Source organism: Amblyomma mixtum, chromosome 2 (assembly GCF_055824585.1).
Source record: "Amblyomma mixtum isolate Tamu chromosome 2, ASM5582458v1, whole genome shotgun sequence".
NCBI lineage: Eukaryota > Metazoa > Arthropoda > Arachnida > Ixodida > Ixodidae > Amblyomma > Amblyomma mixtum.
Window position 1 is genome coordinate 93,927,882 of NC_143013.1, and position 144,179 is coordinate 94,072,060.

A 144,179-nucleotide genomic window follows, 5' to 3' on the forward strand; every position below is an offset into this window, starting at 1 on the left:
GCCGAGGGTTTCCTCGGTGTTGACCCAGTCTGCATACTGAATGTTGCGGGTGAAGGTCAAGTCCGGACAGGTATCCCTAGTCACGGAGTTGCCGATACAAGTTGGGTGGACTGGGTCAGTGTGAAAAGTGAGGCCCAGCGTTGACGCAAGCTCCGCCAACTTGCGTCCCCGCTTCTCTTCACGACAGTAACCCCACACCCGAGCGGGAGCGTTGAAATCGCCCACAATCAGGAGGGGGTCCCGACCCGCAACTCTCAGCGCGCGGCTAAAGAGGTCCGCGAATGATACATTCGGCAATTTCGGATTGCAGTATACATTGAGTATGTGTAGCGGTGCATCCTGCTTGCGCAGTGGGAGGAGGGTCACCATTACATAGGAGTATTCAAGTTGTATGTCTAAGTCGACCTGGTTGGCTGTATAATTTCTATGGACTAATAGACAAGACGAGGCGTCCTGCTGGAACGTTGTATAATTTGTTAGTGCGGCGCCTTTCCCTGGCTCTTGGAGGGCAACCACGGCTGGCAAATGCTCAAAGGTTGAAAGGAAAAGTCTGACGTCGGCCCGCTTGGAACGGGACCGGAGCCCCCGACAGTTCCATTGAGTAATCGTAATGGGGGAAGCCGATTTGGAAAGGGGGGAGCTCCTACACCGGGGGTGTCCCGCCATGCTCAGATTTAGAGGTGAGAGGTGGAAGTGAGGCTGCCCCCGAGCCAGATACCAGGGGCTGAAGCTCAGCACCTAGAGGGGGGCAGCTGTCTTCGTCATCGTCAAGGTCATTTACTCTGCGGGACAATCTGGAGGGCCGACCAGATACGTCCTTAAGAGGACCGGCTCTGCGAGAAAGGCCGTTGGGGCCGTGCCTGGTGACTGGGACCGTGTGAAGGAGCAGTGGCGTCACCATTGCGCCGCATCTGGTCGAGCCCTTAGAGCTCGCGTGTCAGATGAGGTGCGCGTGGTGACGGCGAAGTTGCGTATTGCTCAACGCACCCCGTCGCCTTCGTCGCTTATGTGCGCATGGAAAGAGGAGCTTTCGGAGCGCCTACAGCGCCTTTTACGTACCTCTTCTTTGACAGCTTCTGCATGGCGTTGTCGACGCAGTCCAACTGCTCATCCCGAGGTACTTCGCTTTGCGCGTCAAGAGCTGTTGACCCCTCAAGGTGCCCCTGCCTTTACACCTACCGCAGGGGCTATGTCCCAACCAGGTGGCAGGAATTTCAGTGCGTTTTATAACCATTTCAGGAGTATTGCTCAGTCGCTCCTTCTACTTGATCGCAATGTAGTTTCCGCAAACCTATTTTTAGCAGGCTTGCCTCAGGTTTCCACTGAACTCCATGACGGCTTTATGGCTCTGCCAACAACAAGGGAAATCAAGGAGGCGTTGGACTCCATGAAACGAGGCTCAGCACCTGGACCAGGCGGCCTTCCTGTGGAGTTCTATTTACAATTCTGGGATATTGTAGGCCCCATTTTCTCGGAAGTGCTAAAATTATGCTTCACTCAGCAAGTTTTCCCTGAATCATTCAAAAGAGGCCGCATTGTCCTAATTCCTAAATAGTCTCCTTTCTCGACATGTCCGGCAGATTGGCGCCCTATCACCCTACTAATTTCAGATTACAAAGTACTAGCAAAATTACTCGTTCGTCGTCTGCGGTCTCTCCTCCCGTTGCTTATTTCCTGCCACCAGGTTTGCTCCATCCCAGGCCGTGAAATACACAGTTTATCTTCTGTAACGCGATACATCCTAACGTATACTTTACGGTGGCGCGCAGAGGGTCTTCTTGTTTCCCTTGATCAAGAGAAGGCGTTCGACTTTTTAGAGCACGAGTATATTTACGGGACGCTGGATGCTTTCGGTTTCCCAGCTTCTTTCGTGCTTCTCATTAAAGAGATGTACAGAGATATTTCAAGCACTCTGTTCCTCGATGGCCGGGAAAGTACCGCGTTTGATGTTCGCCGTGGCGTCCGTCAAGGTTGTCCGCTCTCCCCCCTTTTGTTTGTCTTAGCATTAGAGCCTTTCCTCTTGGCAGTGAATCGCCACTCCCTTATTAGAGGTCTGGCTTTGCCAGGGAGCGAAGCGGTACGCGTCACTGCTTATGCAGATGACATCACTCTGTACTTAGCTGATGAACGCAGCTTGCTTGAAACTCTAAATGTTTTTCGTGAGTACGCCTCCTTGTCTGGAGCTGCTCTTAATTACTCGAAGAGTTGTTACTTTTTTGTGGGGTCTACCCAGACTCGTATTTCATCTGCAATACCTTTGCAGTGGTGCGCGCAGATGCGCATTTTAGGTGTGACCTACGACTGTGCTGGAATATGGGATGGTGTGTGGTCTTCGGTCGTCAACGACATTACAGCTCGTGTGCGAAGGGCGCAGACATTCGACCTGCCTCTGCTTGAGAGGCGCTACCTGGTTCAGTCAGTCATTCTCGGTGCCTTCTGGTACCTTTGCTATACTGTTAAACCACCCCTCCGTGTCATAAGGCGGGTGCAGACTACAGTTTTTTCTTTTTTTTTGGTCAGGCGGTACCGAGCTTGTGGCTCGTGCTGTTCTTGGACAACCACGGGAGAGAGGAGGTTTTGCCTTTCCAAATTTGTCTGTTACGTCCTCGCTGTTAGCTTTAAAGGGTATTTTGCGTATCCTGCTAGGAAACGCGTCTCCGGCGCGAACCCTGACTCGGTACTTTTTGGGCCCTTCTTTGCGCTTTTTGGATCCCGCGGCCCCTGTTAATCATGGACCTCAGTCAGAGCAACCTTCCGCTTTCTATGCCTCGTCAGTGGCCTTTTAAAGGTATGTAACAGCAGTAGCACCTGATGTCAACATCGTCGCAGACCGTGTGGTGGACATTATGGGCTCGCTATTGTTGCCTGTTGTGCCGGCGGCTCGCCGCTCACTTATGCGCCGCGTTCAGTGGGCGCGCTTAGCGTTGACACCTCTCCCAGACCATCTACGCGACTTTGTCTGGAAACTTGGCTGGGCAGTGCTCCCTACTTGTGATCGGTTAGAGCGAAGGGGTGTTTTACGCTCCAGTATCTGTCCGAATTGCCCACTCCCGGAATCTAATCGCCACGCTACAGTCACCTGCGTGGTAGCGCGTGTCTTTTGGCGCGCGGTTCATGCGGGATTCCGTGGGCAGGGCATTTCGTACTTCGTCTCCCGCGGCCGATTCCCCAGCGGCCGTTTTGCTCGCCTGTTAATTGTTACGGGTCTTTTTAGTTTATGGCGCAGTCGATGCGCCGCGGTCGCTGGTGGCTTTCGACGCCGCGCTGTGTGGCCGATTCTCGGCCGTCTCCGACGGGAGCTCATGAGTTTTTTGTCCGAGGAACTCTTTTTCTTGGGTGAGGAAGAGTTCCTCCGGCAATGGTCATGCCCATTCATTTCTGTGAATAATAGTCGTCTTGTCCTGGTTTTTAGGCCAAACTGGCGCTAAGGTGTCTTTTTAAATATTTCAATGTCAAATTATTGCCTTTTCACCCTTGTGTCAATAGGTATTCTATTCTGTTTTACATCGCCCACGAGCAATTCATATTAGTTAGAGATGTTTATGGTAGCTGTTTAATTGGCTCGCCTTACATGCTTATTGTCATGTGTTCTTGAAAATGTCACTGTACCTGGTAACCTTGGCATGTGTACATATGTAAATAAAATTTTTTCTAAACAGTAATTATTACTCAACGTACAGGGGTTCCGCAGTGTTTTGAAGCAGGCAGCGGTGGTCGCATTCGCTCGTTCCTCGGGTTGCGATATTGTCTGCCTGCAGGAAACCAATTTTTTTTCGCCTCAGTGATGTGTTGAAATTCAAGCGTAGGTTTGGTGTCGATGCCTTCTTTTCGTACGCCAGCACGCGTTCTAGCGGCGTTGGCGTTCTTGTTTTGAACCGCTCACTCTTGCGAGATCATCATGCTATCTACGATGCGCTTGGACGCGTGCTGGCGTTCGACTGCACGTTTAACGCACTTCAGCTGAGAATTCTTTGCATTTATGCGCCTGCTCATTCTAATTTGGTTTACGCATTCTTTAAAGATTTAGATGTGTATTTTCTTGGAGGGCGTAATGTTGTGATGTTGGGCGATTTCAACTGCGTGCTCGATACGGTCGCAGATGTGCAAGGCCCTGGTAGGGGTAGGCCAGGCTGGAATGCGCGTGAGTCAATTGCGCCGCTTAGTGAACCATTTCATGCTCACGGACGCGTATGAGCTCCTCTATGGCAACGTCTTTGTGTGGACTTGGCGTCGCGGGTTATCGTCGAGTAGGCTAGAAGGGCGTACGTTCCGGCGAGCCTTTCGCGGTCAGTGTGTGTAGCTAATGTACTGACGCTGCCATCCTCGCCGGTGCACATATCAGACCACCGCCCTTTTCTTCTATCACTCACGGTTCCGGCGCCTGCAGTATCACCTCATAGACCATGGCGGTTGGATGTACGCATACTTCACGACGCCAGCACTAAAGACGGGCTCACATGGGTCTTGCGTTTTTCGGTTGTTGGAGCGGTGCCTGGTGACTGGGACCGTCTGAAGGAGCAGTGGCGTCACCATTGCGCTGCATCTGGTCGAGCCCTTAGGGCTCGCGTGTCAGATGAGGTGCGTGTGGTGACGGCGAAGCTACGTATTGCTCAACGCACCCCGTCGCCTTCGTCGCTTATGTGCGCATGGAGAGAGCAGCTTTCGGAGCGCCTGCAGCGTCTTTTACGTGCCTCCTCTTTGACAGCGGCTGCATGGCGTTGTCGACGCAGTCCAACTGCTCATCCCGAGGTGCTTCGGTTGGCCCGCCAAGAGCTGTTGTAGACTCAAGGCGCCTCTGCGTTTACATCTTCCGCCGGGGCTACGTCCCAACCAGGTGGCAGGAATTTCAGTGCGTTTTTTAGCCATTTCAGGGGTATTGCTCAGTCGGTTATTCTAGTTGATCGCAATGTCGTTTCCGCAGCCCCATTTTTAGCAGGCTTGCCGCATGTTTCCACTGAACTCCATGACGGCCTTATGGCTGTGCCAACAACAGATGAAATCAAGGAGGCGTTGGACTCCATGAAACGAGGCTCAGCGCCTGGTACAGACAGCCTTCCTGTGGAGTTCTATTTAGAATTTTGGGATATTGTGGGCCCTATTTTCTCGGAAATATTAAAAATATGCTTTACTCAGCACATATTTCCTGAATCATTCAAAAGAGGCCGCATTGTCCTTATTCCTAAAAAGTCTCCTATGTCGACATGTCCGACAGATTGGCGCCCTATCACCCTGCTAAATTCAGATTACAAGGTATTAGCAAAATTACTCGTTCGTCGTCTACGAGCTCTCCTCCCGTCACTTATTTCCTGCCACCAGGTCTGCTCCATCCCAGGCCGTGAAATAAATAGTTTATCTTCTGTAACGCGAGACTTTACGACGGCGCGCACAGGGTCTTCTTGTTTCCCTTGATCAGGAAAAGGCGTTCGACTTCTTAGAGCACGAGTACATTTACGGGATGCTGGATGCTTTCGGCTTCCCACCTTCTTTCGTGCTTCTCATTAAAGAGATGTACAGAGATATTTCAAGCACTCTGTTCCTCGATGGCCGGGAAAGTACCGCATTTGATGTTCGCCGCGGCGTCCGTCAAGGTTGTCCGCTCTCCCCCCTTTTGTTTGTCTTAGCATTAGAGCCTTTCCTCTTGGCAGTCAATCGCCACTCCTTTATTAGAGGTCTGGCTTTGCCAGGCAGCGAAGCGGTACGCGTCACTGCTTATGCAGACGACATCACTCTGTACTTAGCTGATGAACGCAGCCTGCTTGAAACTTTAAATGTTTTCCGTGAGTACGCCTCCTTGTCTGGGGCTGCTCTTAATTACTCGAAGAGTTGTTACTTTTTTGTGGGGTCTTCCCAGACTCGTATTACATCTTCAATACCTTTGCAGTGGTGCGCGAAGATGCGCATTTTAGGTGTGACCTACGACTGTGCTGGAATATGGAATGGTGTGTGGTCTTCGGTCGTCGAAGACATTACAGCTCGTGTGCGAAGGGCGCAGACATTCGAGTTGCCTCTGCTTGAGAGGCACTACCTGGTTCAGTCCGTCATACTTGGTGCCTTCTGGTACCTCTGCTATACTGTTAAACCACCCCTCCGTGTCATAAGGCGAGTGCAGACTACAGTTTTTTCGTTCTTTTGGTCAGGCGGTACCGAGCTTGTGGCTCGTGCTGTTCTTGGACAACCACGGGAGAGAGGAGGTTTTGCCTTTCCAAATTTGTCTGTTACGTCCTCGCTGTTATCTTTAAAGGGTATTTTGCGTATCCTGCTAGGAAACGCGTCTCCGGCGCGAATCCTGGCTCGGTACTTTTTGGGCCCTTCTTTACGCTTTTTGGATCCGGCGGCCCCTGTTAATCATGGACCCCAGTCAGAGCAACCCACCGCTTTCTACGCTTCATCAGTGGCCTTTTACAGGCATGTAAGAGCAGTAGCACCTGCTGTCAACATCGTTGCAAACCGTGTGGTGGACATTATGGGCACGCTATTGTTACCTGTTGTGCCGGCGTCTCGCCGCTCACCTATGCGCCGCGTTCAGTGGGCGCGTTTAGCGTCGACACCTCTCCCAGATCATCTGCGTGACTTTGGAAACTTGGCTGGGCAGTGCTTCCTACTTGTGATCGGTTAGAGCGGTGGGGTGTGTTACGCTCCAGTACCTGTCCGAATTGCCCGCTCCCGGAATCTAATCGCCACGCTACAGTCACCTGTGTTGTAGCGCGTGTCTTTTGGCGCGCGGTTCATGCGGGATTTCGTGGGCAGGGCATTTCGTGCTTCGTCTCCCGCGGCCGCTTCCCCAGCGGCCGTTTTGCTCGCCTGTTAATAGTTGCAGGTCTTTTTAGTTTATGGCGCAGTCGATGCGCCGCGGTCGCTAGTGGCTTTCGACGCCGCGCTGTGTGGCCAATTCTCGGCCGTCTCCGACGGGAGCTGATCAGTTTTTAAGGCGGAAGCCTTTAATGCCTCATCGTTGTAAGCAGGAGCTGTCGACAGAAAATGTCACGCTTTTCAGTTGGTCGAAACGGTCGTAACGTCACAGTGCGCGAATTTCAAACGGGGCCAATTGTACTTTCGGTACTAACCATGCAACCAATTAAAGGGATCGTATAGTGATGCTCCAAGTAAGTTTGAGTTTAGTTAATTGCTTACTTAGCCAATTAATCCAATTAACCTTTCTTGTCAGCCCAGATAAATAAATAAAACCGAGTAAGAAATTGGCCGAGCTTGGGAATCGAACCCCGGTCTCCGGAGTGCGAGTCGAGCACGCTACCACTTCGCCATGCCAGCTCGATGGTTTGGAATGAACAAAGGTGCGTCTAATGAACACGGTGTCTTCGTTCACTCCCATCTTCCTCCCTTCTCTTCCGGCGAGGTTTAGGTGTCCACCGAGATATGAGAGACACATACATTTCCTTTCCTCAAAAACCAATTTACTGACGAGCAAGGCGTATTTGTCCGCGTTTCAGATTGGTCCAAATTGTCGTGATGTCACCACGCGCGAATTTTGACGGGTGTCCACCGAAATATGTGAGACAGTTACTGCGCAACGTTCTTTCGTCAAATACAATTTTCGACTAGTGTCTATTGAGATATGCGAGACAGTTAATGCGTAATTTCCTTTTCTCAAATACAATTTTCATTTTCATCATTACGGCCCCTCTTTCTTCTTTCACTCCACTTCCTCCCTTCCTGTACAGTGCGGCTCAAGTGTCCACCGAGACGACAGAGAATTACTGCGCCATTTCCTTTCCTTAAAAAGCGTTGCGTTCAAAGGGCAAGGCATCGCGCCGAACGGGTGGTGGCGTTCAATGGACTCCGTGGCAGCGCTACAACACGCTGTCGCGTTCCACTCCTAAAGGCGAAGCTTAAGCGTCATTAATTGGCAGTTAATTAATGCACCAACAAAATGTGAAGTGAACAATCGCGTAGCAGAATGCAGCACTCAGGCTTTCGCCTTTCAGCACTTTAGCCGCTAAAGTTCCTCGTAATTTTTTTGTCCGAGGAACTCTTTTTCTTGGGTGAGGAAGAGTTTCTCCGACAATGGTCATGCCCATTTATTTCTGTTAATAACGGTCGTCTTGTCTTGGTTTTTAGGCCAAACTGGCGCTAAGGTCTCCTTTTCAATGTTTCAATTTCTAATTATCGACTTTTCGCTCTTCTGTCAATCGGTATATATGCATTCCTATTTTACATTGCCCATTCCTGTTAGTTACTTAGAAATGTTTATGGTACCTCTTTAATTGGCTCGCCTTACATGCTTAATGTCATCTGTTTTTGTAAATGTGAATGTATCTTGTAACCTTGGCATGTGTACATATGTAAATAAATTTTTTCTAAACAGTAATTGACTCGCCTTACATGCTTATTGTCATGTGTTCTTGTAAATGTCACTGTACCTGGTAACCTTGGCATGTGTACATATGTAAATAAAATTTTTTCTAATCTGTCCCTCGGTGAACGCCGCACCCACGCCGCTCTAAAAGAGGAAAGTGAGAGTGATAGAGCCGAAAGAGAGAGAGAGAAAACTTTATTGTACAAGGAATTCGGGGCACGCCCCAGGGTCCCCGCACGACCCCACTGCACTCAAGTGTTTATGTTCCTAAGGTCCATAACACTGGCAGCCCGGCCGGTTGCGATGGTCTGCACGGCCGGGTCCTCCGAGCGCAGCAGGGTCTCCCAGTCCTCCCAGGTCTTGAGGTTCTCTAGGTCCCGCGGGGGAGGGTCCGCCGGGCAGAGGGAAAGGATGTGGAGGGAAGAGGCTAAGGGTTCTGGGCATAGGGCGCATGCTGGAGTGGGGAAGGAGGGATGATAGTGGGCTGGGGTAAGGGGTGAGGGAAGAGAGTGTGTCTGTAGTCTGCGCCAAAGCGTTGCGTCTTTGTTATCTAGGGAGGGGTGGGGTGGGGGGTAGAGCGGGCGTGAGGCTCTGTAGGCCTGCGTCAGCTCGCTGAATGAGTGCATGCGCTCCTTCGTGAATCCCCGATCCGAGGGCACCTGAGCCCGGTTTAAAGAACCTCGGGCTAAAAGGTTGGCGGCCTCGTTTCCGGGATTCCCGGAGTGCGCGGGCACCCATATCAGCTCCACTTGGCGGGGCGGGGGTGCATCGGGCGAGTCTAGTATGCCAAAAGCAGGGACATGGTCTCGGCCTCGAGAAAAATTTAGAATCGCAGTTTTAGAATCACTTAAAATGTACCGGGCTTCCGTGCAGGTGATAGCAAGTGCAATGGCGGCTTCCTCTGCAGCTTCTGGGGAGGTGTCTGGAGGGAGAGGTAGTGTGAGAAGGGCGGATAAAGAGGAGTCCACCACAGCTGCTGTCGATTCATCACCCGTGCAGGCAGCGTCCACCCATACAGCGTCCGGCTCGGGGCCGTACGCTCGATGGAGTCAATACCACAAACGTTCCCTTCAGTGGTTTGTCTTTAGGAAGAGACACTTCTCTTTGCCCACATTTTCACAATTATCATACCACCATAACTCGGCACTATAACAGATGGCTCACAAACACACATCTACTACCACTTACATGCACTCACTCACGCTCACTCACGCTCATCTCCACTCACACCCTAAACCGTTCACTCACACTTATGTCCACTCACACTCCCGTCCACTCTCACTCACAACCACACTCAGACCCATGCCCACTCACACTCAAAACCACTCATGCCATGTTCACTTGCACTCTCAACCACTCACTCACTCTCATGCCCAATCACACTCACACACTCTTATCCGCTCTCTCGCCCATCCACTCACGCACGCTAACGTTCACTCACTGTGAAGTTTGCAGTGGCATTACGGGGGCGGGGCAGGCCTTAAAGGGCCCGTGCCCACCCTCTGGTCGAAAACACCCTCTGCCCCTCTCGGAGCGAGCCTCCTCTCCTCAACCAACTCACTCAGTTTTACTATTTTTTACTTTTTATGGCTAGGGTTCAAGGCTGTCGCCGTACGCTCCCTCCGCAGTTTTTTTTTGCTGTTGTTCCTTCATGCGGGTTTGTAGGCATGTGGCCAAAAAAGAAGGCGCTGCGGAAAGTGTTGTGCAGACGACGCGACGCCAAGGCTACGCCCAACCTTCTCCCGTCAGACAGAACGATGCACCAATGGAGTGCCTTTAGCGAAAGTAACCCCCATGACGTCAAGGGGGTTCAAAGTAGTGGGGCGGGGACGTTTTTGTTGAAGGAAAGAACGAGCGGACTTTGATTTGAATTTTTGCAGCTTTTCGGAGCGCGCATGGCTCTAGTATTTTGCAGAGGTTATCTTCGATGGCTCATCTATGCAGTGGGCTTGTTTTTCAAAAATGTCCGGACCCTGGTCAGTGGCCCTTTAAGGGCCAGCTCTTACAAAGGCTAGGAGCTGTCCCTAGTGCGGGACCCCTGTGGCTTCCGTGGTGACGGTGACGGTGGTAAACATTCATTGACTATGTACAAAAGGAGGCGTTTGGGCACAGGCCTTATTGGCCCAGGTCCTCACAAATCTAGGTGGAGCTCCTATTCCGGAGCCCCATTGGCGTCAACGCCGCTTGCGCCCTGGCGACCAAGGTCCGTTGGGACAAGAGCACGTTGGCTAAGGTAGAGCAGCCGAGCAGGGCAGCCTCCCAGCTCTCTCCGGTGGGTGAAGGAGCTAGGCGTGGTTAGAGGTGCAAGCCCACACCATACCGTATGCATCCGACGAGGTGCACCCACAGTGCGGGCATTCCCCGTTAAAATCCGGATTGAAATACTGTAGTACTGCCGGGCACAGTACTGTATTGGTGTATAATTAAACGAAGGAACCAACGCTCCTCAGTTCTGGTTAGCCCTTTTGCGGGCCGCACCGAGTACAGCTCTGATGGGGTGCACTTTCAGGGCGGGGGATGGAAGGGAGGACCAGGGTTGCGACGCTGCGCTTGTCACTCGAGTGTTTGTGCTTTAAGGGATACTGTATCAAATTGCGACTTTCTGTCAAATCGCCGAAATGGGATTAAGAAGGTTTGGTTTATGGGGTTTAACGTTCCAACGCGACTCTGGCTATGAGGGGCGCCGTAGTGAAGGACTTCGGAAATTTTGACTACCCGGGGTTCCTTAACGTGCACTGACATCGCACAGTACACGGGCCTCTAGAATTTCGCCTCCACCGGAATTCGACCTGCGCGGCCGGGATCGAACCCGCGTCTTTCGGGTCAGCAGCCGAGCACCATAACCACTGAGCCACCGCGGCGACGGATTAAGATGGTGCGATTATCTAAAGTTGCAGTCTTTTAATGCGAAAGCATCAGAACGCTATGTGACGCCGAAAGTGTCCGCAGAATGTGTCGCCGGAAGTTGGTTCCCTCTGACGTCATCGGTCTTATGGCGTCATGAGGCATTAGAATAAAAATAAAATTGAGTAAAAATAAGAAAACAAAATTGGGGTTTAGTTGGGAATTGAACCTGGATCACTGACAGGACGGATGACGGGACAAGGAGACGTAGAAATTTAGTCACACACACGCACACACATGCACACACACACACGCACGCACACGCGCGCGCGCACACACGCACGCACGCACACGCGCGCGCGCACACACGCACGCACAGGCACGCACGCGCGCACACACACACACACCCACACACACACGCACGCACGCACGCGCGCGCGCACACACACACACACACACACACACACACACACACACACACACACACACACACACACACGCACGCACGCGCGCGCGCACGCACGCACACACAGACGCTTGCACGAGACGCTGCTGAGGAAATACCAATTTCAGAAGTTCTTAGAGGGAATTGTAGTATCCGGTTCAAAGGATTTCTCATCATGTCCCGATACCAGTGCGGAAATAACTGCTCAAATTAGAGCATGCAAACAGAAGTTATTCCACTTACAATATTCAAAATACGAAGATCAAATAAAATCGCATTTGGCTAGTTGGTTGTTTATTGGCGTTTAACGTCCTAAAGCGCCTCCGGCTATGAGGGATGCCGTAGTGAAGGGCTCCGGCAATTTCGACCACCATGCCACCATACGCCCAATTCACTCACCCAGTGCCCAAGGTTGGGCGCCAGTAACCTGAACCATGCTTTGCACACACATGCAGCGGAGGCTTGCATGACTAGCCGCAGCTGCGCGAATTGCCGGCGTCGTCGTTCTGCGTACCTGATGCAGACAGTGGAGGCGAGACTGAAAGGTGGGACCACGATAGGGAGAGCTCCTTTATGATCCCCCCTCCCCTCCTGCCACTCCCTTCTCGTCTCATTTTTGGCCACGGTGTCCGCTGGACGGTTTTTGTAGCGAGAGCTATATTGGCCGTATTGTCGCCGTTTCGCTGTGGCCGGTGGCCACACCGCGAGCTGAGCCGTTGCCTAGCAACCGCCGCTACTGGCAGCGCCGCTCGCCGCGCCATCTGGCATGACGTCAGAGGAGGAGCCGGTGAACCGCGTTGGTGGGATTCGTCGGCAGATATGGAGAGTGAGTCGGAGAGACTGAAAGCCAGGCTTCGTCGTCGGAACGAAACCAAAAGGAGGCAGTGAGCCGAGGAGACGGAGGTGGTGGTGGTGAAAAACATTTATAATGCAATAAATATTTACAGAGAGGTGATTGGGGTAGGCCCTATTGGCCCTTTCCCCTAACAATACTAGGTGGAGCCCCTATTCCGGGGCCCCATTGGCAAGCAACGCCGCCCGCGTCCGGTGAACCAAGGCCTTTTGGGTCTTTAGGTCCTGACAGCCGAGCAGGGCCGCCTCCCAGTCCTCTCTGGTGGGGTTGGGGTTGGGGGGGATAGATGGGTTTGACTGACACGCCCAAACCATGTGGAAGGTGTCAGCCACCTCCCCACAGAACTGGCACGCGCCATCAAAGGATGGATTGAAATGTTTAAGCACCGCCGGGCACAGTACAGTGTTGGTAAGAATTTTGATGAGGAGGCGCTCGTCAGCGCGATCCAGACCCTTACAAGGGGCCGGGTAGCGCCGGTGCTCCTCCTTGTAGTAATCGGTGATTTGTTTGAATGTAATGGCCAGATTGTCTGATTGGGAGTACCCTTCCAAGGACAGGGAGATAGCCCGGGGAGAGAGTGCGCGGGCGGCCTGATCGGCCTGTTCGTTTCCCTGGAGTCCCTGGTGACCGGGGGCCCAAATCAGGTTGCGTGGAGTTGGATCTTCAGATCGACAGCTATATTCCAGTATGCGCCAGGCAAGCGGGGGAGCCCAGCCCAACTCGTAGTTCCGACAGGCCCCTCGCGAGTCGGTGATGATGTGTTTCGACTTGGGAGTAGTGAGAGCAAGAGCAATGGCAATCTCCTCCGCGTGTGTTGCGCTGTAGGCTTTGAAAGTGAGCCCGTTGACTGTGTTTATGTTGTGTACGACTGCGGCCGTGTACCACACCCCGTGGTGTGGGCCGGCAACGTCCACGTAATACACATGTTGTTGGTTACCATAGTATCGCGCCAACGCTTCCGCGCGCGCCTGGCGACGACCGCTATGGTCTTCTCTGGACATGTTGCGGGGAAGGGGTCGGACCCGGAGGGCGCGTCTCCAGGGTGCTGGCACTCTCTCCCTTTCCTCAATATGGTAGTCATGTTTGATGTGTAGCCGGTCCAAGAGGCGGCGACCGGACGTGGTCTGTGCAAGACGCGTGTATTGGTTGACTAAGTGGGCCTCTCGAAGCTCCCGAAATGTGTTCACCACGCCTAAGGCCAGAAGTCGCTGGTTGGACGTGGTGACCGGGAGGTCGAGAGCCCGCTTGATGACTTTCCGGTGGATGACCTCCAGTTGGTCATCATCATGTTTGCGCAGGTGCAAGTAGGGGGTTGAGTAGAGGATTCTACTCGTTACGAAAGCATGGGCAAGCCGCAGTGCATCCTTGCTTCGTAATCCGCCCCGCTTGTTGGAGACCCGGCGGACCATGCGGCCCACCTGGTCTCCCACCGTGCGAAGTTTGGCTAGGGTGGTGTCGACTCTGCGTTGGTGGTGTATGAAGAGACCAAGGACGCGGATCTCCTTGGACTCCCGGATCGGTCCCGAGGGGAGACTGATGCAAAGCGGAGTTGTGTCCCGAGGGGAGGGACGTATGTGCACAAATTCTGATTTAGACGGGGCGCACTGGAGTCCGCAGTAGGCCGCGTAGTCGTCGACTAGGGTCGCCGCTGCTTGCAGGCAGGATTCCATGTGGCCCAGGTTACCTTGCGTGGCCCAGATTGTAATGTCATCCGCATAAAGAGCGTGATGTATCCCGGGCAAAGAGGACAATTTGGAGGGAAGATGAAGCATTGCCAAATTGAAGAGGAGGGGAGACAGGACCGCGCCTTGAGGTGTTCCCCTCGAGCCGATGGTGTATGGCCCGTGTTCCGCATCTTGTATGCGTATGTAGGCTTGACGGTCTGTAAGAAATTGTTTTATGTAGTTGAATGTTTTGTGGCCACAGTTGGTGTTACTGAGGTGGTCCAGGATTACTTCGTGTTTGAGGTTGTCGAATGCGCCTTTAAGATCCAAGGCCAGGACCACCTTGTCGTTGTGGGGACATTCGACAGGATCTAAGATGTCGTGGTGAAGCTGCAGAAGTATATCCTGTGCAGACTTGTGAGGGCGAAAGCCGAACATGGTGTCCGCGAAAGTGTGCTGTGTTTCGAGAAAATCGGAGAGTCTGTCGCGCACCATCGTCTCCATCAGCTTGCCGACACAAGACGTGAGGGAGATGGGGCGAAGGTTCTCCACATCAATAGGTTTGCCGGCTTTCGGAATAAAGGTCACGAGAGCCGATTTCCAATCGAGAGGGAGAGGAGTCTCTCCGTCCCAAATGCTATTGATGTATTTGAGGAGCGCGGCGTAGGCTGCGTCGGGAAGGTTGGCCAAGAGCTTGACCGTAACCTTGTCGCGCCCGGGTGCAGTGCCCCGCTTCATTTTGCTCAAGGCCGCCCGGAGGTCGTGGAGCTGGAACGGCTTGTCTAGCTCCGTGTTCTCTTCGCCTGCATACGAGTACGCCGCCTGCCGGGGGTCCTTAGTGGTGCACAGGTAGCGATCCCTGAGCGTGTGCGCTAGTTGTTTTGTCGTTCCTGTAAAGTTGTGCAAGGCCCTATGTAATTGGCGTTGGGTTTCCGTGCGTGTTTGTATTGGATCGATGAGAGCGCGGAACAGGCGCCACGTGTTGCGGCCAGACATCTGGCGAGCAGCCGCGTTGCACCGGTCCACCCAGTTAGTGTCGGCTAGCTGAGTAGCATATTCCGCTGCCTGTTGTGTGAGTTCGAGGATGCGGTTCTTTAGGCGTCTGTTATGTTTCTGTTTCTTCCATCGCTTCGTGAGGCTGCGACGGGCCTCCCAAAGGTGGAGAAGGTGGTTGTCCACGTCTGTTTGTGTTTCTGTAAGCTGTATCTGCTGTTCGTGTTGTGTGAGTGTAGAAGTGAGCGATCTGGACCAGGCGTCGTATCCCGACTGGAGGGGGTCTACAATAGGTAGAGAGGTGCGGAAAGTCGTCCAGTCAGGGATACGAGCTTGTTTTAGTGGGCGTTTCAGGGGACGCATGTAAATGGTTGTGTTGATTATACAGTGATCACTACCTTGAGTGTCCTCTGTATTCAGCCAGTCGGCATGTCGTATGTTGCGTGTAAATGTGAGGTCCGGGCAAGTATCTCGTTGAATGGAATTGCCGACACGTGTTGGGTTGGCGGGGTCAGTGTGCAGGGTGAGTCCAAGTGTGGAAAGAAGTTCCGCAAGCTTCCTCCCACGCCTGTCCTCCCGGGGGTATCCCCATAGCCTGCTCGGGGCGTTGAAATCGCCGACGATTAGGAGGGGATCCCTACCCGCCACCTGCATAGCTTGAGTGAAAATTTAGAATAGAAAATTTAGAATTTAGAATTTAGAATTTAGAATAGAATTTAGAAAATTTAGAGTAAATATTTAGAATGTGTACAGGTGGGTCAGACCGCTTTAGGGGCAGCACTGAAACCATCGTGTATGGGAAAGACGGTGTTGTGGGAAGTGTGACCTCCTGCGCAGTGTATTGCTTGTGAACAAGTATACATGTCTGCGGGTTGTGTTGAAATGTAGTGTAGTTTGTTAGTTTGGCACCGGCGCCGGGTTCCTGAAGGGCAACCACGGCGACGAGGAACTCAAGGTTCTCAAGATAGAGGCGGAGATGAGTCCGCTTCTTGTGGTCCTTGAGACCTCGGCAGTTCCACTGCGTTAGTGTAAGCGGCTGAGTTGTTCTTGCTCGCGACTTAGGGTTGGGGGCCATGGTCGGAGGCGGAGGGTGGGGTCACGTTGTTAAGACTCCCCAGTCCGCTAGTGCCCGGCGCAGACGTGCAGGAGTCTTCCGAAAAGTCAAACTCATCGGGAATAGCTCTATTGAATTTTGAGGGGCGGTTAGCGTCCCTGATGGGTCCTACGCGTTTAAGGACGCGCGGATTATCTTTTATCCATTTTTGGATAATGTGCGTTACGGCTTGTGTCACCTGTGCGATGACACTCTCCACCTGACGCGCGATGGTGTCATGGATAATTTTGGGGAGGTCAGCCAATTGTGTTTCAATTGCGGTCACCCGGGTCTCCAGGGCCGCGGCGCGACTCTCCACAGGAGGAGGGATCTCCCTGTCTGTTATGTTTTCTGCCTCGTCGCTCGACGCGGGCGGAGTATGGAATTGGGATTTGAGCGAGTTAAGCTCGCTGGCTAGTTTTTCGTTTTGAGCTCGCAAGAGGGCGAGCTCGCGCTTGAGTTCCTGTGTCTCGGCGGTGCTGGTGGGGGAGGAGGGAGGAGGGGAAGGAGAGGAGGCGACCCTCGCCCAGCTGCCTACCTTGGGTTGGTTGCAGGCGGCGCCGCCAGATGAAGCGCTGAGAGCTGGGAACTCCGCTGCTCCGGGTGGTGGCGTTACTGTTGCTGCCTTGCCAGGGGGAGGCATCACGCCACGCCGTGGCGTCTTCTGGTTGTTTCGCTGCCGCCCTCCCCGTGTAGCGCCGGCATTGGCTCCCTTGGGTGGCGTCCTGGGCCCTTGCTGCGGCAACTTGATGAATTTCGCGGTGCATTCGCGGGAGCTGGTGAGGTGCGGGCCCCCGCAGATTAAACAGATAGGATTGCAGACGTGGGGGGCCATCCCCTCAGTACCAAGCCCCACGTTTTGGCCACAAAGGCCGCATCTTTCCTTGACCGGGGTGGGACAGTTGTCCACCCGGTGCCCCAGTGTGCCGCAACGGTAGCACGCTGGCACTGTTTTTTTGTACTCCTTGACGGGAGTCAGTTCTGCGTTATAGTGGACGTAACGCGGAACAGTGCGTCCCTCGAAAGTCAGCACAGCTACGTTTGATTGTCCCAGCTTGCGCACATGAACTAGTTCACCACCGCGCCACTGCACATTATCTTTTAGTGACTCACTGGTTTCTAAGTTGTGAACAGATATCACACCGCGACACACATCACCGGTGAGCTTGAGGTGGCCGTGAAATGCGAGCGATCCTCTGCTGGTGTTAAGTTGAATGTCCGTGAGGAGCTTTTTAACCACTTCTGGGTTCTGCGTGCCACAGACGATGATGTTCTGTTCCCAATTTGGTGAAATGGTGATTGTGTTCATGTGCTGCCTACCGATGAGTTGCGAAATGGCAGCGCCGAGCTCACCTTGCTGGAAGGCCGTCTTGAGGGAGACCGTACTGCGTGGCTGCAGCACGACCACGTAGTCGTCAGGGTCCATCCTGACCGTTGGCTTGGGAGTCCACTTCGAGACTGGTGAAGTCTTCTGTGGAGGTGCAGAAGACGGAGCGCGAGCGTCTCCCGTTGTTGAATTGTTGAGAGGAGTCTTGGGTGTTGCCGCTCCTCGTGCGTTCTGCCGGCGGCGGCGCCGGCTCTCGACAACTTGGAAAAGGGCAGCTTGCTGCGCCGAAATGGTGGATGGGCCGTCCTCTGGCTGGCTTACAGGGACAGATGACCACGACAGAGTCGTGGGGTCGTATCCGCGTTGTTCAGGTAGAGCCATGTTGAGAGGTTGGCCGGCAGGCGTCTCCGCAGCCAGCGGCGGAGGAGCCGGAGCCGTTAGGCTTAGCTCGACCGCTACGTGGTGATGCGGAGGGTTGCTCGAAATGGCCGAAAATTCAGCGTACCTGGGTGTGATCGGGTTCTCCAGGATCCTGCTGACTTCACGGTAGCAGTCGCACAGGTTTGATAGGCGTCACATCAGGTTACCGCGGTTCCAGCCGAGAAATCGACGGAGCCGATGCACCACGCGTCCGATCACTCCGCGCTCAAACGCGGCGTCTCGAGACGGAGGAAGAACGAGCCGCACGCCTCGAGAAGCGTCGTAAGTACGAAGCGTCCAGGCGAGTGGATTCAGATGAGGATGGTTCGTCGACGACGAACCATCCTCCGAACTCCGAACCATCTCCGAACTAGACGACGAATCGTCGTCTAGTTCGTCATCTCGTGCCAGGACCGGCAACTGAGAAACAACAAGATAAAGGCTTTGAAAATAAATGCGTTACACTTCAAAAATCTCTAGTCTTTAATGCAACCATATCTTAACGATGGGTAACAACAAAACCTAAACACTGAGACGTGCCAAGATAAACGATAAAGATGCAACCGTAGAGATAACCAAGCTAAACAATACAATTAACGGTACCTCTCGCTGCGCACATCCAGGCATAACTGAGTTAAGCCACAGCCAATTTTTTTTTTCGCTGCCATCTCAGTATCAGCAGTACACGAAAACTGTCGCTCGTAGCCTGATTCTTATTAGCTTTTATTCGCTTGTACTGTTTTTCTCTTGTTTTTTCTCAACCGAGAAAGCTTACAATACTCCCAGACATTATATTTTGGATCCATTTCTCGAGTATAGAAGAATTATAGTTCAAACTGTAGGACCAACCACTATAAAAGGGGGTGCCCCCTTTGGTTGCCACCTTTTATCTATTGTCGAAAATCGGTGCTACGTTACATCAACACCGGCACGAAACGAGCATTTCTGGAGCAGATTAAAATATTAAATTGTACTCTTCTGGTTATCTCTGTCGGCGTTACGGCATCACCGTGTCCAATGCTATGCAAACAAAGAAGAAAAACAACAAACTTCATTTGCGTCGCAGGACGTCTTCAGCATTATTGAAATAAGAATGTCAGGCGTTACCGAAAAGCGTGGTTAGTTTTTGCTTCGTTTCCGGACTTGAGCCGGGGCTGTGTAGTTCGGGGGCTTGGCCTAGTAGGTCATATGACTCGGCGGATCGGCGGGACAATAGAAGGCCCTGCCTTCCATTCAAACAATCAATTACGGCCAGTGCAGAGCCCTGCTATGCCCACACCCGGGCACGGATTAACATAAGCGTCCACTGCAGTGCTCGAGATCTCAGCTTAATATTGTATTTGAACTCTTAAACACTGCTGTTTACGCACGTAATGTTGCTTCTATATACACACTGATTAGCACTCCCTGGGCCACACACACAATCGTTTGGCCACAAAGGAGCATTCCACTCGATGGAAGGTTCCGCACAGAGAATGCTTTTACTGCTCGCGCGCCATCTGTTGTGGCAGTGGCGTACACCAGATCTCCGAGCTTTTCTGGTGGAAGCCGCTTGCTGGCGCCACTATGCCAGCAACGAGATTATCACGTGGGTTTCACGCCGCCTTTTCTGTTCAACGGGATCCTTAAAGCTATCACTTCAGAAGAAGCCGTAGTGTAGCGATCCGGCTAAATTTAGACTGCCTGGGGATCTTAAACGTGAACTGACATCGCACAGCAGACGAGCACCTGTGAAGGGATGAAGGAGGGGCTTAAGAAGAAAGATAGAAAGAGGCGCCGTAGTGGAGGGCTTTGAATAAATTAATCCAACGCATGGCACATATGGGCGGCTCTTGCGTTTAAATAGCCGCTGCGGCTGGAATTGAATCCGGGTCCCCGGGCTCAGCAGTCGAGCGACCTAACCTCTGAGCCACCGCGGAGTGCGTAGTTGACCCAGAGGTGCGGGTGGAGTAGAACAAAAATTAGAAGGACGCTTAGGCTTCGCCTTAAGAGTAGACGCGATAGCGCCTTTTCCTTCTTGTTTATTTTTTTAGCTACTATAAAACATGAGTACACATTCTCAACACACTTTACTGTCATACACACCACAACGCGTTCACGTGCTGCCCCTATTACGCTTGAACCAACGACCCTCCCTGGCATACTTGTTTTTTGCTGCGAAAGCAACACTACGCTAGTCGCCGAGCCATTTCGCGGAGCTCTGGAAAGGCCAAGCTGCGTGTGCGCGAGGAGCGGGTGACGTCACACGGCGCACAGGATGAAGTCTCCTATGTAGACGCGGCTAGGGGAAAGTCGGGGCGGCAGTCTCCACGGTGGTCAACGGCCGTGGCGCACCAATCACCGCCGCATGCATTAGAAGCCGAAACATAGACACAGCTGAGGAAGTTGCAATAGCGCTCGCATGCGTTGGAACGAAAGCAAACATCATAATTAGCGGCAGCAAAACGGCTGTCTGTAATTTTTGCAAAGGAAGGGTCTCGAAAGAGGCAAACAAAATTTTAGCAAGTTCGGAATTTAACCGCAAAATTACGATAATCTGGACCCCCGCACACGAATCGGTCCCAGGCAATGAGGCAGCACACGAGTTAGCCCGAGTTCTCTACTTCCGGGTGACCGTAGAGCCGCCCGACTGTCGCGGACTGGATGAGCGCACGGAAACCTACACTGAAATCGTCGAGCACTGGAGAGTTGGAAGATCTCTGCCACCACCGGACCGAACTTTAAGCAACAGAGAGGCTGTCGCTTGGCGACGCCTGCAAGCTGGGAATTTCCCAAATCCAGTCTGGTTGTTCCTCACGCGAATAGACGATATACCTGATGATAAGTGTAAAATCTGCGGAGATAGGGGCACTCTTGACCATATAATCTGGCAATGTCCTGACTCCCCGGGCGTCAGGAAGAACATTAAAAGTAGAGATGCCTGGGAGGCCTTGCTGCGAAGCGAGTCCCCCGCCGAACAGCAAGTCATCCGCCTGGCGACGGAAGCTGCGAAGAATACGATGTCAGTGCACGTTAAAGAACCCCAGGTGGTCGAAATTTCCGGAGCCCTCCACTACGGCGTCTCTCATAGCCTTAGTCGCTTTGGGACGTTAAACCCGATAAACCAACCAAACCGAGTACCTTCGCCTGTCTTTAGTCGCGGAAGCCCTGGCCTCCGCCCCTTGAGCCTGCGCGCCAGGGGCGGGGAGTAGGAGGCCTCCTAAATCGGTGGAAAATGAAGTTCTACTACTACTACTACTACTGGCGCGCCGAGGCTCCGCGCACTCTCCATCGCCTCGCCGACAGTCTTCCTCTCTCTCCCTCCCTCCCTCTCTGATGCGCAGTAGGGATTGCGCATCGCCATCTTCGTGGTGTGTGGTGTATATAAAATTGGCAGTGGCTTAGCTCTGCTATGCTAGGACATACGTAGCGTGTGAGGTGAGGGCGAGGTGTCCACATCTCGGCCGAGGAGGAGGAAAGAGACTTTAATGGTATTGCAAGAAATGGTTGGCAGGGTGCAATCAAAAAGAATAGTCTGCGGCATAAAACACCAAAATCCTTTCATCCCATGTGCAGTAGGCGTGATCTATAAAATCAAGTTCACCTGTGGTCAGTTTTATGTTGGACAAACCGGCAGGTGCATAAATGACAGACTAAGAGAACATTCAAACTCTCTTAAGAACCGCACTGGGGAGCACCTGCCGGCGCACTGCAAAGAATGTGGCTGTTTCCCGCTCTTCAGCGGTACAGTTATTTTAGGCCGCAGAAAAGACAAGCTTCAAAGAGAAATTTTTGAAGCAGCAGTCATCCTTCGTTCGGGGACAAACACATGCGTGAGCAATCCATCTGTGACGCTTCTCAAGAGAGAATTAGAATTCCTATCAGAATGATTAGATTTGGGGCATGACGACGTACGCGTGTGCCACACGTGCCATGGGTGCTGATCATTTTTTGCCTAATGCTGTCTTCACTGCATGTTATCTTTTTTCTGTTGTAATTGATGAGCGCAAAGCATATATTCGTTGACGCGGGTTCCAATAAAATCAGTTGTTAGTTGGCGCTCTGTGGTGTTATTCTACGATTTGTCCTTGTCTGCCGCGCCGAAGCATTTCTTGAAATATGTATGACCAACTGGCCTACAAAACAACCCTTCTCAGACTTTAATGGATAATGGAGAGGTCTGCCTGGTTATAGGCCTGGCATGCTACTCCAGATGAGGATGAAAGAAAAGGGTGAAAAAAAAGAAAAAGAAGGAAAAAAAGGTGACATCAAACATACTCAACACTCACGCCCTCTCTCACACACAATGAGCATCAAAGTATGTCCACTAAAACCGTGTCCCTTAGATGACTATCAAAGTATGTCCACTAAACCCGTGTCCCTTAGAAAAACTAAGAAAGCTTTTGTCCCTCGCTCAGCCGAAGTCACATCAGTCCAGGGCCCAAGGACATGCTCCAGGTGCACGGGGTGGTCCTGACGAAGTCCTAAAGCACCTAACAGTGCCTTGCGATGAGTATTAAAGATTTGGCAGTGGCAGATCAAATGTTGAATATCTTCGCGCACACCACATGTCGGGCACAGAGGGCTACTTGATACACCAATTTTATAAAGATAGAATTTAGTAAAGGCAACGTCCAGACGAATTCGGTGCAGGCAATTACAGTCACGTCTATTTAAATTCCGGGGCATGCGGAATTCACAAACGGGGTCAATGCGAAAAAGGGGTCTGTATTGACGCCGCGGATCACACCACAAAGAACGTTGTGTCTGCCAGGCTTTAGTAGCGAGAAGTCTCGCGCCATCACTACGAGAAAAGGGTATCGGTAGAAACAAGGAGGTGCCGCCATGCGCCGATCTTGCTGCACAGTCAGCACGATCATTGCCTGCGAGGCCACAGTGAGCGGGTAACCACTGAAGCACAACACGGTGACGTAACTCACAGGCATCGGTGTGTAACCTATTCAAGTCATCGACGATCTGCTCTTGAAGGCTTCCTGGTGAATTTATCGCCTATAGTGCAGCGCGAGAGTCACTGAAGATAACCCACGGTGTGGGCGGTTGTTGTAGGATGTAAGTAAATGCAACACGCAGAGCAGCCAGTTCGGTATACAGTAGTCGAGGTGCGGTGACTGAGTATCGCTGAAATTGTGGTGCATGTTGACGGAATCCAGACGCCAATCGCAGATGATAAGGACGTGACAGAGCCATGAGTGTAGATGTGACGGTACGCATTGTAGCAACTATGAATGTGCTCAAGCGCAAAATATTCAAGTGCAGGATTGGGGGTGTATGTTTTTCTTTTAATGCCAGGGATTGTGATCTTAATTTGCCATGCTGTATACCTCCAAGGTGCGGTGGAGGTTGTGACAGGACGCTGGTACTGTGAGGGGAGAATGTTAGAAATTTCCTCCATGCAGTACTCAGCGAGTGGGTGGTTTGGTACACGAGCCACAAACCGCACCTGGGCACGAAGGAGCTCCTGGGTTAAGAGCACTGATGCCGATAGACGTCTGCTCTCAGCTAGAGTACCCATTGTGGAGGTGTTTTTGGGAAGGCCGAGGCAGATTCGCAAGGCTTTAGCTTGCATGGCTTCAAGGATTTTAATATTAGTTTGCGAAATACCCTCCAGAGCTGGGAGACTGTAGCGCAGAAGGCCTTCACAGAGCGCTCCATACAGTCGAAGTAATGATGGTGTAGAACAGCCTCTTCTGCTGGTGGAGAGCATACGAAAAATAGAGGCGTAAGAGCAAAGCTTGACTTTCATCTGTTGCACATGTGGGACCATGACAGTGACCTGTCAAACGTTACCCCCCAAAATTTATGAGTTGTGACGTACGGTATTGGAGTACCAGCAACTTTCAGCCCGCAGCGCGAAAGATCACGCCTTGAAAATGCAATTGCTGAGCTTTTATCGGACGACATGGCGAGACCGCGCTTGCTTAAGAATAATTCAATGCAGCCTATTGCCCTCTGTAGACGGGCATGCACAATGCGCCTATTGCGTCCGGAACACCATATACAGATGTCATCTGCATAAAGGGAGATTTCAACTGTCGGTGGCAAGCATTTTTCCAAGCCAATAAGTGAGAGATTGAAAAGGGTGGGACTTAGTATACCCCCCTGAGGTACTCCGCGAGATATTTGATGCGGAGCTGTGTCACCTTCACATGTTGCCATAGAAATCGATCTCTCGTGAAGATAGTCACGCCGCCAGTTATACATTCGTCCGGTAATGCCAATTGATTGTAAAGCTGAGTGAATTGCCTCATGTGTGACGTTGTCAGATGCTCCCTTCACGTCAAGAAACACTGCAATGGTCATAGACCGCACTGCTTTGCTTCGTTTGACACAATTGGCAAGGGCAATAACATTGTCCATGCTGCTGCGTCCTTGTCGAAAACCAGACATGGCCTGTTCGTCAGGTCCCAGGTTAAACGGGAGTGAACCATTTTCTCCATAAACTTCCCGACGCAACTTAGAAGGGCTATAGGACGATAGGCGTTTAGGTCAGTTGATGGTTTTCCAGGCTTGAGGATGGGTATGACACGCGCACGCTTCCAACACGTTTCAAGGCGGCCGAACTCCCAGGAGGTGTTATAAACTGCGAGGAGTTGAATCTTGGCGCTAGTTATCAGGTGAGAGAGGGTAGTGTAGCTTATTCCATCTGGTCCAGGGCAGGATCTTTTATTGGTAGTTGCCAGAGCCGCATGAAGTTCATCCATAGTGAACGGTTCGTCAAGGAGGGCGGTGTTAGGTGAAGAGATAAAGCTTTGAGGAGATAGTGGCACCGATACGGCTGATGAACGAGCAATTATCTTAGAACAGAAAGCCTCCGCTGCGTCGAGACGAGAAATATTCGCATTCAGAGCTACGCACTCAAAAGGATGTAATGGCGCCGGCTGACTACTGAGGCTGCGCACAATACTCCAAATCTTCGAAAGGGGCTTTCTGGGATCAAGCTTTGCGCAGAAAGATCGCCATTGCCGTCTTGCGGGTTTGTCCAAATGACGCTGAACGTGTTTCTGTGCACGCCTAGCAACGCTGATGTCTTCTCTGTTATTGGTCCTGCGTGCTCGTCTCTCTGCTCTGCGGCGAATTGCTCGAAGTCGCTCATATTCAGCATCTACACTTGAGTACACTGTTGGTAAAGCTATAACTTTAGTGCTGGTCGTTTTAGCACGTGATACAGCATCAATAAAGTTTTCATAATCAAGGTGGGAGAGCTCCAATTTCTCTACTGTGCCAGAGAAAACATCCCAATTCATGTAGCGTACCTTGCGCCGCTCGGAACTTAAAAAAGCACCACCAATCTTAATGTATGTAGGTAGATGATCGCTGCCATGAGTTTCTATGTCTACATTCCAAGTTGCTGAAGACGACAGATGCGCAGAAATCATAGAAATGTCAAGGGCACTGGACCTTGCACCGTGATAAAACGTTGCCAGGCCGTTGTTGAGGAAAGTTAAATTGTTGCACTGTGCAAAATCAAATAACTGTTGTCCTCTGCCTGTTGATCTAGTGCCTCCCCAAGCAGGATGGTGTGCATTGAAGTCGCCCGTTATGATGTGTGGTGCAGGAGTACTGCGTACTATATCCTGAAGGCGGTCAACGTCAAATGCGACACAGGGGGTATGTAACCAACGATCACTGTGAACGACATATTCATGATCTTGACGGTGGCTGCAACATATTCATTCCGTGAGTCGGCAGGTATCGGATGTGGGATGGAGGTGACGTCTTTCCGAACAGCTAAAAGAACTCTGCTGATGTCAGTGCCGGTCATCGAGTTCTGAACGGTATAGCCTGAAAGACGAATGGTAGTACGCAGACGAGATTCTGCTATGGCAACAATCGGGAAACGGTGTTTTGAGACAAACTGTCGGAAATCAGACAATCGTGGACGAAGGCTGCAGGCATTCCATTGAAAGATGGTGGCCGTGTTACGGATGCTTTGCACGCTAAGGAGAGTAGCTGGTCTATTGACTGCTACTGCCATTGTGCAAGTAGAGGTGAGATGAAGTCAAGGATTGTAAGGATGGCCTGTGCCACCGGCGAGGAGAGTGGTGTAAGAAAAGCGCGGATGGCCTCAACAAGCGAGCACAGTAGGGAACTGGTACTGTCGGTGTTTTGGCGAATAGATCCTTCGCGCGAATGGTTCCAGGCTGCATACTGCGGGTTCCGTGGAGTATTCAGACTTGTACTCGCTATCGGAGGTGGCTCAACGTTTTGGCGCTCTGGAAAAGGAGGGAACTCAACTACGTCCTCAATGCGTAGGTGACTTGCTTTATCGTTATCCGATTGTTGAGGAGCTTTCTTCCCCGGCGATGATTTCTTTCTGCTGCGACTTCCCCGAATTTTATTTTGCTCAATTAAAGCAGATTTTGCTGTCTTATAATCTGTATTCTTGGAGTTCTTGTATTTGTAGATGGTCTTCTCCTTTTGATAGGCAGTGCAATGAATAAACGTCGCTTCATGCTGCTTCCCGCAGTTTGGACAAAGGGGGTCATCACTTGCACATTCATTTCGGCCATGGCTCCCACCACAACGGGAGCAGCGCAAGGCAAGTCGACAAGCGCTAGCCACATGGCCGAAGCGCTGACATTTGGTGCACTGGCGCGGTTTTTGAATATACTCGTACACACGGTATCTTGTATAGCCGAGAATGACGTATTGCGGCGCAGATTCTGTCGCAAATACAATCCGGATGTTTTCTGAATTGCCAAGCCGGCGGACAGATTTGATTGGAGCTCTCTGTAGCAGCGCAGAGTAAATCTCTGATTGAGGAAGATCCAGGGGACACCCTTGATGGCACCAACACCGCAGTTGCTGGGACGGGGCTCATAGGCTTGAACGGCAACTCCAGCTATGCTTGTTAATTGCAGAATGCGTTCTGTAGCGTGCGCTGTACGGGTGTCAACTGCCAGAAGGTTTGGACGCTCGTTGGGACGAACTTGAAGAACACCGTCTGGAGCAACAGATTAAAATGCTTGTCTCAATGTCAGTGGATTAAAGCGCGTAATGCGATGTCCAGAATCCACTCGCTTGATGACAACTGTAAGGTTGTGCCTAGGCGTTTGAGTTACATTGGGAGTGTCTACACTCAAAAGTGACCGCTTTGAGCTGCGACGACGCTTTGAAGGCATGTGAAAAAATTTCTCAGACCCTTCTCCGGACTTCGCAGTGGTGTCCATGCAGATGATGGTAGACGAATCTGACGAATCACAAAAATCATCCTGACCTGAAGGTAGCGGCAGATCACGGCTTAGGTTGGAAACTTCAGGGGTGCGATGTCCATGGGAGTCTGGATATGCTGGTCCTGATGCAGCTGGAGCAGAAGGGTAGCTGCAGGGCACCAGGTGTGAGGTAGCAGGTAGGGCTTGCACAGCAGGTATGACCAGCTGAGCTGGGCCTGACGGAATGCCAGGAGAACATTCAGGTGTTGAGACCGGGTGCGGCACCGGCGGAGCCGCACCCACCGCCGGAATCATACCACGATGTTGCAGTGCAGGTTATTTGAACAGAAATGTTCAACACCGATCGCAAAACATCCACAAAGATTAGCAGAGACGAGCGGGCACAGCCCGGTTGGTTGGTTGGTTGGCCTCAAGTAGAATGGCACATACCCACTACGGGGGAGTGGCCAAGACACAGGCGGTGAACTGTTTGAATGATTAAGAATTGTTAGCAGGGAGATCGAAGATGGGAGGACGGCATTATGTGCAAATTTGAATGCAACATATGGAATGGTTCAATTTTGTAGTGACTGAAAGAGAGACAGAAAGAATAATAATAATAATAATAATAAATTAAAAGTTTGAGAATCATAAAAATGAAAACAAATAGAAAAAGAAAAAAAAATAATAATATTAGCATGGGAGTCGCTGTGTTTCTAAAAGAAATTTTTGAACTGCACAGCGCGCACTCCTGTTGCTTCGTCCAAGCGAAGTAGCGCCAAAGGAAAGAACAACCTCAGAGGACACAGGCAGACCCAGCTGGTGAAACGGATTTTCTAATAGGCGCCTCCTCAAAGAAGAGAATCGGCGGCAGAACAGCAGGAAGTGATCCACTGTCTCTGGCTCGGCACAAAATGGACACAGTGGAGAAACCGCCAGACCCGATCTGTGAAGGTAGAAATTAAGCAGAGGAACTCGGCATCGCAAACGCGTGAAAGAGACCTCCAGTCTGCGCGAACTCCAGTCTTTGCTGCTCCAAGGGTGCAGAAGATGCTTGTATTCGGGGGATGAAGGAAGCGCCGAGGCTGAAAATTCCTGAAATATTGTGTAACTGCGAAACCTCACCGCAGCTGTATATGCGCAGGTTGGCAGGACAGCAATTATTGGGCCACAGAGAGAGGCCCTTGCTAATGAATCAGCAACCTCATTTAACTGAATGCCCACGTGACCCGGTACCCAAAGCAACCTCACCGAATTTAGATGAAGCGGGATCAGCTGCTTAAAGAGGCGTAATGCCCGAGACTCAGAGGGTGATGATAATGAAAAGAAAATAGATAGAGAGTCCGTCATAACCATGACTTTGGAAACGGCAGGATCTAATTTACGTAAGGCTAGAATGACAGCTAATAATTCGGCCAGATAAATTGGAGTGAAGTCAGGGAGACGGAGAGAAAAGGACCATCCCAATGCAGGTGAAAAAATGCCCACACCTGCCTTTTCACGATCCTGCGAGGCATCGGTAGCAATGAGAATATGAAAAGGAAAGGATCTTAGGTGGTCCTGTAACAAACCGAGAAGGAGAGGAAAGGGCTGGAGCTTGGCATTCGATGGGAAAATGTTATCAAATGCAATCTCGACTGAAGGCGAGATGTTATGCAGTGGATGGATATCTGTGAGCTTAATGTTTAAGGGATCGAGGAGAGACTGCACGAAACATATCTGCGGAGTATGCAAACGAGACCAGGTGGCATTTAAAAAGACTGCGGGCCGACTAAGAAATATTACATTGGATGTGTGGAGAGGAGAGTCGTACAAATTTAAAAAGGTTTGGACTGTTGAAAGGCGAAATCTGGCTAATAAAGATGGAATTCGCTCCTCAAGGTGCAGGACAACATTAGCTACATACTTTGGAAGTCCCAAGCAGAGGCGCAACGCCTCACGCTCCAAGAGCACAAGCGGTCGAAGTTTATAGGCAGGAGCTCCTGAGAATAAAACACATCCGAACTCCAAAATTGGGCGGACATACATTTTATAGATCAGCAGAAGTGTGTGCCTTCTCATCCCTGACCTAGTGCTGCAAAGCCGACGCAGGATGCCAATGGGCCGAGCTCCTTTTAAAGAAACTTGCTCAATGTGAGGCCGCCAGGAAAGAGTAGAGTCATAGATCACTCCAAGATACTTCACTGTTTGAACCTGAGGAATTATATGATTTCTATAAGAAACGCAGATATGTACAGGATGAGAAACCGGGAAGACCAACAAGGCGCATTTGTTCACATTGAGGGACAGATGAATACTTCCTAACCAGTTGTCAAGAATATTGAGGTAATCCTGCAAGATCTGATACAGAGAGTGAATATCTTTTGCAGAAGCAAAAAATGCGATGTCGTCAGCGTACACGTAAGTTGACACATTATGGATGCATGGAATGGAGCTTAGAAAGATGTTAAAAAGAACAGGGGAAAGAACTGAGCCTTGCGGAACACCTCTTGTCTGTCGAAATTTCTTTGAAGAAACACCATTTCGGCAGCAATAAAATTCTCTGTTTTCCAGGAAAGCAAAGATACAGGCTACGAAATAGATTGGGAAATTAAGGACCTGTAATCTGTGTAACAGCATCGAGTACTCGACGCTGTCGTAGGCTTTACTGATATCCAGAGTGACAAGCGCGGCAAACTGTTTAGTGCTGCGAGCTAATTTAATACGGCTCTCAAGGTCAGTATGAGCACACCAAATCGAACAGCCCGGCCTGAAACCAATTTGACAAGGATTCAAGATATCATTTGCAGAAATGAAATACATGATACGACGAAGCAGGACCCGTTCCACCAATTTCACTAAATTCGATGTTAATGAAATCGGGCGTATGTTGTCAGAAGTGAAACCCTCCCCTTGTTTTTTAAGTATTGGAACTATTTCCGCAAGACGCCACTCATGGGGAATCCATGGACCTTTAAGGGAATGGTTAACCAGAGCCAACAGATCTTCAGGAGATTCGGTAAACAAAATTTTAATCATAGATGTAGTGACCTTATCGGGGCCAGGAGCCGCTGGAGATAGGCGCAAAACAATTTGCGAAAGCTCAGGCATAGTGACCTCAATGAAATCACTTGAGATGCATGAGAATGTAGGTGGATAATGAAGTGCAGATGTGAATCGACGTTCTAGGCCACCCGCAATTCCCTCTAAGGCCTTAGCGATGTCAGCAGGGGATTGAACGAGGGATTCAATATTGACAGCCGGAGGAATCACTTTCCTTCTCCTCATAAAATTAAACAAGGCCCGTTTATTTCCTGACTGAGAAAGAAAATCATAATGACTTGTAATATACTCCTCCTTCGCGCGGGAGATAGTGCGCTTAAATGTTGCTGCGACATACTTATAATCCAACCAATTTTTGGGGCATTGATTTAGGAGGAGTTTCTTCCAGGCTGCTTTCCGCCGTCTATAGGCACGCGTGCACTCTGCATTCCACCAATTATTGGTGATAGCATCCTTAGATCCTGTGACAATGAATTCAGACTTTTGCCTTGCGCGTTCCAACACTGTGCATATATGTGTAGCTTTACATTCGGAACTCGTAGTGGTGTTTCGGTCCGAATCGATTGTGAGAGCTGATTTGAGAGTGTCTTTAAAGCGAACGTAATTTATGAAGGTGCGCTGTTGTCGTTCGGGAAGAGTTAAGTTACACGCAACCCTGAAACTAATCGGTAGATGGTCACTGTTTGTCGCGCAGTCAACAGGCGCCCAAGACGAGACAGAGACTCCTGGGGAGGAAAAAGTTAAGTCTAAAACAGAGCGGCATAGACCACGTACAAATGTAGGCATTCCTGAATTGTTGCAGACTATGTTGTTGTCGAAAATCCAATCAAATAGTCTAGAGCCGAAACAATCTGTTTTAAACCCCCACGTCACGTGGTGCGAATTAAAATCCCCAACTAATAAAACCTGAGATCTGCTGCTAGACATCAATGAGTCAAGGGGCCGAGTGTCGTGCACACCTGAAGGGAAATATGCGTTAGCTACAGTAAAGGGCTGTTGACCTGGGATACTAAGATCAACCGCAAGTATTTCGCACTGACTGTCCGCATACTGAAAAGAAATGAAGGCCCTGTGACAAAACTTTAAGGAAATCAGCAGCAACAACCCTCCCCCTCGTGAAGACCTGTCTAGCCGGAACGAACGGTAATGTTTGAGATGATAATTAATATTTGAAGAAAGCCATGTTTCCTGTAATGCAATTACATCCGGTTGAAGTTGATTACATAGGCAAATTAAATCTGTTGAAGCTGAGGATATAGATCGGCAATTCCATTGAAGAACACTTAACGACCCTATCTTGGCGGGAGTGCTGCAGCGGCAACTGCCGCTTCGAGAATCCTGGTCTTAGGATTTTGATTTGCATGACTTTTCTGGGACTTGGACTGGTGACAAGATGGATCCGGGATACTCAAAGGAGACCCACTTCGTTTTTGGGCGCGGGTATCGAATTCCATCTCAACACATTCATCAGAGGATGCGTCCTTAACGCTGTTCGGGAGAGATTTTTCAGGAGACGTTTGTCGCTCATGCTGACTTTGGCCCTGTGGAGCGCTATTGATGTCCACAGATGGTGGAGGAGCAGCCGAAACCATAGAGGACAAGAGCGGAGCGGCGTGCACTTGCAGCAGATTAGTCATCTGGGTAGCTACTACCTGTGAGATGCACGTGGATACCGTTTCCATAATACGTTCCATTGCATTCGCCACTGCTTTTTCAACCGCAGCGGTAATTGCTTGTGTCCAAGAGGCGTCCATTGCAGGTGGACATTTTGCAGCCACACTAGAATAGCATGAGGCTCTTTCTTTGACTGCGGCAAAGGCCTCTCGTCGCGTGCATCGACGTTTATCTATTATCTCTAGAACTTGCACTTCTTGAGCTCGTGCAGGACAATCAGGATAGTTGGCAGAGTGGGCACCACCACACAGGCAACATTTTTCTTGCTGTTCAGGGCATTCTTCTCTAGCATGGCTTTCGCTGCATGCACAGCACCGTGAGCCCGATTTGCACGCTTTGGCGCTGTGGCCAAATCTCCAACAGTTCTGACACTGAAGGGGACGAGAGTTAAATGCGTCAACTCGAAACACTAGTGGCCACACTTTGATCTCTGAAGGGCACACTACTCCTGCGAATGTGGCTATGACGGACTCTGTAGGTATTTTCACCCCATCTACCACTCTGCTGCAACGATGGACCGCAATGACGCCCGCAGACGAGAGGTTCTCCAGCGTTTCTGAAGGGCTCAATCGAGAGTCAACACCTCGGACTAAGCCCTTGGAACATGCTAGATGAGGCGGAATAAATGCGCTCACCGGGTGGTTGGCAAAGGAGGTACACCTCAAAAGGTCGGCGACACAATCCTTGTCCGGTGACCTGCACAATATTCCACCCTTGCCGAACTGCCGCACATCTGTGATTCGCATGAAATGAGGCGATGTAGACTGAAGGGCCACCTGCACCGCTTCCGGGTTGTTCAAACGAATGGCGCCTCCATCAGCTGGAACTAAAGCCACAGGAATGCTGGTGACTCCACTGCGAAAAAAGACATCGATTGGGAGCTGGTCCTGTGGAAGAGAGGCCGACCAAGGGGAAAACCCTTGGCCGGGAGAAGAGGTAGACATTAAGCCGTCGTCCCGCGCCCTATCACCCTATAACAGGAACAGGCACAGAAAAAAAGAAGGACAAATTGGGCAAGCTAGCAAAACACCGCCAGGTACTCAGCCGCTACCCGGGGTCCCAAGCTTCTGCCTCTTTCAGCTTCTGCCTCTTTCAGCTTCTGCCTCTTTCAGCTTCTGCTTCGTCCAGCTTCATGACTTCTTCGTCTTTTCATCTCGGCCGACACCTCAACCAGAGGGAAGGGGCATAACTGCCCTCTTGGAACAGTGGACGCCTCAACCATGCTTTAAGCTAAGTGGCGGTAGTGACAGGTGTGCGCTGCGTGCGCTGGCATTGACAATGTTGTGCAGAAACGCGGCGCGCAAGCCATAGGCCGTCGGCGTTCGTTGTGTTCGTTGGTGGGGGGGGGGGGGGGGGCGGTTGCGACTGAGAGAAGGATGAAGAGGAAATGTGCACGTCCCTGCCGACTGGCCCAAGCCGAGCCGCCACCGCTGCCACGTGCAGATAGAAGAAAGACAAAAGGAGAGAGAGAAAAAGAGAGAGTAAAGACGCGCGTCGCAACAAACGCGTCCGCCGAAGCGGACGCTGGCTCAAAAAACAGATAAACGGCCGTAGCCCGAATGCTACGGCCGAAGGCTACCTCCTCACTTCAGTTCGTTGACGTTGGCGTCAACATTTTACACTCCGATCATTTCAAGGGAAGGAAGGCGAGATTGCGCGGCGAGGCATGCCAGCTGTGCGTAGTGACGTCACTTGCTCCTCGCGCATGCGAAGTATGCTCGTAAAGAGCACGCGAAACGGCGAGACTGTGGGCAATGTAGCTCAAGCAACAACATATGGATACGCGCAGATGTTGCTTTCGCAATCCTCGAGGTTTAACCGCGGAGCTAAACCACAGCCAATTTTAAGGTTAATGCCTCAGAGACCAAGGAATGTTAGCAAATGAGTCCGCGTTTAGCCGCCGCGGTGGCTCAGTGGCTATGGTGCTCGGCTGCTGGCCCGAAAGACGCGGGTTCGATCCCGGCCGCGGCGGCTGAATTTCTTTGGAGGAGAAATTCGAGGCCCGTGTACTGTGCGATGTCAGTGCACGTTAAAGAACCCCAGGTGGTCGAAATTTCCGGAGCCCTCCACTACGGCGTCTCTCATAGCCTTAGTCGCTTTGGGATGTTAAACCCCATAAACCAAACCAACCAACCAAACCAACCGCGTTTCGGCGTGACTACTTTAAAAAAAAATCTGTGCCTCTCCCGTAACCGAGAGTAGAGTAAGCATGAAATGTTTACGGATATAAAACATTGGTTGTAGATGGTACTAGTCAAAATCTTGAAATGGGTCTAGTGTTCAACACACCACACCCACACCACACCACACCGCACCACACATACTGTACACTGGTCCATGTGGACGCAATCGTTTCCTGTGAGTCTCTGGGGAATTTCTTTCGCCCTGCCTCGTCAGCTGTATCCGGTTTGTATTTGCCTTTCATCTTTGTAATCGTTGCGTTGTCGGCAGGGGCGAGCAGTCCTGCTGTGGCGTATCACTTGGAAAGCGATCGCTTTCCGCAAGACGCTTACTACCTCTTCTTTCATCAGGCTCCATTGCTCGACTTAAGCAGCTGTGACGGTAGCGGCATTGAAATGCAGGGCGATGCAGAAGCGTACGCGGACACGACGAGACGCAGGCCTGACAAGAATGTATATGCAGCGCGTTCGAAACTGTCTAAAGTGCTTAGAGGCGAAAGCTTTTCCGCACCACTTCGCCTATGTGACACTGGTGACGTCACCACTGGATTACGTCCCACATAATTGATGACGAAGTAATGAAATATCACTAATTAGTGACTAATTATTGATTAATAACTGCTAGTTAATGACGCTTAAGCTTCGCATTTAGGAGTGGAACGCGACAGCGTGTTGTAGCGCTTCCAGGCAGTCCACGGAACGCCACCACCCATTCGGCGCGATTCCTTGCCCTTTGAACGCGACGCTTTTTGAGGAAAGGAAATTACGCAGTAATTCTCTGTCATCTCGGTGGACACCCGAACCGCACTGTAAAGGAAGGGAGGAACGTCACTACCCGTTCGGCGCGATGTCTTGCCCTTTGAACGCAACGCTTTTTCAGGAAAGAAAATGGCTGAGGCTTAACTTGGTGAAGCCTGGAGAATGCGAAGCATCATCGTGTCGCGTAATTTGGAGGCGCACAACCACAGCGACGGCGCGAGGTGGGCCCCCGTTTCTCCACTGTCGTGACGTCATCGTGTCACGTGGTGTGACGTTATGTATCACGTGATTTGGAGGCGCACAACCACAGCGACGGCGCGAGGTGGGCCCCCGTTTCTCTACTGTCGTGACGTCATCGTGTCACGTGGTGTGACGTCATGTATCACGTGATTTGGAGGCGCACAACCACGGTGAAGGGCTGAAGTGGTAGCTAAAGTAGTATGCTTCGCATAAAAATGGCGCAGTAATTCTGTGTCATCTCGGTGGACACCCGAACCGCACCGTAAAGGAAGGGAGGAACGCCACCGCCTGTTCGGCGCGATGTCTTGCCCTTTGAACGCAACGCTTTTTGAGGAAAGGAAATGGCGCAGTAACTCTCTGGCTTCTCGGTGGACACCCGAACCGCACCATACAGGAAGGGAGGAACGCCACCACCTGCTCGGCGCGATGCCTTGCCCTTTGAACGCAACGATTTTTGAGGAAAGGAAATGGCGCAGTAATTCTGTGTCATTTCGGTGGACACCCGAACCGCACCGTAAAGGGAGGGAGGAACGCCACCGCCTGTTCGGCGCGATGTCTTGCCCTTTGAACGCAACGCTTTTTCAGGAAAGAAAATGGCGCAGTAATTCTGTGTCATCTCGGTGGACACCCGAACCGCACCGTAAAGGAAGGGAGGAACGCCACCACCTGTTCGGCGCGATGTCTTGCCCTTTGAACGCAACGATTTTTGAGGAAAGGAAATGGCGCAGTAATTCTGTGTTATTTCGGTGGACACCCGAACCGCACCTTACAGGAAGGGAGGAACGCCACTACCCGTTCGGCGCGATCTCTTGCCCTTTGAACGGATTTTTTGGATTGGATTGTAAAACGTTTATTGCCAACAGTCTGAAGGGCATATAGGCCCCCCGCCTAAACGACGGCCAGAAGGTCTTGGCTCCTGGCGGCGTCTTCGGCCAGTTGGACGACTTTTGTTTGAGTCTCCGGATCGGAGCTGAGTAGGAGAGCCTCCCATTGTTCAAGTGACTTTATTTTTTGTCCCTCCAGGGGGGCAAAAGGGCATTTCCAGAGAATATGGTTGAGATCCGCTTTGGCCTTACATTGCTTACACTCGTTTGAATATTGTCCCGGATAATAACGACTACACATAACCGGGTTCGGAAACGTATAACGGAACGCTTTTTGAGGAAAGGAATTGGCGCAGTAATTCTCTGTCATCTCGGTGGACACCCGAACTGCACTGTAAAGGAAGGGAGGAACGCCACTACCCGTTCGGCGCGATCTCTTGCCCTTTGAACGGATTTTTTGGATTGGATTGTAAAACGTTTATTGCCAACAGTCTGAAGGGCATATAGGCCCCCCGCCTAAACGACGGCCAGAAGGTCTTGGCTCCTGGCGGCGTCTTCGGCCAGTTGGACGACTTTTGTTTGAGTCTCGGGATCGGAGCTGAGTAGGAGAGCCTCCCATTGTTCAAGTGACTTTATTTTTTGTCCCTCCAGGGGGGAAAAGGGCATTTCCAGAGAATATGGTTGAGATCCGCTTTGGCCTTACATTGCTTACACTCGTTTGAATATTGTCCCGGATAATAACGACTACACATAACCGGGTTCGGAAACGTATAACGGAACGCTTTTTGAGGAAAGGAACTGGCGCAGTAATTCTCTGTCATCTCGGTGGACACCCGAACCGCACCATACAGGAAGGGAGGAACGCCACCACCCGTTCGGCGCGAAGCTACCGGCGCTGTATGCCGGTCCTGTAGGAGGGCTTAGAGTCTCGTTAAATCTCGTACGGTGCCCGGATGCTCTCGTTTCAGCTCCCGGATGTGTGGTATTCAGTACCCCGATGTTGGCTCTCGGTCTACAACGGGAGCAAAAAGCATTTCATGCATAAAACTGTGCCGAGGCTGGGAATCGATCCAGGACATTTGGTATTTGAAGTGGAGGCGCTACCACTCCACGAAGGCTCAGGGCTTGAACATGATTAAAGGTGTATCTAGTCAATGCATGAATTTCATAAATAAAATAAAAAAAAGCAAAAATAAGAAAAGAAACAAAACTGAATTGAAAAGAAATGAAATGAAAAAAAAAAACAAAATGAAATAAATCAAATATGAAAAAAACGGTGCGCCAGGAAACGCTTTCACCTTGTAGCACGTTACAGAGCCAAAGTGCCCCCTGAATGCCTCCGTTGTAAGCAGGAGTTGTTGACAGAAATGTCACGCTTTTCAATTGGTCGAAATTATCGTGACGTCACAGTGCGCGAATTTCTAGGTTAAGCCTGGATATCTCGAAGCGAAAAGCTGCGGTCCGCGATAAACACGCGCTTGCGGCGAACGTTAAACGATGACGCATAGCGCGCGGCAGCGTGCGTCTGCTTTTTAGTGCTTCTGGGATTTTTCGCTTACGGCCAATGGAGCCGACGACGACAACGGCTTTTCTGCGACACGGGGCCCTTAACGCTATCGCGATAAAATGCTTGGCCACTCTACAATCCCAAATCCAACAGCAATCCGGGGAGCTCTGTATGCGACCGAATCGGCGGCAAATTGCCCACCAAACGAGCGTGGCAGCCTCTGGAGCACCTCGTCTATCCGTCACAGGCAAAAACCACCACCCACGTCACCCGGCTCATACACTCACACGTTAACAATCCAGACGCTGTCTCGAATACACTAAGCGACCCCTACTCTGCGCCCGGCATACCAAGAGAGAGAGATAGAGAACAAAAACTTTATTGTACAAGGAATTCGGGGCACGCCCCAGGGTCCCCGCACGACCCCACTGCACTCAAGTGTTTATGTTCCTAAGGTCCATAACACTGGCAGCCCGTCCGGTTGCGATGGTCTGCACGGCCGGGTCCTCCGAGCGCAGCAGGGTCTCCCAGTCCTCCCAGGTCTTGAAGTTCTCTAGGTCCCGCGGGGGAGGGTCCGCCGGGCAGAGGGAAAGGATGTGGAGGGAAGAGGCGAAGGGTTCTGGGCATAGGGCGCATGCTGGAGTGGGGAAGGAGGGATGATAGTGGGCTAAGGTAAGGGGTGAGGGAAGAGAGTGTGTTTGTAGTCTGCGCCAGAGCGTTGCGTGTTTGTTATCTAGGGAGGGGTGGGGTGGGGGGTAGAGCTGGCGTGAGGCTCTGTACACCTGCGTCAGCTCGCTGAATGAGTGCATGCGCTCCTTCGTGAATCCCCGATCTGAGGACACCTGAGCCCGGTTTAAAGAACCTCGGGCTAAAAGGCTTAAAAGGTTGGCGGCCTCGTTTCCGGGATTCCCGGAGTGCGCGGGCACCCATGTCAGCTCCACTTGGCGGGGTGGGGGTGCATCGGACCTGGAAGAAGCAGGTCAAAAAGGTCGTGTGTGAGTTGCAGCATGGCAACTCCTTTCACTCATACACAGCTGACGCTGATTAGGTCACTAACACAACGCGCCGTAATATAGTTGATCGATCGATCTCCCGTGTTACAGAGTACTTCAACCAGTGCTGGAAGGAGAGCACCCTCCCCATTCCTGCCGCCACGAGAAGGTAATCTTCATCGCGAAGACCAACAAACCACGTACACTCCAAATGTTTCGCCCAATCTCGCTACCCTCATGTCTCGGAAAGCTTTCAGAGCATGGGGCATCAGCGATGCTCACGCAGCACATGTCGGACCATGACTTGTACCCTCACAGTAAGGTGCGATTCCGCTCCCACTTGCCCACACAAGACGACATGCTGCAAATCGGCCATGACACCTTAGACTTGCTCTTTACAGGCCGCATCAAGGCAGTCTTAGCTTTCAATTCATCCAAAGACTTTGATTGCGTCGGACATCATGCGACCATGTCTGCACTCTACCGACTGAATGTGGGTGCACGTTCGTACACCTAAATTCAGGTTTTTCTTACAGCACTTGCGGTTGAGCTTAACTTCGGCCCGCTCAATTACCCCACATGGTCTTCAAAGAGCGTCGGCACCACGCAAGGGTCTCTCTTCTCACCTTTCTTATTTAACATTACTCTCATATCTCTTTTACCCGACAATTAGCAACCATTACTCGCCGGAAACATGCCTTTTGTGCCGGCGACATCAAGCTATGAACTACCCACGGCCGTGATGGCGCCTTAGAGAACACCTTCCAAGCAGCCGCCAATCTGACCCAAAATTACGCAGTTAGCATCGGAATTTCTTGTTATCGTGATAAGTCCGAACTGCTCTGCATCCGCCCCAAGAACTGCACCTCCCCCCGTTCTCCCCTCATCATCGAAATGGATGGCAGGCTGGTACCGGAGGTCGAAACCATCCGGATACTCGGTATGCATGGCCAGAGCGATGGGATCAGCACCACTACCCTCCGGAGACTCCAGAAGGAAGTAGGGGCGATCTCGCACCTCATCCGCCGGGTCTCGGGAGGGCCACCACAGTGGCATGAAGGGAGTGACCTATATCGCCTTCTTCAAGCCTTTGTAGGTACTCAGTCACGTACTCCACTACACCTTCTATCTGCACCTCTCTCGCCGTCACATTATCTATCGCCTTGGATGCTTTCATTCGTCGGGAATACAAGGTCGCCCTCCACCTTCCCATAAATACACCAACTGGCCGACGTTTACAACTAAGCTTACTGGGAGACCCTGCTGCGCACCGAGGACCCAGTCGTGCACGTGGCGGAGCACTTATAGTTCACAATTGCATAGGTGGGCTGGCTCCTGGTCGTGGGTGGTGGCCGGCAGCCCGTGTCTGACGGCGACCTTCTCCGCCCACTGCACCAGCCTCAGTTGCGAGGCTGGTGCAGCCTCGCAGCTCACTACCTCCCACCCCTCCGAGTCCTCAATGGCCCATTGGGCCGGTGGTTGCAGTTGTCGGCACACGAACATAATGTGGTCGAATGTGGCTCTCGGGGCCCCACAGATGGAACATTCGGGGGCCCGGTGGTGCAGACCATTTCTACCGACCGGGCTGCCAGCGTTATGGAACTCCGGAACTAAAACGCATCAATGCAGTGGGGGCGTGCGGGAGCCCGGGAGCCTGCGTGCCCCAAACTACTCTGCTCATTAATTTTTAGAGCGCAGCTCTTTGGCGCCCGTTTCTTCGTTTCGCGGCGTCGCCGTCGCCGTTGTCCGCTGTAACCAGCAGTGGACAGACACCCTTTAAGCTACGAAACCGATGGAGCAGGAGCTTGGAAAGCAGAGGGTACATTGGTAAATTTATTTTTGAGGAAAGGAAATGCGCATTAGCTGTCTCAAAGCCGCGAAACCAATGGAGCGGGAGCTTGGAAAGCATAGGGTAAAATTGGTAAATTGGTTTTTGAGGAAAGGAAATGGGCATTATCTCTCTCTCTCTCTCTCTCTCTCTCACACATCTCGGTGGACACCTGAACCAGAGGGAAGGTGCATAACTGCCCTCTTGGAACAGTGGACACCTCAATCGTGCTTAAACTACGTGGCGGTAGTGACAGATGAGCGCTGCATGCATTGGCATTGACAACGTTGTGCCAGAAACGCGGCGATGAAGCCATAGGCCGTCGGCGTTCATTGTGTTCACTGGCGTTGGCGTTGTCAACGTTTTACATTCAGATCATTTTAGGGAAAGGAAGTGGCATAACTGGCTCCCTGGGTCAGTGGACGCCTGAATTGCGCTTATAGGTATGTGGGGCGATGACAGAGAGATTTGGGCTTCATCCGTGAGCGATGACAACGGTGAGAAAATTATTGCGATCAGCCATTAACTGCCACCTGCCAGGGCGGCAGTGTGGGTGGGCACCTTAAAGTAGATATAAAGACAAACAGTAATTTCTTACCACGTATGCGGGAAAACATCCCGTTCCTCTCGTTCGTAACGCCTCCCACAGCTGTGACAACCTCGCGAAATACTTGCGCAGACCTCGTCTTTGGGAACCAGGCATTGGTGCAGCATGTCTAGCATATATCCGTATATTTCTCCGACCACAAAGCTTCCTTCATGACAATCGTGGAGTGTTTCTTGAAGAAGGAATACGTGTGAAAAAAATCTCTGCCTCTCCCGTAACCGAGAGTAGAGTAAGCATGAAATGTTTACGGGCCTAATGTCATCTCGGTGGACACCCGAATTTACCAAGGGCAATACCCGAGTAGAATTGCGGAAACAACGGCGCGGCAATCGCATCCGCGGCGGCATCTCAGGGTCGAAAGCGATTTCCGCACCACTTTGACTGCCTCTGTGGCACTAGTGACGTCAGCACTGGATGACGTCACACGTAATTAAGTACTAATTGCTAAGTGATGACAACGTACTAATTAATGACTAATTACTGATTAATGACCAAATACTAATTTACTGCTATTCATGACTCAAGCTTCGCCTTTACGAGTGGAACGCGACAGCGTGTTGTAGCGCTGCCAGGGAGTCAACGGAACACCACCATCCGTTCGGCGCCAGGCCTTGCCCTTTCAACGCAACCCTTTTTGAGGAAAGGAAATGCCGCAGTAATTCTGTCATCTCGGTAGACTCCTGAACCGCGCCGTACAGGAAGGGAGGAAGTCGGAGTGAAAGAAGAAAGAGAAAGAGGGGCCGTAATGAAGAAAATGATTATTGTATTTCAGGAAAGGAAATTACGCAGTAACTGTCTCTTATATCTCGGTGGACATCCGTCATCCGTTTGTAGAGGAAGGGAGGAAGTAGGAGTCAAAGAAAGAGCGGCTGTGATGAAGAAAACGAAAATTGTATTTGAGGGAGTTTCTCTTCCCCAGTATTATGTTATTTCTATTTATTACTTAATTTATCTATTTCTCCCCCCCCCCGCCAAAAAAACAAAAACAAAACATCACAAAAAAAACTCTATGCACCCCTCTTCTTGGCCGATCCCCCTGTGTGGGTATGCGCTATAGTGAACTAGAATAGATTATATTCTAGTTCACTATAGTATGCGCCATTCTAGAAGGTGAACAACAACAAAAACAACAAATTACGCAGTAACTGTCTCACACTCGCTTCTCGCGCATGCGCAGTTGGGGCTCTCCGGGACCCCGCGAAATCGCTCACACCTGGCGTAGTGTTGCTTCCGCAACAAAGGTGGTGGTGGTGGTGGTGTAACACTTTTTATTAACAGCCTTTATGTTAGGCGTTCAATAGGTCCTGGGCCAAGGTGACGAGGGCGCGTTGCAGGTTCAGGTCCCGGGAGGCAAGCCAGATGGGCCGCGGTGGGGGTGGCGGGAAAGGATAGGCGGGGGACTGGAAGGCTACGTGGCACTGTGTAAGGCAGTGTTCTATGTCTGCATGTTTGTGTGGACAGTTTGGGCACTGAGGTGTGGAAGTGTGCCGGTACAGATAAAGTTTGGCTGGTGTACGTAGGAGATTAAACTGTATTCGGCGAAGAATGCGAGCCTCACGGATCGATAAGGATGGGTGTGGTGGTGGTAAATCAGCTAAGTCCAATTTGTGCTGCGTGTAGTATTCGTCGACAGTGTTTCTGTAAGCCCTGACCGCCTGCTCCGTTGGTGGGCTCGTCCATGGGATCCCCGGCGCCCGGTGTATAGTTTCGCAGGCAAGCTGTTGAGCGAGCTCATTGCCGGGGATGCCCTTGTGACCAGGGATCCACCGAACGGTCACCGGTCTTGGGCTTAATGCTAAGAGGGCGGCATCTAAGGCCGATCGGGTAGGGAAAGGGAGGGCTCCTTCATGGAAGGCACGCAGAGCTGCCTGCGAGTCTGTATAGACAACTTATTGGGGGGCGGGGGTAGGGTGGCAAAGTGTGTGATGGCATCGGCGATCCCGTGTATTTCTAGGGCGAGCGTGGAGGGTGGGGAGGTGTATGGACAGGTTGTGTGAGTGCTGGTTGTAGAGAGGCAAGGGTGGAGGAAGAAGGCTGCTGTGGAGCCCGCGGTTTCCGTGAGATAGGTTTCTGTGTACATACGCAACAAAGGTAGTGACAGCTGATCCGGATCATGAGAGGGAAATAAATAGAAGAATAGGTATGGGGTGGAGCGCATATGGCAGGTTCTCTCAGATCATGAATGGCAGTTTACCAATATCCCTCAAGAGAAAAAATTCTCTGCCTCTCCCGTAACCGAGAGTAGAGTAAGCATGAAATGTTTACGGGCCTAATGTCATCTCGGTGGACACCCGAACCGCACCGTACAGGAAGGGAGGAACGCCACCACCCGTTCAGCGCGATGCCTTGCCATTTGAACGCAAGGTTTTTTGAGGAAAGGAAATGGTGGAGTAATTTTCTGCCATCTCTGTGGACACCCGAACCGCACCGTAAAGGAAGGGAGGAACGCCACCACCCGTTCGGCGCGATGCCTTGCCCTTTGAACGCAGCGCTTCTCCCCCGGGCCCCTGTCCGCCTGCGCGGCTTTGCTTCGATGCGCGAAGCCCCTAAGAGATCACGTACGACAACCAAGTGTATCGTGGCATTTATGTGCTTTTTGCACGCGTTATTAGAAATCGGAAATTATAATTCCGTGCATTATCAGACGCACAGCGACTGATATCTTGATAAACATTGAGAAGGCACTGGCAGTAGTTATTTTTTGTGACTCCTTTGGAGACCAACCGGCGCTTGCATGCCGGTCGCGTAGGAGGGCTTACAGAGTCTCGTTAATTCTCGTTAAGTCTCGTACGGTGCCCGGATGTTCTCGTTTCAGAGCCCGGATGACTGGAATTCAGTGCCCGGATGAGTGGATTTCAATGCCCGGATGAGTGGATTTCAATTCCCGGATGAGTGGATTTCAATGCCCGGATGAGTGGATCTCGGTCTCGGCGTGACGTCACCACACTGCCGACAACGGGGGCTAAAAGCATTTCATGCTTAAAAATATACAACAGCTGTATCTTTACGGTACTCACTTATGGGGCAGAAACGTGGAGGCTTACAAAGAAGGTTCAGCTTAAGGACAACGCAGCGAGCTATGGAAATAAAAAACCGAGAGTAGAGTAAGCATGAAATGTTTACGGGCCTAATGTCATCTCGGTGGACACCCGAACCGCACCGTACAGGAAGGGAGGAACGCCACCACCCGTTCAGCGCGATGCCTTGCCATTTGAACGCAAGGTTTTTTGAGGAAAGGAAATGGCGGAGTAATTCTCTGCCATCTCGGTGGACACCCGAACCGCACCGTAAAGGAAGGGAGGAACGCCACCACCCGTTCGGCGCGATGCCTTGCTCTTTGAACGCAGCGCTTCTCCCCCGGGCCCTTGTCCGCCTGCGCGGCTTTGCTTCGATGCGCGAAGCCCCTAAGAGATCACGTACGACAACCAAGTGTATCGTGGCATTTATGTGCTTTTTGCACGCGTTATTAGAAATCGGACATTATAATTCCGTGCATTATCAAACGCACAGCGACTGATATCTTGATAAACATTGAGAAGGCACTGGCAGTAGTTATTTTTTGTGACTCCTTTGGAGACCAACCGGCGCTTGCATGCCGGTCGCGTAGGAGGGCTTACAGAGTCTCGTTAATTCTCGTTAAGTCTCGTACGGTGCCCGGATGTTCTCGTTTCAGAGCCCGGATGACTGGAATTCAGTGCCCGGATGACTGGAATTCAGTGCCCGGATGAGTGGATTTCAATGCCCGGATGAGTGGATTTCAATGCCCGGATGAGTGGATCTCGGTCTCGGCGTGACGTCACCACACTGCCGACAACGGGGGCTAAAAGCATTTCATGCTTAAAAATTGGGGTGGGGGGGGCTGCTTAGCTTTGGTTAAGCCTGGTAGGTTGCGAAAGCAAAATCGCAGCGCCTCCAACTGAAAGAACGCAGTGCGCCGAGGGTACAGGTCGCGCGTGGCTGCCGGCCGCCGCTGCGCGACGACTCAAAGTGCCTTCGGTAATTTTTTTTATGCGAAGCATACTACTTTAGCTACCACTTCAGCCCTTCACCGTGGTTACGCGCCTCCAAATCACGTGATACATGACGTCACACCACGTGACACGATGACGTCACGACAGTGGAGAAACGGGGGCCCACCTCGCGCCGTCGCTGTGGTTGTGCGCCTCCAAATCACGTGATACATGACGTCACACCACGTGACACGATGACGTCACTACAGTGGAGAAACGGGGCCCACCTCGCGCCGTCACTGTGGTTGTGCGCCTCCAAATCACGTGACACGATGATGCCACACCACGTGACTTGTTGGCGTCATGGCAGTGGAGAAACGGGGGCCCACCTCGCGCCGTCGCTGTGGTTGTGCGCCTCCAAATTACGCGACACGATGATGCTTCGCATTCTCCAGGCTTAACCAAGTTAAGCCTCAGCCATTTTTTTAATTTTGTTTTTAAGGCGAAAGCCTTTAATGCCTCATACTGTCGTTAGCAGACGCGTCGGCAGGAGTGTCGTCAGACGCGTCGGCAGAAGTGTCGAAAGACGCGTCGGCAGCCGTGTCGAAAGACGCGTCGGCAGATTCGTCCGCCTTTCGGCGTCACTGCTTAAAAGGCTCAAGGTTCCAGCATGAATAAAGGCGCATCTTGTGAATGCATGGGCTTCATAAATAAAATAAAGGGAGTAAAGTCAAGAAAATGAAAATAAAAATAAAAATAAGGAAATAAACAAAGATAAAAACGAAATAAAAATGATTTGAAAAAAGCAACAATAAAATTAAGAAAAAGCAGCAAAAAGTAAATAAAATACAAAATATGAAAAATAAAAAAGTAAAGAAAAACAAACAGTGGCCAGGAAATGCTTTCGCCTTGCAGCACTTTAGAGAGCCAAAGTGCCCCCTGAATTTTTGATGTTGTTGTGACTGAGAAAAAGAAAACAATCTACAGCTGGTATGACATCACCGCGGCAGTAGCGCCACAGGAGCGCAGCGCGGCAAAAACACACCGTAACTGCAGCCGCGGGCTCTCTGAAGGAGCGAGTTGGTCGCCCATAATCTACAGCTGGTATGACGTCACAGCGGCAGTAGCGCCACAGGTGCGCGGCGCGGCATAAGTGCAGCCGGGCTATCTGAAGGAGCGAGTTGGTCGCCCATATTCACTCCGCTAAAGGTCAAACGTAACTGCGGCTGGGCCACGCGAAGGCTTGAAAGTGCGAGTAGTATTGCTTTCGCAACAAAAAATTACAGAAGTCACTTTGGAAATTCTAAAGTGTGCTTTGCGAAAGCCTTGTGGTCAATCCACAGCCGCTTTCCCGAATGAATGAATGAAAAACTTTATTGTATAAGGGTTTTTTCTCGCAGCGTAGGTGGAGCCCTCAGTCCAGGGCCCCAGCGGCCTTTGCAGTCTTGCGAGCCCTGTCGATCCGCTTTCCCGAACCGCTTGGCGGGCTTCCCGCATGTGCGGTTTTTATTGCCTTTGGTGACTGCGGTCTCTATTTTGATTGCAGTGTTTTAGAGCGAGCTCTTTGGCGCCCGTTTCGCGACGTCGCCGTTGTCCGTTCGGTGTTCATTGTGTTCATTGGCATTGGCGTTGACGTGTTGCACTCCGGTCATTTTAAGGAAAGGAAGCGCTCATAACTGGCTCCCCGGGTGAGTGGACGCCTGAATCGCGCTTTTGTGTTGTTGTTGCGGCTGCAAGAGCCGTCGCCTAGCAACCGTCGTGGTGGACACCCGAACCGCACCGTACTGGTAGGGAGGCAGTGGGAGTGAAAGAAGAAAGAGAAAGAGGAGCCGTAGTGAAGAAAATGAAAATTCTATTTGAGGAAAAGAAATTACGCAGTAACTGTCTCGCATCTCTCGGTGGACACCCGTCATTCGTTTGCAGAGGAAGGGAGGCAGTGGGAGTAAAAGAAGGAACAGAAAGAGGGCTCGTAGTGAAGAAAATGAATTAGAGGAAAGGAAATTACGGAGGAGGTCGCGCCGCTGCGCGGAGGAGAGGCCACAGTTGGCACGATTCCAGTGCAAGGACTGACACAGCGAGCACGAACGGACGCCGCGAGCATGACCCATTAAAGGCTTTCGCCTTAAAAATGATAGGTGTAACGTGAAGAGATCGGAAGCGGGCGGAGTGGTTGAAAGAACAAACGCTGGTTAATGACATCTTAGTCGAAATCAAGAGGAAAAAGATGCCCAGGCTTAGCTTGGTTAAGCCAAGAATGCGTTGCATATTGCGCGGTCTTTTTGCGCGAGGAGGAGGAGGAGGTAAACTTTATTAAAGAAGAGGTCTTAGGCGTGGATTGGGGTCATGTTCCTCTCCCCGCGGTGGGCTCCTCTTCTAGGCCGGACGCCAGGTGGCCGACCGACGATGTCGTTCGGCGACCTCTTCGGCTCGCTCTGTGGCTCGAAGTTGAACCTCCGGGTCCGAGCTGAGCAGCGCGGCCTCCCACTGAGATTGGGTAGAGAGCTGCAGACTGTGCGATGGCTTGTCTTGAGTACATGAGTATAGGATGTGCGGTGTGTCTGCCTTTTGGTGCCCACATTGAATAGGTTGGGGCAACCGAAAAGGAAATAAAAATAATAGGCCCCTGCCTGCACCGTTTACACACAACAGGCTTAACCCAATTGCAAAATAAAAGAGGAGGCCCGTAGGCAAGTTGTAATTTGACCACCCGTGGGTGGAAAAATAAAATATTAGGGAAAATGCTACATTAGCGACCCACAGCCGAGAGAGCGGGCCCGGGGAGGCTCCCCTGACCTCCCCTGGGAAGTAGCGGAAAGGGAAATGGGACGTGGGAAGGGAATGGGGACAGCGAGTTTTTTGCTCTGATCCTTCAATTATCTCGACTCCATTACTGGCCCGCCTGGCCAGGACAGGGAGAGCATCGAGATTGCCCAATGGTGCGGCCCCACTCACGGGATGCCCGACCACCCACCATACGCAACGGGCTCCGACCGTCGGAGACAGGAAAACCTAACACGGGGTCAGTAGCTACCTGGGGCTCCTCTCGCACACTAGAAGGCCTTTCCCACCTGCCGGCTACTAGCCGTCGAAGGTTTTTCGCGATTTTTCGGACACCGGAAGTATGTGTGATAGTCCCGATCGCCGTGGAGGTCCAGAACGTCAACGGCCTCGCGGCCTCAGAACTGGTCGCTCCTGGGGGTCCATCTGTGCTTCCTCCAACCATCCATGCACTTATTTCCTCCCCTAGCTTACTCTTCTCCTACAGAGGAGAGAGTGTTCAAGGCTGGGCGACCGGGCCACTAACCAAGAACGTGGCTTAGGATGAGATGACCCGGGCCTACTCCACCGGTACTCCACACATCTTCGGTTTTCGCCAGACTCTTACGAGGCAGTACTAAGCCCTCATCCCCCGGCATCCCGCAGGCGGTTAAGCCTGCGGCCGGCCGTAAGGCCGCTTCCCCGAGGCGGCGGTCCTCAGAGCCTGGCCACTATGAACCCCCGCGCGGACCTGGTTTCTCCGTAACCAGAAACCGACGCGTCGGTAGCCAGACTTGCACGCCCCCGAGCGCAGAGGAAGGAAGGTAGCATGTATTTGAAAACCTTTTGGCGTTTTGACATGCCTTCCGGGCCGGATTTCGTGGGTCCAACCTGAGTATAAACCCAGGCCTGCCTCCGCTCAGGCATCGGACCTCACGTGCACGACTGGCCCTCACAGTCGTCTGGGAGTCACTGCCACTCCCATTGGGGGTTTGCATCCCCAGAGGATGGGTCCCGGCCATCCCATCCCCACTGCTGGCATTGCACCGAAACAAAGCCTAGTAGCCGAAACTACACCGGCCCGTATTCGGTGGCGGGGGGGGGGGGGGGGGGGGGCACGGGCAGGCTGCACAGTCAGATTTCCCCCCCTTTTGGTGCCCACAGAGAGAACAGACGGGGCTGTACTGCTCCGGGAACCATATGGAGTACATGTATGGATTAAGGAAAGTGTCTGTTTGGAGCTGCCGCCAACTGACTTGTTGTGTTTTACTGAGGGATTTATGTGGTTCTGGGAAGATCTGTCTTTCTTTCTTGAAGTGGGTAGTAATTTCTTTGTAGGTTGTGATTCGCTCCTTGGCCGACCTGAGCTCGGGGTAGCGCACCTCCCGGTTAACCACGAATCCTCGGGCAAATTGGTGCGCCGCCTCGTTTCCAGGATGGTCCGAATGGGCGGGGACCCAGATCAATGTTATCTGGCGGGTATTGGAGATTTTTTGTAAGATTTTGATGGCTGCTGAGTGGGCCCTTCCTTTTGCAAAATTTCGAATTGCTGTTTTGGAGTCACTTATGATGTATTTGGCAGTGGTGGAGGTAATGGCTAAAGCTATGGCAGCTTCTTCGGCCTCCTCCGGAAATTTTGTTTTATCTATTGTCGCCGATGCAAGGGGAGAACCTCGATGATCGACAACTGCCAGAGAAAAGGCGTCTCTGTCCGCATGTTCTGCCACGTCCACGTGCACCGTGTCTTTCTGAACTGAAAATCTTTCGTGAAGTTTTTGTGCCCTAGCCTTTCTTCTGTCCGTATCGTAGTGTGGATGCATTTTTTTGGGCAGAAGAGGGACTGTTAAGTGTTCGTGCACGTGTCTTGGTATTGGCAAGGTGTGTGTACGGATTCCTTCATATTGTTTGTTTGTTTATGGGGTTTAACGTCCCAAAGCGACTAAGGCTATGAGAGACGCCGTAGTGGAGGGCTCCGGAAATTTCGACCACCTGGGGTTCTTTAACGTGCACTGACATCGCACAGTACACGGGCCTCTAGAATTTCTCCTCCAAAGAAATTCCAGCCGCCGCGGCCGGGATCGAACCCGCGTCTTTCGGGACAGCAGCCGAGCACCATAGCCACTGAGCCACCGCGGCGGCTCCTTCATATTGTATTCGTGCTTTCTTTAGGATGAAACGTCCCGTTTCAGTGCCTGACAGTCTTTCATATTGTGCAATGAGGTGTGCTTCTATAATTTCCGCTAAGGTGTTATGAATTCCTAACTGTAATAGTTTTTCATTTGGAGTATGACGTGGGAGGCTGAGCGCAATTTTGTAGGACTGTCTAATTAGAGAATCCAGGTCGTCTCTTTCTCTTACTGTGAGGGTGACGTATGGTCTAGTGTAGTTGACTCTGCTAAGAACGAAGGCTTGTATTAGTCTCCTGGTCTCGGCTTCTTTAACTCCTCCTCGCCTATTCGCGATGCGTCTGATGAGGAAGGAGATTTGGTTGACAGTGTTTCTCAGTTTCTTAAGTAACGTGTCGTTTTTTTGGTTTGACTGTATCAGCATTCCTAAGATTCTTAGTGTTTCCACTTCTGGGATGGTGGTGGTGGTGGTGAAAAACATTTATAATGCAATAAATATTTACAGAGAGGTGATTGGGGTAGGCCCTATTGGCCCTTTCCCCTAACAATACTAGGTGGAGCCCCTATTCCGGGGCCCCATTGGCAAGCAACGCCGCCCGCATCCCGTGAACCAAGGCATTTTGGGTCTTTAGTTCCTGACAGCCGAGCAGGGCCGCCCCCAGTCCTCTCTGGTGGGGTTGGGGTTGGGGGGGATAGATGGGTTTGACTGACACGCCCAAACCATGTGGAAGGTGTCAGCCACCTTCCCCACAGAACTGGCACGCGCCATCAAAGGATGTATTGAAATGTTTAAGCACCGCCGGGCACAGTACACTGTTAGTAAGAATTTTGATGAGGAGGCGCTCGTCAGCGCGATCCAGACCCTTACAAGGGGCCGGGTAGCGCCGGTGCTCCTCCTTGTAGTAATCGGTGATTTGTTTGAATGTAATGGCCAGATTGTCTGATTGGGAGTACCCTTCCAAGGACAGGGAGGTCGAGAGCCCGCTTGATGACTTTCCGGTGGATGACCTCCAGTTGGTCATCATCATGTTTGCGCAGGTGCAAGTAGGGGGTTGAGTAGAGGATTCTACTCGTTACCAAAGCATGGGCAAGCCGCAGTGCATCCTTGCTTCGTAATCCGCCCCGCTTGTTGGAGACCCGGCGGACCATGCGGCCCACCTGGTCTCCCACCGTGCGAAGTTTGGCTAGGGTGGTGTCGACTCTGCGTTGGTGGTGTATGAAGAGACCAAGGACGCGGATCTCCTTGGACTCCCGGATCGGTCCCGAGGGGAGACTGATGCAAAGCGGAATTGTGTCCCGAGGGGAGGGACGTATGTGCACAAATTCTGATTTAGACGGGGCGCACTGGAGTCCGCAGTAGGCCGCGTAGTCGTCGACTAGGGTCGCCGCTGCTTGCAGGCAGGATTCCATGTGGCCCAGGTTACCTTGCGTGGCCCAGATTGTAATGTCATCCGCATAAAGAGCGTGATGTATCCCGGGCAAAGAGGACAATTTGGAGGGAAGATGAAGCATTGCCAAATTGAAGAGGAGGGGAGACAGGACCGCGCCTTGAGGTGTTCCCCTCGAGCCGATGGTGTATGGCCCGTGTTCCGCATCTTGTATGCGTATGTAGGCTTGACGGTCTGTAAGAAATTGTTTTATGTAGTTGAATGTTTTGTGGCCACAGTTGGTGTTACTGAGGTGGTCCAGGATTACTTCGTGTTTGACGTTGTCGAATGCGCCTTTAAGATCCAAGGCCAGGACCACCTTGTCGTTGTGGGGACATTCGACAGGATCTAAGATGTCGTGGTGAAGCTGCAGAAGTATATCCTGTGCAGACTTGTGAGGGCGAAAACCGAACATGGTGTCCGCGAAAGTGTGCTGTGTTTCGAGAAAATCGGAGAGTCTGTCGCGCACCATCGTCTCCATCAGCTTGCCGACACAAGACGTGAGGGAGATGGGGCGAAGGTTCTCCACATCAATAGGTTTGCCGGCCTTCGGAATAAAGGTCACGAGAGCCGATTGCTAATCGAGAGGGAGAGGAGTCTTTCCGTCCCAAATGCTATTGAGAGTATCTGTTCTCGCTTCGGCGAGCGCGGCTTCGGCCGCTTATCTGTTTTTTGAGCAGCGTCCGCTCCGGCGGACGCAGTTGTTGCTGCGACGCGCGTCTTTCCTCTCTCTCCTTCATCTGATCTTTTAACTCTCCTCTATCTGCACGTGGCAGCGGTGGTGGCTTGGCTCGAGCCAGTAGCAGGCCCGTGCAATTTCCTTTTCATCCTTCTCTCAGTCACAACAACAACAACAGCTATTGATGTATTTGAGGAGCGCGGCGTAGGCTGCGTCGGGAAGGTTGGCCAAGAGCTTGACCGTAACCTTGTCGCGCCCGGGTGCAGTGCCCCGCTTCATTTTGCTCAAGGCCGCCCGGAGGTCGTGGAGCTGGAACGGCTTGTCCAGCTCCGTGTTCTCTTCGCCTGCATACGAGTACGCCGCCTGCCGGGGGTCCTTAGTGGTGCACAGGTAGCGATCCCTGAGCGTGTGCGCTAGTTGTTTTGTCGTTCCTGTAAAGTTGTGCAAGGCCCTATGTAATTGGCGTTGGGTTTCCGTGCGTGTTTGTATTGGATGGCTGCCCCTTCCGCGTAGATTTTGATCTCAGGCGCTTTATTTTTCCTTTGACGCTTTGGGTGTAGGATGAGGACTTCAGATTTTTTGGGGGAACACGCGAGTCCCGCGGTTTGTGCCTCCTCTACTACTACATCTGCCGCTTTTTGTAGTGTATCTTGAATTGTGGCGATGCTCCCCTTGGAGGTCCAAAGGGTGATATCGTCCGCGTACAAAGAGTGTTCTAGGTCTGGGATTTTTGCGAGTGCGTGTGCCATTTTGATGAGGGTTATATTGAATAAGAAGGGGGAGAGGACCGTTCCTTGCGGCGTTCCTCTGTCTCCTAAGCTGAAGGTGTCGGATTTAATTGCGCCAATTTGAATTTTAGCCGTTCTATCGGAGAGAAAGCCCTTGATGTAGTTAAACGCTCTTTCGCCCACATTCAACGGTGAAAGAGATTCTAGGATTGCTTTGTGTTTGACGTTATCAAAAGCTTTTGTTAAATCTAGAGCTAGGATTGCCCTGGTGCTCCTTTCTTGCTCCTGAGATAGGACTTCGTTTGCTAGTCTGAGCATCGTGTCCTGTGTTGATAAATGTGGTCTAAAGCCAATCATAGTGTGTGGATATAAATTATCTTTGTGCATGTGAGACTGCAGTCTGTCTAGTATGACGTGCTCTATCAGTTTTCCTATGCAAGATGTAAGCGAAATAGGTCTGAGGTTTTCGAGCGCGAGCTTTTTGCCCGGTTTTGGGATGAATTTAACGATGGCATGTTTCCAAGCCGCTGGGAGTTTTCCCTCCCTCCAACACTCGTTCGCAAAATCCGTGAGGGCTGTGATGGAAGCGTCGTCTAGGTTTCTGAGTGTCTTATTGTTAATGCCGTCTTCTCCCGGGGCGGATGTGGTGCGTATCATATGGAGGGCTGCTCTTATTTCCGCTATTGTTATGTCAGCGTCCAGGAGGGGGTTAGGTTGTCCTTTATAATCTGGTAGTGACTGCGTCTCTCGGGTTGTGCAGAAGTATTTCTGCTGTAGCGTGTTGATAATGTCTTGATCCGTGCCTGGGTCCATGTTTAAAATTTTGGTGATTTCCCTTCGAGTCGTAGCTTTATTTGATTCCGGATCAAGGAGATGCCGCAGAAGATTCCACGTCTCTCTCGTGCCTAGATTGCCATTTACATTTTCGCTGATATGGTCCCATTGCTGCCTTGCGATTTCTGCGGAGTGGTGTTGAATTTCTTTTGTGAGTGTGAGTATCTTGTTTCTAAGCTTTTTGTTGTATTTTTGTTTAAGCCATCTTTTTTCTAGGCTTTGCCTTGCCTCCCACATGTGTGTAAGTCTGCTGTCAATCGCATTTACGTCTAGGTCATGTACTAGTTCTTTAGTGGCCTTTCCCACATCTGATAGGAGGGTTTGTGTCCACTGTTCTAGGTCTGTGATCGGTTCCTGATTTTGGTCGCGGATCGTCCTAAGTTTGTCCCAGTCGGTGATCTTGTTTTTTCTGGGTTGGGGTTTGAGATTGGCAATGGCGATTTTAGATGCTATGATATAATGGTCACCTCCCAGATTTTGTCTGGTGTTGCTCCAGCTTAAGTCTGGGAGATTTTTGCCTATCGTGAGGTCCGGGCACGTGTCCCTGCTCACGCTGTTACCTATCCTGGTAGGTTGCATGGGATCCGTGTATTGGGTTAGCCCTCTTTGCTGTATAAAATCAATTAGGGCCGTGTCTTTCTTAGATATAGTTGCGTGTCCCCATTGCACGTGTTGAGCGTTGAAGTCGCCCACAATTAGGGTTGGGTTTTGGCCTGCAATTTGTAGGGCTTTCAGTATAGCGGCTTTTGCTGGTCCAGCCTTCGCCCTGGGGTGGCTGTATGCGTTCAGTATGAACAGAGGAGTTTCTTTTGCTGGGTAAAATTTCGATTAATATACAGTCGAGCTCTACGTTTTCAATTTCGTGGTTAACCACGGTAAGGTTTCTATGTACCATCGTAGTGGTTAAAGGTTGTTCTGTGATGTGACATGGCAGAACTGCCCGGTACCCTGGCAGTTTTAGTCGAGATATTCTGGGTTCTTGGATCGCTATTCGGCCAGGTTTTTCGGATTGCGATTGAATATGTAACTGCAGATCTGCTTTTTTGTTGCGCATAGATCTGCAGTCCCACTGCCAAATTGTTATGCTTTTAGGATTGGCCATTTTGCTGGGATAGATCGATTGGCGCCCCTTGAGCTGACGGGGGAAGCCGACGTAAAATTTCCTGTAAAATGGTGTCGATTACCCCGAACTTGTGATTTACATCCTGTATGTGTTGTTCGAGTCTTTGTGATAAATTGTCAACTGTTTGTGTTACGTTATCGAGTTTCTGACTGTGCTCTTCCACTTTTTGTTCGAGTTTTGGGACTCTATCCTCCAATGAGGGATTTCTAACATCAGCTACTGCTCGTTTTTTGCGAGGTGTTTCTTCCTTGCTTACTACGCTTACTGGGGTTTCGACTGCTGCGGACACAGTAGTTTCCATTTCTGTAACTTCCTGCATGGAAAGTGGTTTTGGAGGAGGGTCCTTAGATTTGGCGGGTGCTTTTAGTTTACAGTTTTCCTGTTCTAAGTGTTTGATGCGGTCCGTAAGTAGTTGAATGTGGTGGAGTGCCTGATCGAGTTTAGACTGTAATAACTGCAGCTCCGTCCCCTTTCCGTGAGAGGCCACTCCCGCCCAGCTCACCTGTTTCGGTCCGGGGCTCTGCGTCCGGCTGCCGGTGCCGCTGTCACCTCCACTGCGGCTGCTGCTGCGTCCGCTGTCCAAGGGTGGGAAGGAGCTCGAGCGGTCCTTTCTTTGGGTGGATGTTGAGTCGTCGCTGGTCCGGGATTTTGATCTTGATTGGTGCTCCGACGTTTTAGTGTGGGGTCGTAGAAATCTTTTTTTGCAGCTGTTATCGCCTGTGCGGTGCCCTTCTCCAGAGACAATGCAGACTGGGTCGCAGATTTCTTCTTTGAGGTGCTGGTTGCCGCAGTACGGACACCGTTGTTGCGGTGGCTCTGGACATACGTCTCTTCTGTGTCCGACTCTTCTGCAGTTCGTGCACGCCTCTACTTTTGGAATGAAGGGGTAGACCGGATACAGGACGCCGAAGTATACGATGCTATCTGGCAATTCGTCAGCGTCGAAGTGGAGCAGGAGGGACTTTGATGTTCTTCCCATGGTTCGTGCTTGGACGATTTCAGGGTTTCTTTTGCGAAGTTCTTTCATCATTTCTTGCTGCCTTTCGCCATCGTAAGCCCTGTAGATGATGCCCTGCAAGGCCTTGTCCGGAGGAGCGATGTACGACGTCATGATGATGTCTTTGCCTTCCAGCTTGATTTGTTTGACTGCGACGTAACGTAGTGCGTTTGCCTGCACCGGCGTCGATATGGTGAACACATTCTTTGTACAGTTCGTTCTGGATTGGTCTGTCAGCCTCGGTCGCGGTAATGCCGCTAGCTGATGCAATAGCTTGACTGATAGATTTCTCGGTGTAGCGCGTGATGTCTACGCCACCCGTTGGTCTGTAGATTATCTTATAGTCTTCCTCCGGTAGTCGTGGAAGCGGTTTCTTAGGATGGAGTGGAGGGAGAGGTAGCGCCTTCGACTTTTCGGTCTGCTTATTTGGCTTCTGAGCTGTTAATGATACAACTTTGGGGTCCTGATTACGGTAAGACACAATCGTTTTCCAATCGGGCGTCTCGAATTCGTCTGGGGAGGCGTTCGTCCCAGCTACGGCGTACTCCATGACTGCCGCCGTGGCGTTCGCGCCGCGCCAGGCCTGGCGTTCGGGTAAGCTAGGGCGCCGGAGCGACGCTGGCTTCAGACAGTCGGAGCTCGGTCGCCCGAGCTCCGATTTGCTTAAAGGAGGTCTTGAAAGGACTCCCGCTTCTTGTCCGTGTGTCGGAGTCGAAGTATCCTGGGTTTTTTCCTTGCAGAAGGTGCTCGAACGCGAAGCACATGCGCCTCCGTTGGCCCTCTAGCGGGAAAAAACTTTTTGCGCGAGGTATTGCTTGGCGGCACTCGATTTTCTCAGCATCTTTTCCTCAGTGACGTATGGATGGAGGGATGAATAGGAGCGCCCCCTTTGAAACGGGGCGGTGGCAACCGCCACCATGCTCAGCCGTCCTTTTTTCCCCTTTTTTGGTTTTTCTTTTTTATCCTTTTTGTCTTTTTTTCTTGTTTTTCTTTATTCTTTTCTTTTTTTAGGTGGTTTGGTGACGTCACGTGACGTCACCAAACCACGTGACAACCACGTCACGTCACGTGGTTTGGTGGCTGCCCGGCCGCGCCCAAGGGCTGAACTGAGTGATTGCAATATGCTAGGCATAAAAGTGGGCTTGGGCAGGGCATGTAATACGAAGGCAAGATAACCGCTGGTCCTTAAGGGTAACAGAGTGGATTCCAAGAGAAGGCAAGCGTAGCAGGGGGCGGCAGAAAGTTAGGTGGGCAGATGAGATTAAGAAATTTGCGGGAATACGGTGGCCGCAACTGGCGAAGGACAGGATTGATTGGAGAGAAATGGGAGAGGCCTTTGCCCTGCAGTGGGTGCAGCCAGGCTGATGATGATGATAAAATATAAGAGGAAAGAGTGAAAGAAGAGACGCGCGTCGCAACAACCGTGTCCGCCGAAGCGAAGACGCTGGCTGAAACAATAGATACCACCCCCCCTTCCCCCCACCCCCCTCAACCATCGCACTGACATCGCACAGCACACGGGTTCCTTTTTGAAGCATGAGCTATGCTGGCCGAGGTTGAGCAGTTTCGCCGTTCTGCGCATGCGCGTGGAGCAAGTGACATCACTACGCAGAGATGGCGTGCCTCGCCGTGCGCTCGCCTTCCTTTCCTTGATCGGAGTGTAAAACGTTGACAACGCCAACGCCAATGAACACAATGGCCTATGGCTTCAGCGCCGCATTTCTGGCACAACCTTGTTAATGCCTGCAGCCCACATCTCTCTCTCTCTCTCTCTCTCTCATCACCCCACGTACCTATAATCACGATTCAGGCGTCCACTGACCCAGGGAGCCATTGTGCGCACTTACTTTCCTTAAAATGATCGGAGTGTAAAACGTCAACACCAACGCCAATGAACACAACGAACGCCGACGGCCTATGGCTTCAGCGCCGCGTTTCTGGCTCAACGTCGTCAATACCAACGCATGCAGCGCACACCTGTCACTACCGCCACCTAGCTTAAAGCACGGTTGAGGTGTGCTGCTGTTCCAAGAGGGCAGTTCTTCGCCTTCCCTCTGGTTCAGGTGGACACCTCGCCCTCACCTCCCACTATGTATATCCTGGCATAGCAGAGCTAAGCCGCTGCCAATTTTTTTTGCGTTTGGTAAATTGGTTTCTTGAGGAAAGGAAATGGCGGAGTATCTGTCTCGCATATCTCCGCGGACACCTGAACCGCGCCGTAAGGGAAGGGAGGAAGGTGGAAGTGACAGAATAAATTCAGGGGGCACTTTGGCTCTCTAAAGTGCTGCAAGGCGAAAGCCTTTCCTGGCGCACTGTTTGTTTATTTTTTATTGTTGTTCTTTTCATTTTTATTGTTTTTATTTTTATTTTCATATCTTATTTTCGTTTTGTTTTTATTTTTGTTTATTTTCTTATTTTTATTTTCCCTTTCCTTCACTTTATTCCTTTTATTTTATTTATGAAACCCATGCATTCACTAGGTGCGCCTTTATTCATGCTGGAACCTTGAGCCTTCGTAGCGGAGTGTTAGCATCTGCGCTTCATATGCCAAAGGCTCTGGTTCATTCCCACCCTCGGCGCGGTTTTTTTTATGCGAAGCATATTACTAGAGCTACACTACAGCCCGTCGAGCGCGGCGGTGGAGCTACCATTGACCTTTAGCGTGACCACGTGACACCACGTGACGACATGACGTCACAGCAGAGGAGAGATGGGCTGCCGGCTCGCGCGGTCGGCCGCGGCGGTGGAGGCTCCACATCAGAGGCGCGGCGGCTGACCACGTGACAACATGACGTCACAGCAGAGGAGAGATGGGCTGCCGGCTCGCGCGGTCGGCCGCGGCGGTGGAGGCTCCACATCAGAGGCGCTGCAGCTGACCACGTGACGCTACAGCAGCGGTATAAAGCTGAGCGTGCCTCGCCCTCTGTTCTCGCGAGGAGTATCTGTTCTCGCTTCGGCGAGTGCGGCTTCGGCCGCTTCTTTTTGAGCAGCGTCCGCTCCGGCGGACGCAGTTGTTGCTGCGACGCGCGTCTTTTCTTTCCTTTTGCTCTTTCCTCTGATCTTTTAACTCTCCTCTGTCTGCACGTGGCAGCGGTGGTGGCTCGGCTCGAGCCAGTAGGCAGGCCCGTGCAATTTCCTTTTCATCCTTCTCTCACTCACAACAACAACAACAACAACAACAGCTCTCCGGGCAGTGTATCTGTCCTCGCTTCGGCGAGCGCGGCTTCGGCCGCTTATCTGATTTTTTCAGCAGCGTCCGCTCCGGCGGACGCAGTTGTTGCTGCGACGCGCGTCTTTTCTTTCCTTTTTCTCTTTCCTCTGATCTCTCACCTCTCCTCTATCTGCACGTGGTAGCGGTGGTGGCTTGGCTCGAGCCAGTAGCAGGCCCGTGCAATTTCCTTTTCATCCTTCTCTCAGTCACAACAACAACAACTCCGGGCACATACGAGGCGGCCGTTGGGATGCCGCCTAGAAGCAGGGCTGATTTGAATGAGAAGCGAAAGCTCTAGCGTGCCACAGAGACCGATGAAGAGCGGGATGAACGTCAACCAAGGAAAGCCATGTATTACCAAGCCTAGCCATCAATATGCTTCGCATCTGACTAGGCTTAACCTTAGCTAAGCCTCAGCCATTTTTTAAAGCAGTGACGCCGAAAGGCGGACAAATCTGCCGACGCGTCTGTCGACACGGCTGCAGACAGCGTCTGCTAACGACAGCATGAGGCATTAAAGGCTTTCGCCTTAAAAGAGAAACAGCTGCCGTAGTGGTCATCTCCGGAATAATTTCGACCACCTGGGGATCTTTAAAGTGCACAGACATCACACCGCACACGGGTGCCTATTGCGTTCAACCTACATCGAAACGCGGCCGCCAAGGTCGGGTTCAGGCACACTCTCTCGGTTTTGAGGAAAGTAAAGGAGCATTCCTGGCTCACTTTGTGCGTGGACACGAACCACCCCGTGAAAAAATGCAATGCGGCTGCCGTTGTATGCCCTGAATGGCTTATAACAAACCTATTACATCTTTCGCTGCAATTTGTTTTAGGTACCCCGCTCTGCCGCTTGCAACAACCCCGAGCGCTGAACATTTCGAGCAAGGGCTCTTTATGGGAGGTACTACGAGCTACGCGGGCATCAGCGTGACCGGTCAGACGTGTCACTTGCAACAGAATCTGCCCAATTTATCGGCGGTACATGTAAGTTTTCGCCAAAGCTGTATTAAAATCTCGCGAAAGTGGAGCATTGCGCAAGGCAGAACTCAAACTCGCAACTAATTTTTAGAAGCAGTCACAGTATTTGCGCGGAGTTTAATTCTTCACCTGTTCCCTTTTGTCGTGTCTTGCTCGAATACATTCGTCGTAGACGAAAGGCGTCCGGGTGTAGTTGCAGCTGTTGGATGTTGTCGCACGGGTGCCGATTATGTCTTTGTGAACGTACTTGGCAAAGTAAAGTTTTGTATTCCTCTTCGGTGTACGCCTCACCCGCGCCGCTCGAAAAACGGTTTTGCGGGAGTGATAGAACAGAAATAATTCGACATACATTCTCCTCAGTGGGTTTTCTTGAATAGAGTTCAATTTCTTTGCAGGAGAGATTCTTGAGGCCCGTGTACTGTGCGATGTCAGTGCACGTTAAAGAACCCCAGGTGGTCCACATTTCCGGAGTCCTTCAGTACGGCGTCTCTCATAGCCTGAGTCGCTTTGGGACGTTAAGCCCCATAAACGAAACCAATTAGAGGCACTTCTTTGTCCACATTTTCACGATTATCATGCCACCATACTTGGCACCATAACAGATGGCTCACTCACATCCACTACCACTTACATGCACTCACTCACACTCATCTCCACTCACACTTTAGACACTCACTAGACAACTCCACTCACTAGACAACGTGAAGTGCGGCACGAGAATACACAGCTACGTAAAGGCATTTTTGTGCAACAGAACAGCAACAACCGGCCTGGGAGAGCTAAGATCAGAAAAATTCACCACCCCGAACAAAGGCACGCCGCAAGAATCGGTTATTTCACCCATACTTTTCAACGTTGCCACGATCGGGCTAGCCCAACAACTACAGCAAATCGAAAACGTGCGACACGCCACGTACGCCGACGACATCACCGTATGGGTAACCAAAGGTTCACTCGGGGAAAAGGAAGAAAGACTACGAGAGGCCGCGACATGGGTAGAAGACTATGCCAAGGCAAGAGGACTAGCCTGCTCGGCAGAGAAGTCCTAGCGCCTAAGAGTGTGGCGAGGCAAGAAGAACAGCGCTGTCCCCGAGGAAGAAAACCTGAGGCTAAACGTCCGACCCGAGGGACAACTAATCCCGGAAAAAAAAACTCATCAGGATATTAGGAATGTGGATACAATCCAACCTAAGGTGCACCCACACCCTGACAATACTTAAAACAGCAACCAACCAAGTAGCCCGTATGATAAGGATCGCGAGAAAAAGACGGCATGAAAGAGGCTGACACGCTACAACCGGTCAGAAGCCTGGTGGTAAGCAGAGTAACATACAGCTTCCCATAATACCACTGCACAAAAATTCAGGGGGCACTTTGACTGTCTAAAGTGCGTAGAGGCGAAAGCGTTTTCCGCACCACTTTGCGTGTGTGAGACTGGTGACGTCACCACTGGATCACGCCACACATAACTGATGACGAAGTAATGACAAGCTACTAATTAGTGGCTAATTAAGAATTAATGACTAGATACTAAGAAATTGCTAATTAAAGACACTTCAGCTTCGCCTTTAGGAGTGGAACGCGACAGCGTGTTGTAGCGCTGCAAGGCAGTCCACGGAACGCCACTACCCGTTCGACGCGTTGCCTTGCCCTTTGAACGCAACGCTTTTTGAGGAAAGGAAATGGAGCAGTAATTCTCTGTCGTCTCGGTGGACACCCGAACCGCACCGTACAGGAAATGAGGAACGCCACCACCCGTTCGGCGCGATGCCTTGCCCTTTGAATGCAACGATTTTTGAGGAAAGGAAATGGAGCAGTAATTCTCTGTCATCTCGGTGGACACCCGAACCGCACCGTACAGGAAATGAGGAACGCCACCACCCGTTCGGCGCGTTGCCTTGCCCTTTGAACGCAACGCTTTTTGAGGAAAGGAAATGGAGCAGTAATTCTCTGTCATCTCGGTGGACACCCGAACCGCACCGTACAGGAAATGAGGAAAGCCACCACCCGTTCGGCACGTTGCCTTGCCCTTTGAACGCAACGCTTTTTGAGGAAAGGAAATGGAGCAGTAATTCTCTGTCGTCTCGGTGGACACCCGAACCGCACCGTACATGAATTGAGGAACGCCACCACCCGTTCGGCGCGATGCCTTGCCCTTTGAATGCAACGCTTTTGAGGAAAGGAAATGGAGCAGTAATTCTCTGTCATCTCGGTGGACACCCCAACCGCACCGTACAGGAAATGAGGAACGCCACCACCCGTTCGGCGCGATGCCTTGCCCTTTGAATGCAACGCTTTTTGAGGAAAGGAAATGGAGCAGTAATTCTCTGTCATCTCGGTGGACACCCGAACCGCACCGTACAGGAAATGAGGAACGCTACCACCCGTTCGGCGCGATGCCTTGCCCTTCGAATGCAACGCTTTTTTCGGAAGGAAACGGAGCAGTAATCCTCTGTCATTTCGGTGGACACTCGAACCGCACCGTACAGGAAAGGAGGAAGTGGGAGTGAAAGAAGAAACAGAAAGAGGTGTCGTAATGAAGAAACTGAAAATTGTATTCCAGGAAAGGAAATTACGCAGTAACTGTCTGGCATATCTCGGTGGACACTCGTCAAAACGCGGACACCTCTGCCGAGAGAGAAAGGGAGAAAAAAAATAAATGGCTGAGGCTTAACTTGGTTAACCCTGGTCAGATGCGAAGCATATTGATGGCTAGGCTTGTTAATACATGGCTTTCCTTGGTTGAATACTTGATCATTTTAATACAACCACTAGAAGCCTTCGTCGTGGGGGAAGACAACGGCATGGCTACAGCGGAACGCCGACTAACCCCGAGACGCGCGTTGGGTGGGCGCCTGGATTGCCACGGAAGCCGCGTCCGCCTGCCAGGTGGAGCGAGCGTTTCACCTACACCGAGTGTGAACGCGCGTTCGAAATGCGCGGGAATGCCGCTCGAGGACATTCCGGTGTCTGGGCGATGGCATCGTTCTCCCTCTCCCAGCGCGTGACGGCGATCTGTCGTGACGTCATGTGTCACGTGGTATGTCACGTGGTGTGTCGTCACTGTACCACGTGGTCTGCACGGCGTGCAACCACAGCGACGGCGCGAGGTGGACCCTCATCTTACTCTGTCGTGACGTCATGTGTCACGTGGTGTGCACGGCGCGTAACCACGGCGAAGGGCTGTAGTGTACCTCTAGTAATATGCTTCGCAGAAAAATCGCTGCCTCTCCCGTAACCGAGAGTAGAGTAAGCATGAAATGTTTACAGGCATAACACGAAGCGTCCGCGGACACGACGAGACGCAGGCCTCACAAGAATGCATATGCAGTGCGTTCGAAACGGTCTACAGTGCGTAGAGGCGAAAGCGTTTTCCGCACCACTTTCCCTATGATGATGATGATAATGATGATAACAACTTTATTTTCCGAGAGATAGGAAGCCCCCTACTCCCCGTCCCCGGCACGCATGCCTTGGTGACGGGGGCAAGGACCTCCGCGATTAGAAGCAGGCGAAGAGGTCTTGATTCCTAGCGGCTTCTTCCGCCAGGCGGATGGCTTGTTGCTTTGAAGCAGGGGCCTCGTACCGCAGCAGGGCTTCCCAGGTTTCTCTACAATTTATGTTTTCGTTAGCCCCTGGGGAGCTAGCGCATATGTGACACTGGTGACGTCACCACTGGATTATGTCACACATAATTGATGACGAAGTAATCACAAATTACTTATTAGTGACTAATTGCTGATTAATGACTGAATACTAATTAACTGCTAATTAATGACGCTTAAGCTTCGCCTTTACGAGTGGAATGCGACAGCGTGTTGTAGCGCTGCCAGGCAGTTCACGGAACCCCACCACCCGTTCGGCGCGATCCTTGCCGTTTGAACGCGACGATATTTAAGGAAAGGAAATTACGCAGTAATTCTCTATCATCTCGGTGGACACCCGAACCTGAGTATTAAAAATGTTTTTCACCACCACCACCACCACCGCACAGGAAGGGAGGAACGCCACCACCCGTTCGGCGCGATGCCTTGCCCTTTGAATGCGACGCTATTTGAGGAAAGGAAATTACGGAGTAATTCTCTGTCATCTCGGTGGACACCCGAACCTGAGTATTAAAAATGTTTTTCATCTCCACCACCACCACCGCACAGGAAGGGAGGAACGCCACCACCCGTTCGGCGCGATGCCTTGCCCTTTGAACGCGACGCTGTTTGAGGAAAGGAAATTACGCAGTAATTCTCTGTCATCTCGGTGGACACCCAGACCTGAGTATTAAAAATGTTTTTCATCACCACCACCACCACCGCACAGGAAGGGAGGAACGCCACCACCCGTTCGGCGCGATGCCTTGCCCTTTGAACGCGACGCTACTTGAGGAAAGGAAATTACGCAGTAATTCTCTGTCATCTCGGTGGACACCCGAACCTGAGTATTAAAAATGTTTTTCATCACCACCACCGCACAGGAAGGGAGGAACGCCACCACCCGTTCGGCGCGATGCCTTGCCCTTTGAACGCAAGGCTTTTTGAAGAAAGGAAATGGCGCAGTAATTCCCTTTCATCTCGGTGGACACCCGAACCGCACCGTAAAGGAAGGGAGGAACGCCACCACCCGTTCGGCGCGATCCCTTGCCCTTTGAACGCAATGCTTTTTGAGGAAAGGAACTGGTGCAGTAATTGTCTGCCATCTCGGTGGACACCCGAACCGCACCGTACACGAAGGGAGGAATGCCACCACCCGTTCGGCGCGAAGCTACCGGCGCTTGTATGCCGGTCCTGTAGGAGGGCTTAGAGAGTGTCGTTAAATCTCGTTAATTCTCGTAGGGTGCCCGGATGTTCTTGTTTCAGTGCCCGGATGAGTGGAATTCAGTGCCCGGATGATGGCTCTCGGTCTCGGCGTGACGTCACCACACTGCCGACAACGGGAGCTAAAAGCATTTCATGCTTAAAAAACTTTATTTACACAGGAATTCGGGGCACGCCCCAGGGTCCTCGCACGAGCCCACTGCACTCAAGTGTTTATGTTCCTAAGGTCCATAACACTGGCAGCACGGCCGGTGGCGATGGTCTGCACGGCCAGGTCCTCCGAGCGCAGCAGGGTCTCCCAGTCCTCCGAGGTCTTGAGGTGGTGGTGAAAACATTTATTACGAATGAACAGGAGGTATGTTTGGATCAGCCCGTAAGGGACCGATCCTTACAAACACTAGGTGGAGGTCCCTAGTATGGGACCCCAGTGGCGGTTGCCGCCGCCCGGGCGCGCCCGACTAAGGCTTGTTGGGCCTGTAAGTCGTGGCAGCCGAGCAGGGTCGCCTCCCAATCCTCCCGGGTTGGGTTGGGGATGGGGGGAATAGCGGATTGTGCTTGTCACACCCGGCGCCGCCCCCACTTATAAGCGGGGGAAGGCCTCAACCGCGGAGTTGCGAGATTCTGAAGCCGCTTCTCTGCACAAACTGTTGCGCCCAGCGGAGCTCCGTCACCAAGGTCTTGAGGTTCTCTGGGTCCCGCGGGGGAGGTCCGCCGGGCAGAGAGAAATGGTGTGGAGGGAAGAGGCGAAGGGTTATGGGCATAGAGCGCATGCCGGAGTGGGGAAGGAGGGATGATAGTGGGCTAGGTTAAGGGGTGAAGGTAGAGTGTGTGTCTGTAGTCAGCGCGAGAGTGTTGCGTGTTTGTTATCTATGGAGGGGTGGGGGGGGGGGGGGTAGAGCTGGCGTGAGGCTCTGTATGCCTGGGTCAGCTCACTGAATGAGTGCATGCGCTCCTTCGTGAATCGCCGATCAGAGGCCACCTGAGCATGGTTTAAAGAACATCGGGCTAAAAGGTTGGCGGCTTCGTTTCCGGGATTCCCGGAGTGCGCAGGCACCCATATCAGCTCCACATGGCGGGGCGGGGGTGCATCGGGCGAGTCCAGTATGTCACAAGCAGGGACATGAACTCTGCCTCGAGCAAAATTTTGTATCGCAGTTTTAGAGTCACATAAAATATACCGGGCTTCCGTGCGAGTGATAGCAAGTGCAATGGCGGCTTCCTCTGCATCCTCTGGGGACGTGTCTGGAGGGAGAGGTAGTGTGAGGAGGGCGGATAAAGAGGAGTCCACCACAGCTGCTGTCGCTTCATCACCCGTGCAGGCAGCGTCCACCCATACGGCGTCCGGCTCGGAGCCGTACGCTCGATGGAGTGCCTTCGCTCGGGCTCTGCGGCGTTGTTCATGGTGGGACGGGTGCATATTCGTCAGGAGCGGACTGATGAGAAGCTCCCGGTGAAGGGTTCGTGGGATGGCGAGGAGGGTTGGGTCGTTGGCCGGTATTCGGATTCCGAGGGAGTCCAGGATATACCGACCTGTGGAAGTTTGTTTGAGCCTGATGTATTGGACCTGTTGGTGGGCCTCCACCAGTTCCCCGATCGTGTTGTGGAGGCCCAGGCCTAGAAATTTGTCTGTGGGTGCGTTGAGGGGAAGATGAAGTGCTACCTTGAATGCCTTGCGAATCAAAGCATCCAAAGCGTTTATGTCATGTTTGGATAGTTGTAGGTATAGGGTAGTGTACAGCACACGGCTGAGCACAAAGGCAAGAGAAGTCCGAACTGCTCCTCATCCGGCCTAAGAACCACCGCTGTCCCCGCTCCCCCATTGCCATTGAACTGAATGGTGACCGGGTACCTGTGGTTGGCACCCTCCGTGTATTGGGCCTGCACATCCAGGACGATGGCAAAAACACCACTACCCTCAAGAAACTCAAACAGGCTGTAGGCGCGATATTGCACCTCATCCGCAGGGTTTTGGGACATCATAGAGGCATGAAGGAGCGCGACCTATGTCGCCTCATTCATGCCTCGGCACCTAACCTTGAGAGTGTTCGTCAGCGCCACCCACGTTCACAAGCGGCGGACGTAGTACGCCGTATGTTACCGCTGGTGTGAGGTGGAACGTCATCGAATGGCGAGGGTGGAAACTGTGTGAGAACCCTCTCATGCTTCATATGGCATCAAGGCTGCCAGAACCGAGGCTCTCGTGAAGCTATTAAGCAGAAAAGGGAAGGGGAATGATGGGATTCGTTGTATACATGACAATCAATAACTGTTAGTGGAGTGTTTCTTTAAGAAAGAATGTATGTGAAAAATAACAAGTTGTCTTTAATTGTACATACATGTCTTGCTCGAATTCTTTGCCTCAATCTATCGAAAAGCTGGGACAGCTGAAGAGCGGCGCTCAAATTTCGCGTTAGGAAGTAACGTAATCGTCGACAATTTTTTTCTGCAGCTTTTCTAATCAATTATGTTTAAGGAAGGAAGGAAGGAAAAACTTTATTTTACTCTAGTCCTTTTTCCTGCGGTTTGGGAGCATCTTCAGAGACGTTTTCTCCTTGATTTTACCCCCAGGAGTCTTCTCTGTCGAAGTCGTCGATAACATATTCAGTAAAATTCAGGGGGCACTTTGTCTAACGTGCGTAGAGGCAAAAGCGTTTTCCGCACCACTTTGCCTATGTGACACTGGGGACGTCACCACTGGAGGACGTCACACATAATTGATGACGAAGTAATGACTAATTACTGATTTATGACTAAGTACTGAGTGCTAATTAATAACGCTTAAGCTTCGACTTTAAGAGTTGAACGTGACAACGTGTTGTGGCGCTGCCAGGGAGTCCACGGAACGCCACCACCCATTCGGCGCGATGCCTTGCCTTTCAACTCAAGGATTTTTGAGGAAAGGAAGTGGCGCAGTAATTCTGTGTCATCTCGGTGGACACCTTAACCGCACCGTACAGGAAGGGAAGAAGAGGGAGTGAAAGAAGAAAGAGAAAGAGGGGCCGTAATGAAGAAATTGAAAATTGTATTCGAGGAAAGGAACTTTCGCAGTGACTGTCTCACATATCTCGGTGGACACCCGTCATCCGTTTGTGGAGGAAGGGAGGAAGTGGGAATGAAAGAAGAAAGGGAAAGAGGGGTCGTAATGAAGAAACTGAAAATTGTATTTGAGGAAAGGAAATTACGCAGTAAATGTCTCACATATCTCGGTGGACACCTGACATCCGTTTGTAGAGGAAAGGAGGAAGTGGGAGTGAAAGAGGAAAGAGAAAGAGGGGGGCCGTAATGAAGAAACTGAAAATTGTATTTGAGGAAAGGAAATTATGCAGTAACTGTCTCACATATCTCGGTGGACACCCGTCAAAACGCGGACACATCTGCCGACACGGCTGCTAACGACAGTATGAGGCATTAAAGGCTTTCGCTTTAATATTCTCCACAACGGTTCCTGGACACGACAACCCTGGTCCGGTAAAGGGCGCACTCAAAGGCTCTCTAGAGCGACAGAACATTGAGAAGCCAGTCAAGCTCCCCACATGCTGGCAGCTGCACTGGCAGCATAATTTTCACCGCGTGAATACCTTCTCGCTGGGACTTGAGTTGACGAAGTTTCTGAAGTCCGAGTCGTAGGGCTGTTTGGGAAAGAATTATGCCACGGAGTGCACCTACCATGTGTCGTTTGGTGAGGTTTGAGAGCTGCGTCAGTATGGGGTCTCCATTGTTTCATCGGCGCTTCAACGTTGTAGCCGAGCCAATTAAGATAGTGCGCCCTGATCTGTCTTGCCGTACTTCTTGAGCAAAGAAGCTGTCATTTCTTCATCCCAGGGCGGACCAATTACCTACAAGTTCTTTCTCGGAAATTGTCTACTAGTAGCCTTAACAGTATAGTCTTCTTGAAGTCTCCACCTCTCAGAAGCGCCCTCCGGTGGGTGCAAGTCCGGGCACCTACCGGTGAAAATGCATCTCCCACCTGTTAGCCCCCCCCCATCCACCAGTAAACTCCTCCATCCACAACCTCCAGCCAACACGAATCACACACCCCTACCCTCCAGAATCCTCCACCTTCCGGGTGCCTATGCAGCTTGGAACGAAAAAGCGACGGCGAAATACAAGTCGCAACAAGATGGCAGTCGATGCAAAGGCGAAATGAACAACCAATACTGCTAACGCAGTTCTGATCGCCTATGGATTTTTATGCTGAATACTGTCTATCTTGGCAGCTTCTGTACGAGGCTGGCACGGCAAAGGCATGGAGGGACACGTATGAAAAGGCGCGCCTTGAAAATGTCTTTTTATTGTAGCGAAAGATTTCCGCAGCTTCCCAATGTTCTCTGCACTCTGACAATGTTTAGGCTATAGATTTAGAGTGACAACTGGCATTAGCGGGGCAGGCAACGCAGCGGTAGCCTTGTGGTTAATCACCCGCCTCGCATGTCGGAGGTGCGGGGTTCGATCCTAAGTGCCACCGGGTACCCACCGGTGATGCAATGGGTACAGGCTTTCCCCTGGCCTGGTGCCTGGCTTCTTTGGGGTGAAATGCTTGAGAAATGGGTCTTTGACCCCGCCTTGAGTAGAAGAAACAACCTTGTGCCATGGCGATCTTTGGCCACAGATGCCATTGCGCCATAATAAATCTATTATCATCACCACTAGCGGGTCCGGAGCCCGATTCTCAAAACTTTGCGCGTTGTTTTGGCGATTCATTAGCCGACACTGTGCGTGCAACGCCAAGTACAAAAAATAGCCGAAATGACGAGCACGAGTCATTCAGACTAGAAATTCAATTTGGTACAGAGCAAGTAAGACTCCATGCTCACCGATACTGAGGATTGATACCGAGGATTAGGGTTACGAGACATAAAACGAATAACAAAGGTTAATGCGGGAAACTTTGTAGTTTAATAACACATCGCGGGCTAGTTGGTTCATCACAAGGCAGAATAGTGCAAGCTACACAAGGACAAAAAAGTAGACGAGACACACATAGCGCTGACTTAGGTTTATTTTTCCAGACACTTTGGTAAATATACAGCAGCATCAAGGTAACACGAGCGTGCTGCGCAGGTGCGATGACAAAACCACGCGAGAAATCACTGAAGCCGTGAAAATCGCGCATATTAAAGAAAGGGGTGTCAGCACCCCCTCCATAGCCCTTATAGATAAGGAATTGCAGTTTTTATCGGTAGCTGGATGATCGGAGTTCTCCTGTGTGATTTCTGGTGGCGATGACTGTTTATCAGACTCGGTTGCTTTTCTTGATGCTGCTGTATATTTACCGAAATGTCTGGAAAAATAAACCTTCAGTTGTAAGTCACCGCTGTGTGTGACGCGTCTACTTTCTTGTCCGTGTGTAACTTGCGCTGTTCTGCCTTGCAACTTTGTAGAACAGAGCATTTATGCACAAGATGTTTGGTAAACGCTTGGTTTACGACAAGTGCTGTCGCGAACTCCTCATAAAATTATATTCCTCGACAATGACGCAGTCTAAACGCGCGTATAATGCCCGCAGATAATCACGAGGCAGGTTTTCATACAGATCTGAAAAGCCAAACAACCCATGCTCTCAAGCCCTTTTTCTTCTTCTTCTTCTTCTCCATATGAAAATGGCGCATACCCACGCAGGGGGATTGGCCAAGGCACGGTGGTGAATGCCAAGGAGGTATATGTGCGGGGAAAAAAAGCTAATAGTAGAGTGTTTGATATTAGAAAATATGTATGAATTGTTAAAATCTTTAATAAATAAACCAATTAGATACAACACGAATAAAATGAAATGCGCTTTTTGGACATTCGGTGGAATTTTATATGGATGTAACAGGGTAAGCGGTCAGTTGCAATGATGTAATCATGAAGGTAGCCGCAAATAGTGCTTAACGAGAATCCCGTGGCGCTCGCACCAAACGAGAGCAGAACTGGCAGAGACAAAGGGAGTCCTAACCTCGAAAGAGGGACTTCCAAATACTGTTTTCTCTGAAATGCTAACCGCCGGCAAGAGAGGAGGTAATGGTCAATTGTTTAAACTTCTCCGCATGTGTTACAAAGGTTTGTCGGAGCGAACCCGCATCTGAATAAGTACAAGTTGAGGTGGGGGATTCTGCATCGCAAAAGCGTCATGGACACTTCACACCGCCTTGTCACATGATCGGACATTCCATGGGAACTTTAAATGTTGAAAGTCCGCGGTATTCAGCAACGGATCACCCAAGCTGGCTTATATATGTTGGAACCGCTGTAAACGGGAGGTCTCCAATATAATGAGGGGCGAGGCCCTTAAGAACGGGACCTTTCTTCGTCTACTTTTGATATGGCTGGAACGGATTTATTTTTTCTTCTCATCGCTGCTACTCGTAATTGTTTATTTTGGAGTAAACAATATTTTATAATAACTACGACGATATATAACATTTTCAAATAAATAAAGGTGTCGCTTTCTGAACAGCCCCGCTTTCATGCGTCAGCCGGAACGAACAGGGGGAGTGGAGACGAAAAAGAAGAAGACCAAACCGACCGCATCCGATAGCAACCCTTGCCTGTAAGTCTGTCCACACCTTTGCTTCAGGGGTCCACCCATGACCGGGGCCAATCCCGCATTGTGGTTACGCGTTATAGGAAGTGAGGCCAGAAACCGCAACTGTAACAACGTTTGCAATCATAAGAACGCGTGATGCGAATCTCAGGTCGCCCACAGCGATAACCGGTCGAAGGCTGACTTTCTTTTCAGGACTCGTAGGTGTGCACGTTTCAGTGCTTACGCAACATGCCCTTATCATAAAGAATGCATCAAAGCAAGCAGGGGCTACGCGAAATCAAATTCGCCAGGTCGTAATGTGCTGCGATGGAGCACCGGATAGAGAATGCATGTTAATTAAAACATATATTTTTAGAGTGCATGTTACCGAGATATCCAGCTACAACAGCGACCGCTGTGAGGAGTTTGTTACGTAGATCCCAGTGCCGCTCTATCACGCAACAGCAGTCTTCACATTTGGGTCGAATAATCTGTCATGCTGTCGTTGCTAGAGGGACTTACCGGTGGTGGCGAAACTTTCGGCTCCTTACAGATTGACTCGGAGGAAAGATGTGCTGGAGCAGTACGAAGACCACGCTCATTTTAACCGCCATTGTGTGCATGGTAAGTAGATCGGAGTTTTTTTGCGCATGGCAAGTTTTGCATTGGAGCGTTTCGATTAATGATGTCGCCTGGGAACAGGTTTTGTCCTGAAACTGTACCGTTGGGGTCCCTGTTTTTTATTGCGAACTTGCAGCGAATATTGGAAGCGGATGCTTTGTTTGGTTCAATGATTACGTGTCTTCCTCTTTGGGGCCATGTCTGGTTGCCTTAGAAGGAGGTAACACAGAAATAAGCATGTGCAGGGAGACAATGTTCACGTAGCCTGCAATTGCAGTGCAGACAACATTATGCATTGCCTTATAGACTGCAAAGGTATGCGTCCAGATATCAAAGATTACACGGTCAACCTTCCTGAACCTCTGGGTTTTTGGAATAGTGAAGGCAAAATTGAGGCATAATCAGTAGAGACGAACAAGAGAAGACAGAGTGCGAGTGGCATAAAAGCACAGTCTAAAACATGCCGCGAACCGCCACAGAAACCAAAGTAATATGGCTTTGCACGTAGGAAGAAAACAGCTGGCTGATCGGCTGATGACATTGCCTGGCTAAGTCACTCAGGACATGAACTGCAAAGCTTGATTAATGAGTTAGCGAGGCAGAGCAGAACGATGGGTTTAAAAATTAACATGCAGAAAACCGAAGTAACATTCAACAGTCTAGCAAGGGAACAGCAGTTGGCAATTGGTAGCGAGGTGCTGGAAGTAGTAAGGGAATATGTCTGCTTAGGGCAGGTAGTGACCGCTGATCCGGATCATGAGAGGGAAATAACTAGAAGAATATGAATGAGGTGGAGCGCATATGGCATGTTTTCTGAGATCATGAATGGCAGCTTACTGATATCCCTCAAGAGAAAAGTATACAACAGCTGTATCTTACGGGTTCTCACGTGTGGGTCAGAAACGTGGAGGCTAACGAAGAGTGTTCAGCTTAGGTTAACCCTTTGAAGGTTTTTGCCGTATATGTACGGCGGCGGTTTTCTGTCCCGCAAGGTCTTTGCCGTACGGGTACGGTTTCAATCTTCCGTTTGAAATTTTGCGCCAAAAGAACAATGCGTGCTCACTGGGGGGTGCTGCCACCTCTTAGGACTTACAAGAAGTGTTTGAATTTTGTGCTGCCTTCTTACGGAGATAAGCAGAACTTATGTCTAGCTTTAGCGCGGCGGCACAGACTGCGGCAACACCCCTTTTGTAGTTTTGGTTTCGCCGCGTGATCGCAACGGAGTCGCGCGAAATTTGAGTTTTCTTTTTGTCAGCACTATCTTGCAGGGGCTGCCGAAGTTGATTTCTATCTTTATTGGCGCTGCTCTTAGCTTGCTTATCACAGTTGCTCGCGAGGTATTCTCGCCCTCTGTGGCAACGCGCCTACGCGGTTTCGATTCCGCCGCGGGATCGCAACGGAGTCGTGCGAAACGTGTTTTCTCTTTGTGGGCACTGTTTTGCTGAGGCGGCGAAAGTTGATTTCTATCTTTATTGGTGCTGCTCTTAGCTTGCTTATCGCCGTTGCTATTCTATTCTATTGAACATTTTCCAGTTGTGAGGGATGCTGTCACCAAAGTACTGTTCCTAATTTTTTTTTTTACTATTTATTCTCGATTATATACATTTTGTAGATTCAAGATCCACAATAAAGTAATTTGACCACCTGGGAAAGTTTTCTTCAAAATAATTCGACCCTCAAAGGGTTAAGGACAACGCAGCAAGCTATAGAAAGAAAAATGACAGGTCTAACGTTGCGAGATCGGAAGCGGCCGGAGTTGGTGAGGGAATAAGCTAGGGTTAATGACATCCTAGTCGAAATCAAAAGGAAGAAACGTGCTTGGGCAGAGCATGTAATGCGAAGGTAAGATAACCGCTGTTCCTTAAGGGTAACGGAGGGGATTCCAAGAGAAGTCAAGCGTAGCAGCGGGCGGCAGAAAGTTATGTGGGCGATGAGATTAAGAAGTTTTCGGGGACACGGTGGCCGCAATTGGCAAAGGAGAGGATTAACTGGAGAGGCCTTTTCCCAGGCAGTGGGCGTAGTCAGGCTGATGATGAGGATGATGACAGAACACCAGTTACGCGTGCGATGTATTTTAGACGCAATACCCGAAGTGGTGTACATTTTAATTCGGAGTAATGACTATATGTTCATTAATACCAGTCATCTATCCTGCGCGGATTACACGCCGCACCCAAGTATGCTTCGTCTTCATTTCACTTTGTCTTTATGGCTGAAGCTATGAAAGGTTAAGCGAATATTGATCGAAATGACTTTTGTGCTTCTTCCATGGCGCCAGTAAAGTGTCAGCAGTAGCGCTATTACGAGAATTTTCGCGTGTTTTGTACCTCCCTGTTCACTAAAACTATACAGACCTGCTTTCGAAGCCCGTACTCTGTAACCAAGCAGTATATGTGTGACGTCATAATAATTGTGTGGTGCTTCGGTCCTGCCTGCCCATTGTTTTTAACGCAACAGCGTTTAGCCCCTCGTTCTCCAGAAACTCCGGTGTCGTTCTTGTCGGCGTCGGGGCTGTGAGCGAAAAATCGCAAGCATGACTCTGCCGGGGGTGCCGAGAGAGAAACCTAGGAGGCAGGTGCGCCACCCAGGTCACGTGACACTGCGGCGTCGTTACAACCTGTCCACCGGATAGTCAGCAAACTGCCCACTGTGGCAGCTAGCAGGTAAATTATTGATTGGGTCGCACAAGGCCCATCGCCGGGAGCACTTGCCGCCGCACCACAGTGGCGCATCGTTTAACTGCTGTACAACTGCGCCAGGAGTGGTTTGAGAACTCTCAGGAATCTATGAATGTAAAATACAAAATGACATTCCGCATATATAGGAATTAACCCACTACGCTATCGCGTCATGACCTCAAGGCGGAGCTTGTGTCCCCTCCATTTTTTTTTTCTTGAGTATGAGTGTAGTATACTCCCTTGCTTAGTTGTGCTACAGAAGAGCTGTACTTTCTCAACATATCTATAGCACTGTTGGAGCAGCTATGCTTAAGCGGCTTAGCGGCAACGATGTCTGACGAAGTCTACTGCGAGATACGTCGCATTAACGAAGATTGCCGCTTAGCTTCTACACTATAAGGCCGAGTCTTCGCTTTGAACACATGGCGTCAGAGAACTGCACACGAGTTACCAGTCGGGCGAGTTGGCGAACAGTATGCACAGAGGCAAGACTGCGCAAAAAGAGCCGGGTGGGTGATTTCGGTCGTTTCAGTGCATGAACGGGTTCAACCTGGCGTCCAGAGCACTGGGCTTCCGGGAGAAGCTGCGGGAGGACAAAACGGCCGCCTACATCCCGGATGTCAACGATATCTCTAAATGGGGTGAGTGGTCCATGTTTTACACGACAGCACAAGGAGCTAGTCGGCTCGCTTGGAGGCGTCCGGTGCCACACCTGGGTCAATGGCAAGTGTCAGGTCACGTTATCACGGACGTGGTCAGCGTGTATGATGAGGTGTATTACGCAGCGTGACACTCGATGCGTGGTCATGACAAGAATGGCATGTCATGTGACACCGCATACTATGTGACGTCGTCAAACCGGAAGCGTCGACGGGGTGTGACGTCAGCAAACTGAAAGTGATAAGAACTTCTCGACGGGCTCCTTGTGCTATTGTCATACAGATTGGACATCGCCTAGGCGTCCGTTAATTTTTTATGAGGGATGTCCGCGATAGGTATCAGAGGAACTGAAGGTAAATAGGCATCCTCAATGAAGTGATAGTGGAAAATGAACATTTTGTATAATAGCATGTCTGTTTAGGATATAATTTATAGGAAAAAAGGGCACATTGTCGCTTACAAAAGCTGTTTTTTTAATTGAAGAGCCCATTGTTTCGGAGCTGGCTCGGCTCCTTCTTCAAGGGTGTCAACGGGCAGACCCGCGTGGAGCTTGAAATAGGTGTAGAAGGTGGGGAGAGGGGGAAGCTTGAGGACGATTAAATGTTTGTTCGAGCTAGGGGTGCCCTCACGGCGAAATATTACTAACGGTTGTGAACGTTGTAGAGTCGACTCCGAGGGCGTTCACATAGGCGGCTACTTGCACTTTCGGTGGCTTTGTTTGTTAGGGCGTTTCGCACAACTAGCGTTAAAAACCACTAACTCTTGCCTCGAGGTATGATCAGAAGCACTTGTATCAAGTAGATTCTGCCGGCGAAGCCCGTTTTCACGCGACATGTTCAGTGCTTTAATTTTAAGTTTTTACGACATCTCGTCTCGTTGGGTGGTAAATTCATCCCAAAGAGGAAAACAGTAACGCCGACCAAAGGTGGTTGTTAAAATAAAAACGTTTTGCCTTCCATGCGAAAGCTGAAATGTCCGAACCGTTTTAAAAACAACCTTCGGTAGGCGTTTGTGTTCTTCATTTTGGCATGTTCACTTTTCCACGCTTCTGGCACAGTTATAGGTAACGCCAGCAGACCAGGGCCCCATATTTTGAGGCCTACTCGTAATAATGCGCGGTTCGTGAATAGCTTCCACTGCCAACACCAGCAATCACGACAGCCCGTCATACGATATCCAAAGAGCAGCGTAATCAGAAACACTTCGAGCGCATGAGCCCTTTCAGAATTCGCTCGGAGATTTTTTCTGAGACCGCCTTTAGCTTCGACAACGCTGCTATGTTCTATCTGTTCGTTTATTGTAACTCCGGACCAGAAGCATTCGAGTGGGAAGTTGTTACAAATTTATCAATAACAAAGGGTGGGCGCAGAGCTTTCACTGGATACTTTTTCATTTAATTCAGAAAATTTTCTCAGCAGGTTAGACCACTCAAAGAAAAGTTTGTATACAAAGTTTTAACGTACATCTGCCCTTCTGCCACCGCCGTTACTGGGCGTGCGCTTGATGCAGGCGCCGTATCCACCTACGCCATTTTTATATTCATTGTACGCGACGTCACGGCTCCCACGATGCTGCACATCACTCATATTCACATTGCACATTGGACAGATGCCTATAAGGGAATCAGGTAATAGTTGTTTTTGTTTTCACTGTTTTCCTGGTCTCCGGCATGGCAGCCACTATGGCGTTGCCATGGCACAATAATGCACACGCGCAATTCCAGCTTGGCGGTGGCTATTATCGTAAGAGGGAAATAACTAGAAGAATAAGAAGGGGGTGGAGCGGAATAATACGGCAGGTTCGCTCAGATCATTAATAGCTCTTTTAAAATATCCCTCAAGCGAAAAGTACACAACAGCTGTATCTTACCGGTACTCACCTATGGGGCAGAAACGTGGAGGCTAACAAAGAGGGTTCAGCTTATGTTAAGGACAACGCAGCGGGCTATGGAAAGAAAAATGGAAATGGTAGGTGTAACATTAAGAGGCCGGAAGCATGCAGAGTGGGTAAGCGCACAACCGCTGGTTAATGATATCCTAGTCGAAGTCAAGAGGAAGAAATGGGCTTGGGCAGGGCATGTAATACAAAGGCAATATGACCGCTAGTCCTTAAGGGTAACGGAGTGGGTTCCAAGAGAAGGCAAGAGTAGCAGGGGGCGGCAGAAAGTTAGGTGTTCGGATGAGGTTAAGAAGTTTGCGGGGATACGGTGGCCGCAGCTTGCAAAAGACAGTGTTAATTGGAGAGACATGGGAGAGGCTTTTGACCTGCTGTGGACGTCGTCAGGCTGCTGGTGATGATAATAATGGCTTGCTAAATGGGGTGATGCAGCTTTGTGCTGGAATCGGGCACCATACGAATCGGCCCTCGCTCGCGGTAGTCTTAACAGGCACGTGTAGCCTTGCTTAAAAGTCTTCCCGCCACGTGATTTACATTTTATCCGTGTAACAGGGAATGAGCGCCTCCCGTAGAGTACTACTTATTCACCTTCCAAAGCATTCTTGTCTAGCTCCTCTATATGGCTGCAAAGAACACACAATGGCCCGAATATTTCTTAATGCAGCGGCAAGTTCCATCGCCATCCTGGCATATTCTGTATACTATTCGCTAATCGCAGAACATGTGAACAATATTTATTGTATTAGCACTAAGGCTTCCAATCTCAAAAAATTCGTTGTCTGTTTGAGTGTCTGAAGCCAGTTAGATCTGGAGAAATAAACTAAATATGGCCATGACTGCGCCGCGCCTAGGTTTCGAACCCGCGGCGGTGCCAACAGATAAGCTTCGCTAACCACTGCACGAGAGCACCACAGGAAATAAGGAGAAAAAAAAGTGGTAGGGCTTTAACGTATTTAAAAGAGTGGACTTGCGAAAGTATGTGTTTAGCCGGGTTGGCTCGTGGTTTTGCTTTGCTGGGTCGTCGGCATGTCTGGCGACATAATTAGACTCAGGTTAAGCTGTGATCGAAGTTAAAGCTGATCTGATTTGTTCGCGCCGTTGATGGAAGTTGACGACGACAACGATGTGCAATGCACAGCGCGAGAGTGTGTTGCAGTTCAACTCGAGGCCTGATCGACTGCGGCAATAGCGTAGTGCACTCGTGCAGTGGCAAGCGAAGCTGATCTGTTCGCGCCGCTGCTGGTTCCAAACCCAGTTGCGGCAATACTTATTGCATTTCCGAAAGGAGGTTTTGCTGTTGCTATGCTAGGTTTGGCCAAGCTTACCCTCGAGGTCACCGTCCCATTAGTGTTAGCTGGCGCCACGCTTTTCCAAACTTACCCGACCTTCCTCCCAGTGGCTGCAGCTTGCTCCTCCGAACTAACCCGAGCCTACTGGAGTTACTCCGAGGATTCACACGATTCTTGGTTGGGGCCACGTTAAGTAGTGCTTTTGCACAAAAAAGATATGCTACCGTCGCAACCGAACACCCCTCGTGTTTTACTGCCACTCTATCGCGCTGTGCATTGCACGTCATTGTCTTCTTCACCTTCCATCCGTGCGCAATGGATGCAGAACACATCGCTATTGCAGTGCCCTCTTAAGATGCGTTAAGTGGTCCTAAAAGTTTATAGTGCGCTACTATACTAAGGTCCCCAATAAGCGACTTCACCAATCTTTGCCTGAAGCCTGATCTTTAAACCATAGAAAGCAAAATGAACAGAAAGCAAAATGAAACGAGACGTGCAAGCGCACATACTTCGCATTTGGCCAAGTAAGCTAAATCGGCCGTAAATTTTCTACTACCTATGTTGTATCTTTTGTTCTCATGGCAACATTTGTCTTCTTTTTTTTTCAGTAAAAGGACGCCAGAACTCCGATAACATCATCATGGGCCTGGCAGGAGTGAGCTTGGTCTTTGACGTCGTCCTTTTGGGCGGGGCGCTGCAGGTAACGGGTTTCCGTTTTCGTAAAGATAGAAACAACTGCGCCACCCAAACCGGGTTCAATCCTTCAGTTCAAACCACCGGTGTGCTTCGCGCTAGACTATCAGGCAGAAAGGCACACCATCATTCCACTTATGAGAGCGGGGGGGGGGGGGGGGGGTCAACAAAAAGGTACAATTTTAAGTTTGTCTTGCCACCTCTTCAAGCACTCAAGATTTTCTAGCAGTGAATATTCTACAGCACATTTAGTAAGCAACTTACCTACCCTGTGCAGCGTTACAGAATGGGCCTACACTTGAAAGCCAAAATCGCAGAAAGAGGCTTGTGTACAACAGGTTTATATATATTCCACGTGACTTTTTTGTTTCCTTCTAAGTTATTGTCCCAAGGGACGCCACGTCATGCGTTACATTTTCGTCATTGCCTCAAGGTCAAGGTTGTAGGGGGCGTGGGGTCTTGCCAGTTATAAAGAACAAAAAATTAAGAGTAGAATGTAATTCAAATAGAAATCTTGCCGATGTAGGCTGTGTCTTAACTCGCTCCTGAGCGAATGAGTGACCGTATTAGCTGTGTCGGAACCAACCCGCGGCGTGGGTGGAATTCGATACAAAGGGCGAAAAGAATACAAGCGGGAGAGGATTCGAATAAAAATATATTATCTCGGCACTACATTTTTTTCATTCGTAAAGTTGTAGTTTCCTTTAAGAAAACAGAGACCACATGCACAGAAGAGAGGCCGCGCAAGTATTTATGTACTGGTTTTCGCATACCCGGCAAGGAATAGGACTTGGGTGGGGTTAATATTGAGAGGGTCACTTTCAAACACGAAGCAGCGTCTGTTTATATAAGTGGTTCTAAGTTACTGGTTATGATTATACGCTTGACAAAGTACTTTCGGGCTCCTGACAGAATAGTTGTACCTTTTTTGTGCTTTTGTTAGACCGCAACTGGAGTTTGCTTCCTTCTCGTGGAACCAGTTATCGGGCTGTGACGATAAAACCATTTAGGCATGATGTAAAAAATAGCGCACAGGGAACACAAGAGACGGAAAGTAAACGACGGAAAGTTCCCTGTGCGCTATTTTTTACATCATGAACGTTATCCAACTCGCCCAACTTTCCGCTTTGCTGAATGCCATTTAGGCAGTGCAGATATGCTTGGTCGGGATGATAGGTATTTTCAAAATGGGTTTATATCGACTATGTATTCCTACTCAAAGCATACCGTTGAAACCACTAAGTGGCCGTAGGCTGTCGGGACGCTATTTTTTGTATAATATTGTTCACAGAGAAATTAATGTGTCTGATCGTGTAAACAGCTTGCACCTGCGTGTTACTTGTGTATTTATTTATTTATTTTACCTACAGGTGTACATGGTACATTAAAGAGGAGAGGGGCTAAAGCAAGACAAAAAAAATGATGGCCTATAGTGGCCTGAGCATCCGCCTCACATGCAGGAGGTACGGGGTTCGATCCCCTGTGCCATCAGGTACCCACCGATGATAAAGTGGGTACAAGCTTTCCCCTGTCTTGGTTCTCCGTTTCTCTGGGTGAATTGCTTGGGAAATGAGTCAAAGAACCCCACCTTCGCGAAACAAGGCCACGACGGGATGAGTTTTGCCGAATAAGGCACATTTTGGTCCCTCGCGCGTAGATTTTCCAACGAGGGTGGGTGGGGTCACCAAAGACCATTTTCCAAGCATTTGACTCCTGAAGAGCCGGACAGTGGACCGGGCGTATCTTGTACTCATTAGAAAACCGGTGGGCACCTGGTGGCACTGGAGATCGAACCCAGCACCTCCTGATTTCGAGGCGAATGCTCTGCCACAACGCCACCGTATTTTTTTTTATGTATTCGTTCGAGACAAGCGCCGAAAAGGTTCAGTTACGCATAGAACAACACTCTCAGGTCACTGTCTAAGAAAGAGGGCAGTTTATACCTTTTACCTTTCGGATATTATGCAGGCGCCTGGAAGTGTTGGAAACTTTACAAACTTAGATTCTTCTCACATTGCAGAATTTTGTGTAATTTTTTGTGATTTATGATGCTCATTGAATACTTTGGTAGCCATTACAACATCGTGCCCCAATGCCAATCATCTGCGGTGTTTTTTGGCTCGAAATAAAGACTGAGTGAATTAATGAATTTCAGCGCTACGCCCGGGTCATACAGCATCTGAACGACATTCCAGTAGAGTGCGTTAGGGTAAGAGGGCATTACGCGAAAGCAGTGGAAACTATTCGCTGCATCAGAGAATAGGCAAAATAATAATGCACATAGTTTCCACGATGAATGACAACAGATGTACATCTGTACATACTGTGCGCCCACCCTGGCTTCGTAGAGGATGTGGATGTCCTCGGAAAGATCCGTTGTAGCGACCACAGAATGGTAAAGTTTGGTATCAGCTTAGACTTGAAAAGGGAACGGAGAAAATTAGTGAAGCGGAAGTCTATTAACGAGTTAGCATTAAGAGGGAAAGTAGAGGAATCCAGAATTTTGCTACAGAACAGATTTTCAGCTTTAACTAAAGAAGAGGACCGTAATGTCGAAAAAATGAACGATCATCTCACAGATATCATTGCGGAGTGCGCCGTAGAAGTAGGCGGTAGCATGGTTCGACAGAATAACGGGAAGCTATCTCAGGAGACTAAAGATCTGATTAAGAAATTCCAAAGCATGAGGACGTCTAACTCCACAGACAGAATAGAACTAGTAGAGCTGTCGAAGTTAATAAATAAGCGTAAGGTAGCCGACGCCAGGAAGCTTAACACGGTAGCCTAAAAGCAGTGAAGAGGAACCTAGGCATAGTAGTAAAAGAGGGCAAGAGACAAAGAGGGCAATGACACTAGCAATATGGATAAGATAGTTAAAGTGCCCCAAGAGTTCTACACAAATCGATGCAGTAGCGACTGTAATCAGAATGCTACTGAGAGCGGCATTAGAGCACAGCAATGGGACATCCTGCCAATAACGAGGGAGAAAGTAAGAAAGCATTAGGAGCAATGCAAAGGGGGAAAACAACTGGTGAGGATCAGGTCACAGCAGATTTGTTGAAGGTTGGAGGAGAGATTGTGCTAGAAAAACTAGCCACCCTGTATACGCAATGCCTTGTGACCTCGGACGTACCTAGAGCTTGGAAGAACGCTAACATTATCTTAAATTGTAAGAAAGGAGGTGTCAAGAACTTGAAGAATTACAGACCGATCAGCTTACTGTCTGGTGCCTACAAGGTATTTACTTAGGTAATCGCTAATAGGATCAGGACAACCTCAGAGTTGAATCAACCAAATGATAAGGCAGGCTTTCGTAAAGGGTACTCGACAATAGACCATATTCATGCTATCAGTCAGGTGATCGAGAAATGCGCAGATTATAGCCTATATAGAGCGTTCATTGATTACGAGAGAGCATTCGACTCAGTAGAAACCTCAGCAGTCATGCAGGCATTGCGGAATCAGGGTGTAGGAAAGTGTTATGTTAATATATTGGAAGATTTTTATAACGATTGCACAGCTGCCATAGTTCTCCATAAAGTCAGCAACAAGATTCCAATAAGGAAATGTGTCAGGTAGGGAGACACGATCTCACATATGCTATTCACCGCCTGTTTGAAGGAGGTATTCGAGGCCCGAAATAGGAACAGCTGGGGATAAGAATTAATGAAGAATACCTAAGAAGTCTGCGATTCGCTGATGATATTGCCTTGCTAAGTCACTCAGGATGTGAACTGCAGAGCATGATCAATGAGTTAGACAGGCAGAGCAGAACGGCGGGGCTAAAAATTAACATGCGGAAAACCAAAGTAATATTCAACAGACTTGCACGGGATCAGCAGTCGACAATTGGTAGCGAGGTCCTGAAGGTGGTAGGGGAATGCATCTACTTAGGGTAGTTAGTGACCGCTGATCCAGATCATGAGAGGGAAATAACTAGAAGAATAAGAATTGGGTGGAGCGCATATGGCAGGATCTCTCAGATCATGAATGGCAGTTTATCAATATCTCTCAAGGGAAAAGTATACAATAGCTGTATATTACCGGTACTGACCTATGGGGCAGAAACGTGGAGGCTAAGAAAGAGGGTTCAGCTTAAGTAAAGGACAACGCAGATAGCTATGGAAAGAAAAATGATAGGTGTAACGTTAAGAGGTCGGATGTGGGCGGAGTTGGTGAGGGAACAAACGCGGGTTAATGGCATCCTATTCGAAATCAAGAGGAAGAAATCGGTTTGGGCAGGGCATGTACTGCTAAGGCAATATAACCGCTGGTCGTTAAGGGTAACGGAGTGGATTTCAAGAGAGGCAAGCGTAGCAGGGGGAGGCAGAAAGTAAGGTGGGCGGATGAGATTAAGAAGTTTGCGGGTATACGGTAGCCGCAACTGGCGAAGGACAGGGTTAATTGGAGAGGCATGGGAGAGGCCTTTGCCCTGCAGTCGGTGTAGTCAGGCTGATGATAACGACGTAGGGAAGCATTCCACAATAAGGCACCATTGTTGTAAAAGTAAAAACAAGCAAATTAACAGGTTGGTTGAAAGAATAGGAACGCGCGTTAAAATAAACATTGCAGTGAATAATAATAACAATCAGTTGTGAAGAATGGAAAGCCACGTAAACTGTCTCACTCCAGGTGAAGACCTCAACTGCGGACAGCGGGATGAAACGAAGGAGGGTTTGAAAGAAAGAGTTAGAGGCACCGCAGTGGAGGGCTTCGGATTGATTTTGTTTACATGGGGTTTTTTAACGTCAGATGCCACAAAAGCAGTAGCCTTGGTGTAATGACGATACCGAAAATGCTTGCTGTTACGACTGCGCAGGAGAACGGGAGGCTGATCCAAATTTCTGGGTTGTGGGCATCCTTTGACTGCGTCGCGGACGCTGTCATCGGCTTCCTCTCGGCCAACTACACCATGCCGGAATTCGTGAGTGGTGCACTTTATTTACTTTCGAGCTCACTGTGTTGGTGCATTCAATGTGAAGCAAAAGGCACTCAATGGTGGCATACGCGATGCAGCAGTGAATTTTCACATTCCACCGGACTGGTGTCGGGCATCCCATTGTTTACAGAACTTTGCCCTCTGTGCCTCGTTTCTTTGAGCCAGGATTGAAGCCGTAAACAATTTGTGTTCTCGCCTCTGTCGCTAGTCTGTTCTTAAGGCGGAAGCCTTTAATGCCTCATCGTTGTAAGCAGGAGTTGTCGACAGAAATGTCACGCTTTTCAATTAGTCGAAACGGTCGTGACGTCACAGTGCGCAAATTTCAAACGGGGCCAATTGTACTTTGGCTAGTAAACATGCAACCAATTAAAGGGATCGTATAGTGATACTCCAAGTAAGCGGGACTGAGTTTAGTTAATCCGTTAATTGACCAATTAGCCTAATTAACCCTTCTAGTCAGACCAGATAAATAAACAAAACCGAGTAGGAAATTGGCCGCGTTGGGGAATAGAACCAGGGTCTCCGGTGTGCGAGACGAGCACGCTAACCACTCCGCCACGTCAGCTCGATGGTTAGGAACGAACAAAGGCGCGTCTAGTGAATACGGTGTCTTCGGTAACTCCCATCTTCCTCCCTTCCCATTACGGCGAGGTTCAGGTGTCCACCGAGATATGCGAGACAGATAAATTTCCTTTCCTCAAAAACCAATTTACCGACGAGCAAGGCGTATAGCCGAACAGGAGATGGCGTTCTGTGGACTCCGTGGCAGCGTTGCAAGCCGCTGTCGCATTCCACTCTTACATGCGAAGCTTAATATCTTAACCACACATCAGTGGCACAGGCAGCAACCCTGCGGTTAAGGCTTTCGCCTCACCACAGTTTAGGTCAACAAAGATCCCCCCTGAATTTTTTGTCCCCCCCCCCCCCTTTTTTTTTATTCCCTCTGCTCTTTCTTGATGCTGACAGGAATTTAGAGCAATGGATCTGAATAAAATGTTGACTGTCGTGATATCCGCACTGTACGCATTCTAATTCAGTCATGGTCCTTTGACCGTTGGCGCAAGTACCAGAAATGTCGTTGTAAGGGATTTTTAAGCGCTTTCTCCTGCCTTATTTTTTAAAAATAGGAACATACGGGACCACTAACACTCCCCACTGAAGCTGGAGCTCTTCGCTTGGCGTTAGTGATCGCAAGGCACGAATGTTTGCGTATTTGTATTAGGATGTTCACCTCGAACGAGGGCAGAAGATGCAGGACTTACATTACCCGAGGGCTACCCGTGAAGACGATGGCTGTCCAGTCCTGCAGACTACGCACGAAACTTTGAGGCTTAAGGAAGGAAGTTTCAGTGATAGGGGAGAAAGTATGCATGCCATGTTACCACGTTCATAGCGTGCTACAGAGATGCACAAACGAACGGACACTAAGTAAGAATAGCAATAGCTCCTCTGTGTCAGTTTGTCTACGCATACCAGCAGCGCGGTATTTACATGGATTCCAAACAACTAAGTCGCTTTGTTGCGTTATCGGCTAAGTTAGCAGCTGTCGGAATATTCACAAGAAAGGGACAGTGAAACGTGACAGGGACAATTAAACGGATGATGATGATGAATTTTTGTGGAACAAGGGCATCTGCTGCCAAAGAGCGCCATGGCACAAGGTTTTTTCTTCTACTCAAGGTTTGGCCAAAGACCCACAATTAACCTGAGAAGGCGCTGCACGGAGGCCTGCGTGGTGTTCTACCTCCGCTCAATGTCTTTGGCAGTTAATCGTTCCTGTCATGAGTAACTAAGTGGCGTACCCCTATAAGCAGTGATGTAACACACTAAGGACAGTTCTGTGCAACTCTGCGTCTAATTGCATAGTAACTGGTCTGAAGGGCAACTCAGAACCCCATCTGCCCTGTTTTGTGTTTTAGAGCGCAGCTCTTTGGCGTCCGTTCCTGGGTTTCGCGTCGGCGTCGGCCTCGTAACCAGCTGCGCCCCCAATGTCATGCTTTTCAATTGGTCGAAATGCTCGTGACGTCACAGTGTGCGAATTTCAAATGGGGCCAATTGTACTTTGGCTAGTAACCATGCAACCAATCAAAGGGATCGTATAGTGATGCTGCAACTAAGTTGGACTGAGTTTAGTTAATTGCTTAATTAATCAATTATCCTAATTAATATAGAGGAGAATGAAGAGGTCAGAAGAAAAGAAAAGAAAGACGCGCGCCGCAGCGACAACAGCGTCCGCGGAAGGAGACGCTGCTGAAAAAAAAAACAGATAAGTACGAAGCCGCGTTCCCACCACCACCACGCACTTCCCCACTCAGTAAGTGTTGTTGTTGTTGTTGTGACTGAGAGAAGGATGAAAAGGAAATTGCACGGGCCTGCTACTGGCTCTAGCCAAGCCACCACCGCTGCCAACGTGCAGATAGAGGAGAGGTAAGAGATCAGAGGAAAGAGAAAAAGGCAAGAAAAGACGCGCGTCGCAGCAACAACTGCGTCCGCCGGAGCGGACGCTGCTGAAAAAATCAGATAAGCGGCCGAAGCCGCGCTCGCCGAAGCGAGATCCACTCTAGGATGTTCGACACAACGTATATGAACGAGCAACGTCGACGTTGCTCGTTTCATATACGTTGTGTCGAACATCCTAGACAGTTCCAACAATTGACAGGTTAATGACAGAACACGATGGATAGAAATGCAATAATGTAAATATGAAATAGCCTAATTAACCTTTCTAGTTAGACCGCATAAATCTATAAAACCGAGAACGAAATTGGTCGAGTTGGGGAATCGAACCAGGGTCTCCGGAGTGCGATACGAGCACGCTAGCCACTCCGTAATGCCAGCTGAATGGTTTGGAATGAACAAAGGCGCGTCTAGCTAATACGGCGTCTTCGTTCACTCCCATCTTCCCCCTTCCCCTTACGGCGAGGTGCAGGTGTCCACCCAGATATGCGAGGGAGATACATTTCCTTTCCTCAAAAAATAAATTTACCGTCCAGCAAGGCGTACAGCCGAATTGGCGATGGCGTTCTGTGGACTCCCTGGCAGCGTTGCAAGACGCTGTCACGTTCCACTCTTACAGGCGAAGCTTAACATGTTAACCACACATCAGTAACACACGCAGACAGCCAATGGACGCGTCATTCGCTGGCAGCACTTGATTCATCATTCACAACCACATTCTTAACGTACGCTCCCTTGCCGCACATGCCAAGGACGTACACCACGATCACATTCTGCGCCATTCCTCTGTACTTTGCTTTGCTGAAACCTGGATGGATCCCGAAGAGCCTCTCGAAATCATAGATTTCCTATACTGCTGTGGTGCTCGCAGAGACCACAACAGAGCGGCGGGAGTCGCTATCTACTTGCGCACAGGTCTCTCTGCAATACCAGTCGAAATGTTTGGCACGTCACATGAACTTGGCGAACTGTGCGCCGCAAAGTTGCCCAATGGCTTGCTGGTAGTAGCTGCCTACTTCGCCCCTACCGCACTCACGAAAGACGTCGTGCACTTCCTGCAACTCGCATTAACCGTCCATCGATCCACACCGATGTTAGTAGTGGGGGACTTTAATGTTGACATAAAGACAAACAGCAATTTCCTAACACTTATGCGGGAGATCATCCCGTTCCTCTCGCTCGTAACGCGTCCCACGGCTGTGACAACCTCGCGAGGCACTTGTATAGATCTCGTCTTTGAGAATCAAGCATTGGTGTACCAAGTCTAACATATATCAGTCTATTTCTCGGACCACAAAGCTTCATTCATGACTGTCAAGAACTGCTAGTGGAATCTTTGTTAAAGGAATACGTGTGAAAAATAAAAAAAAACTCTGTGATAGCGCATACATGTGTTGCTCGATTTCTTTGCCTCAATCTATCGAAAAGGTGAAACAGCTTTTTGCTGCGCTCAAATTTCGCATTAGGAAATAACGTAATCGTCGGTAATTTTTTTCATAAGTTTTTGGATACTACATTGTCATTCTGCTCTGTTTAAACAGTGTGCTGCCATTTGGGTTTTTGTTTCTCAAACAAAACAGGAGGGGACGCTTAAGCTCGGACTTAAGGGTATGACGCGAGAGCCTGAATGGGTTAGTGCCTATATATGCGGAATTGGTCAGTCTCTACTCTGCGCTCATACTTCGCGCGGAGTCCTCACGCGATTCCTAGCGCTGTGGCGCAACGGTTAAGCTATGCGCCGATCACCCGGCAGGTGGCAGTTTCAGATACAGCCACTGGTGGCGCTTGTGAGGCTCAGGTTACTGTTCCCTAGCAAACTCTAGCGACGAAGCATTGATTTATCTGCCACTTGCCACTAGGGGCAGTTTGCTCAAAATCTGGTCGGCAGATTGTGATGACGTCAAAAGGCCGAGTTTTCCGCTGAACGGAACAATTAACGCTATCGTGTCAAAAATCTAAATGCTAACGTTCGCATTTTGGTGTTGACAAACTTATGTGTCTGCTATGCGAGAACCCTGTTACGCTGCCTATGTGAAGGCTGCCAGAATCGAGGCCCTCACTATTCAATTGAGCAGACAAGAGTAAACAGATTAGGAGCCCGTAAGCATATGCATACAAAGTAAACCAACAGTCGTTTACACTTATAAAAAAAGACATGGGGGAAAGTTACTTTTTAAATTTCGGTATTGATTACAGTGAGAACTAATTTTCATGACTATTTTAGATTACAGAAGAAAACAGGAGGCAACTAGTGCTACCGTTGCGACCTTAACTCACAATCTACCAACTTAGCTATGGCGGCGGCTGTTCACCTTTGAATTTCGAAAGTATTTGTGGGGACACGAGATTCTTACGTTATAGACAGACGTGCGTAGGCGAGCGAAGACAGCTAGCAGTGTGAGAATAGCTTGCCAGCAGCAGAACAGCGGTGAGACGATCGCTTTATTCACTTGCCTTCCGCACCGAGGATGCCGGCGCTCGAAACACCAGTGTGCTCTGCCCACGCGGATGTTAATGGATGCTATGTGGTTAGCGCCACTACAGGGATCCAACCCTGCTGAACGAAAATGCCGCTGTGGTCGAGCTGATTACCAGGACACTTGCTTGTGCATGGAGCACGATCTAGAGGCGGCCTCGGGTAAGGGTGCGAAAGTGAAACACCAATTAGCACAAACACGAGCCCGCCATGTATGCTAGCTTTAGATGGTAGATTGCCACCGCGTACTCACGTCTATTGACAGACACGGTGAAAGTCTATCCTGCGCGCTGTAGTAAATCGAACGGGCCATTGTATGGTGAAGTGAGGACTAATCGGATGCCTCAGCTGCGCACAAAAACGTGAGTCGAGGAAGCTAGGTCCATCCTTGCGAAAACGTCGTCAAAAGTGGAGAGCTGTCGACCTGGAGCAAGCCGCAAGAGTACAAAGAGTGACTGAAGTTGCTCAGTGTAGGCTAGCGGATGATGCAAGCTGCAAATGGGGAGAAGAATTCGTACCGTAGACCTCCTCGGCATCAGTACATCCCAGTAATTCTTTTATCGCTTACCGAAGGAGGGACAAGGCGAACAGATGGATGTTCAACCATGAAGTTCGAGTTTTGAGGGCGATAAGAGTGTCTGACGTTGAACCCTTACAGTCATTCGGTTTGTCGACGGACGATATGCAGGGTTGTGACGTGGTAGACTGCGAGGACAGTTGGCAATGCCCTGAAGAGATCGCCTTCAAACAGCCTTCCACTGTCGGCTGTTGCAACACGGAGGAAGTTGTCACCAATGCGCACTTGTGTGCAGACACCGTTATAGCGTGTGGGGGTGGCGGTCTCGGTTTCAGAGGAGATATCTTCGACTCAGTGTGGCAAGCTCAGCCAGATTCCAGCTACCAAGTGACAAAGAGGGGTTGTCGTTTGGTGCCAGCTTTTGCCGGTCGCAAGTCGGAAAATTGGTCGCAGTCAAAGGTTCACAAACAAAACAAACTCTATATAGCAGAGAGAGAATACAGATGAATTTCTTAACACTCGTAAGAACACATACAGAGTGATCTACAAAACAATGCAACGCATCAAAAGTAACGCTATAGAGACGTTAATATACAAGGAGGATCTTGCACCTAAAGTGCACTAATACAGGAGTGAGGCAAACAGTACAGAATCCAATTGGTTCACCGAGCACTGCGATAGTCCGCAGACCGTACGATCCCGATGGGGCCGTCACGACGGCTGGCTCGCGCTGCCTTGCTGGTGCCTGGCTGGGCGAGTGGTGTCGATCCGGAAGTCGTGCGGGAGCGCTTGTCGGAAACTTGACTACGGTACCGGCTGTCCTACCTCGCTGAATGTCCTTCATATGAGGAACACGCCGCGTCTGCTCGTTTCTACGCTCCAAGTCAAGCACTCACATACACACAGCATCAACCGTCCGGCCGGGCGCGCATCGCCTTTGGTCAGGCGGGGAGAGAGGCTTCTAGAAAGCTCGAGTCGCGTTTTATGCGAAGCATACTAAAATAGCCCAACCCAGCTCCTCGAGCGCGGCGGTGTCGTTGCCATTGACCTGACTGTATATGCTACCAAAGGTAGCATGCTCCCTGCGGGAGGAAGAGCGTCGCGTCGGTGACGGGAGCGGTCGCATGACGCGTCGGCTCCGTGATAGCTCGCATTCAATTGCGATACATCAAGTTTTCCCCCTGTAAGCCTGGTACCATCGTCTCCAGGAACCTCAGCGGCACCCGTCTACACCACGTTTGTAAAGGTGGGGCCAATTTTTGACCACTTTTCGGGCATTTGAAGTCTTCGTCACGCCGCGGTGGTGCTAAGCCTAACGGCGCCGGGGCCTGCGATTGCCCCGGTCGGCGATCCCTCGGCCTCGGCGGCTCCAAATCAAGTCACCGGTACGACCCACAGTCCTTGCGGATCGTAACAATGGATACAAACCAATCCGAGGGTACTACTCAAGGCGAGGATCCTCTACCAACCGAGGACGATTACCTTGAAGATATGGTCCGCGTCTGGCGCGGAAAGAAGAACGCGGCGGCGGAATCGAGGGACGCTGGTGCTGGTGCCACCCAGCAACAGGCGCCGGCTAGCTCTACGAACGCAACCTCGAACGCAACCTCGAAGCGCTCCAGGCAACTCCGGTGGCGGCCGCAGAACACGCCGCGTATCGAAAAAGACATCGTCGTGGTGCTGAAACCGCGAAACACGGTCGACCTCAGAGCAACTTTTGGTCCCGGACAAGCCGGCGCTGCAATCCGCAGCATCCTCGGGGACGACGCAAATGCAGGACTTGCGGTGTGGCCTGTTTGGGACCAAAACGTGCTAGTATGTGCGTTGAAATCAGTCGACGCCGCGGAGAAGCTACTCCGGGATGTTGTGCTGCGGGTTGGGGAACGCGAGCTACCGTTCCGGGGACACCCCAAACTCTCCGGTGCGTTCTGTCGCGGCGTCGTGAGTGTTTCGCCTGACGAAACGTCTGAAACCGTTAAAAGAAAACTCTGTGCGGAACCAAATGTGGTGTCTGTGCGCAAGCTGGGGGGAACCCCGGTTGCGGTGATCACCTTCGCGGGGACTAAGGTGCCACGGACGGTGTTGTACAGCTACGAACGGCTCCCTGTTCGCCTGTACAAGAAAACAGTGCCTGCATGCCACCGCTGTGGCACAGTGGGCCATCGGGCCGATGCGTGCCCGCGACCGCAGCCGGGGCGCTGCAAACGCTGCGGAGTCCAGGTTCCCGATGCCACTCCTGACGGCCCGGCGGAACATGACTGCGTTCCGAGCTGGCTCATCTGCGGAGGCGGCTACCCTACCGGAGCTCCTGGCTGTGCCGGGCGGTTCCGGAAACCCATCAAACCCAGCTCCCCATCAGGATCCAAACCGAAGACAAAGACGGGGCCCAAGCAGGCTCCTCCGCCCAAGGCCAAGAAAGCGTCAGCCGATCAGGAAACCAAGGCCAAAACCGGGCCATCGAAACCTGTCAAGTCCGCGACCCAGGCGGCGCCCCCGGTCCTCAACGCCAGGGACTTCCCGCCCTTGGCACCCGTCCAACCACAGGTGAGCAGTTGGAGTAGGGCAGTCTCCGGGCCCCCTACCCGTCCCTCCCCTACCCGTCCCTCCCCTACCGAAACCGCCCTACAGCAGCAGGTAGAGGAGCTCAGGCGCCAGAACCAAATTCTAGCGCGCAAAATTCAGGAATTAGAGGCCAAACAGGCCGGGTCATCTGAACCAATGCAAGAAGCTGAGCCAGACGACGAGGATGACGGATCATCCGTAACATCTTGCCTCGCTAGCGTCTCGTGGCAGAGCGGGGACACGGTAGTTGGTTCAGCTGGTCGCGTCGCCGGCCTAGAGGCACTGCAGCGCCAAACCGAGCAACTGGAGGAGCAAGTGGCGGCCCTCCCGAACCAAATCATGTCAGCAGTCTGCGAGTCCTTCCAGGACATGTTCAAGGCAGCTTTAACGCAAGCACTTCCCGACCTTATGGCCCAGGTCACTGACTCGGTCCTTAAAGCCGTGCAGCCCTGGGTCAGCACCAAAATTAAGAACGCCACAAGCTGCGAATCCCCTCACCTCAAACGTAAGACAGCCTTCCGTCAGGCAGCGGAGGAACATGGTTCAGGCTCGGCAGCTGGTGGGTCGGTGCGGCCCCTCACTGGGGTTGCGCCGGCTCCCGGCCAGAGCTATTCCGATCACCCTTAAATAAATGCGACAAGATGGCTAGCAGATGTAATAGGAATGCTAAAATCTTTGAAAAATTCCAGATCATCCAATGGAACTGCTGGGGTTTCAGATCTTGGAAAAAGCGGTCACACCTCCAGCTTTACCTGCAGTCCCTAGGTGACATGCCGGCGCTCATTGCCCTACAGGAGCCCGGCATAGACGCTAACTTATCAGGCTACAGCACCTTTCAAGGGGGCCCCCTCTACGTGCATCCTGGTGAATAAGGCTTACACCGTGGTTCAGGTCGACTTAGACTTTAGTACCGAGCAAGAATATACAATGGTCCGAGTACTGCCTCTCAGACGCCGCGACCCGTCAATAGATATCCTCAACATATACTGCCCTCCGCGTAAGCCGCGCGTAACTTTCAATGAAATCTTCCTTCGCGCGATAAAATTGGCAGCCACAGAGCCTCTAGTGATCGTTGGAGACTTCAATGCTCCCAGCCTTCATTGGGGCTACCACTTCGAACAGGCAAGAGGACGTAAGCTGGCAGAGCTCATCTCCACCCTCAGCCTCACGTTGCTCACGGACCCGGCGTATCCCACTCGAGTGGGGAATTCGGTAACCCGCGACACGTGTCCAGACCTTTCTCTCGTTAAAAAAGCTAGAGCGGCTGCATGGGAGAACTTGGGAGATTCTCTAGGCAGCGATCACCTCCTTCTCCGGATTACAGTCGAGGCAAAGGCAGCGCGCAAAAAATAGGGTCAGGCCAAGCTGACCGATTGGCACAAATTCCGGTATCACACTATCCCTCCCGTACTATTTTCCGGCGGCTACGCGGAATGGGCTAACCACATACACAACATTCAGAAACAACACGTCACAACACTACAAACCACCGAAGAGATCCCCGCAGTGGACACCCACCTCCTGCATTTGTGGGGGGCGCGCCGGAGCTTAACTAAACGGTGGAAAAAGCAGAAAACTAATCGCAAATTACGCGACCGCATAGCCAAACTCACAGAGCAGGCTGCAGCGTATGCTGCCGAGCTCTCAGATTAAAATTGGATAGCACGCTGCGACGCCGCAGCTCATCAGATGAGCTCGAAGGGGACGTGACGTCTCTTTCGCAGTCTAATCGACCCCTCCCAAACGAGAGGGGAGACGCAAAAGCAGCTCCGGCGGGCTCTGCAAGGGTTCCAAGGTACGACGGCGCAACTTGCGGACACTCTGTGCGACAGATATCTGTGTCGTATGGAGGACCCGCCTGGGCCACAGTACATGTACTCTGGCAGGCGTAATGAAACACTCGATGCCCCTTTTGAGTTGCACGACCTTAAGGCGGCCTTAGCAAAAATGCGCCGGGGTACGGCTCCGGGACGGGACCACATAACAGTGAACCTGTTGGCGAATCTACCGGACTCAGCCTACCTTCATTTATTAGAATACATCAACCAGATCTGGGACGGGCGTCCACTCCCTCCCGAGTGGAAAACGTCACTTGTGACGTTTATCCCTAAAACAGGTAAGGCCGTGAATACGGACAACCTGAGGCCCATATCAGTGACCTCATGTGCGGGCAAGCTTATGGAGACGATGGTACGGGATCGCCTCTCTCCATACCTGGAGAGTAAGGGCTTCTTTGCAGTCACCATGTTCGGGTTTCGCCCTCACATGTCTGCACAGGATGTCCTTCTCCAGCTGCACAGGGATGTAATACGACCGACAACTATGCAACACAATGACAAAACCATCCTCGCCCTTGATCTGAAAGGGGCTTTCGACAATGTGAAACACGGAAGCATCCTGGCCAACTTGAGTTCTACCGATTGTGGGGCTAGGACCTACCCGTATGTAAGAGATTTCTTGTCTAATCGCCAGGCCTTTCTTCGGATTGAGGGCGAGGAATACGGCCCTTACATGATGGGAACACGGGGTACCCCTCAGGGAGCAGTGTTATCACCGCTCCTGTTCAACATTGCTATGATGCGCCTCCCAAGCCAATTGGCCCGGGTGGAAGGCATTCAACACGCGTTATATGCAGATGATATTACAATTTGGACCACTCAGGGGAGCCTTGGGGACATGGAGGACCGCCTTCAGCAGGCTGCTTCCATAGTCGATGCGTATGCTAATGACTGTGGGCTCCAATGTGCTCCAGCGAAATCAGAGCTTCTGCATGTCAGAGCGAACCCAAAGGATAGGACAGCAATACACATCTCTCTGTCAGGAGGTCCTATTAGAGAGGTGGAGGAGCTCCGTATTCTGGGCCTTTTCATTCACCAGAGACTCAGACCGGACTCCACTATTGCGAAACTCAAGAGAGTAGGCGAACAGGTAGGGCGCATGATCCGCCGCGTTTCCAACAAGCGGGGTGGTCTGCGGGGCAGGGACGCGCTTCGGCTCGTCTATGCCTTCGTGACTAGCCGGATCCTCTACGCCGTGCCATATCTCCACACTACTAAGCAAGACGAGGCGCGAATAGACGCCATCATCCGCAAGGCAACTAAGCGAGCCCTGGATCTCCCGGTGGCTACCTCTAATGCCAAACTCAAGGCATTGGGGGTGCTAAACTCCTACCAGGAGCTGCGGGAGGCCCACCTCGTGAACCAATACACGCGGCTCACGCAGACGGCTCCTGGGCGCCGCCTGCTAAACCGTTTACACATCCAACACGACTGCACTCCAGAGGAGGCGGAGCGTATCCCAGTACTATGGCGCCATATGCTCTGGGTCTCCCCGCTCCCCCGTAACATGGACACCGACATGCATGAAAACAGACGACAAGCGCGGGCTCGGGCTCTTGAGAGATAACACGGCTCCCGACCCGGTGTATATTATGTAGACGTAGCAGGGCCATCGCCCACGGGATTTTACTCGGCCGCTGTCGTTCACCAGGAAATGCACGTTGATGGACTCCCCTTTCGAGCCCCGAATTCAATGCGGGCCGAGGAAGTAGCGATAGCGCTTGCTGCCGCCCACGCCAATTCGAGAATAATCATCACGGACTCCAGAAAAGCATGTGCACATTACTTGGCAGGGGAGATCTCCCCCTTAGCTGCTTGTATTCTACGACGGACTGCCACTGATCCAACACCCAAACGAATCATTTGGGCTCCTGGCCACCAGGGCTTACGAGGTAATGAGGCCGCTGACGCGGCTGCCCGAGCGCTTACTCACCGGGCTCCTCATCCCAGCTCTTCTGGCTCGGAGACTAACCAGCCGCTGCTGCGATTCAGGGAAATATTAACACATTATAGCGACAACTACCGCCTTTTCCCGGCCCCTGCAAAAGGGCTGAGTAAGACGGAGGAGCGAACTTTAAGGCGCCTGCAGACAGGTACTCTACTCTGTCCTGCAATAATAAAACATTACGATCCTAACACGGATGGGCGATGCCCACACTGTGGGGAGGCCTGTGATATCTTCCACATGGTGTGGGCATGTACTCAAAATCCCCACCTCCCCCCTTCCCCTACCCCTTCCAGAGAGGCATGGGAGACTGCCCTCCTCAACTGCTCCTCGCTTGAGTCCCAAAGGGCTCTGGTGAAACGGGCGAGAGACGGGGACTCGTCGTGCGGTGTCCCGGACTAGGGACGCCGACCATGTAGCGGGGCCACTCTGTGGCTCCCAAACTCTTTTTCACAAAATAAAAGTTTTCACCACCACCACCATTGACCTTTCGTGACCTCCATGTCATACCACGTGATGCGTGACGTCACAGCAGATGAAAAACGGGGGCCCAACTCGCGCCGTCGCGCGAGGCGTCGTGACCAAGGATGACCACGTGGTGCGTGACGTCACAGCAGATGAGAAACGGGGGCCCAGCTCGCGCCGTCGCGCGAGGCGTCGCGACCAAGGAGGACCACGTGATGCGTGACGTAACGCCATAGGAGAGAATAAACCCGAGTGTGATGCAGTGGGAGCACTTGCTGGCCAGCGAGGACGAGGAAGCGCAACGATTCCTTGTGCGCCGAGCCACGATGGCAGCAGTCAAGTGCGGCATCCTGGACCAAGGATCGACCACGGCGCCCAGTGACCCGTAGGGGTCACGAACACCAATTTATTGACAATAAAGTTTTTTGCATCCATCCATCCAAACGGGGCCCCAGCTCGCGCCGTCGCGCGAGGCGTCGCGACCAATGTGTTTCCTGCTTCTGCCGCTAGGTGCGCTGTAGTGGCGGCGGTATACAAGGGTGTGCGCCTGCATCTGCTAGGCGTACACGGGATAGAGATGCCTCCTGGAGACAGGGCTGCTCGTTGGAATGAGAAGCAAAAGTTGCGGCGTGCTACAGAGACTGATGAAGAGCGCGAAGAACGTCTAGCCAAGCGGCGTGCTCGATATGCAACTCGGCGACAATATGCTTCGCATCTGACTAGGCTTAACCTAAGCTAAGCCTCAGCCATTTTTTTTTTCGACCCGGTGCCGTAGCGCGCGAGCGAAGTGGAGACGGCATTACTCAGCACGCTGAAGGTTACGCGCTCTCCTTCGGCAGCCGGGGTACGTATCTCCATGGTTCTCGAACTGTCTTCGGCTGGTGTACGGGCGAGAGTACCTCCGCGCCGCGCCGGCTTTCCAAATATGCGCCGATTTTTGTGATAGCAGTCGAAACGAGAAATGCAGACACTGAAGAAAATGGACGCCATGGTGAATGCCATCGCAGTGTATTGAAAAGGCTCCAGGCCAGTGCGTGTGGCTGTCAGCGCTGGAGAGGGTGCAGCGTTCGTGTCATGAACGTAGTGAACCAATAACGGTTTTGTGGACGTAGTCAAGCCCTGAGTCGGCGGGTGGAAAGGCGGAAGAGGCGACTTAGTGCGGCGCATCGCCTTTGTACGTTGGCAGCCGCAGACAATCCAAAGCCCAGCTGCGTACATGAGCGCTGGTAACCAGCCACAGAAAACGACAGGCGATAAGGCGCTGAATGGGTCGCATACTAGTGTAGATCGAATCGCGTGGCTTGATGAAGAGTTGAGCTGGATGCGAGGATGGCACAGACGGAGTGGCAATGGTTTTTTACATGTCAGAGACGATCGTGCCGAAGGGGGGACGGCCGTGGCACATCAGACACTGCTAGAGAGACACTGCTTGCACCTAGGCCTTGAAACTTTTTGCCAGTACACTGTGCCTCTACAGTTATCTATCACCACTTTTTTCTAAATATGATCAGATGATCAGTGCCGCCACAGATAAAAGTAACATTCTCGCAGGGTTTTCTTGATTTGAGCGATTTTTGGCTTCTTTCGTATACATGATCTCCATATCGATATTGCTGGCGCAACCGCTGGCTAAATTCACCACCGCCAAACAGCAAAGGTTGGGCGGCACGGCTCTTTTAGCCATATCTCTGCCGCTGAAGGACTTCTGTTGAAGTTTTTACTTAACGCCATATCTTTTCTTTTTCAGAAAGAGACCAAAACAATTGTAAGTATATATCCAAAAAGGAAGCTTGAGAAATTGGGCTTCAGCGACGGTGCCTTTAACGTTATTCCTCTTAGAAGGCGTGATGCTGTAGTACTGCGGCAAGAAATTTAATGAAGCCCATAGATGTTCAACCATATCTCAGCGTGAACAGGTTTTGGGTTTTCGTAATAACTACTTTTGATAATAACACATGCGAGTCGAACAGGCGTCAACACAAATGACTTCTCGCAAAACTTGGAAAATGCAGAAAGCGTGCAATTTTCTCTGGCAGCAGGAAACGGGGCGTTTTAAACGCGTTAGAATCGTCCTAAAACTATAATTCCTAAGCACAGGCAATGCGATCTAGCCTTGTGTTTGACGCATGATATCCTTTATTGATTATGCGCCAATAAACCCAACAACAGCAGAAACAACAACGCGAATCTACTGATCAATGTACGTCACCTTTATTTTCGGTCGTTCACCAATTTTCTTCCGTAGATATCTACCCTATTATTCAAACACAATAGCAGGCACGCGCTCAACGACTATAGCAACTGCCGTAGAACTTGGTTAATCTGTTCTACCCTGTTCCTTCTGACCCTCCCAACGTTTCCCCTTTATGTTCGTTTCGATTGCATTCAGTGCACCCTAGAAGTAAAATCTGCGGAGTTCGGCTGATTCGACGTCTACCATGAGTTGCAGAAAGACGTGTAACCCATTGTTTGGTTTCGCTACAATACTTACCTTGTTTCCTGCCTCCTGTATGCCTAACTCTTTGAATATGAATTTATTTTGAGTTTTGTGCACATCCGAAGGAGCTTCCAAGAAATCTCATTGCCAGAGCGGTAACGAAGCATTTGGAGCAACAATTTATTTTAGGATGCGTTCACCGAGGTACTCGTAAACATGACTTGCTCATTTGGACAATGATCTAGCCATTTTCGTAATTTCCCTTTATTCTCCAGTCACTTTCTCGAGAATGTTGTTCGTTTTGCTGTTACGTTGAGGGAAAGGCGAAGTAGAAAGAAATACGAAGAATAGGACCGTAAATTTCGTGTCCAGGCAGAAACCTGGGCTTATTGTGTGCTTTGAAGACAGTGTTGCATAGACAAGGATACAAGACGAGGCAGTTTTCAATAGCACGCGCGTATGGGACGAGTTTGGAATTTATTTATTTCTTTCTTTCTTTATTTATTTATTTATTTATTTATTACCTCAAAGGCCCCGGTTGTGGGGCATTACATGAGGGATGGGCGGATTACATGCAGATTATATAAAGATTACAGAGTACATAAAGATCAGGATACATAAAGATTACAGGATACATAAAGATGACTGATTACATAAGGATGGCCTCAATATTTTTCTTGAAGTCGATGCAGTTGACGATGAGTACGGCTTCCGGCGGCAGATCGTTCCAGTCCCGAGATGATATGACAAAAAAAGAACGGAAATGAGATGTAGTTCTTGCAGCGGGTGGATATACGGTCTTGATGTGGTTGTTGCGGCTAGAAGGACGATGAGCTGTTGATATGATAGATGATCCTAAAGGTGAATGATAGAACTTGTGGAATAGGCGTAGTCGAGATATTTTTCTTCTAGTTTCAAGGTTAGGCAAGGATGCTCTGGATTTTAAAGAAGACACGCTAGTATAGTAAGAGTAGTCACAATAAATAAAACGGATAGCGCGGTTTTGAACTTTTTCAAGGATTATAGAAAGGTTAGATTGATGAGGATCCCATACTGCTGATGCGAATTGTAGTAGTGATGCGAATGCAGTCAAGCAGAATAATTTTGAAGCACTTTGCATATTTAGAAAGAAATCGGTATTTTAGTTAGCATTCTATAACTCTTTCTAATAAATAAATAAATAAATAAATAAATAAATAAATAAATAAATAAATAAATAAATAAATAAATAAATAAATAAATAAATAAATAAATAAATAAATATAGAATATTCTCGCTCTGAGCGGCTTGTAGAAAAATGAATTGCATTGCCTTTCGGGTTTGCTGGTAATTTTTTTTAATTTGCTTTTTGTCGCCTTTTGGTCTGGGGCTCGCATTTGAAGGGCGTGTTGTTTAGGCCGCCTCTAGTTGTTCCGAACTGTTTTTTTAGCTATAGCATTCAACTTTAGTTGTCGTCCAGCATTCGTGATGTCTAGGTCACCTTTTGTCCTTATCTGCTAGCCATGGTACTAAGTCTCGTTTGAGTGTGTTGAATTTGGCAGACATTTAAACATAAAGGATTGCAAAATAAGCTCCCCTCTAGTGTGAGCCACCCGAGCAGAGTAGGACTGCCAGGAATGCCCAGCTGCACTTTTTTCACGATCCAGCAGCTTCTTTTTAATCTACATCATCTTCATTCATGAAAGTGAGCGCCGTCTGAACTGACACCCTACTCGTATTCAGTCAAGGTTTGTAGCCTCTGAACCAGAGTTTAATTTCCAAAATTTCAAACATGCTCGTTCTGTAGTAGTCTATTCCCTCTCATGACCAGTGTCTACATCATGGTGGAGGAAGCGGTACTACACAATTTTGTGGCGTAGCAGCAACGTATATAACTTCAACCGCGGTTCGTTGTCTGTGAAGTGCCTGTTCCCACTGTGGACACGTCTGACGCTAGGATGTCATTCAAACGCTAACACGTTTTCTTCCTTTTCCCAGGAGGAGCCGGCTAAGGGCGTAAGTGCATAAACTGCTTTATTGGTCGCGGCGCCGCCATTATAAGCTGGATCGCTTTTTTGAACACGGATGCCTTTCCTGTGCCACAACATACGGGACTGCGCCTTTGTCAGTGAAAAAAAAAAAAAATGATGCAGCAGTTGCGAGTATGTAACACGAAATTCACGGACAGTAGGCGTGCAGATTGAATGCAGTGAGGTCTTCTTGCAACGTAGTGTGGCAATCCGACGGCTGTGCATTGAAGACGTTGCGGAGCCGCAGAGAACCGCGCAGAGAGCAACAGTATGTAAACGGGTGGAATCGGAATTCTATATGTAATGCCTCCGTGCCTCCTTGCTGCGTATGCGATGCCGCATCTCTTCCTCGATTTCATGGCTGTCTCAAATCTTATGTGCCAGCAGGACTCGCTGTCTGTGCTCTGCATGGCTTCTCCGCTGGTAAGCTTCGCTAAAGTCGTTTTATTTCCAGCGCGTTACGTCATCATATTGTGAGACTGGCTGGGAACAGATACGTTGACTCCTTCCACAACGAGGTGTGACCTACGACGCAGTCGGTTGCCGCCTCTTTCTACACATCTCGCTTTCTTCAAACCTCTTACTGCATGCTTCATCTCCGTTTGGTGTGTTCTACACCACGCTCCAAATTAATGACTCTTGATGAAGTCATTGGAGCCGAAATTTCATATTCCTGCTTCCTTCCCTCATATGCTTCCAAACAACGCTTCGTAAAAAACGCTTGGCTGTAAATATGTAGCGGTGCCGTAAATCGTCAACGTTTCGGCTCCTGTCGGCGCTCTGCACTGCGGAGAAGCATGATTGTCTACGTGGCTCATTCGTTGATTACGTCACCATTTCAAAAACTAGCACAAAAGTACTTGTAATTATTTACCTCCAAGTTTCACACATTCAACTACTTTAAGCTAATCGAATTCCAAAACCTCTTCAGTTGCCCTTTAATAGAATACTGAAGGAATCATTTATGATTACCCAAAGGAGACCTGGAAGTACGCAGCAAACACTGCCATAGCGCAGATGATAATCGAGCTTTCGAAATTCTAAAAACTGATGTGGCTATTATTAACGACCGGCTACAATTCTGTAATTGCAACTACGTGCCTAACTCTAATAGTTAAAAAAGTTAATCAAAATTTAGTCAACGAGCTGGCTGCTTAAAACGATTCATCGGTTTTCTGGTGTCCGCAAACACTGGCAATACTACTCCTCAAAAGCCATATTTTTACCCGAAAAGCCTATTTTTGACAATTTTTGAAACTCTCTCAGGAAACGCCTGGCATATTTGCACCAATTTTCGAGATACTGCTGCGTTACAATACAAAGCATGCATTGGAATCATCCGCCTCCTAAACGGTTCAAGCAGCTTCAGCCAGCCTTCTAAACAAATTAGGTGCCTTGGAAGGAACAGCAGATAAGCTATATATCAACATCCTTAGCTGCCAATTAGTAGTTGTATAATTAACGAGAACGTGGCTAAAAAGATAAGCGTAAAAAGGAAATGCGTTGAAGAGTGAACAAAAGCAACCGTACAGAATATTGCGCTGTAATGAAGCTTGAATAAAAGACAGCGTTAAGAATGTTTCATCGCTTTGCGCACTGATAGACGAATTGTTCAAGGGAAATTAAAGCATTTCACACATTTATCGCTTTAGGTTCAAAGAAGAAAAAATTACCCTACGATTACGTTACTTCCTAATGCGAAATTTGAGCGCAGCAAATAAGCTGTTTCACCTTTTCGATAGATTGAGGCAAAGAAATCGAGCAACACATGTATGCGCTATCACAGAATTTTTTATTTTTTTATTTTTCACACGTATTCGCAATTTCGGCTCGGGCGGTGCACATATACAGATCCGCCGCCACCGATCTGGCTCTCTGATTGCCACCGCACAGGGGTTGCATTGGAGGAGGAGCGAAGAAAGGAATTAAGTTCGAGCCGGCGCTTTGACAACCGGAGACTCGCAGGAAGAGGGGGGAGGGGGGCGGCGTGTACACCCAGCGGCAAACGAGGGGGGCAGAAGCGCGCGCAGCAAGCGGACAACACGATAAAGGGAGGAGGGAAGAGATAGCAGCGACTGACTGATGCCGCTGACGCCGATAGCGCTGGGGGGATGAAAGGGGGGCGGAGCTGGTTACGAGGCCGACGACGACGCGAACCCAGGAACGGACGCCAAAGAGCTGCGCTCTAAACAAAATGAAATCAGGAGGCAATGAACGAAATGGAGTTGCATGCAGTTTTAAGAATTCAAGCGCTTAGTGCTCGCTCAAAGCTCCCTCTGTAGCACGAATAATAAGAAAAATAAACCTTCGTTCACAGCGCCTGAAAAGAAGACACAAATCTAAAGGGTACTCGGTAAGCACTTTGCTTTTGGTAACCTTTACGAAAGCCATTTTGTATGAAATCACCATTTGTAAGTGCTGTGGCAAATCCGCACTTTTAAAGACAATGCCAAATAAGGCACGGAGAAAAATTTTCACAAATTAGAAGTTAATATGCATGAGCACTTTAAAAAAAGCGGCTATTATTTTCTGTGAACCTTGAAGTGGTTTTTCTCTGCGATACAGGTTTATTTAGGCTTAAAAGAACGTCTTACTGGGCAAGTTGGTAACTGTTCATCTTTGGTTACAGGCGCGAAAAAAGACACAACACAAGACAGAAAGACGGGACGAAACACTTCTTCCCGTCTTTTTGCCTTGTGTTGTGTCTTTTTTCGCGCCTGCAACTAAAGATGGCCTTGTTTAGAGTTGTTGGCGTTCTGTTTCGGCAGACGTTCCGGAAAAATGAGTGCAGTCGTAACAATGGCAAAAAAAAAAATAAAATTGGAGGACACTTAAGCCTCTCCTAGGAGCAGGCGCGATAGTGTCGTATTCTCCTTTTTTTTTCTTTTTACTCTTTTCTTACTCATTTCTCACTTCTCACCAATCTACAATCACATTATCAATCACGGTCATAGATTAAAATCACAATTACCGATCACATTATCACCAATCATAATTATCCAATCACAAATCACTATCTAGGTTACACTGCACGACATGCTACGCCATTACGTACAAGTACACACCATTTGTTTCAGTACAATGAAGCACCACAGCAGCGCCTTTTCGTTCCGAGCAATTTCTGACGCCAGATTATCTCATTTGTATTGGGTTTTGTTTTCTTAATTACTGCAGCATCAGTACACTTCCCAAGCACAGATTACTAAATCATACACCACAACGCGTTCACTAGGTGCTCATCTAACACGCTTGCACCAACAGCCCCCTGGCACGCAGAGGTCCTGGGTTCAAACCCCAATCCCGGCAAAGTTCATATTTATTTTGAATCGGCTGGTATTTTTTCCGACTGACGCAGGATGATGCTCACGCCGCGCTTTAAGTAGAGCGAGTTGTTTACGCTAGCGCGTAATATAGAAAGAAGGCAGCGAACAAGAAACATTCTAAATGCGGCGGCATTTCTGATAACACCTGCCCCGGTTTCCGGTCTCTCTACCCAGGCTTGCAATGAAATGAAAAACCGATCTTATTGCGCTCACTGCGGCTAATGAAATCCTTATGTTTGCGCATAGTGGTTTGTGGCATTGTTGAGGAGAGCGACTATACTAGGCCACACTGAAGTTTACCGAAGGTCTTATTTTAAGTAGAGGACATTTCTGAGCAGCGTCCTTCAAGGTGCACGTGCTGTAAGATTTTTTGAGCAGTAAGACTTCCCGAAAACAAAAACCACAACACCACGCCATTCCATTTGCTCCACTAAAATGGTTAAGAAAGGCTACACTTGACAAAAAAAATCAAAGGTTAACAGCAGTTTACAATTGGTAGCGAGGTGCTGGAAGTGGTAAGCGAATACGCCTACTTCAGGCAGGAAGTGAAGGGAAAAGAGGTACTCGTTATTGCATATACAACGGAAGCCAACAGCCACCGAAATCAAGGAGTACAAGGGGATGCCTTTTTCTTAATTTGTAGTTTTTCATCGAAATTCAGAGGTAGTGGGTTAGGAATCTCCCATTGATGAAAAATTATAAAATTAAAAAAAAAATCCCTTTTGCTCCTTGGTTTCAGTGGCTGTTGGCTTCCGTCATATAAGGCAGGTAGTGAGTGCAGACCCGAATCACGCGAGCGAGACAACTAGAACAATTGTGGTGGATGGCATTTGGCAGGTTCTCTCAGATCCTGAATGAAACTGTGCCAATGTCCCTCAAGAGAAAAATATATGAAAGCTGTATCTTATCGATACTCACCTATCGGGCAGAAACGTGGAATGTAACTAAAAGGTTTCAACATAAATTGAGTACAACACAGCGAGCTACGCAAAGGAAAATGATAGGTGGAACGTTAAGAGACAAGAACAAAGCAGAATGGGTCAGGGAACAAACGTAGGTTAATGAAACCCTAGTCGAAATCAAGAGGAAGAAATGGGCTTGTTGGGCAGGGCATGAAATGCTAAGACAGGATAACCGGTGGTCGCTAAGAGTAACAGACTGGATTCCAGGAGAAGGCAATACGTAGCAGGGGGCGGCAGAAAGTTAGGTGGGCGGATGAGATTAAGAAGTTTGCGGGGATACGGTGGCCGCAACTGGCAAAGGACAGGGTGAACTGGAAAGATATGGAAGAGGCCTTTGCCCTTCAGTGGGTGTAGTCACGCTGATGATGATGATAAGTTTTCAATTTGGTTTTGATAAAGTATATTCGGCAACCTAAATTACAACATATCTCAGGCCGCTCACATCACGTTTCGTGTGTTCAGGGGTGGACTCGCGTGTGTCTTTGAAATCTACCATAAAGCTCGATTCACACACAAGTGTTAGTAACCTTGGTAGGTTGCGCATTTTTCGGGCTTTGAAAATTTTAGTGATACCGGCTTAGCGAACGTGTGATACTGGGAGGAATTCGCTATATTACGAGAAATATCTTTTTGGCCTGCGTGTCACTAGAGAGTTTGAAAATGTTCAAGGCAAGTAATTGTCTGGGTTTTCTCAAGGCGTCTTTTTTTTTACGCTTTTCGAGTCAACTAATTTTGGGAATGAGGAAAAAGCCACATCACAGAAGGAGTCACAGTGTCTTGTATTATTTTTGCAAGTGCTTGGCGTTCACATCTGCAGATCTTTAGTTCGTATGGACTTCGTATTGCTGGAACCACTCGGCACCGACTAAACGTATGAGGAAGAGATTGAACCCTCGGAAGAAAGAACCTTGTGTGCAGTGTTTAGTTTCAAGCTTGTCTCTATAGCATGGAGCACTGATGCAAATTATTTCTGCTTCTTACCTTCCAGTACGAGATGCTGCAAGTGATGAAGGTAACTGTTCGGCTTGCCTACCGCCATTTTTTCTGGTCTTAATATAGCAACGGATGCACTACAGACTTTGCTTGGGGTAACATCTCATCTGGTTCAGTTGTATATAATCAAAAAAAAGAAAGAATGTTCTCCGGTTTTGGTGCGAGATGTGAGGTACAGGTGGCCGCAGAATCTTTGTGCAAAGCTCAACTTATTAGTACATCCTAAGCTTAGAGCCCCGATCTGAAGTAGGTGCATTGCATTTCCCACGCCGCTTGCACTGTGCAGCCATCAGGGTCAGGCTGCGCCTCTAGGCGTTGAGATAATTCTGCTTCTTCATGACTGTTGTGTTCCGGTAAAAACTGCGGGCACCTGTAGGTGTTAGACGCAAATTGAGCTCACTTCGGAATGAGCTATCGATGCTCCTGTGATACGTTTCATTACTGGAAGTGAGTGAGGTTGAGATTAACGTGGTTGTTGGGTGCAGACGCTAATAACCTTGCGATTATACTGCCGACAATTGCTCCACCGTCGTTACACTTCCCCGCGGACTAACCGTTCTTCATAAAGACTGTTCATCAATCCTGTTATGCACATTTTAGGCTTGTAGTGTAGCGAACGAAAAGTGATTTTGTCGAATGAAAAAAAGCTATTTTCAAAACGACACTTCCGACGGCAGTTATTCAAGTTGCCTGCATGTATTATGCAGTTTGGGAATCTTGTGCCAAAGGACTCCAAGAGCGTCGCCAGGTGCAGTGTGGGAATCACAGCTTTGCCCAGTAGTCCCATACGCTTTGATGAACTTGAAACACGGAACAATAGCCAACGCATAAAAGTTAGTGCTGTTGTTTATGCTTGTAAAAGCTTGGGACCTTGAAAGCGTATCACAAACGTTTTCACGGCTTTTACGCTTTCGGAAAAGGCCCTTGTTGCTTGTACGCTACACAGGGTGTTTAACGTAAGATGTTACACAATTTTTTAAAATATGCTTTTTGAGTTAGAAAATTGCTTTTTTTCGGCACTACAACTGAATACAGCTAAGACATGCTAACTAGGAAGCTGGCTAACTAATATCGACTAGATAACTTCTTAACTATTACTCTTGGGCTCCTTAATTACTGACAGACATGTAGCACACCGTAAGTAATATCCATATCAGTTTTTAGAATTTCGAAAGCTCGATTACCCTCGGCGCTGTGACGCAGTCAAATTTGGCTTTTTCAACGAGTTACGTGCACTGAAGAGGTTGCTTTGCCTGCAAGCTTCTCGAAAGCACATGTATTTTGGCGCAATGTAGCCAAAATTTCTTGAGCCACAGCACTGAGGGTAACCGCTTTTTCGAAACCGAAAAACTGATATGGATATTACTTACGGTGCGCTACACACCTCTTAATAATTAAGGCACCTAACAGAAATAGTTAAAAAGTTAACTATTCAATATTAGTTAACATCCTGGTAGTTAGAGCTTCTTAGCTGGATTCTGATGTACTACACCGCTGACAATGCTATGCCGAGAAAACCGCCCTTCTAACTGAAAAAGGCTATTTTTTTAAATTTGTAAAGTCTTAGATAAAACACCCAGTATTATTCTATATGAATAGCTCTCCGGGAAAATTTCAATGGTCAAACTACGAATGCGCGCCACACCTTCCACATGGTTTGGATGTGGCAATCAAATCCATCTATCCCTCAACCCCAACCCCACCAGACAGGACTGGGAGGCGGCCTTGCTCGGCTGTCAAGACCTAAAGAGCCAAAAGACCTTGGTTCAACGGACGCCGGCGGCGTTGTTTGCCAATGAGGGCCCCGGAATAGGGGCTCCACCTAGTATTGTGAGGGGAAAGGGCCAATAGGGTCCTACCCGAACCACCTCTCAGCAAAAACTGAATAGAAGATAAATGTTTTTCACCACCACCAACGCCGCCGCAGCGCGCCTCGAAGGAAAGCTAAATATTTGGAACGAGCAGCTGAAGTGTAAATACCGCAGTACACAACACGTGGGTGAAACGCATATGTGATAAGGTAATGATCATCGCTAAAACACCGAAAATTGATGCTAGGTATCTTAGGCCATGAGGTGAGAACCGTTAGTCAGAACAAAGGAAGTTCATCGCTCGAGCAAAAAAAAATTGTTGCTCTTGCTCGCTAGCATCGATCGGACGGGCATGGCGCCACCCGGCGCCATGGCATCCTACCTGGACTCTGGCATCCTACCTGGACCTCAGTGAACAAGTAAACACAGAGCAAAAACTTGTTTTGCGTGAGAGAGTGGCTTGCTTTGCTGACGCAAATGCCACCTTGTGTCCGTGGTCCTTAACCGAGCCATAGGGGAATTATGGAATCCCGCTTGTGTTGCAGTCGCGGTACAACTACAGCCATGAATTCTAAGAGCGCACACGTTATTAATTACAATGCGTACAAAACGAACCTTTACACGTCAAAATCTTGCCATGAATAAAAAAATGGCCGCTCGCTGATGGCGTTAAACGATGATGCATGCGATAGCTTCGGCGTTCGGCTTCTTCTGCTACGGGCGGCAGACGCCAGCAACTTCAGGCACAGATGCCGGTAGCGCAACATGATAAGTTTGCTCAGTTTTAGTAGCTAGGTTACGTTCGCGTTCGCCTGTTTGCCTAATTCATTATCATGATCGGCTAGACGCGCTCAAAGGCAGGCGTCAGGTTCCGTTGCTGTAGGCTGCAACCGCGTAGCCGTAAGAGTGCTTAGCTTAATCCAGTGGAATATTACCCGTGCCGTCAGACGACGTGAACGGGACTGCGCGAGCGTACCCTGTCATTGATGATTGACATCACAGTGAATAAAGCGAGACTGTGACCTCTCCGGCTGATCTGGGAAAACCACTGCGCGAGGAGCTTGATGCAGTGCTTTATCAGGGGTCCTGTACTAGTTAAGAACCTGGCGTGGCATACATCACGTTCGCACATGGCTGAATAGCTCATGAATCCCGGATTAGCGCCGAAGCGTTCGGCAGCAACCAGTTCTTTTCCTCCGACGCGACCAATGCAAGCACTCACTTGTCAAAATGCCATTTGCTGTTCAAACGAGGCCGGCTATCCAAGAGATTTGCACTGCGCTTTGAAGTGCACAGATAAAGATCATTAGAAGCTTCCACGCACACATTTCTCGCTTATTTCTTTACAAATGGTCTCTACTGAGCACTCTATCAGAGATCCCAAGTGCTGAACAAACCCTCTGAAGGCATGTAAGCCTACTAGGCCTATTAGTTGCAAAATGCCCCACTACTCTTCCGTAAATAACTTCTGAATCTTTAACTAATGTATTTTACTTTGCAGGCTGGCGACGAGGTGAGTCTTGGAATACTCTTTCTTTTCGTCTACATGACCTCTCCTAACTGATAATTGGGCACTTCAGCAGTGCGTCCACTATTTTCAGACCACCATGCAATAAGAAAGTTGATTACTGAGCTTGTGCTGAGTTTTTATATGTTTAATTCTTCTTAGATGTCGTCGCGGCGAGAACAATTGTAGACTTTGTGTAGATGTGTTAAGATAACGAATGGTTGAAGGTTACGCACGGCACGTCAGTGCTTGCCATTTAAATAGTATTGACGAATATGATAGTTTGTTTTTGCTATAAACTGACGGAATCTTTGAAAGCGACAATAGGGAATATTCAAAATTCTGCAAGGGCGCTTTCCCACATAACTATGTTGCCATAAACAAGATGGCCGACTTCGCTATAAGGAAACTACGTGGGCTAAAGGATGGCGCTAAAGGTGTGGATAGAATGTAAAAAACGTATTTTGGAAGAATCAAACAAAAAACTAGTCTTTCTTGCTTTGTTTGAGCTGGAAACACATGGTCAGCCATCTTGTTTTGGGCAACATTGTTATGCGAGAAAGCGCACTAGCGGAATTTTGAATATCCCCTATTGCTTGTGCTCACCGTCTCTTCCGACTGATTGCTGGAGTGAGTCGTAAGGGTGAGTCACATCACACCTCGATCATATGACTTTTCGAGCTGTAGTTCTAGTCTCTTGTTTCGGCTCTGCGAGCTAGAAGTCACCATCCGCTGCCGAAGAACAGACATGCGTACAGTCACGCAGGCTGCACTGACTGAGCGATGCCCTGCAATACGTGTCGGCTGGGCGGCACTGCTATGTGTATGAAGCCCGGGGTAAGGCAGCTTACGGCAACTGTTGAAAAATTGTCGATTAATTACCCGCAAAATCTCAAAGGCAGTTACAGCCGGATTTTTTAAGGCGGCAGCCTTTAATGCCTCATCGTTGTACGCAGGAGTCGTCGACAGAAATGTCACGCTTGTCAATTGGTCGAAATGGTCGTGGCGTCACATTGCGCGAATTTCAAACGGGGCCAATTGTACTTTGGCTAGTAAGCATGCAACCAATTAAAGGGATGGTATATTGATGCTCCAAGTAAACTAAATAAATCGATAAATAAACAGAATGGAGAAGGTTTTTGGTCGAGTTGGGGAATCGAACCATGATCTCCGGAGAGCGAGACGAGCACGCCAACCTCTCCGTCATGCCAGCTCGATGGTTTGGAAAATGAACAAAGGCGCGTCTGGTGAATACGGCGTCTTCGTTCACTCCCATCTTCCTCCCTTCCCTGACGGAAAAATTAAAAACAACAACAACAAAAACAAAAGAAAAAGTAATAAGAATAAAAAATTAACAGAGATAAAAAGTAAAAAAAAACAATGTAATCCAGTGCGCACGGAAAGGCTTTCGCCTTGCAGCACTTTAGAGAGCCAAAGTGCCCCCTGAATTTTCGAACATTGGTTGCCGCTACCGTTTGCTTAAAATCTGATAGGTTGCAAAGCTACGATTCTGAGTTCAGTGTGCACAGTGATATTAGGGCCACGCACAGGTACATGTTTGCTGGTTACTGCTGCAGACATCAAGTCTTGTACGTGTCTTTCCTTCCCCTGGTACTTCGTTTTAGTTGCGGTGTTTCGTTCTTTCAAGATGCATTACCACTATGCCCACTAAGCTATGTTGCTACAATTTAAGCCAGGTTGGTAGCCTCTGTAGCGGGACGGTACCAGTTTGAGTACGCACCTCGACGACGTTGTAAGGAGGGGTTGAAATGCATCAAAATGTGGAAAAAGAGAGAAGACGAATGCGGAGACCACGCACGACTATGAGTGAGCGTACGCGTCTGCGTCCAACTTAAATGCGCTTGATTCCATGGGGTTGCAATACACCATGATTTCTTTTTTCCCATGAACAAAGTTTTTCGATGGAGTATGAGTACGTCCAAAGTGTCCATAACGTTCAACGAAACGACATTTTTCGTTCGCTTTAAACTTAGTTGTGCTTCAAACGGAAACGTTCTTTGAATCTCTAAACAAGTGCCATGGCGCTGTCAATTCAGATCGCCCTCTTATGAATGCATAGCAGTGTGATCCTGCAGTTACCGCACTGTGAAGAAGGATTGACATGTCTAAACTGATTTCGGCATTTTATAGCGCCATTCCTTAAACGAACACGTGTCTTAACATGCTATGATTGTATTACCATAACGCATGGAGATTCGTGCAACAAGCGGCTTGCAATCAGCTACATTGGTGAAGTGCACTTCAGTTGTGGTTGTGGAACGCGTTTTCGCTTCATTGGCGTAGGGCTGCGAGGTGTAGGATAGAATCTGGCCTAATAATGCTTTGAGTATAACAGCACAGCTTGAGAAATTTAACTTCGCATTAAGTAAATACCAATGTGTGCAAACGCTTGTGAGAAGAAACCAGTGACCAACTTTTTAATACAGCCATAGGGAGAAACGCAATGCGTAGAAAGCACTTCCAGAAGATACTTTAGTCTCGCTCAGAGCGAGCTTGTGCTAAAAATGTATGTCAAAGAATGCAAGGTATACGTTTTTAACATTTACATCAGCCTACACTGATTTACAACATTACCTAATTACTGACATATTAATGACATCTGTTCAAAACATGATTTACTGTGTTGCCTAATTAGTGACATATTAATTACATCTCTTAACATGTATTCTGATTTCTTTTTCCAACAGGGTGAGAAAAAGGTGCGTTTAAGTGTTATTCATTACTTTATGGCGTGCATGGGTTATGTCATGTTTGCCGCTGAAAGGGACAAGACCCCAAGAATACGCGTAGGGTACTGAATGGTGCATCGTGAAACGTTTCTTCATCTTTGGAGAACTATGCCATTATGCTGCGTCAGGTAGTACCATCAACACTTGAGGAAAAAAAATGTAGTAGTTTTTTCACACTTTTACACATATTTGCGCCCTGTGATGTGCTTGCGGGAATATGCTTCACGCTGGTCTGTCGCTTCCCGTGATAACCTGTTGCGTGGGAAACACAGCTGAACAACAGCACATACTTCTAGATGAGGGTGAAAATAAGAGCAAATGGTTATTGCCAAAAGCTGAGGCATTTTCTTTCTTCTAGGCCACTAAATAATCCCGTTTTGACGACGCTGTCCATACGAACTGAACAGCGCGGGAGAAAATACACAATAGCAAATAACATACTCGTTCTGATGCTGTTAGCCCAGGAGTTGTGCAATCAGAAGGGCTTGGCACCAGCGGTTTGACCAGCTCCTCGTGTCTTTACGATGTTTAAGCAGCAAAAAATGTCTACAGCTATATTTGTATGCGCTCACAGGTGGTTCAGTTTTATTTACTTGCAATAAACAGATGTAGATCAAAGAACAGATTCATTCTTTTTATATTTTGCTGGTTGACCTTTAGGTTTTGTTCCTATCGTTGTTTTCCTGTAATATTTCAAGGTTTGCGCATGCTCATTATTTTCTCATTGATGGGAAATATTCCGATTTCAATTGTAGTGCCCGTCTTGTCCTCGCCTTGTCTGCGCTCTGTCTCAATGCTACGTTCTTCGTTAAAGCAACATGTCTGACCACTGGACCCTCTGCACACTGCATTAAAGAAGCTTCATTTAACCCACTTTCTTTGTAGCGGGACATTTTACTTCATTTGTCACGGTGTCACTTCAGGTTCTTTCATCAGACTGAACTGAAAATGTATGTTGTCATGTCCACACATGTACGAGGTCTGTTAGAAAAGTATCGGACTTTATTTTTTTTTGCGAACACCTGATGGATATGAAACAAGCGCGCTTGCATCAGCCGACCTTGAACCTTCGTGCGCATGCACGAATTTTTTCCCGCCTGCCGTTAGCGTCAGTCGCTGGGACACAGCATTTGAGTGAGGCAGTGCGCAGTGCTCTCGTCGGTTTTTTATTGTAAGGAAAATGGCGGTGCGACAGGGGCAGCGCTACTGCATCAAATTTTGCCATAAACTGGGTGACAGCCAAGTGGAAACCATTCGGAATATTCAGACGGCTTTCGGTGACGAGGCTATGAGCAGCACACAGATTAAGCAGTGGTACAATTGATTTAAAGGTGGCCGCACATCGGTGGAGAGCGAGCCACGTTCCAATCGGCCATCAACATGCCGAAATGACCAGGTCATTGCCGAACTGAACGCTGTGGTGATGGGGGACCGTCGCATGACTATCCGAGAAATTGAGGAAGAGGTGGACATGAGGAATTTTTCCGCACAGTCCTTTATCACCGAAGATTTGGCCATGGAGAGAGTTGCGGCGAAATTCGTGCCGAAGCTGCTCACGGTAGAGCAAAAGCAGCTTCGTGTTGAAGTCTCACAGGACATGCTGGATTCCACAAACAGTGACCCCGAGTCCATCAACATCATAATCAGTGGTGACGAGTCTTGGGTGTACGGGTACGACCCGGAAACCAAATCCCAGTCGTCACAGTGGAAGCATTTCATGTCACCGAGACCAGAGAAGGCCCGCCAAGTGCGCAGCAATGTCAAAGTGATGCTGACAGCTTTCTTTGACTCCCTCTGTGTGGCACACCACGAGTACGCACCCTACAGGGTCAAACAATGACCAAAGAGTGCTATAGGGATGTCCTCCGTCGCCTACGTGGTGCTGTGCGGCGCAAGAGCCCGGAGTTGAAGTCAACAGGAAAGTGGCGCATTCATCACGACAATGCTCCTGCACATTCCTCGCACTTGATTCAGACTTTTTTGGCGAAAAACCAGACTCCTGCAATTCAACAGACTCCTTACTCTCCTGATATGGCCCCTTGCGACTTCTGGCTGTTTCCCGAAGTCAAGAGGACATTGAAAGGAGCGCGATTTCAGACAAGAGAGGACGTTATGGCTGCAACGACAGCTGAGCTAAACTCCATTCCGAAAAGGGTATTTTCGGAATACTTCCAACAATGGCAGCACCGCTGGGAGAAGTGTGTGGAGTCCCAAGTAGACTACTTTGAAGGTGACTAGGTTTGCAACGCTCCAGTTATGCAAGTTTTTTTTTCTAGGGCAAAAAGGTCGGATACTTTTCTAACAGACCTCGTGTAATGCTGTCCAAAAGAGCTCAGCTCTGCAACACTGACATAATATCTTGGAGCAGACACCTTATTAAACACCCCTCATATCTTGAGTTGTGGCACAGGTGTATGTAAGAGTCCATATCCGTGCCGCTGCCCTCGACGGTAGTGTTGCATCATGTTGACACGCTAGAGGAGCCATAACCAGTGAAGAAAGGAGACCTTACCTTTGCGCTGTGGTGGGGGAAGGGGGGAGGGGGTGCTAGGCATGCTTAGGACTGTGTGTCTTGATTAAAGTATTCACAGCGGTGCGGTCTTACCTTACATGCGATCAGTCGCCAAGCTCAAGTATAATGCAGCGTCTTTAGTGATCAGTCGCCGAGCTAAAGTACAATTCAGGGTACTTAGTGCTCATTCGCCAAGCTAACGTATAATTCAGAGTACTTAGTGATCAATCGCTAAGTCCAGCTACACTTCAGTGCCCTTAGAGATCAGTCGCCAAGCTCAAGTATTCATCAGAGCCTAAGGAATCAGTCGTCAAAACGCAAGTATTATTCAGGGCCGTTGGTGATCAGTCGCCCAGCTCAGGTATAATTCAGGGCCCCTTAGTGATCAATCACCAAGCTAAAGCATAGTTCAGGGCCCTTAAAATGATCAGTCGCAAGCTGAAGTATAACTCAGGATCCTTATATCCTGTATTTGTACATAGTGTACCTGTATGTTTCCTCCCTACCCCTATCCTTTCTTCTATCGCTCCCCCCTTTCTTTCCTCCTCCCTGTCCTTTTATTCCCGCTAGCGGCAGCTCGGGTGCTTCAGGTTTCGATGACAGATGCCGCGGCTAGCAACATCGGTTCCTTCTATTTTGATTTTATTATCAATAAATAGCCTCTAACAACAACAACATGATCAATCGCCGAGCTCAAGTATGGATCAGTGTCCTCAGTGATCAGTCGCGAAGCTCAATGTACTTCATGGCCCTTAGTTATTAGTCGCCAAGCTCAAGGACAATTCACGGTTCTTTTTAACTAAAGGCATGCTACAGGCTAAATCTACATTGTTCAATTTCGCCGGGATATGCACTTTAAGACGTGCAGGGCAAGCTAACATTTCGCATTATTCTCTTCTCTGCAGCCTACTGGCAAAAGGGTAAGTTGTGATGATCAGTTTTGCATTATATGTTAGTTCTTTTGGGGCAACGATGGATGAAGTTTGTGCCTGCCTTTCCTGCTGTTTTCCTTTCATAGACGGAAGAAACGACAATAGGAATACGGGAGCCGCCACCTTCGGTGAGTACGTTTGAAATGTGTCGAAATGGAAATTTGGCGGCCATGCTGTAGACTTACACGTTCGAGGTTGAGCAACTTACAAGTACAGCGTGGGCGGGAGTAGAGCGCGCGTATTATGATTCTTGATAACTTTATGGCATCTGTAGATTGCAACAGCAGGTCAGTGAACTATGTTCCTAATAACTCCATCTTCTTAATTCTCCCTCCCTCCCTACTCGCGCTATGGCTTGCAAAACAAAAAAACAACATTTGGTTATGTGGAAGCATAGACTGAGATTGCTCTTTAAAATAGGGGCGAATAGTATTGGGACAGTGCTTCATTCTGCTGCACCAATGGCAGTATGGGCAAAGATAGACAAATGTCTGTTTTAAGGACATCATTCAGAAGTAAAGAAAAATAATTTCAGGGGAAAGCGCCTGGGTTTCCATTACACCTCCCTGTTCAGCAGCCTGAATGAACATCGGCTGAGAGCTAAGCTTCGTGATTTACAATAATAAAATTTCCCAGTAATTTCTACTACTCTTCATAAATGTTTTTGAGGAACACGAGGTTGTTTAGTTAGGTATGCATTTTGAACTTAGAATGTGCACTGGCTGAAGCTGTCGGGCAATAAAACTGAGGACGCCCTCTCTGTGTTTTGAAATAAAACTGAGGACGCCCAAAAAGCGTTTAAACAGTAATATAACAAATGGTTGGGCGCTATTGTGTTTGGAAAATAATGACGGTGGGGGAAGATGAACACATTCAGGAATGGCACGCGGAATAGAGTTAAATGATGCAGGTTTAAGAAACAGCCTTTAGTTATGTGCGCCTAAGTTGGTGCATGCCAAGCATTTCTGGACAAAAGCATTTCTCAATGCGGAAGAGTTTATGAACGTTATTTTTTCATATATTGTAAGATTTCACTATAACAATCAATATATTTACAGATCTCTCGCTGGCAGGCTAGCATTTTTTTTTGCTATGAACGTTTTTGCTGTCGTCCACTGTTCCCCATTAGTTTTCTATGGCAGTCCTATTCGCTCTATGCGAGCGATGGAAAATGTTTAAAAGAAAGATTTTGGTACCCATCCAAAGGATGGATCATTGCCTTCAACAAGTTTATCACAGTACCTTGAAATTTTCCAAAAGTCAAAATTTTTGTCTAAGATGCTCATATATTCTTCGAATACGGGCAACATTGCAGTATCTTCTGCCTGTCGGTACCTCTCAGCACTGAAACTTGCCTTTCCTAACACAAAGCAGCGCAGCAACTGGATCGCTGTGTAAGCATACCATACCCTCAGAATCATTTGCAGCCGCTCAGTAGTGACGCCTGACAGGACACAAGTTAAGAAAGGACAAGAATGGACGACCAGCATGGTTATGTCGCCTAACCGTGTTGGCCGTATTTTTTTGTCCTCCTTAAATTGTGTTCAGTCGTCACCATGCAACGCCAAAATCTTTCATTGGTCATCTAATTAGCCCGACACAAGCTAAAGTCCTACCTTCGCGTTTCTATTTTCCTTGTGGTGGGCTTAATTAGAGGAATGGCTGAATTATTAATGCGTTAGGATCAGAATGCTCACGGCAAGCATAAATGGCTAGCGCCGTCTGCCAGTAGCCAGCCGTAGGTGGCTCACCTACTACAGTGGACAGGTGAGAACCCGCCCATGTGGTTACCAAAAAAATTATATAATATCGAAACGAACTTCGTATACAACCCCGGATATAGTAGGAACCTTAGTTTTCCACCTCGGATATAACTAACTTTTGCGCGTTAACCTCGGATGTAACAAAATTTTCGTATGCTAAACTCGGATATAACGAGCTTTAATTACATCGGATATAACATACTTTCGCGTCTGGACCTAGATCTAAGAAAATTAGTGTGTTGACATCAGATATAACGAGCCTAAGCGTACCACATCGGATATAACAAAAGTTTGGCTGCTAACGCATCCAAACAATTCACAGAGGATAGCCTGAATATATTTTTGGTCGCGCTGTGCTCACTGATTTTGTTTTCACGTTCTGCAGCTGGCAAAACAGGCCCTTCACTTCGCTTGGGTGATCTTGCGGCTTATTATCAAGGTAAACTATGCTCTGCCATTGCGCAGACGGGAGGAGAAATGCAGCGCGGCTGGCAAGGCAAAATGCGAGCGTTTTTCCAATGAAAGCAAGTTGGAAACTAGCTTGCGATAAGGATTCGAACCGACGACATATGCACCCTCAGTTGTGTGCCTTCTCAGGCTCAATGCCTTTTTCCTTAAGGCGCGGTTGAGGTGTTCACAGAGATGTGAACTGTGACAGCGCTATTTCCTTTCCTCAAAAACTAATTTTCGGATCAAACTTATCCCGCAGCCGTTCGTCGTACACCGTCGCGGTTGGTGTCATGCGGCTTCTTGTTACATTTAGCATACGTTGCTTAGGTAGGAGGCCAGGTCACGACAAGTATTCAAACAGAGTGTACGAGTTCTTCTGTCTGACCTTTGTGGATTCAGCGTTTGTGGAATCAGCATTCAGCATTCGGAGGGGCGTCTTCGTTTAATTTCTCAGTGTGCAACCTGCGTCGACATCGAGCGCTCACGATGACAGAATGAAGCTTTCGCCTTTAGAGCACGTAAGCAGTCTTAAGTGCCCGCTACATTTATTAGTTTATTGCATAGCGCTGAGAGATTAAGCGTTAATCTCAAATCACGAAATTTTCCTCATTACTCTGAAATAAAAAAAGCTGAAGGATACGGACGTACTATCGTCTAAAACTTTAACAGGAACATGGTGTTGCATTTCTGGAGATAGCGTGTTGCGCTATCGTTAACTAAATTTGGAAACGGAAGGCATAAAACAGACGGTGCATATTAACGACTACACATTGCAAGGGGACAAGGGAAGGTAATCGATAGAAAAGCTACAAAGCTGGCTAGAAAGTGTGCTTATAGTAGTTGCAACCTGAACTGCGTCAAAAAATTAAGGTAATGCGTCTCTTTTCGTTTGATTAACACTGTGACAAGTTTTAGTTGCTACTGAGCTGTTTGTTCGCACGGGATACAGGTTCCTATCTTGTGAAGTTTAACAGAGTATACTGTGGGGCCAGTTGGTCATACATAATCTGAACAAACAAACGTAGCGTTTAAAACAGGACACAGAAAGATGTGGACAGGACGGGGCTACAACTTACAACTGAATGAAATCGATAAACGAAAGACACATCCCTTCTCGAGCAAAGACACGCATGCGCAAACTTGAAAGAATGACAAAACTGTGATAAACTAGAAAAAACCGGGAAAAAAAAATCGTTTATCGATTTCATTCAGTTGGAAGTTGTAGCCCCGTCCTGTTCTCATCTTTCTGTGTCCTGTTTTAAACGCTACGTTTGTTCGTTCAGATTTTCCTATCTTGTGTACTGTGCTTTTCTGCGAGTCATATTCAAGTCGACTAATTTTACGTGGTTCCTGTGATGCTTTAGGGAATTAAAAAACAAATGACTCAGGAGTGCAAATTTTCAAATGCAAAAGCATGGCGCTATGTGCGTGAATGAGGTTTAGAATGTTACGAAATAAAGTTCAGTCGCGCCCTTCGTCCTCGAATGGGCCGCCTGCTACGTTGGTCAGCGCATATTCTTATCCCTCCGCAGAGCCAGATCCTGTGCAGCCTGTTCTCGTACGTGGCCTTTCTGGCCCAGCGAGACGATACGAACCGGATGCTTGCGGCCAAGGGAGCAGGAGGCGGCGGGGGCGCGACCGCGATGAGCACCATGGACGGATGACCTAGGCGACACTCGACCCCGCGCAGCTGCTTACGCCGAGGCCTCGAAGCTATGCGACGGCGTCTAGCGTGGAACTCTGTCGCTGCTGCGTGGTGGAACGGACGTGCACGATGCGCTTCGTTTTTGTTACGCGTTCGCGTTCGCGTAACCAAGTGCCGTGAAGTTTCTCCCATGCAAGTTAGTCTCTTCTGAACGTTTCTTGTCGTCCTGGAAACAAGCAGGCTTTTTGCTGGTTATGTCGTAATAATCTTGTCACTGTGTTTGCAAACTTTCAGGGAAGCTAGGGCTTGTGCAAACTCTGACATGATAAATTAAGAATTCTTAGTTTATTAACGTAGGAGTCGGCAAAGGAAGCCGACTCCTACCTAAAGGAAGCCGAAGTAAGCGTTGTATATTAACGTGTACTACATCGGCACGATGTCATTTACAAGATAGCGAGTTAGTATTTATAGATACTTGACGCCTGGAGAATACTCTCAGTTGATAACAGACGCTCTACAAGGGATGAACATAATTCAGAAGAATTCTGGAGTGCTACAGCGCACTGATTTAAAAAAAGCGTTAACGCCTGAGCGTTGACACAGACTTGGCCTGTACCATATTTAAAGCGTGGGCCATAGTTATTAACTGCAGTATACAAAACACCAGACAGGATATAAGTCTTCAGAAGCATAGCAGCGGAGCATTTTCATTAAACTTAAGATTCCTTTGGAAGCTCATTTAATCCATCTAAGGCTTAGTTATCGTGCTCGAGGTGAAGTGTGTCACCGACACGACGTTTACTACCTCGAGTTACGTGTTGGTATTAGTCGTTACCCATTTATACATATGTACGCTTATTGAAAACTCTCACGCGACTGAATTATTGTGAATTTTTTCAAATCTTCTGGAATATGTTAATAAAATAGGTAGAACTGAGGGCACTGCTGGGCTTCCTGGCTATTTACTTAAGTGTCGCTGTTACACTTGATCTGTGGAGTGTGTTTTATCAGGCACAGCAGAGGGGTAACTGGAGGGATATGGGAGGGGTTTTTGCCCTTCAGTGGGCGTATTTAGGCTGGCGATGATGAAAAAGATGTGCAGCGGCAGTCAACGGAGACTACTTCCTCCATCGTACCGGACGAGATTTAACGGTAAAGTGTTTCGGTACAAACGATATTTACTTGAAAGCGACAGCATCGCTTCGGTATTGTCATTTACTCGATGTAGCGATACATTTTCCTTAGTGTGCTTTGTATCATTTCTCAATGGCACGTGTGTTGATAAATAAATATTCTAAATAATTATGTTTGAAGGCTGCAGCGTTATGCTACAGATGGGGCATGGGGCCAAATTCTCAGTGTGCATTTTCACTTCACTGTGGTGCTTGCAGATTTTGTGCATTAGTACTTCATTGGAGGCTCCGTTGTCGTGCGCTGAAGACGGTTGTGCGCTGCATGTACGTGCGGTGTAGTTTCTTTGATGAAGCGCGCATAATTAGAAGAACAAGTAAGTCCTTACCTCACCATTGAGGTTTTCTTGACCGTCGCTAATAGCCTTTGTGCCTTCAGCGCGAATTAAAAGCTGGTATCCAATAACTGCTGTGTGAGATGCTGTCCTCCACTGTGACCAACCAGGATGCAGAATCTTGCATCAATCGATGTGCACTTAATTGCATGGGGTCTTATGATGCGCGGACACAGCCAGGGCCTCCTCAAGACTTTCTGTTGGACTTCATTTGGTAAGCCTCTTCAGTGCATGCGGCGCGGTGGTATAAAAATTTTGCAGTAGTACCAAAGAATGACTGAGATTGTGGGAAGACGCTGCCTTCATTGTGTATCACGTGGCACTGACGGACGCCGAAATAGCAATAAAGGCCGTGATTGTCTGACTAACGAGTCAGAATTTTTAAGGCTGCGATTTGGGCATGCTGGTTATGATTCATGATTTAATAGCGCTGAGAGGCAGGACAAGTGAATGAGGGAAAAAGGATATCGTCGAGCCTAGATTGGTTGCCATCTTGGGCGAATGTGAACCGACGGAAGAACACCTAAGAATTGTTAGCATTTCACCTAAATTTTTCTACGGCCCTTGTTTGAAGCCGGCTGAAAACGTTCCTCGGAGAACATTTCTAGGCTCAAACAAAACGAAAGTCGTTGCTAGTACAACTCAGAATGCGTCGACGTTCTCGAAAGGACAATGGAAAAATGAGAAAACGCCTGTAGCCCTATGAAGCTTGTGGATGTCGCAAAATACAGCGGCACCTCGCAATCGTGGTTCCTGATCAGGAACGGTGCTCTGTCCCCTATTTGGTGCAGTTTTTGAATAAGAAGCAAGGGAAGCAAATGAAGCAAGGTGAAGGAAAGTGTATTTCTTGTTTTGGAAGAAAATAGCCTGATCTCTGTCGCGGCTGCCGTCAAGTAGGAAAAGGGGATGCTCTTCCAGGTATTCTTTAGTGCTAAGATGCACAAAGAAAATGCGTATGTTCTAGTTTGTCTGAACACGGAACGAGGTAGTTTCTGGTGTCTGGATTTCTTCAGAAGCATTTAGCATGGCTGAAAGTTCCAGATCATCTCCACGCTCCAAACTTGTTGTATAGTTGACTTCATGAAAACTGATAACCCGGAAGGTGTGGTGCTTTCAGGTGGACCTTGTAAGATATTTATTACTCGTTAACACATGGCGAACTAATGAAAAGTTATGGTGCGTCCCTTGAAGCCTTCTTAAAATCTTGTCTGTTTACCTGTGCTCATCTTTTAGCTGAATGGAAAGGATGTTCGTTTGTCCAGAATGACGGTCTATGTATCGGCTCTCAAGTAGCACTGGTACTTGCCAAAACGTTTTTCTTCCATGTAGACAGGTTGATAGTAAGTGAGGATGCTTATACTTCAAGGGTTTTCAGTACGTAAATGACTAAATCGTTTTCACTCATAAGGGAAACATCACTCGCGGGCTAGTATAGGTCTTGAAGAAGTGTTCACTTTCACAAGAGAATCTTCCGAAACATGTGGTACCAAGTGCACTCAGCTAAGCGAATCTCTGAACACCTGAAATTCTCCTATCAATGGCCCTGCACAAGTGTTCTTGTCAACGTCATCATCACCGGCCTGACTACGCCAACTGCAGGGCAAAGGGCTCCCTCATGTCTCTTCAATTAACCTTGTCCTGCGCCAGCTATGGCTACCCTTCCCCGCCAACTTCCTAATCTCATTCGGCCACCTAACTTTCTGCCGCTCCCTGCTACGCTTGCTTTCTCTTGGAATCCAGTCAATTACGCTTAATGATCATCGGTTATCTTGCCTTCGCATTACGTGCCCTGCTCACGTCAATTTCTTGATTTCTACTAGGATGTGTTATTAACCCGCATTTTCTCCGTCACCCCTGTCTCTCAACATTGCACTGAACATTTTTCTTTCCATAGCTCACTGCCTTATCTTCAACTTACGTTGAACTCTTTTCGTTAGCCTCCACACTTCTGCTCCATAGGTGAGTATCGGTAATATACATCTTTTATATACTTTCCTCTTGAGAGATATTAGTAAACTGCCATTCATGAATCACTGAGTTACGTCTAGATACGACAGCATGTCAGAGGCTCCACACAGAGCTTCACGAGATGATTTTAGACCTGAAGGGCCAAGGAGCCACAGTCCCACGCTTCTTGGTACGCGTACTACTGGCTTTATGCGTCCAGTACCACGTTCTTTACAAGAAGTACGCAGTGAGTCCGACGTCATGGTTTCCTAATGTGCCTGCTCACCTATGCTAGGACATTAAGAAAGCTTCTCTTGACGACCCAGTCGGTAGATTTGGGATTAAGTCAAACATTAGCGCAAACGCGCTCAAAGTACTTCTATCCACAACTGGCATGAGTGTTTATCATTGAATGCACTGGGACCTGCCGTGAGTATCAACGGCGGAAATTTCCGCCCGTGGAACCTGTATGATGTCCCCACGTAATCGCGCCACCGATAACTAATTTCCAGCTAATCGGCACGGATCTGCTTGGACCTTTCTATACGTCTGAGTCTGGGAGCCGATGGGTAGCTCTACCGACGCATTATCTCACACGATATGCCCAATTGCGAGCTTTGCCGGTATCAAAGCTGCGGATCTGGCAAAATTTTTTGTTTAGTCAGTCGTTCTTTGTCATGGTGCGCCAGTGGTACTTATCACTGATCGTGGTGCCCCATTTATGCAACAACTTTTGTGTGTCAGGGATCTTGCACCTCAGCCACATCGAACACTGCAGAACCACCGCATACCATCAGCAAACAAAAGGGCTAGACATGTTTATGCATGTGGGTGCTGAGGAGCGGATGCTGAGATGATCGGACAATGATCTGCCATTCCTGCTTACAAAACCGCAAATAAAGCAATGAAACCGCGGTTTCATTGCTCCACATGGTGCATAGCAGGGGAATAATTACTATGCTTCACGCTGCTATGCTGCCCCAAGAGCCAGATACCTACTCTCACGACGATGCCCAACTCGTCGCCTCGCACGGAGAAGAATCTCGACAGCTGGTAAGACTTCGCATCCAAGCCCGCGAGCACATCAATGCACGAAGGTGCAGCCTCCGGCGTCCTGTCTTTCATTTCCAACATGATGATAGAGTGCGGGTGCGGACTCCACTTCGACGTCGCTGTCTTACTGAGAACTCCTGAAACGCCACTTCGAACATTACCAATTGGTGTGGCGAATAGGAGGTTCGAATTGCGAGGTACTGCTGATTGTAACGCGTCTGTCCCGTCGTCCCTCACTGTGAAGTCGTTCACGTGGTAGGGCTCGAAGAGTACCGTATCCGATAGGCGCATGGCTTCAGATTCTTTTCATTCGACATAATTTTTAACGATTTAGTTGTGCCGTCCTGCGGATCGGAATAATGAGCCTTTTGAGATGGAAGTAGTGATAACTGAGCTACCTCAACTTGCTCAAACCTGCTCGGGGCGAATCAGAAATGAAATAGTCGAGGATCCAATAGATCGCGCGTGGGCTACGTCGCGACCGATTCACCTGAGTATGTTCTTGCTACATCTCTGGTCGTGTTCACCCCTGCCCCGGTTTCCTGAGTCTCTCAAGCACTCGAGACAATATGTAGTCCGTAAAACCGCTTTCACATGAACACAGCAACACTGATAAGAACTTTTACGATTCGCAGGTCAATGCCTCTAAGTATACATTTCCCTTGCTGTTCCGTAATGTTTTTTGGTCTGAATCTTGGGAAGGCGATGGCGCTCAGTAAAATGTTAACATACGCTACATAACACCAAACGACTTATCAAAAGGGAACTTTTCCGTTCTCAAGATCTCGACGATCGTTCTGTAGCGTCAACACCACACCAGTCGGTTGGCCATATTCCTCCTCTAAAAAGAAATAAACTTACACCCTGCAACTCCACAAGGTATGCTCATCTGGAGTTCCGAATTCAAGTTCTGGCTGCCCCGGCCAGCAATATACACTTCGTCGGTCCTTTTGTACATGGAAGTCTGGGGTTTTGATCGCTCACCATAGCATCCTTCTAACGCACATAGAAAATGGCGACCTATGCAGCTGACTCTGGCTACCGTCGTCATTCACAGCTACAGCTGTGAATGACGTATCGTGGACCACCTAAGTGACTGTGTACATCTGCCCTGAGAAAGTGAGCGTGTTAGGTGCCCATTGTAGAAAAAACCAGCGCTTACGAACACGGACAGAGGACAAGGGAAACAGACTGACGGCGCTCCCTTGTCCTCTGTCCGTGTTCGTAAGCGCTGGTTTTTTCTACAATGGATCACCACCAACTCGCCCAATCCTCAGTTCTTCTGCGTGTTAGGTGATACTCGCCGGAAGCTCGTTTGCTCATTTCTCATTTGTGTGTGTGGTACTGCGGCCATAACCTACTGTAAACTCTCATGCTCGGGCGAGGCCCTCTGGCGCTCCCGCTCCCACGTTGAGTCTGCGGCACGAAGCACGCCAATAAACACGGCGGGCTCCGCCTGCTACTCGGCTTGTCTTTTCTCTTTGCTTTTCTCATGATAACGTGCGTTTGGGTTCCTTTCCGGCATGCCTGCGTATGGGGCCGCTGATCAGAATTATTGAGGCGAAAGCCTTTTATGCCATGCCTCATAGTTGTCGACAGAAGGTTCTCAGCAGAAGTGTCACGCTTTTCAGTTGGTCGAAATGATTATGACGCCACAGGGCGCGGATTCGATGTAATGAGGTTACCCACGGATGCCTGACGCCCCCTTTTGGAGCAGATGACAAAAGATAAAAAATAGTGGTCGTCCGCTCACTGAGAGCCAAAGTGCCCCCTGAGTTTTTTCTTTCCTGATGCCAGCTTCTTCCCGAAGACTGGTATTCCTTGTCCTGAAAGCGGGGCTCGTCCTGTGTTTCGTGAGTGAGCCTTATTTTCTTTGATCGACTTCGGGCATTTTTTTCTCGCTTTCCTGTTGCGAGTGCGCTCCTTCACAATTACCGTCTGTGATAGAGTTACACTTCTAGACTCCTCGCACTTGTTAGGAAATAATTTTCCTGCACATTTCAAAGCATTTTCATTGCACGATCCTTGGCCTCCGTCACGGTAGGATTTCGGTACTTTTTGTTGTTTGTCCCGAAAATTATCTTGTCGCGTATCATCGTATCTGTTAATGTTCTAAAGTTGCATCCACGAACGAGTCTCCTTAGGTCCCCGATGAATTGCTCGGAGCTCTGTTAACCTGTTAACTGGTTACTTGTTAACAGTTAACCGGTCGGCATTTGCCACAGAAACCACCAGAAGAGTAGGTACCCTGGCAGGACGAGGAGGATTACCATGGAAGGATCCTTTATGACCAGAGCGCAAGAAGGTGTAACCAGGAGATGGTTACAACCGTAACTGCCCGGAAGGTGATTACTGCGGAAGGAGGAGGGTGTGGCGAGAGCGTGAGAACGCGGACCTGGTACGAGGTTGCCATGAGAAGCAACCGCAGGGTAGTTAACCTAGAAGCAGAAGGAGGGTTGCCGTGGAAGGAGGGTACGGCGATAGGAGATGGTTATGGCGAGAGTGTAGAAAGGCGTACCATGGATAAGGTGAGGTTACGATGGAAGGACGATGGACAGTATGGCGAGAGCGGAGGGATGCAGCACGGTCCTCCTTTGACAGCTTCCGCGAAACGCGCCATCCGGGGAGAGGCTTATCGGCGGCACTGCGATTCGAGAACTGCTGACTGGAGAGTAGACATAGGCGAAAAACGTCTACGCATGGAAAACTAAAAAGTGCGCCCTAGAGCTGTGCAGATGCTAGGTCTCTCTCCTATGCTCCACAACAACATGTCGTTAAGTACAAATTGCTTAACAGTCGTCGCTGAATCTCCCATTAGCCAGCGACAACCTTACTGTCAACTTTTTTTATATTTCTTTACGTAGACCACCATCGTTGTAAAAAAGTTTTCTTGTGTTCCTCTTGTTTGTGCTATATTATACTTAAGCAAACAAGGGAAGGGGATGAGGGGCTCGTTATAAATATGACCGAAGCCAACAGCCACAGAAACCAAGGGGCACAGGGGATTTTTTTTAACTTATTTATTTTGTGGTGTTGATCAATTTAGAATATTACTGAATATGTTATCGTTTAAAGATAACTGATTAGAAAAGCAGAAGAAAAAACAACCACCTGCCGCCGGTGGGATCCGAACCCACGACCTCCGAATTACGCGTCCGGTGCTCTACCTCTGAGCTACGGCGACGGCTGTAGCTCAGAGGTAGAGCACCGGACGCGTAATTCGGAGGTCGTGGGTTCGGATCCCACCGGCGGCAGGTGGTTGTTTTTTCTTCTGCTCTTCTAATCAGTTATCTTTAAACGATAACATATTCAGTAATATTCTAAATTGATCAACACCACAAAATAAATAAGTTAAAAAAAAATCCCCTGTGCCCCTTGGTTTCTGTGGCTGTTGGCTTCGGTCATATTTATAACGAGCCCCTCATCCCCTTCCCTTGTTTGCTTAATTGCTTAGCGAGGGCCTCGATTCTGGCAGCCTTGACGCCTTAGGAAGCATAAGAGGGTTCTCACGCAGCTTCCACCCTCTCCGTTCGATGACGTTCTACGTCACACCTGCGGTAACTCAGGACGTTCTACGTCCGCCGCTTATGAACGTGGGTGGCGCTGATGAACACTCTCAAGGTTAGGTTACTTGTAAAAACATAAATACCCCCGAAAGCAGATGAATTGACAGCCGTCGCCGTAGCTCAGAGGTAGAGCACCGGACGCGTAATTCGGAGGTCGTGGGTTCGGATCCCACCGGCGGCAGGTGGTTGTTTTTTCTTCTGCTTTTCTAATCAGTTATCTTTAAACGATAACATATTCAGTAATATTCTAAATTGATCAACACCACAAAATAAATAAGTTAAAAAAAATCCCCTGTGCCCCTTGGTTTCTGTGGCTGTTGGCTTCGGTCATATTTATAACGAGCCCCTCATCCCCTTCCCTTGTTTGCTTAATTGCTTAGCGAGGGCCTCGATTCTGGCAGCCTTGACGCCTTAGGAAGCATAAGAGGGTTCTCACGCAGCTTCCACCCTCTCCGTTCGATGACGTTCTACGTCACACCTGCGGTAACTCAGGACGTTCTACGTCCGCCGCTTATGAACGTGGGTGGCGCTGATGAACACTCTCAAGGTTAGGTTACTTGTAAAAACATAAATACCCCCGAAAGCAGAAGAATTGACAGCCGTCGCCGTAGCTCAGAGGTAGAGCACCAGACGCGTAATTCGGAGGTCGTGGGTTCGGATCCCACCGGCGGCAGGTGGTTGTTTTTTCTTCTGCTTTTCTAATCAGTTATCTTTAAACGATAACATATTCAGTAATATTCTAAATTGATCAACACCACAAAATAAATAAGTTAAAAAAAAATCCCCTGTGCCCCTTGGTTTCTGTGGCTGTTGGCTTCGGCTATATTATACTTAGTAATTTGTTCCATTAAGCCGTTTTTTGAGTGTGTAGTTTTCGTTCAGTTTTCGTTGCAAAGCGGCTCGGCAAATGGATGACCGCTACTAGCATCTGCAGATGCAGGAGAGCGATTAAATTAGATGTGACGAAGGAACTATGTGCCGTCGAAAGCAGCGTAATTTAAGGTTGCGCTCACTTCAGCTGACATTCGCAATTTTTCTGTTAAAGCATTTAAGGTATATGTTTCGGGGGAAATTTTACAGTTTGAAGTGCGCCTTCTACGAGTCATGTACGACAAACGTGAAGCTCTGGCACAAACCTCCAGCTAAAATGCGCTGGCTTACGTTCAAAGTACAACCTACGGCAGGGAAATTACCACTCTTGCAGCATACAGAAACACATTCAAGTCGTAATCGCTGAAACGTTCGTAAAAGTGGCAGCCATTTTAAAACATTGCACCATAATATTCCGCAGCGATTGATTGATTGATAAAGAAGATAGATAGATAGATAGATAGATAGATAGATAGATAGACAGACAGACAGACAGACAGACAGACAGACAGACAGACACAGACAGACAGACAGACAGACAGACAGACAGACAGACAGACAGACAGACAGACAGACAGACAGACAGACAGACAGACAGACAGACAGACAGACAGACAGACAGACAGACAGACAGACAGACAGACAGACAGACAGACAGACAGACAGACAGACCGACAGACAGACAGACAGACAGACAGACAGACAGACAGACAGACAGACAGACAGACAGACAGACAGACAGACAGACGGACGGACGGACGGACGGACGGACGGACGGACGGACGGACGGACGGACGGACGGACGGACGGACGGACGGACGGACGGACGGACGGATGAATGGATGGATGAATGGATGGATGGATGGATGGATGGACGGACGGACGGACGGACGGATGGATGGATGGATGGGTGTGTGGATGGGTGGATGGGTGGATGGAATGAAACACTGCCCTCTTGGATATATAACGTTCCCCTTAGTATGCTGGACTATCCGTAACACGCTGTCGCATCGACGCCTTGTGCACCATCCCATGTAGAAGTGCTTCAGTTGCTTGCTAACTGTGCAGCGCTGACTCAGCGCAGAGCCAGCTCCACATGTGTTCTGCAAAGAGCCGCAGTTGTTATTGCGGGGACGCATGGAATAAATCCATATCCCGGGGACACTTACTAGAAGTTCAGGTGCAGCGGACACGAAGGCCGACACAATAGGCGAACAGGACGGATTTAGCTTCCTTCGCTGTTGCTCGTTTACCATTCGCCTAACTTTCAGATTGTTCACCTCCACGATATCAAATGAATTCGAGTAAAACGGTTGGTCATACTTCGCTGATGGCGCCACGTACAACGTGGCCGAAGGTGAAACGAGGCAGCTGAGCGTAAATGTTTGCATACTAACACCTCTGCGCGCTAACAGCACGTAACCGCAAGAAAAGAGGACGGGTAATGTTCCCCGCTGTGGTTAGGTGTGGCACTGCTTATCTTTTCTATAGAAGTGGACAGGGCACGGCCGTGACATTTGGGAAAATGGAAAAGTTACGATGCCCAGAACCAAGATAAGATTTTCCGCGGAAATGACAGCACTTGGCTGCCATCTATAGGCAGGATTAGCGAAACCGTCACCGCCCCATTTTGTTCCCTTTCACATGCCCATTCGCGGCCCGCACAGCAACCCAGAGGACCTGGCCACCAGTGTTCTTGCCACCATCCAAGAGGCGTACTGGGATGCCCTACGCCTTTCCTATACTACATTTGATGCTTAGAGCTAGTTTGATGGCGAGAAAGACTCCAAATTTTTTTTTTCCCCATTGGAAAGAATCTAGTAGTAATTGTTTCCAACACATTCGTTTCTTTAGCAATTGCTAACGTGACACTGAACACAAAAAGAGAAATTCTCAGTAAAACGTCGGAACTTCACTAATGCAAGTATGAAATAATGCCTTGTTATCCGAATTTAGTAATAAATAAGAAGCTAGACGCTATGGGACCTAGTCCTTTCTGTGGAAAGGCTGCGCAAAAAAATGCCGCTGATCTTATAATTTTTCAAGATCAACTACCAAGCATTACAGGCTGCAACCTCGGAAAGGTATGCGAAATGTTTCTTTAACCCGCCGCGGTGGCTCAGTGGTTATGGCGCTCGGCTGCTGGCCCGAAAGACGCGGGTTCGATCCCGGCCGCGGCGGCTGAATTTCGATGAACGCGAAATTCTAGAGGCCCGTGTGCTGTGCGATGTCAGTGCACGTTAAAGAACCCCAGGTGGTCGAAATTTCCGGAGCCCTTCACTACGGCGTCCCTCATAGCCTAAGTTGCTTTGGGACGTTAAACCCCAATAAACCAAACCAAACCAAATTTTTCTTTAAAAATTCGGCTCTTGCCTCGAGAACAGGATTTTTCTGGATGCAAGAATTGCATCAATCAGTGCCTCCAGTAAGACTATTAACATGCCATGTGGTTGCAAGGTACTCGGAAGGTAGCTAAAATTGTTCCCAGAAGTACGGAAAACGTTACATTTTTTTTTGTTTTATAAGCGCTTGAATTAAAAAAAATCCTCATGGAATTATGAACACCTAAACAAAAACCCCTCTGAAGTTTGAAAGCATACTTTAACATTTCATTTATTGAGTAATTTCCTGAGAAATTACATAGAAGGGGGTGTGGAAAAAAACTGCACGGGGCAGATTGAAATACTCGCCACTCCGGTCGTACTAAGCAAGAATACAAATAATTTTGCAGAACACAACACTGACGCCTTTTCCACTGCGCACAGAAACAATACAAAATAAATCTTTAGTGGGCACTTAAGCTCCAACTTAAGTGTATCACACGATAGCGTTAATGGTTACTTTCAGCCGCCCGGTATCCTCTTTGGGAATCGTTTCGCAGACACTGATACTTACATTTTTTTCATCATCACATAACGCTTAACCTACTCTGAAGAGCATAATGTGACATCATTAGAAATCCTTCCCGCGTAATTACTCCTTTCAGCTATTCTAGGTTTTCCCTACTTGCCCATATATGCGATATTGGTCATACTCTACATTCATATATCATGGGGAGTCCTCATATCCCTACTGGGGCAGTGGTACAGCGGTTAAGGAAAAGCGTCATTGCCCTTGCAGGTGGCTGTTTGAAACGCATCTACGAGTGTGCCTTTGAGTGCCCGGTTGCTATTCTGAGCAACCACTCTCAACCAGTCATCAAATCCATTGCCGTCTCCCACGGTGGGCAGCTTTGCTCACAATTTCACAATCTGGTGGTCAGGCTTCCACTAGATCGTGATTGGTGAGCAGATTGTGATGGCTTAACAAGGTCCTGTGGCCTAAGTGATTGGTGAGCCATCTGTTTTTTTGCTCCCAACGCCACTGCCGCCGACGACGCCGAATTTCCTGCAGAACGCCAGCCTTAACGCTATTCTGGCAAAGCATACTGAAGTGCACTAAAACACAAAGGTGATATACAATGAAAGCAACAAAACAGTTACATGGCAAAACAAGCCAGGCTACCATCTCTGGAAAAATTAACCAGTTCCTTCACACAGAAGCATGCACTGCATGGAAACAAAAAATTAATCCCAGAAAATAATTTTCTCAGGTGTTTTCATGCCATTCGTGACGCGACGACAGTTTGGGCCTCAAGTTTGTTCAGAAGACACATAAAGTGTTTGATAAGCTTTGCAAGCTAAAGTTATAGTTAAGGAAGGACTTTCCAGGGTATAGGTTTTCAACTTCGCAAGCTTACTTAGGTTATCAAGGTTTTATCCGGTTTCTTTTACGCATCTCTCCACAAGTTTCACATGATATGATATGCCGAAAAAGTTCTGACCATGTCCTAAAAAAAAAACGCTTGCGACTCCTAAACTCCAGACTGTAGATGGACGGTAAGGAACCTGTGCGCAGAGAAAAAAATGCATTATTTATTTACTTTCGTCGATTTTTCGAACATCATCAGGACACAGATTGAACCTGATGTAAATAATAATGTATACTAGAGCGATTTATCGTTTTTGGGAATTAAGTAACGATGCCGAATTATAGTCATTGCACTTCCATACAGGAGGAGGAGGAGGAGGAGGAGGAGGATTTACTGACGCGAAAGGCTGAGAGGTTGGCCGGAAAAATGAACATAATCTTCGCCGGACATAAACTGCGAAGATTACGTGTTTATTCAGCGCTGTAAATAAAACTGCTTTTCATTTCATTTGTAATTCATTTTTAAATGGTTATCAATAAAGATTGCAGTTCAAGCCCTCAAGCTGAAGTTCTGAAAACTTGATAAATGTTTGGTTTATTAGAGAAGCAGCAGGAACAGTATAAAAAAAAAGATCAAAACTGATTCCTTATGTAAACGATGCTTCATTTAAATCTTGCCACGGTTCATTTTGCTACTTGCTTGTACAAGGCTTCAATAGGAAACACAACTTCAATCTGTATTAAGTTAATTTTACGTGAACGTATATTGTATTTTGGTACCTGTGTGCCCGCAAAGAGGTTTAGATGTGTCCAAGCTTAAGTGCCTGGAACTCAGTTACTTATCTTTAGTGCACTTATGCCTTGCTAAAGTGTACGACGTACAACAGTGAGAAGAGGATTTTGTGAAGGAACCGATACCAGGAGGGAAAATTGGCGTTATGCAAAAGAGTAGTTAAAATTACGTGGTTGAATTATATCGTGGTAAGACCGCTAGTCGCAGGGCAAAAGTAATACAGCCGTTCGGAGCCACGGATAATAGAGAAAAGATATTTCAAAAATCACAAGATTCACGAAGCACGTTTGATTTCTTATATAAGTATGGCTTATGTTAAGCCAGTCGGTTTTCTGTCCTGCTTCTCCATTTATCTCGTTTTCTATATGATAATACGCTGGCCTGCAATCGACCGGCAAATCAGGCGATTATCGCGATGATGGCCGAATCTCGATGGAAAGCGCGGAGGACGACCGGAGCTCGATTGCAGACATGAAGTGCACTGGGACATCTACGAAAAACGTGTAGAGAATACTTATAGGGATGTATTTCGTAAGCATTTCTTACTATTTACTGCTATGCCTTTTCGGGAGTGGCTTCCCACGGTTTCGATGTCGGAGCTAGCAAGCAATGCCTTTGCTGGTCGTAAACAACGACGTCAAAGATAAGGACTCTGAGGAATAAAGCAGTGAAGAAAAAAATAAGAAAATGAATCTTTACAATCTACTTCCCTAACCGCACTGTTCTACAGACGATTAGCTCTAACGCTCAGGTGTTTCATGGGAACCATTATTAGTGCACACTTTGGATTCGCAATCTCAGGCGCTCTACGTTCATGTCCGGATTGAACTTCAGCATTAGTTCATTCTAGAGTGCTCGCAGCTTCTAGTTAGCGTCTGTGATACGGCACTCCTCCACTGTGCCACTCGTCGAGCAGTGGCAGAGGCGGCCATTCACGAGTGTCATCCAGGAGGTATTTGCGAAGCTTCCTGCCAGTGACACGTTTAGGAAGAGGGACCGCGAGTGCTGGCAGCTGTACCAGTACTGAGGCACGAAGTCTATCCCTTTCTAATGAACAGAGAGCACGTGGTATACAGGACACCAAGATGACGATCCATTGTCGCGTCCTGTTGACTTCACGGCGACCTCCACATGCTCTTCATTGTCCAATTTGTGCATGAGGTAAGGGTCCACGTCGCCTTCAATGGGTAGCGCTTTAAAGATTTGGACCACCAAAACCAACGTCGGGGAAGAACTGTCCTACATTATCGCCCAAGTCGACGCACAGGAGAACGTGTCCCAGCGGGGTCACCGTTGTGTCCAGAGGACGGTCACAACGTATTTTGGCATGTCGAAGATGGAATCTGAAACCCAGCGTCATAAAGAGCCTGTCAAAAACGTTGTTGAGTTCGAAGCAATAGCCCACGCGTCGTTGCTCAATCACTTTGCGAAAAACGGAGTCGTCGTCCATAAGTGGCAGGTCGCCAGCGAACGTGTCGATGACTTTGAACGGCAAGCGATCAACATGTGCTGCAATTACATTGTTCAGGGTAGTAAGGTTCTGAACGGCCCGGGCTGTTTGTTCGAGTTCCAGTACGGTCAAGTAGAGACGAAGTTCTCGCTCAGTCAGTGGCGCCATTCGGTAGCCTCTCAAATCGATCTTCCGTTTTGACCCTTCAGCGAATAGTTCGAGGTCTGAGTGGTCGAACTTTTCTTGGTGGTCGGACTGAGTATCAGCAGGTATTGCCACCGAGGCCCGCGTAGGTCTTGGCATTCTGCGCAGATGGTTAACAAACGGCAGCGAAGGAAGCTCAATTCGTCCTGTACGCCTCTTGCGTCAATATTGTTGGCCGCTGCACCTTCTATTCTTGTAAAGACGCGTTCGTAGCCTGACTTAGCGAACATTCGTGCACAACTCAGCACACGGTACGTTATGTTCGTGGAAACACCACGTGTATAGTTCTACGCACTGGCGTAGCCGACTTAACCAGCTGCTACCAACCAGCTACTACTGCCAGCTGCTGCCAACATGGCTCTTGCTCAATCCGTACCTCTGCACCGCCCTTAAAGTTATATATACTACCTCTAGAGTGAAAATGGAGGCCGCACTCTCATGTGCACCCCCTTTACTGTCTTGATATCAGTGGCCATCCCACATGGTAGTCCACTCATGGTGGCCAGCATGTACCCAGAATACCTCCACAGTCAATTACCACGTACTAACCTGGCAATGTGGACTGAACGCAGTTCGCAGAATGCTGCTGCGGCGTGATAAGTAACTGTGATGTGTTGAATATTTTTCCTAATTTAATTGCCAAGCTTTTTACATGTTTACGATCAGAGCATGCCTCAATGTGGTGACTGGTGTCGCTTTGAACCTGTTGTTTGTATTTGTCTGAGCTGAGGTCAAGTCGTGATGACGCCGCAAAGTTGCGTGACTTAAGTGGACGAGCTAACACCCAGGTTTCTCTCTAGGAACCACCCGCCAGAGCCATGCTCGTGATTTTTCGCTCACAACGCCGACAACACCGAGGCTAGATTTTCGGCATAACGGGGCATTTAGCGCTATCGTGTTAAAATTAATATATCCTGGACATCCACACAGCGTTATACAGACTGCAGAAAGAGCCGAATTGTCTGAGACACCGGGATAGAAACATCTTTGTTTTCTATGGCGGTGGTTTGAATCGTAGTCGAGGACGTTTCCATGACAACGATACCACGCTACATTTAGCCTTCCTTCGGCCGCTATGGACGGAATCGGCGCTGACGTTCGTATTGGCTGGACAATGGCCCCAATGAAAGTTTCCTATCTCTAGGGAAATGCTCGGTGAGAGGGAGCTCAGCCAAGAATCGCACAGCATGCTGCCGGAGAATCAAAATAACAAACTGAAAAACCAGTTAGCGGATGGCTCAGCATCTGCCCGTTTATTACTCTTTTCTCAGCCCTCTCTAGAGGAAGTTTAAAAAGATATAAATGAAAGATAGAAGGGGCCAGATCAGCATAGGTTTGCCGGACATAAGCCAGTACAAAATAAATGAAAAGAATTCTCGCGCTCGTGCTCGCGAGGCGGCTCGCCATCGACAAGGCCCAGTTGTGCAAGCGGGCTAGCGAGAAGCCGATCGGTGGCGAAGCCAGAACGAGAAACGGTGGACGACTAAGGCCTCGCAGCTGCGAGTGCGGCGCTGCAGACAGTGCATAGAACGGCACTGCTTTCTTGGAGGAGGTTCGTGCTAGGAGGGCCGCGCTGGAGCGAGAGCGCTGAAACGTCAGCGCGTAGCCGCAGCCGCCGCCGCCCAGCCGTCAGCTCATGCCGGCAGTTTAAATGAGCCTTTATCATGTTTGGTCAATTTTTTCTTGCTTTCGCGATGATTCCCGGTACATCTTGGCTCATTATTGTGTTCCGTTTTTGATTAGTTCTTTTCTAGCTTCGGTAAATACAATAGAAGTGTCACTAACAGTGCTTTCACACCCTGCTTCGAAATTTGTAAGCGCTTCCGTAATCGTTCTGTAGCTACGCTACCATGTCGTAACGTACTGATATCACCAGAAATAGCAGGGGACTCGTGCTGAGCCCAACGCGTGTGAAACTTGCATAGATGAAGCTAGTACAAGACTGAACGAAAGCAGGCCATGACGATAAGGTCGACAAGGACGGTAAACCTTTTGAAAGAGCCAACAATTTCCTGCAGGTGTTCGGATGGAAGGTTCTAACTTTTGTAGTTCATGCACCGTTTGAAAAAATAAAAAAAATAAAGGCTGCGCAGCAGGCAGATTGTATTCAGAATTTCTCATGTTACTGAGCAGAGCTTGCGACCCACGTGACATTTAATTTAAAACAAGCCAGCACGCGGGTTCAGCTGCTTTCCCCTCATACATTCATGCAACCGATTCGGCGCATCCGTTTATGTAATACCTAGATACCCATTCTGCGTATTTTTATCCGCTCTCCTCCACTTTCCATCGCTCTCCTCCACTTCCGTGGAAAGCTGCTGGATCGTGAAAAACCACCAGCGGACGCGTTTTTCACGAATCGGCTACCCTTTTCTAAGAGACGAATAGAAGGTTTGGCGAAGAAAGAAAGCTAATTGCCAAAGTCCGAACCTTTCCAAGGGTAAGCTAATAATAGTTCAAGTAGATTGCTCTAGGGCCTAGTCGCGCCTATGCAATTCCTGTTTGTTTACTGCCCTAGCCCAAAATTACTGAGGCTGCCACCTTAGGTACGAGGTTTCATATATCAAGGATGACTGGGCATGTTTACCACAGTGCGAATGTTATTACACCTGGGGGCGTTTCACAATTCGGGAACACCGCTATGAGTGGCGTAATCGGAGACCGGACAACAATTTCAAGGTCGCGAACCATTCGTTTAAATCAGTTGGCGCAGAAACTCCTAGGATTAAAGATGCAACTCAACGGCGAGCTGTGGCGCAGAAAGGAGAAGACTCGTCGCAAGTCTTGGGCGCCCTAGCTGTGGAGCCCAGCCTTGAAAACTGAACGTTTGGTTTGGTTTATGGGGTTTAACGTCCCAAAGCGACTCAGGCTATGAGAGACGCCGTAGTGGAGGGCTTCGGAAATTTCGACCACCTGGGGTTCTTTAACGTGCACTGACATATCGCACAGTACATGGGCCTCTTGAATTTCTCCTCCATTGAAATTCGACCGCCACGGCCGGGATCCAACCCGCGTCTTTCGCGTCAGCAGCCGAGCACCATAACCACTGAGCCACCGCGGCGGCGAAAACTGAAGGAAGGTAGTCGTTATACGCAATGGACACGCTAGCCTCTGAAGTGGCATCCGTGAGGCCAGATCCAGAGGCTCTGTTGTTCTCGTCTCAGGAAGGTTGGAAAGAGGTTATGCTTGGCTGCGCCTGTCTTGTTTTGAAGCCGTCTTCGAGGAATTGTGGGCCTTTCTACGGAGCCGACCGAACGGCATAAAAAGAGTCGCAATACACGGCCTATCCATCATGGATTGGTGCTTTCCAAAACAATTAGGTGGACTTACGTGATAAATATTAGTTTTCCTTTGTTCGCTACACCAAGCGCCATCCCGGCTTCTTGCGCACTTAGAAATACAAGTAGGACGACACTGCTGCCCATATTTTATTTGCGTGCCCACCGTCGACAAACTTGTTAACACTTTCGACTTAGTTGTGAATACCGAAGGGATACCTTTTCACTAATTGTAACTGATTGTGCAGTCTATACTGCATAAATATAATGAGCCGAAACGGGCGATGGCGTTTGGCGAGGTGTGTACTGTTCAGGGCATCAAAAAACTAAAATATCGTCAAGGTTGTCGGCCTTAAATTTTCTTCTCAATACTGATCCAAAGACAACAATCTTGAAAAGAATGCAAGCGGCGGTGGCAAATATCGCAATGCTCAAAGTAGTACCATGCTCTAATTTGATAACATAACTTTGGCTTTCATTCGGAGATGAAGCGTCCCCACTGTGCAGGCTGTCCGAGCAAAAATGCACAGATTAAATTTTTTTACTTTGAATCAAGCGACTGACATTAAGAACCATTTAAAGTACCGGTCAATTTTTTGTTCTGACTACTGCGCTAATTTATCGAGATATCTTGCCTAATTTTTTAGTATGGCTTGAAGCCCCGAGGTGAAAATGAAAAGTGTTCGAGCTCCATGCAAGTGGTCCTAGCGAGGTGCCTCTGAGGACGTAGTTTTAGCGTGGTCCTTCTTTCAGCAAAAATGAAATCCTGCGAAATTTACAAAGAATACCTCGTGGCAGCACGGCGCAGTGCTCCGAATTTCGTCTCGATTATAGAGTTCGCATCCACGACACGACAAAGAGCCGGCTTTTTCGCACCTCTGCGCTTTCATATATCGACAAATCGACCATATCATATATCGACAAAGCGGACACTGAAGCTGAGAACGCCATGCAAACCTGAATGCCAGTTTAATGCTCTTCTTGAGAAAGGGAATACCATTTTTAACGCCAGCACCCTGCAAAGAAATTTGAAGACGCGCATAGAAAGCACCTAGCAACCACTTTCCTTACTTACGTAGCGAAAACAGATTAGGGGCAAGGGTAATTTAAAAATTCCGCATTTGCTCAGTTGTGACGACATTCTTATATTGGCTTGGAAGAACAATGGCAGAGCAGATACGTGTTATCCGATATATAGGCGCTAAGGTAAATAAAGGTACGGCAAAGGACTACCTCTGTTACCAGGTAATGATAACGATACTAGAAAAAAGAAGAAAAACGTATACCAAGAATGTTCGCAACCTTGCAGAATAATAGGGCGTAGTAGCTCAGACGCTGTCCCATCTTGATCTATTATCCGGTTAATTCTAATAACCTAATGCGATACCCCGCATTTGGGCTGCCACTGAGACTACGAACTATTTAATGCCAACAACTTTATAGGAAATATGAAAAGCCCCGGAAAATTTCTGAACTGCGCTTAGACCAAACATACCTTTTTCAGAAAATATTCTGCAAGTATACTTTTCACCTCGAATTTTATTGCCCTTTTGCAATAGACCGGCAGGAGCTTGGATACTAGAGCTTGCCGATGCCATTCACTGCTTGCTATCAATATTCACTTTACATGCAAGAGCTACCACTTATGAATAATAAATTACGGGTTGCAAGAAGCTGAAAATGAATCATGTCCAATATTCTCGTACAATAAGTTTGAGTATTGAAAAATTAAGTATTGAAAAAGATTCTTTTATGAATATATTGAAAGCAATGGTAAATTTGTCTGATGTTTAACAAAATCTTTATTTTAACGTATTTCCATCGATTGCATCCAGCAGTTAAGACTGCCCCAGAAAAGCAATGGGGAGCGCTTTTGACTATAGCAAAAATGTTAACAGCAAAAAAAAAAAAATGTAAGACTGCCGTCGTGTGGTCTGCAGGTATATTGATTGTTATAGTGAAATATACAGGATTACAACGTACAGGAGTACAACGTCACCACCTTAAAGCACGCTCTGGATACGGGATCGGAGCCGGTCTAAGTTCATTTCCGGATTGAGCTTTATCATTAGCTCACTCTCGAAGACACGCAGAACTTCGTCAGCGTCGGTGATGCGTCGCTCCTCCATCCGGCCACTTGTGGAGCGGCGGCAAAGGCGACCATTCACCAGGGTCACCCACGTGTTGTTGGTGAAGCGTCCTGCCACTAACACGTTGCGAAAGAGGGTGCCCGGGTGTAGCGAGCCGTACCAGTACTGAGGGACGAAGTCGATCCACTTCTGCGGAGCCCAGAACACGTGGTACGCGGGACGCCAAATAGACGAACCATTATCGCGTCTCGTTGATTTCACGGCAACCTCCACATACTCTTCATTGTCTAGTTTGCGCATGCGGTAAGGTTCTGCGTCGCCTTCGACGGGCAGAGCTTTAAAAGGACTTGGGCCACCGAAACCAACGTCGGCGAAGAACTGTCCTTCGTTGTCACCCAAGTCGACGCAAAGTACAACGTGGCCCAGAGGGTTTCCTGGTATATCTTTAGTATAGCCCCAACGTACCTTGGCAGCTCTGAGATGAAATTGGAAGCCCAGCGTCCGTAAGAGCCTGCCAAAAACGCTGTTGAGTTCGGCGCAGTAGCCTCCACGTCTTTGCTCAATCACCTTTCGGAAGACGGATTCGTCGTCCAGCAGTGGAAGGTCACCGGCGAAGGTGTCGATCCCTTGGTACGCCAAGTGATCAACGTGAGCCGCGATTATAGAGTTCAGCGTTGCTAGGTTTGGTGTGGCTAGTGAAGCTCGATCGAGTTTTAGCACGTCTAGGTAGAGGCGAAGTTCGCGCTCACTCAGGGGCGCCATTCGGTAGCCGCTTAAATCAATCTTTCCCTTCGAAGCTTCGGCGAAGAGCTCGGGGTCTGGGTGATCATATAATTCTCCATCATCCGGCTTAGAATCAGTGAACGGCGGAACTGCGGTTGGCATGGCTCTCGGCTTGGAGCTCGAATAGCAAGCAAGCATCAGCGGCACCAGTACGATTCGCCTTTGTTAGTCTTTCATGTCAGTCTGAGTGATGTGACAGTCCAAACGGGCGATAGAGTTTCAGTCTGATGTCAGTACCGCTACGTCACAACTGCCGCTCTGCCGAGAACATGTTTGAGGCCTACGCACATTTGTGTTTTCGTTTTGACCTTTACAAGCAGCTGTTGTGTTTCTCTATGTCATGGTCGGCGACTGAAAATAATCGCCAGTCTCTACAGCAAAAATGAGGTCGGCGCCAAACTGCACTGCGGATAAATTTCCTTCATTATATTGCAAGTTGTAGCCGGGAGATAATCTATGGCCGCAGAGGAACCCGATTTTTCATCATGTAATTCTCTGTTGAATTTTCTGATGCATTACTTAAAAACAAGCGCCCATCACGAAGAGAACTCCGATCAATACGGCAAAATTTTTTACCTAAGGCATAAACGGGCCGATGGAAGTCTGGAGCTTGCGCCCGAGCTTTAGGGTATTCACCCTTAGATCGTAGGAGGCACACTTCAAACTGCAGCTTTACAGCTTAAGCATGCGCTCCCTGTTGTGTTAGATGAGAAACAAGAAATATGAACTTAACCGTTGATTAAATAGTATTATTTATGTTGCCTGACAAGTTCCCTTAGTAACGGCTTAGGAAAAAGCTATCTTGCACTGCAGCTGCTTGCGCCGTTTACTTTTGTAGCGGAGAAAATAAACTAAACGCCCTAACTGTCCTGAAATTGCCCGGATTACTTTTATGTTGCTGTCATGCCAATTTCAGCGCCAAATTGGGTGGATGAATGCCGGAGTGTTTAGTTTACTTCGGGTAAGAGGTGTGGCATGTCTGCTGCTTTTATGGCACTACACGCCCAGAGAAAGCCTGATATTTTCGAATATGTGGACGCCTATGTCAGCCGTGCTCTTACGAAAGCGGAGTCCAACTACTCCGTTTCTGAAAGGGTTAGTTATTTGGTTGGTTTATGGAGTTTAACGTCCCAAAGCGACTACGGCTATGAGGGACCCCGTAGTGGAGGGCTCCGGAAATTTCGACCACCTATAAGGCGATAACAAAGTTCCGCCCGTAACTGTGCTACCACTTCTTCGACGTCGATACATACCATCATGCCCTCTGCTCGCTCGCTTCTCTCAAGTATCCGTTTTCACTCCTCGGCCGTTGGGTCCTGAGGCTTCAAGAAACGTGTCGCGTATCACTCGTGCAGCAAGCATACTGACGCCGACGCTCTCTCCTGGCCGCCGGTGCCCTCACCAGTCCCTACTTTTGTCACGCCCGACTTTCCAGTGATTGCCCTCTCCACATCGGATATGCCTTCCAAGCAACGGCGGCATCCTTGGATTTCTTCCCTACTCAACATCCTCTGCATCGCTATCCCGGCTCCACATACTCGGGTCTCCCACCGCCAAACTTCTCATATCTCCATCCAGGACGGTCTTTACCGCCGCGCCGATTTATTGATCGGTCACCTTGAAGGATCGATGAATCCCCTCCTCATCACAATCAATGAGGTTATAGAGAAATACGCAGAGTAGAATTACCACGTAAAAGTTGGCTTAATAGATTACGAGAAAGTATTTCATTACGAAAATCGTATGTCATGAAGGTATTTCGCACCAGGCTGTAGGAAAGGCTTATTTAAAAACGCTGGTAAATTTATGCAGGGATCTCACAGCGACGATGGTATTTGATATGAAAAGTGACTAAAAGTAATCAGGACTGGTGTCAGGCAAATAGAAATATCTGCAGTGCTGTTCACGTGATTGTGCGTCAGCAGTATTTAAACGATTTGATTTGGCACCATCATAATAACGTCCGATTAGCTTAGCTAATTTCATTGCCTTGGTAAGTAACTCTGAATACGAGTTATAGAGCATGACTGAGAACATAAACTCTCACAGCAGAGCGGTGTGGCTAAAAAGGGATCTGTCTGCTCGGTTTCGAGGGTTCGACACACAGTAAAAACCAGTTTTACTGTTATTGAGATTTTAATACCAGATAAAGCTTGGCATCGTCAGTTAGTTGGTTCAGACGGTTGACAGGGCTAGATGCAGCCGCATCGCGCAGTGTGTCAAGGATCATCAAATTTTCGAATGGCTGCAGTGGTGACCTGTCGTTATCCCGTAGCTTTAGCTCCACAGTGCGGTAAAGGCTTGATAAAAGTGGAAGGCGTCTATTGCCGCATATACTGAAAGTGATCACGCAGTTGCTTTTCCATATCGGGATCGTACTTCAGCTGAAGCTCATCGCGGAGCAGCGAGAGGAATTCCTCGATGTCGGCGGTGCGGCGGTGTTCCATCACATTCCCGAGCCCTTCTGATGTGCACTGCCGGCGAGTAAAGGTTGTGTTGCGCAGCGTCACCCAACAGTCGCCGTCGTAGCGGCTGACGGCCAGGAGTTCCCGAAAGGCGACGCCCGGATACGTAGCGAGGTAGAAGGACTTGTCCGCGATGTCGGCCCACTCTTGCGAATACGGGAAGACCTGGTATAATGGGAGCCATCCGGAATCGCCCTCGATGTCTTGACCTTGACTGCGAAGAGATATCTCTAAAGGCTTTGACCAGCCTTCTTCGAGCGTGCGCACGCGATAGGGTGACGCATCACCGTCCAACGAGATTGCACGCCTCGGACATGGCCCTCCGAATCCTACGTCGACCAGGAATTGTTTAGCTGACCCTGCAGCCTTGCCATCCTCGACGTCTACACACAGCACTGCATGGTCGGCCGGCATGAGCGGTGCGTGACGCGGAAGTGCCCATCGTCTTCTAGCGAGGCGGAGGTTAACGTGGTAGCCCAAAGACAGCAGCAGGCGAGCGAAGAGTGTGTTTAGCTCGAAACAGTTGCCGCCGCGACCTTGTTCCACCACTCTAGAGAACACGGCAGTAACATCCAACGGCTCGAAGCGACCCAGATACGTGTCGATTCCGTGAAAAGGAACTCGCTCCAAGTGCGCGGTGATGAGGGTGTCGAGGACTTCAGTGCCTGCTCGAGGTGGCGCAGGTACGTGGAGCAAGTTTAGGTAGCGCGAGGTTTGACAAGGAGTCAAAGGTTCCAGTGTATAGTCGCCGAAAGTTGGGTAGCTGTGTAGTTCTTCTGGGGAGTTCTTGCAGGTCTTTCGGTCTGATGGCTGGGAATGGTCGTGATCCTCTACCGCGGAACCACCACAAGAAACACTGGTTGCCATGCCTACTCACGTTTGCGTTCAAGCCGCCGCACCTAGCTCCTACTGCGTCTATAGCTTTCCTGCGAGCGAGTTACATCATCTACGGCCGCAGGCAAGTAGGTCATGGGAGGAAATGCTAGGAACGCTACGCAGGTGGCCAATGCGCTGTGCAGGGACGACTAACGAACGACATCCTGCGTGTAGCAGCACATCTGCCCAAATCCTGCCACGCATGAAAAAAACAACATTCGACAGTTCAGTCTATGCTCATGCCGAATTGAAGTAAGCAAAAAGAGTCGTTTGCTTCATCTGTTTAGTCCGTACCAAGAGCTACTTTGAGATCGCACATGAGCGCTCATGCAGCAATAGGCACCAAAACGTGCGTGCAGAGGTAGAGGAGTTTAAGAAAATTTATGCTAGGACAGAAGTTTCTCCATTGCAATCAAGGCGGTCAGCAGCCCTTGTCTGAAATTGACACCGAGGCACGAGTTTGAGTTAAAACCTCGTTAAATACTTTGATGAGCGGCAGTATTTTGCTTCTGTGGAATCAAGAAGGTCCATTCGGTTGTGTTTATGGATGTAGTTTAGGAAGCGGACGGGCGGGAAGA

General features: G+C 49.2%; 2 protein-coding genes across 3 annotated transcripts; one reads left to right on the forward strand and one right to left on the reverse strand.

Annotated features, from left to right (window-relative positions):
• Window positions 1-18,374: 18,374 nt before the first annotated feature.
• LOC149360204 (uncharacterized) lies at window positions 18,375-56,054 on the reverse strand. 2 transcript variants are annotated; one of them, XM_089572210.1, is made up of 2 exons: window positions 54,885-56,054; window positions 18,375-18,973 (listed from the first exon to the last, which is right to left on the reverse strand). In XM_089572210.1, exons 1-2 carry the CDS (start codon window positions 55,491-55,493, stop codon window positions 18,959-18,961), a joined length of 624 nt encoding a protein of 207 aa, XP_089428336.1. In that variant the 5' UTR covers window positions 55,494-56,054; the 3' UTR covers window positions 18,375-18,958. The 2 variants fall into 2 exon arrangements, with proteins under 2 accessions (XP_089428336.1, XP_089428335.1); XM_089572209.1 differs by lacking the exon at window positions 18,375-18,973 and adding an exon at window positions 37,954-38,297.
• Window positions 56,055-70,812: 14,758 nt separating this feature from the next.
• LOC149360205 (uncharacterized) lies at window positions 70,813-119,078 on the forward strand. The gene is made up of 8 exons (XM_089569214.1): window positions 70,813-70,905; window positions 71,435-71,505; window positions 74,713-74,821; window positions 78,634-78,725; window positions 83,538-83,642; window positions 115,240-115,281; window positions 117,302-117,355; window positions 118,899-119,078. Exons 2-8 carry the CDS (start codon window positions 71,452-71,454, stop codon window positions 119,028-119,030), a joined length of 588 nt encoding a protein of 195 aa, XP_089425340.1. The 5' UTR covers window positions 70,813-70,905; window positions 71,435-71,451; the 3' UTR covers window positions 119,031-119,078.
• The last annotated feature ends 25,101 nt before the right edge of the window (window positions 119,079-144,179 follow it).

Coding starts and splice junctions, on each gene's coding strand:
- LOC149360204 (XM_089572209.1), bottom strand. CDS start 55,493: ATGACGTCGTACATCGCTCCTCCGGACAAGGCCTTGCAGGGCATCATC. Junction 38,298..54,884: donor AGAGCCCCGGACCGAAACAG/GTGAGCTGGGCG, acceptor TGCTTCTTCCAG/GTCCGATGCACCCCCACCCC.
- LOC149360205 (XM_089569214.1), top strand. CDS start 71,452: ATGTGCTGGAGCAGTACGAAGACCACGCTCATTTTAACCGCCATTGTG. Junction 78,726..83,537: donor TTTTGGGCGGGGCGCTGCAG/GTAACGGGTTTC, acceptor ACGACTGCGCAG/GAGAACGGGAGGCTGATCCA. Junction 115,282..117,301: donor TACGGGAGCCGCCACCTTCG/GTGAGTACGTTT, acceptor CACGTTCTGCAG/CTGGCAAAACAGGCCCTTCA.